Source organism: Anolis carolinensis, chromosome 4 (assembly GCF_035594765.1).
Source record: "Anolis carolinensis isolate JA03-04 chromosome 4, rAnoCar3.1.pri, whole genome shotgun sequence".
Taxonomy (NCBI): Eukaryota; Metazoa; Chordata; class Lepidosauria; order Squamata; family Dactyloidae; genus Anolis; species Anolis carolinensis.
In genome coordinates, this window is record NC_085844.1 from 248,742,671 (window position 1) to 248,886,849 (window position 144,179).

A 144,179-nucleotide genomic window follows, 5' to 3' on the forward strand; every position below is an offset into this window, starting at 1 on the left:
TTTGAGTGAACACGACTTCCCATTGAGAATTGTCATGCCCCAAAAAACTAGGGTACACTGTGGGCCAACAGCCACAGCAACTAATTATCAATGTCACTCTCACCAACAGCGCAGAAATAGCAGACAGAATACATACATGCATATCAAAGTATGTATGTTTGTCCATCTGTCCCCAAGGCTGTTGCTAGGTGAACTGGCCCTCTGTGATGACACTGGGAAAGAAAGATGATGCGCATGAGGAGAAGGATGGAAGGAAAAGAAAAAGAAAGAAGGGTGGGTGGGAGAAGATGTATGGGGAAATGGAGGAAGGAAAGACACACAAAGTCTTGTCCACCACTGCTGAGCCGTAGCAGAGCTGGATAATCACCAGCAGCAATAGATCACTGCTGACTGGAAGGTGGCAAGTCTGAAGCCCGAGTCAGACTGAGCACCCAACCATTAGCCTAGCTCACTCTCCACCGAAACAGTTTGAAAACAGCTGAGCTGTGAGTAGAGAAATTTGACACTGCTTAAGAAGGGAGATATTTTACGACAACATAAAAATGCCGGCGATCAAAGAACAAGGAGGGAAAGTTCTGTGATCAAAAAGAGCTTGCCATAGCGGATGGAGCAACAGCACCCCCTGTGGCCAGAATCCAGCATAACCTCCAGGCGCCGAAGTTGAAAAATGCCGAAATACCTCTGTCTGTGCTGTATGTCTAAAAACAGCACTGAATGTTTGCCATGTATGTATGCATTGTGATCTACCCTGAGTCCCCTTCGGAATGAGAAGGGCGGAATATAAATAAATGTAAATAAATAAATAGCCAGAGCCTTGTCATGGAAATTTTGCGAGGCACAGTTGGATTTTTTTAGGCAAGCAGGGGTCCTAATGACAACCGAGAAAAGTGAGCAATTTATAAACGTTAGTAATAACAAGAATCCAACACAGGTTGAGAAAAGCCAGCATAAAGCATTTTTATTGTGATAATAAAACTCTATATGTTTACGTGGTGATGGTGGCTGAGGACGTTGCAGCGGCAATTCTCTTACGAAAACTCACTACGCAGGGAAAGGGGGGCAAGGTCGGCAGGACACCAGGAGAAAGGGGGAGAGGGGTTCGGTGCATTGTACAAGAGGCTGTTACAGCAAGCTGCGATGACCAGCATCAGATCTCTGTGAAGAAACTCTCTAGTAATATCCGCACTGATAGCTGGGGAGGCGGCGTGGATCCACCCCCTCCTTCCTGTGATAAAACAGCACCTTCAAAAGTTCTGGAATTTAGCTAGTTGTGGAATTCTGACTGAGAAAAGTTAAAAATTTCCCGAAAATCCAGTAGAAAATGCCATACACCACAATATTGGCAGGGGGTTAAAAGAGGTTGATGATTTTTTTCTGTGGGGAGGAGCAAGAACAGACCCCAGAGTAACCAGGTTAGTAGTATTAAGTCACTGTGAAAACTGCCCCTTCCCCAAGGATGGTAGTGAGGAGGGCATTTGGGGAAAGGGGTCCCTAGTGGCCCCAGATTTTAGGCAGAGAACTATATATCAACTCCTATGACTACGTGGCTTTCCGGATAATTCAGCCCTCCAGAGCTCCTTAAACTGCTTTGTATGGCTTTGCAGCAGCAAACTGGTTTTTAATACAACAGTTATTTCCAAAAAAGAGGTTTTTGCCTTCTTCAAGCAATTATTCCTATATAATGAGAACCAATCAGTATACTTACTAGTAATGCTCAATCATACACAACTCAATTCTACACCAAAATACCCAACAAAAAATAATAATAATAAGATTAAAGACCTCGACCAGGAAAAAAAGTGAGAAAAAGCTGAGGTTTACAGCAATACAGCTTCTTAAAAAGTAAAAAAAATACCCCCAAAAATCAGAGGAAAACAAGGGAGGAGAATCAGAAGCAGAGCTGAGTGATCCAAAAACATTCAAATTAGGGTGGATGGTTACACCAAGTGTGTAGTGGACAGCCGGGAAAGCTCCATACAAATTCATGTGCATTCGTCTTGAAGCAAGGATTTCTGGATTTCTCCATGTGCCAAACCTATTGGGACAAAATGAGAAAACTCAGCAAGGTCCAGAGAGCAAAATACATTGGCAGGGCTGGAGGATGGCTGTGCCAAGATGTGGAGAAGATCTAACTCTGCTTAATCAAAGTATAATGCCCATTATTTGCCAAGACCACACTGTTGAGATGCCAACCTTGGCTCTGGCAGAACCTCTCTCCTGATACCACTTCATATAGCAAGATACGCAAAAGATACAGAACTGGGATGCGCTTTCAAAATATACCTCTCTACACTTGAACTCAGTCACTTCACCACTGAAAGTTGTCCCTTTCTCCTCGCCTTCCCACCCCGATGGCTTCAGCAAAGGCAGGCCCTGGTCAACAGAAAGACATATATCCCCTTCAACACTACCATCACCTACCCCAGAGCAGGGAAATGGGAGGGCAGGTGCCTCTTGTCATTCCAATTTTATAAGCTCCACGTCAAAAATTAGAGTGGCGTTGGGTGGGATGATTCCTGGGTGGCCTGTAGGGCCGTAGGCATAGTCGGGCGAGATGATCATTTTGGCTCGCTGGCCGACGCTCATCTGGAAATGAAAGAGCAGCCCATTAGAAGAGAGACGAGTCCTTGATTGAGGTTATACCCCTGAAGGGTGCTGAAACCAGCATGGAAGAGGAAAGGCAGCTGGGAAAATGGAGACATGCATGACAGCCGGTTGTTGCAAGGCTACCTCCCCGAGGCGGCTGGCATTGAGGCCAAAACCTGGGATACTTACCATGTTCCCCTTCAGCTCTGTTCTTGTCATATGGTGTGGACAATTGCTAGGGTTCAGATGCAGCACATGCTGATGCATCCCTGAAAACCTTTTCATCCCCAAATGCACCCCAACAGCTTCAAAGGAAGGGGCTTAACTTTGCCATTGTTTCTGGCTTCCACTGACTCGTTTCAGGCACAAGTGAGACCTTTTCTCCATTCTCCACAACAGGAAATAACACAGAAGTCAGTTTCCTGGTCAGTTCCAGATGAAAATAAAGTCTCTCCTGGACCTGCAATGGCCATGGAGTAGGACTACGATAAAAAAAATGGCCACAAACAGCATTGTAGTACCAAATATTTTGGAGAAAGCAATGACAATAATCCTGGGGACCTCATAGGTTCTGCAAGCTGCTCTTTCCTTAATTGTCTACCTATCCCATTCTAACAATGAAGACAAGACAGTGCTTAGCGCTAAAGGCATTATTGTTTTGCTTGGTCCTCTGCCATGTCTGTGAACACTTCCTGAACCTGCCACTGCCAGGGATGGATGGAAACCCAGAGATAACTTTCCATTGCCTTTCTGGCCCGAATCCCCCCATCTCTTTCACCATGAAATTGTTAAAGGGATATGTCATTCCACATATAGCCACAGCAGTCCACAAAGCATAATAAACAAAAATAAACCAGCACTCACTGTGAGTTGCTTTCAAAACCACAAGCATCTAGGTGACTCACAATGCCTGAATTTCTTCAGATAAAGTTTGAATTTCAGGATAGAGTCCACTGAGTCACCATGACATAAACACTAGCCAAAAACAGCCCTATCCACACACAGCCTGATGCACATCTCAGAAAGTGAACGTGTTTTATCACCTGACACATGACTGCTGAAAACAAGCTACCTCCATTGTTTAAAACAGGCTTCCACTCACCTGGGCGACCCCTTCTTCCCAGCCGCGGATGACCTCCTGCTTGCCCATCACAAACTTGAATGGCTTATTCCTGTCCCGGGAGGAGTCAAACTTTTTCCCATCTTCCAGCATCCCTGAAGAAAAAAGGAAGAAGCTGAGGTTACCTTGAAGCCAAATTTTACAGGTCATTCTTCTAAGGATGGCTCCGCTGCAAAGCAAAATAATCTGCACATTAAAAAACTTCAAGACTCTTTAAGAGCTTGGGGGGAGGTACATTCCAGTCACAAATCCTCAGGGTCTCTTAGCTTTCACAACTGTCAAAAATACTTTCAAACACTGCCCCAGCCACCCAATTCTTCCAATGGCAACAACACTTCAAGTCCTCCAAAAAGAGCTGCTAAGCTTTCATCAAGAACAATGGTTCTCAGACTCTATTGCTATAGATTCAGGCATGGGCAAACTCTGGCCCTCTAGGTGTTTTGGACTTCAACTCCCACAATTCCTAACAGATGGTAGGCTGCTAGGAATTGTGGGAGTTGAAGTCCAAAACACCTGGAGAGCCTAAATTTGTCAATGCCTGCTACAGATGCTTGAAACTTCAACTCTCAGAATTCCTGATTCTGGATCAAAGTGACCACGACTTGTGGGAACACAGAAAAGGGCAACCAAATGATCAAAAGTTTGGAAAACATCAATCACTCTGAGGATTGGCATTGGGAGTTGGGAATGTTTATCTTGGAGAAAAGCATGAGAAAAGGGGACATGAGAGCTAGGTTTATTTGAAAGGCGGTCATATTAAGGAAGGGCCAGGCTTGTTTTCTGGTGCTCCGAAGACCAGGACACAGTGGAGCCATGGATTCAAGCTGCAGGAAAAGTGATTCCACCTGAGCATTAGAATTTCCTGATGGCAAAAGCTGTCTGGTAAAGGAATATGCTGTCTGCGTGTCCATTAAATTCTCCTTCTGTGGATGTTCACACGCAAATGTGGTGGGCCGACTGTGAATATCAATTTTATAATGAATTTCAGAAAAATTGTCAGCCAATATAGCAAGCCACCACATTTGCTTCTGAAACCACACAGTAATGCTTCTTAGACAAAAAGGAAGTTGTTGAGTTCACTAAACCAGAACAGACTGCCACAACCCCAGAGGGGGAAGAGAGAGCAAAGAGCACCCTGAAGGTCTGCTGTCAAGTGAATTACAAGCAATTTTAAAGGGGGGGGGGGGGGAGAAACGGATCTCAAAGCTCTCTGCTACATGAACATAAAATAAGCCAAGACTTCAGGGATAATGGATAATTCAGAATTTCCAGAGGGTGGCTGTGCAGCAAAACCAACATCAGCAAACACTCTGCATTCCAGCCCATGAATTCTTATGCATAATAAGCTTTCGTGGTTCTTTGCTGCTCTGGGTAATTAAATAACACACTATTTGAGAAATAAGTCCTCTATGAAGATCAGCAAAAATAGGCCATGGCCTACATAGGAGTCTGTTCCCACTGGGGTGCCTGGGAGATCTGGTACATAGACACAATTTCAATGATGATATTACTTGACTTTATAACATTTACCCGAATGCCATCTCTGTGTTGAGTCAATCTCAATTCAATTTAATTCAATTCAAACTGAGGCTCTCCTCTCCCCTATTAAGAGAAACTACAGCTGGCTTTCTGTATCCACAGATTCTGCATCCATTGACTCAATCTTCCCCCTCCAAAAAACAATTCCAAAAAGCACACGGCATCGTGGGAGCCTTAATACCCTAAAAGCACCAGATTCTATCTGCTCTTGGAAGCTAAGCAGGGTCAGCCCAGGTTAGTACTTGGTTGGGAGACTGCCAATGAAGACCAGGTGCTGTGTGCTAAATTTCAGAAGAACGAACTGGAAAAATCGCTATGAATTTCAATATATCTTCATAAGTCAATAGGAGACTTGAGCATTAATGCATATGTCTTCTCACAATGTCTAAAGTACAAAGTCTCAGCCTAGTCATCTTGACTAAGCTGATTTCAGCTTTCATTTTCTACAACATGCAGTCATTTCTCTTTTTTGGTAACTCATGGTATCTACTGAATACCCAAGGAAGAGGTACAAGATATCATGGCAACTTTTGCTCTGATCAGGAAACACAAAGAGAAGGGGGAAGCCTAACCTAAGATACAAACCTAAATACAGGAGGATGACTACTGCACACCCCCTAAGACCGGTGCAGAATCATTTCATCACAGCAGCACAAGTGCCTGAGCTGAAACCAAATTGCAAAGGCTGTGGCTCTGCAGTAATTCCACGAATGGGAGAGACGGAGAAAGGACAGGAATGACACTTATGCAAAGCCCACAAAGAAGCTGCCAACTAAGGCCTTCGGGGTTGGTGTGCTGCTTTTAAGAAAAGCAGCTGTGCAACAAATCAAGCCTGGAATTTTGAAAGTGCTTAAAAGACCCAATCTGTTTCAAATATAAATATACAGGCATAGGACTCCTAGTTAAGAAGGGAATGAGACAACAGGAAGTGAGAAAAATCTACCACTTGGAAGGGAAATTCACTCCTGAAAGAGGGGAAAGGTGTCTCCACTGAAACTTTTATCTCCAATCCTTGTTTCCACAACAAGCCAAAATTTCTAAAATCCAATTATAGAAAGAATAATAATAATAATAATAATAATAATAATAATAACTTTATTTTTATACCCCGCCCCATCTCCCCGAAGGGACTCAGGGCAGCTTACATGGGGCCTGGCCCGATAAAACAAACAAATAACAGTAACAAAGCCATAAAACAATTATCCCAGTAAAAAACATCAACATCAATAAAAACAATCATTAAAATCAACAAGCAGGATACAGTGTTTAAAACAGGAGACTAATTCGTAGATCCCAGGCAAAGTGCAGAGTGTTACGAAATGGGAAAAGGAAATTTCACAGTTGAATGGACAATAAAGTGCGGTATAAAATGGCAAGACAACAACAATGGGATTATTATGGAATGGACAGAAAGATCAATCCAGCAACAATTAAACATCGAAGGCCTTTTGGAAGAGCCAGGTTTTTTAAGTGAGGTGAAATCTTCTGAACAGGGGCCTGTTTATTTATTTGGCTGGAGTTTCACTTTAAAATGTACTTGTTCTGGCTTAAGAACAAACCTACAGAACTTTATTCCTACTGAACAACCTTCCTCTTCCTTCCATAAATCATTACAGTCATTTTACTGGAGTTCCCATGGCACAAGTTCACATGGGTGCCGCGTTGCCACAGCGTGAAGGTAAGAAATCTGCAGAAAAAGTAGTCACCTGACAACTACACTTCCAGAATGAAATAAAGATCAGGAACATGAAATCTGAAACGTTTAATAACTGCACTCTTAGAAAAATACAAGGGAATAAAGGATTTCTGCTTGTTCTGAAACCTACACATGTAATGTCTTCAGATGCATAAATGCATACAGATGAGCAAGCCCGGCATGGGCTTGTCATTGCAACATGACAGCTGTCAGATACAACAAACGTCTGTTAACATTCAGAAACATACGCAAAAGCAACGGAGGCAGGTTAGAGAATAATCTGGAAGATAGCAAGAGCTGGCAAATACATTCCCAGAAAAATCTACTCCAAGATGGTCAACAAGGCATCTGCGGACACTGCATTCGCCTAAAAACATAACAAGCCACCCCCCTATATAAACATCAAGTATTTAAACCAGATAGAAATCCACCACACTATTCTCTCCCCTTGACTGTGGAAAGGGCTATTGGAGGACCACAGCATGCTATTCCTAGCCCACCAGGAAAGGCTTTCCTGGAATGCTAGAAGAACATTCAGGTACTTGGCCCAAATGGCAGGTACTGGCAACAGGCCACCTGAGACCATTAAAGCAGATTACTTGTGATTAACTGGGATATGTTGCTAAGCACAGAGCAAGCCAAGAATTTAAGACATCATGGGGCAATTCCAAGGATGAACTGTAGTTCGGAGAGGAGTGCAAATGTTGAAGATAAGTACATATTGAGATGACCAGATGATGAAACCCTACTACACTAGGATTCTGCCATCTTTCCCAGGACGTGTCTGTGCCCCAGGCATATTTTCTAAATGCTGTAAAAGAGGAAAGTAGTTTAAGAATCCAGGAAACGTCACATAGACTAAGCGGGGTCCAGCATAAAATCCTATTCAGCAGCTACCTTCAATACTCTTTATAAGAAAGAAAGAAAAAGAAGTACTGCTAATTGGTCCCCTCTGAAACAACATTTTACTGTGCTTTTTGGGACAGATCTGTGACTTGACTTTAGCTGCGAAGAATTGCAGTGGGCTTTGTAACTGAAGGGTTATTTATGCATTTCCTTTTCCTTTTTTTCTCAACAGAGGAAACAAGGCAGTGAAGTTTTACCTCATGTTACTCAGTTACAATATTTAGATTCTTGAATAACTTGCAGTTTACATTTTGAAAATAAATATTATGGTACAAATTCCATGAGAGCTTCCATTACATTTTCAAAAGTCCAAGTTTATCTACTGACACAAAAATGGTTTAGGACCTCCTACATCTGGAGTACGATTAGGGTGTTCTATAAAATATTACCTTTAAAATGTAGGGTTTGCAAGAAAAAAGTGGTGTCCTACAGGTGCTCTACAATAAAAAAAAAACAAAATAGAAAATATGGAGATGTTTGAAATAGATTTCTAGATAGCCGAGGACAATCCAGGTGGTAAATACAGTATCTGTGGTCTTGCAAATATATTTATATGTATGTGGGTGAAATGAGATAACATTGTTGTGTCAATTAATCAGCCAACATAACGGACCAGCAAATTCTCTCCAGTTACCACAGAAACAAAGCAATGCACAGGCTAAACCAATGCACATCGAAACATACGCCACTTAAATCTATACAAAGCAGCACCGATTTTTTAAAAGCTTCAAATGCAACTGTTCTCAGATAAAGAACACGTAGGATTGCAGCTACCCACAAATGTCAAAACTCCACGTAAAACTGTGTTTGCTGCACATGGCCACTCTGCTTAAAACATTACTCAAATAACCAGAAAGCCACTGCATTCTTTGCAGGAAGTGAGGAAACTGCAGCCGCCATCAGCACTTGTAACCTGGGCAACAGTCTTGCATATCCAAGTCTGAACTGAATGAAGAATGGCTCCATTTCAAGAAGGGCAGAAATCTTACACTTGGCAGCCTGCCCGCCTGAGCCTTTCAGAAGGCAATGCGCAAGTTGGCAAGCACCAAGCCCAGAGCTCCCACCCTCCTGAATTACACTGCAGAGAGGAAGGAGTGTTCTCCACACACACAAAAGACCATTTTCCTGCTGCTTGAAACCCTGGTGCCCATAAGAACAGCTTTTCGGCTATCAAGACCTACCACCATACACAGCAAACTGTGTCCCAAACAGGCCAAGTCCTCCAAAAAGTAGCAGTGGGAAAAGCAAAGGGCATTCCTGCACTCAGGCTGTTTGCTTTGGGAAGGCATGAACAGAATACACAACATTTCCTAGAGTGCCATCTGACTCAACAAGGAGGGAGATGCCATTCTTTGGCAGCTGGAGCAGCTTGGCAGTTGTGAAAGGGAGATAACATTTACTGGTTGTAGAGAGAGGGTCAGAGCAAGCCAGAATACAAGAGGCACAGATGCAAAAAAGTGGAAGCCCCACTACAGGGTCAAAATGAAGACTACTTTCAAACTGAAGCAGCTGCAGAGCACTTGCAGTCCTGCAGATGTTGCTGAACAGCACACCCCCCCCCCCCCCCACCACCACCACCACCACCACGCCTCACCCACTATTAGTTGTTTCCAACCTTTGGTCCTCCAGATTCTTGGGACTCCAGAAGGCTCAGCCAGCTTGGCCAACTGCCATGATTTCTTTGAGTTGAAGTCCAAAAGACCTAGAAGGATCAAAGGTTAAGAACCACTGCTCTAGATCATGCTGACTGGGAACTGGAGTCCAAGAACAGCGATGTAGAGATCCTCAACCACAGGTCCTTCTGGCGTTTTGCACTTCAATTTCCAGACATCTTAGTCAGGTTGGCCAAAGGTCAAACAGTCTGAGGGTTAAAATAAAAAGCAAATGGAGGAGCAAAGGTTGAGAACCTCTGATCTAGGTGTGACCTATGGGATGTAGATAATCAAAGGGCATCCCACATGGCTTAGATAGCCTTTGCTTTGGATTAGATAGCCTTTGCAGGACATTTCAACTCTGTGGTTCTATGTTTCACACATCCTGGTCTCATTCATGAAAATCAATCCCTGGAAGAGAGAGTGGGTCATAATGAGAACAGAGGTCTCTTCACCAATTTCTCGCTCTGATCAGCCAAGAGGAGGAAGTTGTACTGCAGAGTCAAAAGCAGTACTCAAAGTGGTTGTGTTTTTCCTAGTTTGCCCGTCCTCACTCTGTCATAATGTGCTCCCCGTTGCTTTCAGCACCCCAGTCTTCAGCACTGCTGAAGATCTACAGCACAGTTAAAACACAGATAAAAAACAATACCATTAAAATACCGAAATGAAACCATCAATACTGATAAAATGTAAAATGAAATTTCATAATTGACTGGGATTCCACTAAACATGAGAAAAAAACTCCTTTGGATAAGAGCCCTTCAACAGCGGAAAACACTACTGCTTTTGGAGTCTGGCGGAGTCTCCTCGTCTGGATGTTTTTGGCCATCTGTTGAGAATGCTTTGAGTTTCCTGCATGGCAGAATGAGATTTGACTGCATGGCCCTTGTGGTCTCTTCCAATTCTATGAACAACCCACCAAGATGTAATTTCAAGAGCTACCAATTCTCCCTTGAGATACCGTTCTTTGATACTAGAGTTAATATATAGATATCATGACTCATAGGCGCAGATATCTAACCATCTGTGAAAGTATCTTATTTCTTTTCAATGGCATTCAAAATGATGGCCAATTCCATAGTTTAACCATATATTCTGAAGTCACCCTTCCTTTTATTACTACTAGATTCCCTACCATTCAACTTCAGGGTTCTTTTCAGAGCGCTACACAATTTTTTCCCTCTTAACTCCCTTCAATAATTTGATGTTACTATACTCCCCTTCTTGAAAGTAACAGTTCAGGCAGTTCTCTGCTTTACAGCTTCTACAGTTAAAAAATGGACTGTAGAACAGCACCAACTATATTGCCTTTCCAATGATCCAACCACTTACCTGGATGGTTTCCTACTTTGAGAGGTTTTTTGTGGGGGTTCTTAATGTTTATTTGAAAATCCTATTCCTCACCGAACAGGCACTCAAGGCAGCTGCCAAGGTCTTTCAAAGCATCCAAAGAAAAAAAGCAATGTGATTGTACGGAATTCAAGCAAATCATGTTCGCACACTACTGAATGGAAATGGATTTCAGAAGCATTTCAGAAAAACATGCCAGAGTTATTAAAAGTTCCTTCCACACCAGGCACCTGAGGAACATCTCCTCCTGTGCAAAAAAATGGACAGAGATATCCCAGCCTCTTCTGGATGAGAAGTTCACAGCTTGGAAGCAGACACCAAAAAAGATCTTATGTTTTTTCATCAAATGAGTTTTTAAGTATGAAAAGACACAAAGAAGGACTTCCTCTAAACATGTTAACAACAAAGGCAGGCTCCTATAAGAAAACACAGCTCTTCTGATAATCTAAAAGCAAGCTATACATGATTCCAGAAGGCAAAAATAGCACTTTGAACTGTGCTCATAAATGAACTAGCAGCCATTGGAGCTGCCATGACACAAGATTGTGTGCCTCTAAATCGTCTGGCTTCAGCATGTTCTATCAGCTAAAATTTCCAGCACTTTTCAAAGGCAGTCCATGTAGAACAACTTAGTGTCATCCAAATGGGGTATAACTATGGCAAAGTCACCATGGTACGATACAGACATCTTCAGTACAGGCACGATTGACTCACCAGCTTTAACTCAGCAACCATATCTTATTAGTCAAACTGCCACCCCCAGAAATCTCTTACTTCAATTTTTATTTCCTGTTTGCACTTATCTGTGCACATTCACATTCCTTTGTTCTGTTCACATAGGCATGTTCTGAAAAGAAACTTTTTTACCTTCCTTAATATGTCTAGTAACCATACTGCTAATGCTTAATGGCGCCTAGAAATGTAAAAATCCTTAAGCTAAAAGAAGTCAGAAAAATTGGAATGCCCATTGTTTTGCCCTTTTCCTCAAGAATTTCATATCTCTAGCTTTTCCTGACCAGCAGAATACATTCTGCTGACGACTACTGCAGTTTTCAGTAACCCACAGGGGCTCTGGTGAGATCTGATCCTCTTTGATTTTCCTTTTCAACTTCCTTTTTAACCACTCCCTTGATTTTGCAGGCTTCCCGCTGAGAAGTCACACGTGACTGTATAAGACTTCCTTAGTAATTCCTCACTAACCTGTGAATTCAACTTCATCCTAGTGCAGTCTGATCAGATTTCATATTAGTTTGGTAAAAGATCCCCCTTTCCTTTTTTGGTCTCATAGAATCCCTGGCTAGGGGATCATGGGAGATGTAGTCCAAATAACAATATTAAGCTCTAATATCAATACATGACGGAGTATACCCAGTTATTCATTCCATGGGAGGGACTAAGTCAAATTACTAGAGAAATAAAGATTAGGATACAGGAATGGGCCTTCTTAGCTATGACAATCTGTAGCACTGGACTAATTTCACAATCAACTGAAAACTTACTGTGCATTCAACTTCTCAGGCTTGACTCTCAGTCTGTGAAGGGGAGATAGTATATGTTCAAGGCTGCTCCCCTTGGTCACTTGGAGCAAAGAGAATGGTCAGTTTCAGGGTGAGAAAAAGTGGATGTAGCTCCCACACTCCCACGCCCTGGCAGTTCCTCACCCCACATTTATTAGATCGTACATTCATTTTTAGACTATGCATTATTTCAGTGTTTTAAAATGTACTATGTATCTATAGATCAATGTATTCTCCCCCCAAGATTTCCAGATATAGAGGTATAAGTATTTCAATCAATGAGAAAAAAAATACACAGAAGTGATGAAGAAGGTACCAAGGATCAAAATATTACAGTAAGAGGAAAAGGAGCTTAATTTGATGGAATTTGGAACAAAAACAGTCGTGCTTCCAAGCTAAAACAAAATCTTCCATTGTTGGCTTAATGAAAAGTCTTTCATATATGGTTGAAGATCCCTCCTCCAAACAAAAATCTCAACCGCATGGACTGCTTATAAGCATTTCAATACAAGTGCACCACAATAAGAAGCAATGGAGGAAGAAAATCATGTTTCAGGTCATGCTGCATAAGGTATTAGCAAACATGTCCCTGACAAAGAATACCACTTCTATTTGACCTGAGATACACACTCTTTCCCGACTTTGTTACCATGTTGATCAAAATTAAGCAGGGAATATTTATTCATTTATCCCCAATGGCATCTTGTGCAGACAATTAGTGCGCAGCAGATATCACCACATTCATGTTCTCCCAAATGAGATCATGAACCAGATACACATGAACAGCCCTAGGAAGAGCAAGTGAAAGTGAGATCGTATCAAAGTATGAAAGAAAAATGGTTACACAATTTATACCTTAAGCCCTATTACTAATTTCTATCTGACAACTGACAACTGCGGAATAGTTGGTATAATTGTAACCTTATCAAAATCCTGCCTCCAGTTTTATTATGAAAGGAGAATGGGGAGAGGTTTGCTTACCCCAGTAGGATAGTTAGGCACGATGCCTCTAGAAAAGCAATTACAACAAAATTGGGCTTTTGCTCAATCCCATAAAGATGCATGTCATCAAGCCTGGGAGAGGAGCATAACCTACTGCAGCCAGGAACAACCCAAACAACAGCTGCTAACCTTACAAATTTGCTAATGAATGTATCTGAAAATGCTATGCGATTTCAGCAGCACACAAAATGTTCCAGGAGATAAACAGATACAGTCAGCCCTCCACATTCGCTGGGGTTAGGTGCATAGGACCCTTGTGAAAGTGAAACAAATCAAATAAAAATTCTATTTTTTTAACCTCAGAGAACACTTTCCTATGAATTTCTAGGTCTTCCAGCACAACTCTATAATCTATAGACCTAGAGAGAACATTTACATCAAATCCTCAAATGTGACGGAGCCACTCTACTGCTAGGTCTGCCTCTAATTCATGTCCTTGTCCCTTTTTACTGTGGCATCATACTGTACATGCATGTACACTTCACCAAAACTCAAAAATACTTCCATGCGATGGAAATGCTGTAACACTATACCAACACAGAAACCATGTAATGAAAGCACAGTGAGATGGAGAAACCTTGAACCCCTAAGCATTTTAGCTCCAGAATGCCCAGCATGGATGTAGAAGAATAAGCACAGCCCTCAAAGCAGAAGTGATTATGTCTTCTAGCAACAGCACCACTTTGTTTCAAAGTATGCAGAAGTACTATTTTAGTACACACAGTACATCCCCATATCCACAGGGGATATGTTCGCAGATTTTGCATGGATATGCAAAACCACCGATAATAGCCAATGTATTGCAGTGATGGACCTCTGCTCCAAGAATAGCTTAGCTGCACGGCTGAATCTAGATACCAAGTGGGGGCATATTTTATCAGACGCAGATAAATGAAACTGCAGAGACAGGAGTTGTACTGCATTACGTTTAAGACACAGTTTTGGTTTTGTCCCAGAATAGTATGCAAAGAGCACTTTGCATGCCAACCCAATGGAGGAGCAAGGCTGACATTCGGCCTGATCTCATGGCCTAGACACATGCACCAAACTACAACTGCACCTTAGCTAGCAGCCCATGCATTAAATTACCACTGTTGTGGATGGTAGGAGTGGGAAATGTGTGGCACTCTAATTGTGGCTGAACTACACCATCCATCACCCAATGCCAGCACAGCTACACGTGAACTGACATTCAGCATCTGGGGTATATAATTATGTCCATTATAGCACTACCGCATTATAAGGCTGAACCCAATCTCAAATCTGACACACAACTGGCATAATACACTCAGGGAAAGATGATGGAATTTTAAATGAGAAGACTTGTGCATTCCATTTCTTTCTAGAACGTTTCAGTTGGTGCAGATCATCTTCCAACATATGTCTTCTAATAATCCAAAGTGAATGTAAGAAAGGGAACCTGAAAAGCTTCTTCAAGAAACAGTCTCTCTTTTTTCATGATGTTGTTTTCAAAAACTGTTTTGTCCTCATCTGGCATTTTGTATATCCATTAACAAACAATCCTTATCCTGTTTACATGCCATGCCCCTTGCTAATTTAGAGACAAGACAGCCTTTTGAGGAAACAGACCTTGCCAAGACCACAGGCGACTGCAGAAAATACCTGTGGAGAAGCAACAAAAATAAGGAGACCAAAATTATCAAAGGTCTGAGGAGTGGCTCAGGGAGCTAGGTATGTTTAGTTTGGAGAAGACAAGCCCTAAGAGGGGCCATAGTAGCCATGTTTAAATATTTGAAAGGATATCATACTGAAGATAGAGCCAACTTGTTTGCTGTTACGCTAGAGACTGGAAACAGAGGAATGGATTCAACAGTACCCCTTAATTCAGCTCAGATGGAATACTGTGTACAGGACTAAGCACCACAATACAAGAAGGATACTGACATGGTGGAACATGTTCAGAGAATAGTAACAAAAATGGTCAAAATGACTGGAAATTATAAATCCCTATGAGAAAAAGCTATGGGTATGGGTAAGTTTAACCTGGAAAAGAGACTGTTAAGAGGAGGCATGATAAACAGGAGTAAATATTTGAAAGGATGTCAAATTGAGGAAGGAAGGAAGTTTGCTTTCTACTACTGCAGAGACTAGGACATGGAGCAATGGATTCAATTTGAAGGAAAAGAAATTCCACCTAAACATTAGGAAATCCCTGACGGTAAGGATACACTACCTGGGAATGTAATGGAATCTCTTTTTGAGATTTTTAAACAGACTGGATGGCCACCTGAAAGGAGGGCCTGAACTGTGCCTTCCTACATGGCATAAGGAGGCAGGAATAGATGGATTTGGGGTTTTTTTCCAATGCAAGAAGGTGAAGTTTAGCACAACACTGTTTGTTGAAGGCAAGGGGATGCTGCTTGAACTTAATGCAATGGCAGATATCAGAAAGATGTTACACATATCCGCTGACCCTTGTATCTCCAGCATGCCAGGGGAAGGATGCCCCATTGACTCAGAGGGCTGACATGGATGCCGCTCCAACCCACAGCCTCCTGATCGGCTGTCAGCCACCCCTTTGTTCTTCCAGCCTGGGAGAGACCACCTCATTTCCTTTCCCCACCCAATGACAGCGGGGAGGCAAAGCAAAGCAGATGGACGGGCTGGGAGGTGGGGGAGGCAAGGGAGGAGCTTATGCACCGGCCCTTTGGCTTCCTTCCCTTTTGCATCCGTAAGAATAGAACCATCAAGGAAAGGATGCTCAGTATCTTTGGAAGAGGGCCAGATATAAGCACCATCTTGCTCTCATCCATCCAGCACAGGGAAAGGGGAAAGATTCTTTCCACTGAAATTCTGTAACTTAAGACTTCAGAATTAAAAACACTCCATCTCTAAACCAGAAATTCTCCTTTGCTAAAGCTTAAAAATGGAAATACCCAGGAAACATTCAGATATATAAGTTGTCCCTGTTTTTTTCTGAAGTCCTAACAAAAATGGACTGGGGAATACAGTATGACCCACATATCTGCAGTGTGGATACACATCTAGACTTTGTGTAGATACCCAAACCCTTTGATTTCCAATTTTAGTGTTTCATGTATTTCAATAGTTAAAACTAATAAACAATTAAAAACTATGTATTTAACAGTTCTATGTTTGATTCTACTTTAGTGCTTATATGATTAAGGTTTTAATTTGGACATTGTACTGTCTTTAGTATTTTTTGCCACTTTGAGTCTTTGAGAGAAAGCAGGTCCAACACATCTTTTGTAGGCTTGAAATTATGATCCACACCACTTTGAAAACTGACTCTTCAAGCTTGTGTAAAGAAAAAAAAACTCAAAAGGCGAACTTCAATTGATTTCTCTCCCTAGTACCTGAAGTGTGAACTTACTTCTTCTGGCTAGGGCCATGTGAGGGAGAAAAGGAAGCTATCCCGCACCTCTCCTTTCTTACAGATACTCCCAAGCACCACTCAGCTGGTGGCCTTGATCATATTTCTGAGCTATCTTCACTGTCACAGCACGAACTCTTGTAAAAAGAAGTGTATAAAAACAAAGACAAGCAAGGAAGAAAGAATCTGCAGCTGTGTTTTTACTATCCATGGAATAGCCTACATACCCCCTAAAGATTTTAGCCCTATAAGGGAAAAAGCAGGTGCCTTCATTTTCTGGAAAAGCCCTGTCTGTGTTACACAGGCTTCAGCTGTGCAGCTGCACAACTGACACTGTGAGCTCTGTGGGCAGATACACAAAGACATCTCACACAACAAAGCTAGGAGCATAAAACAACCAACATCATCTTCAGCATCAGATCCATTATCATATTTGCATCTATCACCCTTTTCACAGTATCAACGCAAGCCAATAGATTCAATTATCCTCCATTCAAATGGAATAAGAAGTGAAATACACTATTAGCAAACCAGAATCCAATTCCAACCTATTAGAAGTCAAGCTTGTCTCTCTCCTGTAAGTGATTCAGGAATTACTCAGACCTTACATTTCAGATTGCTTTTGATTGGCTACAAAAAAGAGATTAGAATGAATTTTAGTATTCAGTTTGCATATTTAATTATTTGTAATGGTTAGCAGCCTTAGGGGACTGAGGCAGGCAGACCTCTGCATGTGTGCCTTCAGTTCTGCAAAACTCGCTTCCAGAGTCAGCTGTCACCTCCTTCTCTTCCTAGTGATGAAATACAGCCTAGAAAGAGGAACACCTTAATGGACACAACGGCTGTCAATTTCAGACTGTGGCCTATCAGGCTGCAAAGCAGGAAAGCAAGAATACCTACCAAAGAAGGTAACAAGAAGAGTGCACATTCCAGCAGATTCAGAACACCAACAAGGAAAAATGTTAGAACAGAAAAAGGACGAAAGTGCACACAGAAAGGACAAGACTGCAGAATATTTTACTCCTGCAATTATTTAGGTGATGTAACAGAAGCCCAAGAAGTAGCATATAATTTTTGAGATATTTCTCATTCCAAAGCCAGCCTTCCAAATGCATTTATGGAACTCTAAAGAGGTGATTGTTTATTACTCTAAGAAGTACTTACATTTTGGCATTTATTAAGCCTGTGTCAAAAGATGTGGGTGTTTTTAACCCCATGCTAACAACTACAGTGAATTGTAGACCAAGCATTTGCTAAAAAGGCTTAGAATGTGCCAAAATATCAGTACTTCGAGTATACTACTTAATTATCCACCTCTTTAAATACAACATTTTGCAATAATCATTCCCTGGCCTTCTACAGCATATATGATTCCTTTTATACAGCATTACAGAATCAAGACAGAAGCATAATACTGCAACCAGAAACAGGATACAGAAAAATGCAGACCCCAGACATATAAATTAATTCATGGCATGTTTGTTGTTTTTGTGTGACTTCAGAGCAAGTTTGCCACTAGCTTCTTCTGAGGCTGAAAAGATATGACCTACCCCCAGTAGGTTTCCATGGCCAAGTAGAGATTGAAACCCTGTTTGTGTGTGTGTGTGTGTCAGGAGCGACTTGAGAAACTGCAAGTCAATTCTGGAATGAGAGAATTGGCCGCCTGCAAGGACGTTACCCAGGGGATGCCCAGATGTTTTTTATGTTTTACCATGCTTGTGGGAGGCTTCTCTCATGTCCCCAGCTGGAGTTGATGGAGGGAGCTCATCCGCGCTCTCCTCGGGTGGGATTCGAACCTGGCAGCTTGCAGATCAGCAGCCCAACCTTCAAGTCACAAGGCTTTAACCCACTACTCCACCGGGGGCTCCAGTCATAGACCAATGCCCAAAAGTCACAACTTCTACTTGAGAATTCAGTAAACTAAGCTACTATACAGACACAATGAGGTTAGTTATCTTGATAACATGAAGCAGCTTGATATAAATATAAATATTAAACTACATCAGAAAGATGACACAAGAATTAGGAAAGACCTTTCACCCTAAAATTAACTTCTGATCACCCAAAAAAATTGCCTTCAGAGCCCCGAAGTACAAAAAGAGAAAAACAAATCTAAAACTATGTTTATACAACTTTAAGAAACAATTTGGAGCATGAGATGCACAACAACACATCCCTGGGGTTCTAGAATGGCGCATGATCACTTTGCAGCTAGAGTAAGACAAAGCACAAATATACACAAAATCAAAAAGTCTTGGCCAAAGTGGAACAGCAGTTGAGACATACCACTGCAGAGAAAAGGAGGCAAATACAGCCTCGCAAAGATGCTAACCACAGCCAAAGTTCCCTGCCAGAAACTCCCAAGATTGATGTGAAAATTAAAGTATTAAAGGCAAGAACTGCTTATCTAAGTAATATCTTCCTCTCCATAAGATGAGTTCTGCCAAAGCCTTGAGCGCAGTTGTTTGGGAGTCTACCACCAGCAAGGAGGGCTCCAACAAGGAGAAAAGGTGGCACAAAGGAAAACCCAGGCATGGGCTGCCTAGATGACAAAGCTCAGAGCAAAAGGCAAGAAACCAACACACACAATCCTACACACACGCACAAAGGTCAAAACTAAAAACCACCAGCAGTTGTCAAGATCTCAGCCGTGCGCCAAGGGGGAAACAAGCAAATGCATGTCTTTTTAAGCATTGCTCTGCCCAGGGGAAAATTCATGTAGATGGAAAAAATGTAACCTACTAGACAATCCTATACACATATCCTACTTTTAAATAGGATTTTAAAGATTTTATTTATTGCACAATCAGGGGAAAGGGCTGAAGGAGGAGAACATATCAAATTGTATGTCTTTAGGCATTGTTTTGCCCAGAAAAAGATAGAGGGCGATTCATTTAGGTGGAAAAGATTTAAACTGACTAGACAATACCTACCCTTACCATACTATCCTTTTAAATAGGATTTTTTTGAGATTTTATTCATTACATCACCTGGGGAAAGGCTTGAGGAGTAGGAAGTTCTCAAATGAATGTCTTTAGAAATTATTGTGCCCAGACGAGGGAGAATCATGGAGGTGGGAAAGATTTAACCAAGCAGCAGCACCCTTCAAAACACATACACAGTATTTTAAAATAAGATATTTTAGATACTGTATTAATTGGATCATATCGGGACAGGGTTGGGAGGAGAAGGAAGCAGCCAAACAAATGTCTTTTTGCCTTTGCTTGGTCCAAAAAAGGATCACAGAATCATGGAGCTGAAATACGACTGCAAAGGACATTCAAACCAACCCCTTGAAGTGAAGGAAAATCCAATCAAAGCCCTCCAGACAGATGGCCATTCAGTCTCTGCTTAAAAACCTCCAGAAGTGACCTCAATGGACTTCCAAGGCAGCATCCTCCGCTGTTAAACTCTTCAAAATGTTTACATGCAATCTCATTTTCTGCAAGTTTAATACATTGCCCCCATTGTATCCTAGTCTCTAGAGCGGGCATGGACAAGCTTCAGCCCTCCATGTGTTTTGGACTTCCACAATTCCTAAGCCTACTGGCTGTTAGGAATTGTGGGAATTGAAGTCCAAAACATGTGGAGGGCTGAAGCTCACCCATGCCTGCTCTATATACTCATGTATAAGTCTACGAATTTTAGTCCAAAAATTCAACCCAAAAAACCTGTGTTGATTGATCCATGGGTCAATGTGAGTACAGGTAGTCCCCAGGTTACAAACGAGACAGGGTCTGTCAAAATATTGGGACCCTTTAATAGGGTAAAAGCTGCATAAAGGCACAACTCCTCTCCTTCGGTGTTTACCTGGATTGGAACAAACTCTTCAAAGATACTCTGAGATTCAAATATTCCACTTGGAGGAAGCCACTAAGCAGGGCCAGCCTGGTTGGGACTTGGATGGACCCCAAGTTATATTTCAGAGGAAGGAACGTGCAAAACTGCCTTTGAGGAGGATTCCTTAAGAAAACCTTCCCAAAATAAATCATGGAAGTCAACAGGAGACTTGAAGGCACAGAACTGGACAGATATGACTTCTATTTATCAAGACACTAGACTCCTATTGATGCAGCCTAGAATTGCAATGTCCTTTAGAATGGGGGATTCATGAGGAGAAGACTTAATCCACCAAACAATCCATCCTTCTTACACACTCTAAGGATTTTGAAATATTTATTACACCCTCCAGTTCAATCTGCATTATAATGGAAGTGTAGATGGACCCATAGGCATAGTCAAACATTCAAACCACTACACCATGCCCATCAGACTATAGTCATACGGCAACCATATTCTTTAGGCAAACACATAGATATTGCTCTTGGAAGAAATGGAACAAATGCTTCCAGCAAACCAGAGAAGCCTCCCTCAGCACACTCTATGGCAGGGATACAAAGGGCAGAGGAGTTTATTCTAAAGCACCTTTCACACAGCTGAATAAAATCCCACAGTATCTGCTTTGAACTCAAATATATGACAGTGTGAACTCAGATAACCCAGTTCAAAGCATATATTGTGAGATTTTCTGCCCTGATATTCTGGGTTATATGACTGTGTGGAAGGGCCCCTAAAAGAAAAAGAGGCAAGAATGAGAAGCTGAAAAGCTGGGGTCCATGAACAAATAACTCCTGCCTCTCAGAATTGGCATGAAACCAAGGCAGGAGCATTTTTTTCTCTCTCCAAGGCTGAACAGAACTCAAACATTCTTTTACTTGGCACCAGGAAAGGGAAGAGAAAGCCCAACAAACAGAGGCATAATTTTCTGGAGGAATCAGCGGTATACAGATGCGCAAAATAATGAAGTCAAAGCTAATAAAGTATCATTTCAGTCTTGAAACTGTGTCTCCATTCACACAGATCAAACTGCATTGTATGGTGAATGTAGACTCATATAATGCAGCATGACTGTACTGAGCTGCGTTATATAGGTCTACACCAGGCATGAGCAACCTTTGGCCCTCCAGGTGTTCTGGACTCCAACAGCCTACTGGCTGTTAGGAATTGAGGAAATCAGAGTCCAAAACACCTGGAGGGCCAAACTTTTCCCATGCCTGCTATAGATGCTTGAAACGTCAACTCCCAGAACTCCTGACTATTGGTCAAGGTAACCACGACTTGTGGGAACACAGAGAAGGGCAATCAAATGATTGAAGGTTTGGAAATTTTTAAAACACTTTTTCTATTTAATCATGTTTTAAATGTTTGCATTTTTGTATATGTTAAATGGTGTACTGAGGCTTTTAGGTTAAGCTCCTTTGAGTCTCCTTTGGGAGAGATAAAGCAGGGTATAAATATAGTAAAAGGAGAGAGTAAGTCATATTCCTGTGGACACATGGTATGAAATCATCAGGGGAGGCCCTCCTATCTCACCCCCATCTCAAACCCAGCTGGAGGGAATGAGAGCGCAAGCCTTTTCTGCGATTGCCCCCTGCATCTGAAACTCCCTCCTTCACTGTCCTCCTTTAGGACCCAATTAAAAACATTCCTAAGTACTCAAGCATATGGAAATGGAATTGTTTAAAGATCACAGCTTTATGAATCAAGGAATGGAATTTGATTACAGTTTTTTAACTCTGTTTTAGGACTGTGTAATCTGTTATTGTCTTCATTTGATTTGTTTTATCACTTAATCTTGTTTTATTTATTTGGAATTGTTCCGTCTACTGTTGTATTTTACAGCATTTAATGTTTGCCTTTGATGTTGTGAACCACCCTGAGTCCCCACGGGGAGATAGGGTGGGATAGAAATAAAGTTTTACATACTTATTTATTTAACTATGAAAAAAGCCATTTTCACCCACAGATCTCTACAATCCCACACATATAATGCCATTCCAGACTTGGCCTCGGTTGTCCACGCTCTTGGTATATCTCGAATACACTACTGCAATGCACTCTACGTGGGGTTGTGTTTGAAGACTGTTCAGAAGCTTCAAGTAGTCCAGCAGGTGGCAGCCAGGCTACTCACCAGAGTGGCACACAGGGAACATACAGCCCATGCACTAAAATCTTCTAGGAAGGCCCTGCTTTCAGTCCTGCCTTCTTCACAGGTGTGGCTGACGGGGGCGAAGGACAGGACCTTCTCAGTGGTGGCCCCTCAGCTATGGAGCTCCCTTCCTAGTGAAATTAGATCGGCCCCCTCCCTCCTATCCTTCAGAAAACAATTTAAAACCTGGCTACGGAACCAAGAATTTGGAAAGTACCACAGCACTTTCACCCCATGCCCTTGCTCCTTAGCTACAACCTGCACTATCCCTTTTCCTTTCTTCTTGTTTATAGTTGGCCATGTTTTTATGACAGATAACACTATAGTTTATTGGCACTGTTCTGAGTTCAAATGGTTGTTTTATATACTAGTGGTTTTATTTTGTATTTATTTCATGCACTGAAATAAATTTTTGGCACCTTGTGCCATATGTAAGCAGCCCCAAGTCCCTTTGGGGAGATGGAGACGGGGTAGAAAAATAAAGTTATTACTATTATTACTATTTTCATTATTGGGGGCCCTGGTGGCACAGTGTGTTAAAGCACTGAGCTGCTGAACTTGCCGACCAAAAGGTCCCAGGTTCAAATCCCGGGAGCAGAATGAGCGCCCGCTGTTAGCCCCAACTCCTGCCAACCTAGCAGTTCAAAAACATGTAAATGTGAGTAGATCAATAGGTACTGCTCCGGAGGGAAGGTAACGGCGCTCTATGCAGTCATGCCAGCCACATGACCTGGAGATGTCTATGGACAACGCCGGCTCTTCAGCTTAGAAATGAAGATGAGTACCAACCCCCAGAGTCGCTTACGACTGGACTTAATGTCAGGGGAAACCTTTACCTATTATCATTATTATTATATGCAACTATGAAGTGACTAGCAATGTGATTGGAACGGCTTCTGGGTTATGATTTTTGGTCTATGTGTAATGTTTTAATAGATTATTTTCGTATTTATATATGTTTTATAATTTTCATGATTTAATGCTACATGTACGTTGCATTTTGTTTGTTTTATGTTTATGTGGCATTGAATTATTGCCAATTTGGAAGGTGTTCTGAGTCCCCTTCGGGGTTGAGATACAGGAGGAGTAAATACAATAAATAAATAAATTTCCCATGATTTCCTCATTGCCTCAGGTTGAGGTCCACAGCTGAGAATAAGCCCACTTTCTCCCTTTCAAGGAAGGCAGCTTCTCTCCCTTCTATGTGGGATAAAAGGATCCCTTTCTGTACAATTTCCCCCCCAAAAGGACTCACCCGTGTAGTGCACCACGCAGGTCTGGCCTCGCTTAGGGAAAGTCCTTCCTGCCAGGAACAAATAAAAAAGGGCGTTAATGGGTGAGGCCTAGCGCCCCCTCTGAAGCCTGCCTCGATTAGAGGCGAAGCCGGGAAAGGGGTTCCTTTCTCCCACAAACTCACCGTCCCCGGGGGAAACGGTTTCCACGTGGACGCCCATCCTGGTCGGTTGTCTGTCTGGCTGGCTGCCTCCCTGGCCCGGCCCGCGGCGGTGTCACTGCCCGTATCCGCACGCAGCCAAGCGAAAACGCGTCCAGACGCGGCGGCGGTCGCACTGCCAAATGACTGGAACCTCGAGGGGGAAAGAAAAAAGGGATTGGGGGAGGAGCCGCGCCTGCGCAGAAGGGCCCGGGCGCCTGGCTGTGCCTAGAATGCAGAGCAAAAGGGGGAAGAGAGAAAGGGGAGGGGTCCGAGAGGGAGGAGAAGCCGCGCGTGCGCAGGTGTCCCCCTCGCGCGCCCGAACCCCCGCTCCTGATTCGCTGGCTGCGCCCCTCTAAGCCACGCCCATTCTGTCTCCCTCAAGACATTCAGCGAGGCATGAGAGAGGGGCCCGACGCCATCTTGGCTGATGTTTGTCAACCTGAGGAGAAAGGAAAGGGAATGGTTTTCCAGCAGGAGGGACGGCCATCTGTCAGAAAGGCTTAGATTGTGGACCTCATTGTGCTTGGAGGTGTCTTCCAACTCTGATACCTCTTTAACTGAGAGTTGTTGCTTGGTGAGGCCCTCTGCAAAAGTACAGTTCCCGGGATTCCATGGCAGTTAAAACGGTGTCAAACCGCATCAATTCTACAGTGCGGAGCTGACCAAAAACATGGAAACCACAAACAAGCTTGACATGGCCGCTAAAGCGGTCTCAAACTGCATCAGTTCTGCAGTGCGGAGCCGACCAAAAACATGGAAACCACAAACAAGCTTGACATGGCAGCTAAAGCTGTCTCAAACTGCATCCGTTCTGCAGTGCGGAGCCGACCAAAAACATGGAAACCACAAACAAGCTTGACATGGCAGCCAAAGCGGTCTCAAACTGCATCAATTCTACAGTGCGGAGCCGACCAAAAACATGGAAACCACAAACAAGCTTGACATGGCAGCCAAAGCGGTCTCAAACTGCATCAATTCTACAGTGCGGAGCCGACCAAAAACATGGAAACCACAAACAAGCTTGACATGGCAGCTAAAGCGGTCTCAAACTGTATCAATTCTACAGTGCGGAGCCAACCAAAAACATGGGAACCACAAACAAGTTTAACATGGCTTAACATGGTGTCAAACCACATCAATTGTACAGTGCAGAGCCAATCAAAAACGTGGAAACCACAAAGTTTAACATGGCAGTCAAAGCGGTGTCAAACCGCATCAATTCTACAGCGTGGCACCAGCCAAAAACATGTGGAAATGGCAAACAAGCTTGACATGGCAGTTAAAGTGTAAGACAATTGCCTTCAAAGGGTCCTGGCTCAGGAGGGAAATCAGGCAGAAAACCCAGTCTCGTGAGAGATGGAAAAAGCAAAGTTTATTTTCACCACAGCTGTGAGAAGGCGACAGCCATACATACCCCAGAGGGCTGTATCATGCAAATGGCCGTCACAAAAGCATGTCGCAATAAACAAAGACTCTATACCTTTGGCTTATCTAAAATTGACCAATGGCTGAGGGTCTTCCTCACCTTCCACACCCACTTGGCATAAATGATACCTGTGACCTCACTTGTTGATTTCAAGCTAACTTGGAACTTTCTGGAGAAAGGCACCAGCTCATAGGAAGGGAGGGGCATATGCAGAGGCAAAGCTACATAGGAAAAGTTTACTATTTTCTGGCTTATGATCCCTTCAAAAGTGGTGTCAAACCACATCAATTCTACAGAGCGGAGTCAACCAAAAACATCTAATGTGGAAACCGCCAACAAGCTTGGCATCGTAAACCTTGAATACTTATTTGAAATAAGAAAATCCTGATTCAGGAATAGAGAAGAAGTTCCAGAAACTGGACAATTATGCTGACTTCTTGACCTTGAAGGAACTGGGGACGGTGACAGCCAACAAGGAGCTCTGGCGTGGACTGGTCTGTGAGGTCACGAAGAGTCGGAGACGACTAAACGACTGAGCAGCATGCTGACTTCAATTAGGAGCAGGACTCGGAGATCCATCGCATTGAGTGATTTTAGCGTTTTAAACCATGGGTACAAAGGCCTGGCATGCCTAGCTTCCCAGAAGGCCGAATCGGATGCAGACAAAGCAGAGGTTTGTTCTTAATGGCCAGAGAGGATGTCAGCTAAGAAATCACTCTGGTACCAAAGAACCTGCATACCCCAATTGAAAATACACAAAATTTATATTTCATTGAAGGCTTTTGTGGCTGAAATCACTGTGTTGCTGTGAGTTTTTTGAGCTGTATGGCCATGTTCCAGTTGCAATCTCTCCTGACATTTTGCCTGTACCTGTAGCAAGCATCCTTGGAGATTTGTTCAGAGGTCTGTTGGAAATGAGGCCAGTAGAGTGTGTGTGTATATATATCTGTGCAATCATGTCCAGGGTAGGAGGAAGAACCATTATCTCTATGAAGCAAATGTGAATGTTGTAATTGGCAGGCATGGTTAGCATTGAGTAGCCTTGCCAGCTACAAAGTCAATCAATGTTGTTGCCTGGAAGCATCCTCTGTTTCAGAGATGTTGACTGACACTTGATCGTTCGCTATCTTAAAGTCCTCTGTTGATGAGTGGTGTTCATTAGGTGTTTTTTAATACTGGTAACCAGATTTTGTTCATTTTCATGGTTTCCTGAACAAAATTTGGTTATCAATATTTTTTTTAAAAGCAAAACACCAGAATCAAGACAGTAAATCAGGAACACCACTCAGTAACAGGGAAATTCAGACAGCAAACAATCAAGTGCCAGTTAACACTACCCAAACAAAGGATACCTCCAGGCAACAACACTGCAAAACCACTTAATGCTAATCATGCTGGCCATTTGCAATATTTACACTTGCTTCTTTCTCCCGTCCTGGACATTCCACAGATATATATACACTCTACTTGCCTCGTTTCCAACAGACGTCTGAACAAACCTCTTAGGGATGTCAGCCAAAGATGCAGGCAAAAGTCAGGAAATAATGCCATACAGCCTGAAAAAATTACAGCAACTTATTTATATCTCATTTGTCAGCCGTTCAAGATACTTGCACTATTAATTCAAGAACTGTCCAGCTTGGATCCGCATCTTGAGCGGCTCAGGACTCCATCAGACATCTTCTCTGGTTGGAACATTTGAAGTGTCAGTTCGTCCAATGGTCCACCCTTGAGCGCAATCTAAAAGGAATGTGGTACAATGCCAGGTAATGAGTCTTTTACGGGCATGGGCAAATTTAGGCCCTCCACATGTTTTGGATTTCAACTCTCACAATTCCTAACAGCTGGTAGGCTGTTAGGAATTGTGGGAGTTGAAGTCCAAAACACCTGGAGGACCCAAGTTTGCCCATGCCTGGTCTATGATGAACTTGATGTGAACACAATAAAGATTAGGGTTTTTGGGGAAACAAGGATTGGTGAGAGGGTTGTTGTATGTTTTCCGGGCTGTATTGCCATGTTCTAGAAGTATTCTCTCCTGACGTTTCGCCCACATCTATGGCAGGCATCCTCAGAGGTTGTGAGGTATGGAGAAACTAACCAAGGAAGGTTTATATAACTGTGGAAAGTCCAGGGTGAGAGAAGAACTCTTTGTCAGTTGGAGGCCAGTGTGAGAAATTGGCGAGAAAGCTTCAATTGAAACACCTTTTCCCCATGATAATAACAGTTGCTTTCCCTTTCTTCCAAGGGGCAGATTTCTTGCACTTCCTGTTGTCTCACCCCCGTATTGAGCAAAGAGTCGTTCGTAAGATGGATGTTTGTAACTTGGGGACTAGTTTCTCCTTGTCTCCCAGGTCTTTCTGGGGGAGGGGGGGTGGAAATTAAAGGGAAGGGGTCTTGGGTGCGCCCAGGCAATATTTCAATGACAATTCATAACAATGGCTGAGGTGAGGCACAAATGCATGCTTGCTGGGTCTGATAAAGTGGCAGCTTCCATTTTAAACATTTCATTATACATTTCATAATTTGGGGGGGGTCTGATTTCTCTATATAACTCTCACAAATTGTAAAACTTGGGGGCAAGATGTCAACATTAAGGAGAAATAAGTAAGGTCACAATGCCTCAATACAACCCAACATAATTCATAACTGAAGATTACACTATGTAACATGATTTTTGTTCCTATGTTATAAATATAATTTTCTAATTGGTTCTTTCATTTAAAAAATGGAAAAAGTTTATTAAACTACAAAAACTTTGTCTTTACGGGAGGAACATCCTGCTATAGCACATTTGCTATAGCTTTTCAATGACTATATCATTGAGTCTCAACCAATTCAACCTAGCTTGTGGCAGCCACAAAAATGACATTTCTGGAGTATAACAACTACTTTCCAAGTAAGGACCGCAATATTAAACAGGAGTAACACTTTCAAATTTTGTTGCTTAATATTATTAGCTTCATAATATGTGAAGATTTTCAGCTCAGTCCAATTTTGAATGATACTCCAGATTCAAAAATAATTCTTTTCTGTGAGTAGTGCTATGGGTTCATAAGGGTTGTAGTTTTGTCAGGCACCAGCACTCTTTGGTAGAGAAGCCTAAAGACCTTGTAAAACGATCATTCACATGACCCCATAGCATTGAGCCATAGCAGTTGAAGTGAGGTCAAACTGCGTAAATTCTACTCTGTAGACACACCAGTTGTTTGTGAAGCACCAACACCGTTTGGCATAGAGAGCTCAATATCTTGTGAAACTACAGCTCCCTGGAGCTATGGTAGCTGATGTGCTGGTTAAGTGCATTAATTCTACAGTATAGATGCATCCTTGGTTAACTGACCTACCCCTATTCTTGGGAGAAGCAGAAAAGGTATGTATGTTCCTTGCTGTAGAGAATAAGGACAAGGTGAGAAATAGAACACCAGCATTGCTTTCCAATTCATACAAAAGAAAAGTCACTGCTTGTCAGTTGAAATCAAAGTCAGAATTTTTTCCAAGTAAGAGAAAAAAGCAAGCATAGAGTCAAGTGCCGAAGTAGAAAGCACAGCTTGAAACTCATTGCTGTTCCAACCCACGTCGTGAAATGTACAAGAATACAAATTACATCTATCGCTGAGCTTTTAGCAGGATGGAATAACAACAGCTTTTGATTCCCTAGCACCAAAAAACCATCCCCTTTAGCGTCCGGGGGTGGAAAACAACCTGGTGCATAGAATAGAGGAATGAATAAATTGATCAAAAAGAACGTACAAGATGTTCGCAGCCCACTCAGCCATTGGTGGAGACTTCTGGCCTCAGGTGGCCAAAGGGAGTTCAGTCTTTCTTTCTACATCCATAAGGAGGATCGAGTCTAGATCGAGGAAAGTCATAGCCCCACTGTCTTCTGCTTTAGTCAGGCTTCACCTGGAATCCTGTAATAGCTCTGTGTCCAGTTCTGGGGAAAGCAAGAAGAAGATGGAGAAAGACCACCAAAAAGGTCAAACGTTTAGAAGCCAAGCCCACTAAGGAGTGGCATGGGGAGCTTGGTATGTTTAGCTTGGAGAAAAGAAGACTAAGAAGGGAAATGAGAGCCATTTTGAATATTTGGGAGGATGCCCTATTGAGGAGGGGGGCAGTTTGTCTTCTGCTCACTCTAAAGACTAGGACACAATGGAGCCATGGATTCAAATTGCAGAGAACAGATTCCACTTAAACATTTGGAAGACGTTCCTGATGGTCGGAGCTATTTGAGAATGGAATAAGATGCCTCTAAGCCTTTAATCTGTCAGGAGGGCTCAGATTGTGTCTTGAATGGAAGAATGGGGTCGGACTGGATGGCCCTTGTAGTTTATGGCTATATGGCTCTGGTTCCATTTTTCAGCCCAGCAGCAAAACCTTAGACCTTCCTCAAGGAAGGGCGGAAATCTCTACATATAAAGTGCAAAAATCCAAAAAGCAAAGAGCTGGGAATAGTTTGCAATGTTCATATTAATAGAGCACTTTGGAGTAACTTTCCCAGCATCTTAACACTTTGGACAGACTGGACTACCATTCCCATCATCCAAGAAACTCTATTGGGATTGCAGATTAGCATATCCAGAGGACTTCAGTTTGGTGAAAGCTGCTTTTGAGTAGTACTTTTAAAAAAATGTTATTTTATTGATTTTTCCCCCTTTCAAAGCATCTGCTCTTATCAGCTTGTGATAGAAAATGGTAACATTCAGTATTAAATGATATATGATACAGAGCATCTTCAATGTAGAGTACGTAATACAGCATATAATTTCAAATATCTGACAGCATTTTTAAAAATGCAAACATCCATGAATGCAGTTTGTATCCACATTGACTGTCATGGCTCAATAATATGGAATCCTGGGGTTTGTAGTTTGGTAAGGCACCTGCACTCTTTGGTAGTGAAGGTTAAAGACCTTGAAAACTGTAACTCCCATGATTCCATGACATAAGAGCCATGGAAGCTAAAGTGTCAAACGGCATCTAATCTACAGTGTAGTAGATGCACCCTTGGGTCAAGAAACAGAATATAAAACAAGGCAAAAGTGGAGGCTGAGCTTGAAATGCCAAAGTGGAGGGTTGTCTCTGTAAAACACTACAAAATACCCATTGCACAGATGGCACAGTGGAGTTACTCAAAAAATGAGTGTACATACAAAGATGGTTAAAATACACAGATATAATGGCTCTCCTACTCCTCGTATCCTGAAATACACACTCAAACACATAATCCAAGCAAAGCACACACTATCACAAGCACATCCCATACATGCCAGACTAACAAAACTGCTAACCCTGGGAAAACACACAATACAGACAGTCCCCGAGTTACAAAGATCTGACTTACAAATGATTCATAGTTAAGAACAGGGGTGAGACAACAGGAAGTGAGAGGAATCTTCCCCTTGAGAAGGAAATTCACGTCTCCACTGAAGCTTTCTCACCAATCCTTGTTTCCGCAACAAGCCAAATTTCTCAAAATCCAATTCTCACAGGACAGAAAGTGAGGTGAAATCTTCTGAACAGGGGCACAGCAAAACAAACACCATAGGGGTGTTAACCCTTCCAAAGCTAAATAATATATGTATGTACAGTAGAGTCTCACTCATCCAAGCCTCGCTTATCCAAGCCTCTGGATAATCCAGGCCATTTTTGTAGTCAATGTTTTCAATATATCATGATATTTTGGTGCTAAATTCGTAAATACAGTAATTACAACATAATATTACTGCGTATTGAACTACGTTTTCTGTCAAATTTGTTGTATAACATGAAGTATTGGTGCTTAATTTGTAAAATCATAACCTAATTTGATGTTTAATAGGCTCTTCCTTAATCCCTCCTTATTAGCCAAGATATTTGCTTATCCAAGCTTCTGCCGGCCCGTTTAGCTTGGATAAGTGAGACTCTACTGTATGTATATGTATGGTTGGAGTTACACTTACATACCAATTCAACTAAAGAACAAACCTACAAAACCTATCTTGTTCGAAACTTGGGGACTGCCTGTACAGAATATTAATCTTTTCTTCTTCTCCCAGGTAAGCAAAGCATTGGACTGCAGCTACATTTAATTTCCATGTTGCAAAAATAAGAGATGGCACCAGATATAGGTTTGCTTTATAGCTCACCAGCCCCCCAGAGCTTTTTTCCCTAACAAGTTCAACTTGGCTCATTGGGCAAGCATTGCAAATTATACTCAGCAAGGTGCAATCCAATTACAATTTCTCCAGTTCTCCACCAGTTGACTCACCATCTTGATCGGCTCAATATCGAGCTAAAATGCAGGCAAAGCTATCGGTCTGCATGGCAACTGCAGGAGCAGATACCAAAATAGACACAAGTATGAGTTTTCGTTGCCAAGGGGCAGGAAAGATATTAGTGGGAGTAGCTTCACAAGCTGGAGGATGTTGGGAATGTGGGATGCTGGAATCTTTAAGGATAAAGCAATTTAATCTCTTAAGAGGTGCACAGGCAGCTCTCCACATGTGTTCAACCATTGCAATTTGGATCATTCACGGATTTCATTAAAATGATCTTTCTAGCAGTCTCTTAACTCCTCCAATGCAGTCCTATGGTCAACCTCCAGTGGAAGTTGGCCATAATGTACTGGAGGACCTAGAAATTGATATAGAGGTGTTTAAAACAATGTGGGGTTTTCACTTTCACTGGGATCCTTTGATTCAGTTCACATAGTGGCAAAGCAGCAATTCCCAAACTGTTCTGCAGAACCCTAGGGTTCCCCAAAAGCATTGTAGGGGTCCTGTGAAAAACCTCAAAAATCTTTTTTTTTCCTGGCCTGTCCTCTTCATAATCACACACACACACACACACACACACACACACACACACAGAGAGAAAGAGAGAGAGAGAGAGTCTTGCTTATCCAATTTTTGCATATCCAACATTGCGTATTATCCAACGGCCTCCTGCCCAGATCCACAGCTGCTTCTCTAGGCAGCAACACTCAGTGGGCCAACACACCCAACAACACCACAAGTGCAGCCACACTCCCAAACAAGTTGCAGACTTTCTGTAAAACATGATGTTTTGGTGCTTAATTTGTAAAATCATAATGTAACTTGATGTTTAATAGGCTTTCCTTAATCCCACCTTATTATCCAACATTTTTGCTTATGCAATGTTCTGCTGGCCCGTTTATTTTGGATGAGTGAGACTCCACTGTATGTATATGTATGTGTGTGTGTGTGTGTGTGTGTGTGTGTGTGTGTGTGCATAGAGAGAGGGGGGGGGAGGGGGAGGGAGAGTCAGTCAGTCATATCTTATTTCTGGGAGATTAACTTTTCAGGATCCCTTGGATATCATTGGGGATCCTGTTATCCTTGTCACCAACTCCCTCTTTTTTATTTTCTTGTTGACAGGAAGTATTACATAGGACTTACTATTTTCCATTTCTTAACTTATTCTATCTTCTTTGCTTCAATACACTTTACACCTGCTTTTCTATTCTTCTGTTTCAGATAAAAAAAATTCTTAACATCATAAAAATCCCTTTATATTAGATAACTGTGGAAGAAAATGATAGCATAAGATGTTAAAACATCCTTCCTTTAATTTTTTTTAAGTCTACATGAGAGTATAAATATTTTATTGAAACTCAATGTATGAAATTTGAATCTGTGAACCAAGTGACTTTTGGGTAGGACTGATAGATATATAGATGTCAATAGCAGGAAAAACTATCCAAGCAATGCTCCCCTTTATGTCTACCTATCAATGTAAATCTGCCTTTTTGGCTTATGTTTACACAAAAAACAAATTTAGGAATAAGTTGAATGCTTCCTCGGGTTTACATATTCAGCTGTCAGACCTAAAACTCAATTTCAAAACAATTGAGTTTCAAAAATGAAACAATTTCATTCATCACTTTAGGGGTGGACCCAATATTTTCCTGTATCAAAATACATGTTTGTAGTTATATTCAATCTTTTTTATTGCACTGAAATAACGGCTAATGGCTACAGATAAATGTTTTGTCTGTATTTCCAAATCTACTACAATACACTATGTAACAAAATTTGAAAAAATCTGTTCCTGGTTTGAAAGTGTTATTTCCTGTTTAATTGTGCAGTACAGTACTTACTTTCAAAGTACAGTAGAGTCTCACTTATCCAACATAAACGGGCCGGCAGAACGTCGGATAAGCAAATATGTTGGATAATAAGGAGAGATTAAGGAAAAGCCTTATAAACGTCAAATTAAGTTATGATTTTACAAATTAAGCACCAAAACATCATGTTATACAACAAATTTGACAGAAAAAAGTAGTTCAATACACAATAATGCTATGTAGTAATTACTGTATTTATGAATTTAGTATCAAAATAATACGATGTATTGAAACCATTGACTACAAAAAAGTGTTGGAAATCCAGAACATTGGATAAACGAGTGTTGGCTAAGTGAGACTCTACTGTAGTTGTTATACTCCAGAAACTTCATTTTTTGTGGCTGCTACAAACTAGGTTGAATTGATTAAGACTCTATGAGATATTCATTGAAAAGCTATATAAAAATGTGCTGCAGGATGTCCCTCCCACAAAGACAGAGTTTTTGCATTTTAATAAACATTGTCCATGTTTTTATGATAGACTTAATTAAGAAATGACATTTATAGCACAGGAACAAAAATCGTGTTACATAATGTTACACAAAACACTCAGGAAATAAGAGGAGACAAAGAAGGGAAAACATTGTGGGTTCACAAGGCTTAGGGACAGAGATAATGTTCTTTCTCCAAAGACCAAAAGCTGAAGGTTCAGGGACTACTACCAGCCTATGGACCATCATTTTCTCTCTTCCAAGACAAAACATCCTATATATTCAGCCACCCTTCCTTGGCCTGATGCTCTCTCTAAGAAGAACCATGTTGGATCAGACCAAAGGACTATAATCCAACATTTATGTTCACATTGGCCAACCAGTTGCCTATGGCAAGTCCATCAGGAGCACGTGGATGCAACTATACCCTTCTATGTATATTTCCCAGCAACTACCCTATATACTTGTCTATAGGTTTGGAAATCAGTCATAAATCAACCCAAAAAAACTTGTGTTGATTTATCAGTTTAGGTATCTGTTTGCAGTTGTGCACCTTTTATTGCTGAGCAATTGAGTCTTTGGATCATAAAAGTTTTGATTGATTGCTTTATCCACAGGTCAGTGTCAATACTGTACCTTAACTCTCATCAAAAAGGAAATAATCCCCTCCTCTGATTAGAATAGCAAAAGGCAAGAGCTGTCGTCCATTTGTTGAAATAACGCAATTGCTGCAGAACGACAAACTGGTGTGATAAAGCTCTCCTTGAACACAGCAGCTTCTTATATCCTCAGCACAGCAAGGAGAAGCTTGACCCCATATGAGAGCTCTCCAAAATACAGTGAGCCTTGTGGAATCCAGATCTTTGGTATCTCCTTCCAAGTTAAGAGGTTTTTTTGATTGCAAGAGGTATTGTCTCATGTAGTGCTAAAATCTCTGGCAAGGCAGAGTCATAATGGTCCAGATTTCTCCTTCCCAGCCAGAAGACAAGGGCATCTTTCTTCTCTTTGGAGATTACATTGCTTTTGATTCTGTGTGTTCATTCCAAGTTGATGCTTGCTTCAAAAAAGAGAAAGAGAAGCCGTGAGTATGAAGTCGGAAAGGATCAGAATCCCTGGGTGCAGTTACACTGTAGAATTAATGCAGTTTGACACCACTTTAACTGCCATGGCTCAACATAATCTGCCTGTTCCTTATTCTGGAGCATGGCAGATCAAGTGGTCTGCATTAATTCCATAGTGTAACTTGCTGCACCCTAACTCATACTGTTCCATGTACGTATGTCTCCTTGGTATCCACATACCTCCTTTTCCCTTTTCATCTCTTTCCTCCTCTCTTCATTGATGGGGTAGGAAGAGAACACAGCCATGGCAAGAAGCAACAGAGCGATGGGAACGGGGCCCATGAGGATCCGCAGTGTGAGCACGACTCCAGGGCTGGGAATGCAGTCAGCGGCTCTGTAACCTGCAAAGCTGAAGGATCCAAAAGGAGTTAGGTTTTGAGGCTGGCTAGGAAAGATGGAGTGGGTGCATCTACACTATAGAATTAATGCACTTTGACACCATTTCAATTGCGATGGCTCCAAGTAAGATCTGAGCATCGCAGAATAGACTGACACCGAATCTCATTGGGTTTTTAGCTGCTACATGGCACGATTGACTCCTGTCTAGCTTGTGGTCTACTAAGGGTACATCTACACCAGGCATGGGCAAACTTCGACTCTCCCTCCAAGTGTTTTGAACTTCAACTCCTACCAGCTGTTAGGAATTGTGGGAGCTGAAGTCCAAAACACCTGGAGGGAGGGTCGAAGTTTGCCCAGGCCTGGTTAGTTCAATGTGGCCGAAGAACACGAACTTCAGGAAGCTGCAAATCCCAGACTTCTGGATAGTGAAGTCCAACACAGTTGCAGGACACCCAAATGGGTCTTTTCGAGAGGCAGGGAATGACATTTGTCTACATAGAGGGAGAAAAAAGCGATAGAAACTTGCTGTAAGCTCATGGTGGAAATGCCAAGAGAAAGTCCGCCTGCGAACTTGTTGATGAAAACGTAAAACGAATAAAAAAGAGGTTCAGGGTCAAGGCAAGATGGGTTCCTCAGCTTGAAATCATCCACCGCATCTGGAAGCATGGACCTGGGGAAAAGAGACCCACAATTTTACACACACAACAAACTAACTGAAGAAGTGAATGTAGAGAAATTTTTGGGACTGCCTTTGCCAAATCGGAACAGCTGTAAATCTCATAGCAGAGCTGTCTGGGAGTGAGATCTTTTTCTATGCCCTGGAAGATCTAGTCTGCAATGTTTGGAGAAAAGTTCAGATTTTCTTTGCCTTCAAGTCAATTTATGGTAATCTCATTCATTTCATAGGGTTTTCCTAGGCAAGGAATCCCCAAAGAACTAGCTTGGCCAGTTCCTTCCCTGAAAATACAGTCTACAGCACCTGGATTTGTTTAAGGTCTCCTATCCAAATACCAACCAGGTATGACCCTGCTTAGCATCAAAGATCAGACAGGATACAGTGCTGTATAATGACAATAACAATAATTTTTTTTTACCCGCCTCTCCTTGCGTCTCCCACTGAGTGGCTGAAATAGTGACTCCTTTGCCTTCAATGTACACAAACTTTGTTTCATGCACCAAATTATGACAAATATCTATTAAAGTCACGGTTTGTTTGTTGGTACCACAAATGCTCCCCCATAGCTTGATAGAGCTTGACCAAACTTGCCACACATTTCTTTCATGATCTAACTTAAAATAATTGTAGAATTTGCACTAGAAAGAGAAAAAGAAAACACTTCTTTTGAACCCCAGAGTAGAAGGAAAGAAAGGGAATGAAATGGATTGGCTGTGGCTAGGTGAAGTGGCCCTCTGGCATGTGACTGGGAAAGAAAGGGAGTGAAGCAGATAGACTGCTCTTAGGTGATATTTACATAGAAGGGACAGGAAGGAAGGGAGAGGAAAGAGAGAACGAAGGAAGGAAGGAAGGAAGGAAGGAAGGAAGGAAGGAAGGAAGGAAGGAAGGAAGGAAGGAAGGAAGGAAGGAAGGATTTCTTGCTATCGTACCCTTTTATCCATAGTGGTGAAGTTAATATCATTGCCTTAACTTGCTTGGTCATTTTATGTTTTATTACATGGTATGTTTTTAACTGATTCGTTTACTTGACTGTCGTACTATTGTTTTTAGTTATTGATATGTGTTTTAATTTGTTATTCTTTGTTCTGTGTTGTCTCCGCCCCATGTTAGCCGCCCCTAGTCCCTCTGGGGAGATGGTGGCGGGATAGAAAAATAAAGTATTATTATTATTATTTTATTATGATACAGCAAACAAGATAGATATGCTGGATTTCGTATCACAAAATCACAAGTCGAACACTTCCCAAGTGTCTAGGACTGTGTGATGTATTTTCGGATGATGCGTGCAGATCCCAGTAGAGTGACCTTTTGCAGTTGTCAGATCATAATTTTGTCAATGTCTATTGTTTCCAAATGCCGGTTGAGATCTTTTGGCACGGCACCCAATGTGCCGATCACCACTGGGACCACCTGCACTGGTTTCTGCCAGAGTCTTTGAAGTTCAATCTTGAGGTCCTGATAGCGGCTGAGTTTTTCCTGTTGTTTTTCGTCAATGCGACTGTCACCTGGGATGGCGACATCAATGATCCAAACTGTTTTTTTTCCCCACAACTGTGAGGTCTGGTGTGTTGTGTTCCAGAACTTTGTCAGTCTGGATTCGGAAGTCCCATAGTATCTTTGCGTGCTCATTTTCCAATACTTTTGCAGGTTTGTGGTCCCACCAGTTCTTTTCTGCTGGGAGGTGGTACTTGAGACACAAGTTCCATGAATCATTTGAGCCACATAGTTGTGCCTCTGTTTGTAGTCTGTCTGTGCGTTTTTCTTACAGCAGCTGAGGAGATGATCAATGGTTTTGTCGGTTTCCTTGCACAGTCTGCATTTTGGGTCATCAGCTATATTATTATTATTATTATTATTATTATTATTATTATTATTATTATTATTATTATTGACACAGCAAACAAGATAGACATGCTGGATTTTGTATTATTATTATTATTATTATTATTATTATTATTATTATTATAGAAGGAAGGAAGGAAGGAAGGAAGGAAGGAAGGAAGGAAGGAAGGAAGGAAGGAAGGAAGGACGGAAGGAAGGAAGGAAGAATTTCGTTTTCAGACTTGGGTCCCATATCCAAGATATTTACATTACATAAATGCACACATTCCAAAATCTGGTATGTGTGTATGTGTGTGTGGTGGGGGGGTTGGAATCTGAAATCCAAAATACTTATGGTTTCAAGCATTTTGGATAAGGGATGCTCAATCTATATAAGTGCTTTACCCACTCAAATGCCTCTATCCGTGACTGCTGTGTGTGTATGTGATCTTGCAGGAAATATGGGTGCATATCCTTCACCCACCCCGTATGAACCTACAATTGTTCAGGACTTCCCTTCCACTCACCATGGCAACAAGTACAGAACAGCCAGACTGCTTCCTGCCATGGCGACCAGGAAGACGTAGAGCAGGAAACTGTAGCTCCCGGCTGAGATAACAACAAGGGACGGGATGATTGGCTGCAGCAGACGAGAGAGGCGAGAAAACGCTGGCTAGGGACGAATCTACACTGTGGGATGAATGCATCTTGACACCACTTTCAGTGCCATGGCTCAATGCAATCCTGGACTTTGTTGTTTGGTGAGCACCACCACTCTTTGACAGAAAAGGAAAAGACCCTCTGAAACTACAGCTCCCAGGCTTCCGTAGCATTGAGTCATGGCAATCAAAGTAGCATCAAAATCGAGCTACATTCATTATGCAGTGTCGATGTGCCCTAAAAGAAGTATTTAATCTCAAACATGCCCTTTTGAGGGATGCTCACCGACAGGCCGACAAAGACAGCTGTCTTCTTCCCAAACTTTCCCAAAAAGCACTGCCAAAAGCGGACGGAGAGGCAGGTGACCACCTGGAGGCACCAGAATAAAAAACTCACTATCCAAATCTCAGTAATCAATTCATTACAATGAGTCTCAGCCCCCTTCTACACTGTTATATAAAATCCAGATTTTCTGCTTTGAACTGGATTATATGGCAGCGTAGAGTCAAATAATCCAGTTCAAAGACAATAATGTGGACTATCTGCTTTGATAATTTGGATTATATGGCAGCATAGAAGGGGCCTAAGGCTGTGTCCACATTGCACTATTATTGTGCTTTGATACCCCTTTAACATGGATGGCTCATTGGCTACCTTCTCCAGAATCCTGGGAGTTGTCATTTAATTTTCTGCTAAGGTTCAGAAGGTTACACTTTGGGTCCTGATCAAGGCAAACAAGCAGGATATGAACAAGGGAAGAGAAGGAGCTAGTACTCCGATCAGACAATTTCTAAGTACTTTGCCAAACTATAAATTCCACGATTCTAAAGGTTGGACCCACAGGCTATTATAATAATAATCTTTATCAATGCTTTATGATGTTACACTAGTGATACCTTGATTCCACGTTAACTGCTGTGACTTCATTAAGTCCTGGGACTTGTAGTTTTTCGGGATATATAGGGGATATATGCTAAAGAGCCTTGGTGTGTCAGCACAAAACTTTCACAATAGCTTGATTATTAACTACTGTGGGCTCAGCCTCTAGAATCCTGAGATTTGTAATTTGACAAAGTACTTGGAATCCTCTGCCAGAGAGTTCTAGTTTTGCAGTTACAATTTTATGGGTACAAATTATTTTAATGTGCTTTAATCTTATGTGTCTAGTTTAATATATGTCTTTAAATGGTCTTATGTTTTTATTTAAGTATTTTAACAGTGTTGTTTCTCGCCTCAAACCTTGGGAAGAAGTGAGTAAAAAATAAAACTATTATTATTATTCCTCAAGCCTTGGGGACGGGGGGTGGACAATATAATAATAGTAATAGTTATTGTTATGATTGATATTATTATTATTATTTATTTTATTTTATTTTATTATGACACAGCAAACAAGATAGACATGCTGGATTTCATATCACAAAATCACAAGTCGAACACTTCCCAAGTGTCTAGGACTGTGTGATGTATTTTCGGATGATGCACGCAGATCCCAGCAGGGTGGTCTTTTGCAGCTGGCAGATCGTAATTTTGTCAATGTCTATTATTTCCAAATGCCGGCTGAGATCCCATCACCACTGGGACCACCTGTACTAGTTTCTGCCAGAGTCTTTGAAGTTCAATCTTGAGGTCCTGATAGCGGCTGAGTTTTTCCTGTTGTTTTTCGTCAATGCGACTGTCACCTGGGATGGCAACATCAATGATCCAAACCTTTTTCTTTTCCACAACTGTGATGTCTGGTGTGTTGTGTTCCAGAACTTTGTCAGTCTGGATTCGGAAGTCCCACAGTATCTTTGTGTGCTCATTTTCCAATACTTTTGCAGGTTTGTGATCCCACCAGTTCTTTGCTGCTGGGAGGTGGTACTTGAGGCATAAGTTCCAATGAATCATTTGGGCCACATAGTTGTGCCTCTGTTTGTAGTCTGTCTGTGCGATTTTCTTACAGCAGCTGAGGATATGATCAATGGTTTCCTCAGTTTCCTTGCACAGTCTGCATTTTGGGTCATCAGCTGATTTTTCGATCTTGGCCTCAATTGCCTTTGTTCTGATGTCTTGCTCCTGGGCTGCTTCTGTCTCCTTCTTCAGGGTCCCATTCGTGAGCCAGAGCCAGGTCTTCTCCTTATCAGCTTTTCCTTCAATTTTGTCAAGGAACTTTCCATGCAATGTTTTGTTGTGCCAGCTGTCAGCTCTAGTTTGTAGTGTGGCTTTCTTGTACTGGTTATTATTATTATTATTATTATTATTATTATTATTATTATTATTTATTACTATTATGCTGATTTAGGGAGAATCCCAAGATTATGACACAAGTAAACTAGCTTGTTACACAATAATGGCAACCTATAAAATTGGGTTGCTGTGAGTTTTCTGGGCTGTATGGCCATGTTCCAGAAGCATCCTCTCCTGACGTTTTGCCTGCATCTATGGCAGGCAACTTGGGAAAGTGGGGGTTATATATCTGTGGAATGTTCAAGGTGGGAGAAAGAACTTTTGCCTATTAGAGGTAAGTGTGAATGTTGCAATTGGCCACCTTGATTAGCCTTTAATGGCCTTGTAGATTCAAAGCCTGGCTTCTTCTTGCCTGAAGGAATCCTTTGTTGGCTAATAAGGCTAATCAAGGTGATCAGCTGCAACATTCACACCTGTCTCAGACAGACAAGAGTTCTTTCTCCCAACCTGGACTTTCCACAGATATATAAACCCCACTTTTCCAAGTTTCCAACAGACCTCACACCTCTAGAGGATGCCTGCCATAGATGTGGGCAAAACATCAGGAGGGAATGCTTCTGGAACATGGTCATACAGCCTGGAAAACTCACAGCAACCCAATGATTCCAGCCATGATAGCTTTCGACACCTATAAAATGATATATTACGTTCATTTTGTTACGATCACTTAAATGTTTTTTAAACCACCCTGCAATTGCATAACGGGGAAATTATACAAACATCTGTCTATCGCTTTGGCTTTTGACCTGTCATTGAATAGAATGAGGGAGAAAGAAGGCTTTGTTTGTTGTATTTGGCTTTTCATTCATTTTGAAACAATAGCTTCCTGTTTTATCCTTCTATTTTGATACAGTTGCATGCAAAACGTATACAATAATTTCAGACTTGGAGTGTTGCACAATTCTGGTAATATTAAAAGGGGAGGAAAATATTAAACAAACCTCCCTCTTCCCTATTTAAGAGAAATCCTATACATTTCTCCCCAGTTCATGTTCTCATGAGTTGGGGTAAATCTACACTGTAAGATTAACCCAGTTTAACATCTCTGTAACTGCTAATCTTGGGACTTGTAGTTTGACAAAGTTTTAAGCTTTCTCGGCCAAATAGTGCTGGTGCCTCAACAAACTCCCAGGTTTCCACAGCAATTAGTTATAGCAGTTAAAATGTTGTCAAACTGCATTAATTCTGCAGTGTAGATGCACCTAAGGTTAGATCCTGTGCACTTTTTCAGTTTAAGCTATCTTGAAGATTGCATTTCCTTGTTAAAGCCTGCCCAAATATGGATATTTCGAGATTGTGGATCTCTCACAGTCTTGCTATTGGCACAAGTCTTGTTTGGGGTGCATCTACACTATAGAATTAATGCAGTTCAATCTCACTTGAATCCTAGGAGTTGTAATCTGGTGTAAACCAGTGCTCTTTGGCACAGAAGCCTATGGCCTTGTAAAACTACAACACTCAGGATTCTATAGCATTGAGCCATGGAGGTTAAAGTGGTGTCAAACTGCATTAATTCTACAGTCATATAACCCAGAATATCAAGGCAGGATAACCCACAATATCTGCTTTGAACTGGGTTATCTAAGTCCACACTGCCCTATATCCCTGTTCAAGTCCACACTGCCCTATATCCCTGTTCAATGTTTGGTGCTAAATTCGCAAATATAGTAATTCCTTCATAACATTACCATGTATCAAACTGCTTTTTTCTGTTGATTTGTTGTAAAAATGATGTTTTGGTGCTTAATTTGATGTTTAATAGGCTTTTCCTTAATCCCTCATTATCCAACATTTTTGCTTATCCAACGCTTTTATTTTTCAGTGATTGGTTGCGGGGGAGGGTGCCAAAATTCTGTTCGCCTACACTTGAAAATTACCTAGGCCTGGCCCTGCATATAATCCTGATGATCAAAGCAGATAATGTGGATTATATGAGACTACACTGCCATATAATCTGGATTTTATATGGTAGTGTAGATGGGGCCTGAACTGCCATGACTTAATGCTACAGAATCCTGGGAGTTGTCGTTTTGCAAGGTCTTTTGTGTCCTCTGCTACAAAGTGGTGGTGCCTCACCAAATGACGACACCCAGGAATCCATAGCATTGAACCATAGCAGTTCAAGTGGAGCCAAACTGCATTAATTCTCCAGTGTAGATGCACCCCTTGTCCTTGGATGAGGAACCTGTTGATGCAGGTGACTGAATGCCTTGCCTGCCATCTCCTTCTTTTGCACTGATCACTTTGCACAGGTTTCGTTGCTTCCTACTACAACACCCATGGTGCACTGCCTTTATAGGGTTCATGGTAGGAAAAAGGAGGTGACACTTACCAACATGATAAGCACAAGGTGCTGGAACCGCCCAGCCAGTCCAGACACATGAGTGCAGAAGAGGGCAAAGATTCCCTGGATCAGCTGTCAGGGGCAAAGGAAAGAGGATCAGTTTATGCCTTGCAAAGAGCAGTAAATATTCACAAGAATCCCAAAAACATGTAGAGATACTGGTAGATACAGCAATGAAACCCTTCCTCCCCAAACTGCGAATCCTAGGAGGTTGCCATGGATCCATAGTGTTTATTTAACAACTTTTAAAGGTACGGTACTTGCTGTTGTTGTTACTGTGTAGCGTGAAGTTTTAGTTTGCAAGAAAAAAATTGAATCTTAGCCCCCCTTCCTGATAATTCCAGCACTATAAATTCATATTTAGCTAACAAGGCTGCATCTCATAAAATACTAGAATTTGTAGTCTTAGAACACTAGAGTTTCTTAGCTGTGAAAGGCCATTTCTTAAACTAAGAATCCCAGATAGTTGCCATGACAGTTAAAGTGGAAGCATACTGCTATAACTGTGTAGTGAAGAGTCCCCAGATATTAAGACAAGCATGTGGTGGCTCTTACCCATAATGAGTTTTAGTCCGAACTTTATCCAAGGCTGGTGCATGGGAGTCAGTACTTAACTATTTACTGCCCTAACCCTCAGCACTTACCCTATTCCTGAATCTCATTGCCTTGCGTTTTTGCACATGCTTGCCTTCCCTGTAATTTCTTAATAGCCCTGCCGTTTAGTCCTGATGCTTGCTATGTATTTTATGAATGTTATTTTACTGTTGTTGTTTTAATTATATATGCTGTTGTATTGTTTTATCTGTTGATCAGGCTTGGTCCCCATGTGAACCGCTCCGAGTCCCCTCGGAGAGATGGAAGCAGGTTATAAATAAAGTTTTATTATTATTATTACAGTAGAGTCTCACTTATCCAACACTCGCTTATCCAACACATTTTTGTAGTCAATGTTTTCAATATATCATGATATTTTGGTGCTAAATTCATAAATACAGTAATTACTACATAGCATTACTGTGTATTGAACTACTTTTTCTGCCAGATTTGTTGTCTAACATGATGTTTTGGTGCTTCATTTGTAAAATCATAACCTAATTTGATGTTTAATAGGCTTTTCCTTAATGCCTCCTTATTATCCAACATATTCGCTTATCCAACATTCTGCCAGCCCGTTTATGTTGGATAAGTGAGACTCTACTGTATTACCTTGGATAGCTCCTCTGAAGTATGAATTAAAGCAAGATTGGATGTACCATTGCACGGATGCTGAAACTAATTCTAGATTTTTGGGAGATGTTAAAGACAAAACATGGGACCGCCTGCAAAACAGATAGATGGTCTGCCCAATGTATTTTGGACTGAATAAAGAATGGGAAACAAGCATTGACAGCGCGTATTCTACGTTGGAGAATTTCCTGATAGTTAAGAGCTGCTTGTCAATGAGATATATGGCTGATGGAATGTTCATGATGGCCATCCGTCGGGAGTGCTTTGATTGTATCTTCCTGCCTGGCAGAGTGAGGTTGGACTCAATGTTCCTTGGGGGTCCCTTCCTACTCTAGGATCCTGTTGTGCTGTGCTTCCATCTCAACCCATGGAAGGAGAGGCATTCACCTGGAAAGCTAGCGAAGCAAACAAGAACCCACAGAGGAGGCGGTTGTAAGGTCTATGGCCCAGGAGCATGCGCAGATTGCCAAAGAAAGAGAGCCTGGTTTTCTCCAAAGAGCTGGATGGATCTGGAGAAGAAGGAGAGGAAAGTCAGGAAGAGCAATATGGATCCAGAACTCTTGTCCATCTCTACAGTTCCTTCCCAAATGTTTTGAAAAACAATAATTATAGGGTTATGTGTAGCTTGAAATAACTGCTATTTATTATTTAAAGCTAAGGCTTGAAAGTGCTACTTTTTGGGAGGATAACAATCAAAATTCCTTGGCTACTGTAAACAGTAACCAGGGGTGGAAGGTAGACTTTTAAGTACCTATCCAAGGTGTACAACCCTATCCCCAAAACAGGTCCAGCACCTTGGTCAGCTACTTTAAAGTTCAGACTAAAATCTGGAGCAGAGCTTCCACTTTACCACCATAGTAAATGCTTGTAGCAGATACCGATCATCATGTTGCTAGAGTGAAACCACATCTGCTTCCCAAGTGCATATCCTTTAGGATAAAATCCCTGCACATGTTGTGATCTGTTTCCTAAATGTTAGAACAGGCCTGGGCCAACTTCGGCCCTCCAGGTGTTTTGGACTCCAACTCCCACAATTCCTAACAGCCTATCGGCTGTTAGGAATTTTGGGAGTTGAAGTCCAAAACACCTGGAGGGCCAAAGTTGGCCCAGGCCTGTGTTAGAATAATGACACTAAGGCTTTTAAAATATGAAAAAAAGCAGACGAACGAATGGATGAAAGGTTTACCTGGATGTTCTTTCACTCCTAAGACGAGGACGAAGCAGGAGAAGCAATACATTGAGCTGAGCACAAAGGAGGCAACCAGGTAGGCCCTGCGCTGGAAAACGGGTGCAAAATGACACAGAAAGGGTTAATTTCCAAGCAGGTGAGAAGCAGATAATTTCCTTCTCTTTTCTGCTTGGTTAGAGAAGTCAGACTCTGACCTAAAACTTGGGCAGAAAGAGATCTGATCTCAGAACTCCTTGGCTTTTGAGCTTGTTTCACCAAGTGAAACCATTAAGAATTTGCAGCATGAAAGAAGAAGGGGAAGTTTTGCTCTCCCTAATCTAACCACTTTTAATACATAGAGGTTACAGAACCAGCCATCAGGGCCATTTTAGCCATAGATTCCCACATTTCCCTGAGCTGGACTAAATGACCTTTGGGAACCCTATCAACTGTATGATTGATTTCACATATGTATATAATTAATCCTTTATCCAAAATGCTAGGAACCAGATTTTTTTTGGATTTCAAATTTGCTTTGGATTCTGGAATATTTGTACAGTAGAGTCTCACTTATCCAACACTCGCTTATTCAACGTTCTGGATTATCCAACGCATTTTTGTAGTCAATGTTTTCAATACATCGTGATATTTTGGTGCTAAATTCGTAAATACAGTAATTACAACATAACATTACTGCGTATTGAACTGCTTTTTCTGTCAAATTAGTTGTAAAACATGATGTTTTGGTGCTTCATTTGTAAAAGCATAACCTAATTTGATGTGTAATAGGCTTTTCCTTAATCTCTCCTTATTATCCAACATATTCGCTTATCCAACGTTCTGCCGGCCCATTTATGTTGGAAAAGTGAGACTCTACTGTATATACATACTGTACATACATAACACTATGTAACAAAATTTGCAACATTTTCTGTTCCGGGTTTGAAAGTGTTATTTCCTGTTTGACTATGTGTTACTTACTTTAAAAGTAGTTATTATATTCCAGAAACTTTGTTTTCGTGTCTGGCACAAACTAAGTTGAATTGTTTGAGACTTCATAAGATATTCATTGAAAAACTATAGCCAAATGTGCTACATGATGTCCCAAAAAAAGAAAGTTTTTTGCAGCTGTATAAACATTTCCCATAGTTTTTATGATCGCACCAGTTAGGAAATTACATTTATAACCCAGGAACAAAAATCGTGTTACATGGTTAATAAGAGATGGGACCTGTGACTAAACACAAAATTATTTTATGCTTCATATATATTTTATACATACTGTATATACTCGAGTATAAGCTGACCCGAATATAAGCTGAGGCACCTAATTTTATCACAAAAAAACTGGGAAAACATTGACTCCAGTATAAGCCGAGGGTGGTAAATTTCAGAAATAAAAATAGATACCAATAAAATTACATTAATTGAGGCATCAGTAAGTTAAATGTTTTTGAATATTTACATAAAGCTCAAATTTAAGATAAGACTGTCCAACTCTGATCAAATCATTATTCTCATCTTCTGCAATGTAAATGTGCTTATGCATCCTTTTAATAATAATAGAGTAAAATAATGCATGTAATAATAGAGTAAAATAATAAATACAATAATAATAAGATCAGAGTGAAATAATAAATGTAATAATAATAATAATAATAATAATAATAGAGTAAAATAAATGTAATAGTAGCAACAATAATAGAGAAAAATAATAAATGTAATAATACCAATAATAATAGAGAAAAATAATAAATGTACCATATATTCTCGAGTATAAGCTGACCCAAATATAAGCCAACCAGGACCCTCATCCGAGTATAAGCCGAGGGGGGCTTTTTCAGTCTTAAAAAAAGGGCTAAAAAACTAGGCTTATACTCGAGTATATACAGTAAGTCTGCTGGCATCTGCACATAATAATTTTAATTATTTTGTGCATGGCACAAAGCTTGTGAACATGGAACCATGAGAAAGCAAAGGAGTCAGTAACTCAGCCACACATCTGGACAATTTGGGAGCATTTCAGAATTCCAAATAAAGGGTGCTAAAGCTGTAATGTGGCATAATGTGCTATTATATTAAGACTGCTGCAACATTAGGAATTTGGAGACCGAAAGAGCAATTCATGTAGGGCAGGAGTCTTATTGGAGGGAAGAACTAAATAAAGTTTTATTATTATATTACTATATAAATGCTGTCATTGTGCCTTGCTTCCACCCCATTGCTGCCAGTACGCACACCGCCAAGGGGATTCTGGGAGTGGTAAAATAACAGACAGCTCTTACTGTATTCTCTAGGTTCTCCAGGAGCAGCGTGGTGTTGTTTCCAAGGGTGCCGTTCTCCACACTGCAGCCTTTGCGCATGACGGCATGGTGGCCGCCCACAATTTGGCCCTGGATGCTGGACCCCACCAGTGTGCTCAGCACTTCGACAGCCATCCCTGCCAGGACCACAAAAACACACAAAGAGGAGAGGAATCCTATATCCAATTTCAGGTACCACAATTCAAGGAGGATACAGGCCAGCTGGAAGTGTCCCAAAACAGGAAAATACTATGATCAAAGATCTGGGAACCAGGAATCCCTCTGAGGAGCAGCCCTTGGGGTCTCTTCCATTTCTAGGATTTTGGGATTCTATGAATCCTGCATCCCTTCAGGAGAGATATTGACCAGCTAGAAGGTATGTAAGCCATGAATCCCTCTGAGTACTGGCTTTGAGAGTTACACATGTTCAGTCTGGAGAAGAGAAAGTAAAGAGCCTGGTGGAGTCGCCTTCTCTGAAGGCTTTTAGACAGAGACTAGATGGCTATCTGCTAGGAGGGCTTGGATTGTGTGTTCCTACATATCAAGTAGAGGTTGCCCTGGAGGACCCTGATGGTCTCTTCCAGACTCATGTTTCTATATTTCTATGATATATTTTTTTCATATCAGGAGCGACTTGAGAAATTGCAAGTCAATTCTGGTGTGAGAGAATTGGCCATCTGCAAGGATGTGGCCCAGGGGAAGCCCGGATGTTTTGATGTTTTTTACCATCCTTGTGGGAGGCTTCTCTCATGTCCCAGTCAACAAGAATAAAACAGAACTTTTATTCAAATTCAGATCCCAATGCTATGTGTTAAAATCAGTGGAATTTCATGGGCTGACCCATGATATATATAAAAAAAACCTCTCTTCCCAGGTATCTCTTTGATCCTCCTTTTATGTCCATGTGGCTGCCTTTGCCTTTGCAGCTGGAGCTGATAGAGGGAGCTCATCTCAGCTCTCCCCAGGTTGGATTCGAACCTGGCATCCTTCAGGTCAGCAACCCAACCTTCAGGCCACATGGCTTTAACCCACTACACCACCGGGGGCTCCTTCTATGATACTAATTCTATTAGACACCAGAATCCTGTCCCCTCCAAAAGGCTGGAGGGCCATCTGTTGGGAGGGCTTGGATTGTGTCTTTCTCCCTGGCAGAAGGGAGTTGGACTGAATGGCCCTTTGGGTTTCTTCCCACTCTAGGTGTGGACAGAATTCTACTCCTGGAATGCGATTCATGGAATGAGAGATGTTGAGGGAGGGAAACACTCAAATGCCTTTTGCATGATGCAATTAGAGTGCTGTCATTCTAGCAAGAGCCTGCTTTTCCAAACAGATATAGTTTTGCATGGAATAGGAGTTTTTTATTTGCAGCCCAGAAAGCTGTTGCATGGAACAGAAGCTTTGTGCAGGCAAAGAAACTTTGCAGGGAATAAGGAGTCTGTCTGCTGTTGCACAGTTATGATTTGCAGACCAAAAAATGCTGCACGGAGCGAGAACTCTGCTTGCATACCTGTTGCATTGGAGCTGATCTTAAGCGTGCATGTTCAAAAGCAATGTCTTCCCTTTCAGCACATGGGAAAATGCTCCTAATTTATTTTTCCAGGGCTGGAATTGGCCACTCCAGTCTCATTCCAAATAGGAATTTGATCCCTGGGCTGATCATTCTTCCCCATACTTTAATCAGAGGTGCCAAGAACATAGCGCATGGGCTTCATCACAGCATAACATCTATGCAAAGAGACTTACGGTAGGATGTAGCCGAGTCCCGGTCTGCCTGGCTGCCCCCGAGGAACATGGTCAACGAGGAATAAGGAACATGATAGCACTGAAGGAGAGAAGAGCAAAGTTGGAAAGAGACCCATCAGACGGTGGAACCCGAAGAGAGACATCCAGCCCGTTCTGGAACCTAATTCCTGTGAAATTCTTGCTTTTGGATGTTCAACAATGTTTGCATGTGATGCTGCCCAAACATCATACTGTTGCACAATACTGCTATACTGCTAGCCAAGGAAAGAAGCTAAAAGCTGGGCCAAAAACAAAGAACAGAGAGAAAAATGAATACTCCACTAAAGATAAAGATCTACATCTCTGTATGTCTCGGGTTTAAACTAATTTGGAACAGATCTGGCCAGTGCAAAACACTCTCTAGTATTACAAGTAGATACAAATCATAGTGTGACACTATACAGCATCCACAATGCCAATACTGTATCTATAAATATAAAAAGGTAATGAAATTTTAGCCTAGGACAAAACAACAAAACTACACATCCCAGAAACACTAAACTTGGCAGCACAACCCCTCATCCATGCCTCCATACAACAAAAAGAAAACAAAAATAAAGTCCTAATTAGAGGGAGAGGAAGAATTATTTTTATCCAATTGCTGCCAGTTAGAAGGCTAAGCTCTGCCCACTTGGTCTCCTAGCAACCCACTCAGCCCAGGGGACAGGCAGAGTTAGGCCTCACTTAGGCCTCTTCCACACTGCCTATAAAATACAGATTATCTGATTTTAACTGGATTATATGGCAGTGTAGACTCAAGGCCCTTCCACACAGCTATATAACCCATTTATAATGGACTTAATGTCAGGGGAAAACCTTTACCCTTGACCTTAACTACCACCAATTCCTCAAGACTTTATTTCCCATACCATCATACTTCACCACAGCAACGCGTGGCCGGGCACAGCTAGTATAATATATAATATCTATATGCATCTATCTATCTATCCATCTATACACATAATAAAAGTGAAAAATGTGTATGTGTGTATGTGGAGGAGATATCCAGTCACATAGAAAGCCTCCTGCCTCCACAAACAACTATACTTCCCACTGCGCAGGAGACACCAATGGCCCTCCCTCCACTGACATGCAGGTTATAGTGAGCACCATGAACATGTGACCCAAACCATGAATATGTCGCCCAAACCCTTTCCATGTCCTCCACAAACACCATTCTGCCCCCCACCCAAGTGAAGGCTTTCATGCAGGGACAATTTCATCCTAGATCTTCTGTTTTTCCACCATAATGGATATCCCAGGGTTCCTTAATTTGCATGACGCCACCCACTGCCTCTCCCTTAACCCTTTCCTACCCTTTCCTATGGTGCACAGTTAACTGAACAAGAGGTTTGGGGAGAATTCACCATGATTTACAAGAGTTGTACTTAACCTACATCCAGAGAGTACTGTTAACCCAACTAACAATGGATCTGGACCAAACTTGCCACGGATAATGGGACTTGTAGTACCTTCACTGATACTGTGACCCCCACCGACAATGGACTGGGTCCAGAGAAGCCCCATGACCAACTGAACATACTGTAGGGGTTAATGGGAATAGACCTTGATTTTGGGAGTTATAGCTCACCTGTATCCAGAAAACACTGAACTCAGCTGACAACGGATCTGGACCAAACTTGGCACACAGACCCAACATGGCCAATTGTGCATAGGGGCCTGGTTTGGGGGTGATTGCCCTGGGAATCTGGGAATTGTAGTTCACCCTTATCCAGACAGTACTGAACCCAGCCAACGAGGGATCTGGACCAAACTTAAGTGATATTAAGTGAGAAACATCCCAAAACAATACCTTCTGCTAATAACCCGGGCACCACCAGGTTCCCAAACTCGTATATACAATATATAGCCATTTTCTATTAAATAGAAAAAGTATTTTATATATAATCAAGGAGAGGCTTTGTATGCGAATGAAAGGAAAACCTGATACTATACTTAACATGTTAAAACTTGCAGTTTTGGCTGAGCTGGCCTTTTAAGAAATGTCTCCCAGCGGAGTCCTTTCTGCTGATGGTTGAATAACAGCTGTTGAGTGATTTCCTACATTTGGTGTAATTACACTATGTAACACGATTTTTGTCCCTGGGTTATAAATGTCATTTCCTAATTGGGTCTATCATAAGAACATGGGGAAAGTTTATTAAACTGCCAAAACTTCATTTTTTTTTGCAGGAGGGACATCCTGGAGCAGCACATTTTGCTCTAGTTTTTCAATGAATCTCTCATACAATCTTAACCAACTCAGCCACAAAAATGAAGTTTCTGAAGTAGGACAACAGCTTTCAAAGTAAGTACAGCATAATTAAAGAAGAAATAACACTTTCAAACCAGGAACAGATTTTTTTTTCAAATTTTGTCACATAGTGTTATTGACCTCTTGCATTGAATGAGTGGCTTATGTACCATAGCATTTTTGATCCCTGAAAGCACTTCTTGCAAGCAGTCCCGTTGGTACAACAGCCCTGTAGAGTAGGCTGGTGTTATCCTCATATTGCAGGGAGGCATTTATATCATAGGTGGGCAATTGTTGGATATTGGGAGACATACTGAAATGCCTTGGAAGGGTACAACCTACCTGGGGGAGGTTTGCTATTTCATATGTATTTTATTTTGGCTATTATTTGTTTTTGGGCTTGGCCCTGTGTATGCCGCTCTGAGTCCCTGTGGGGAGAGGGTGGCGGGATAGAAAAATAAAGTCGTCATTATTACTGTTATTATTTGAAGCACAACAAGATAAGTCTACAGCAGATACTCTGCTGGCTGTTGTATTGGATCACACGTCGGACACTTCCCAAGTGTCTAGGACTATGTGATGTATTTGCGAATAATGCATGCAGATCCCAGTCAGGTGGCCTTCTGCAGCTGGCAAGTGGGGATTTGGTCAGTGCCGATTGTGTTCAAGTGCAGGCCAAGGACTTTAGGAACTCCACCCAGTGTACCGATCACCACTGGGACCACCTTGACTGGCTTGTGCCAGAGTCTTTGCAGTTCGATCTTTAAATCCTCATATCGTGTCTGCTTTTCCAGTTGTTTCTCTTCAATCCTGCTGTCACCTGGGATTGCAACATCGACAAACCATAATTTGTCTTTTAACACTATTATTTTGTTGTTGTTGTTGTTGTTGTTGTTACTACAAGCCCATCTCCAATGCCATCTATGAGGCTTTGGGGGCATTTTTCCTATGTTTGGAGAGATTGGGTCATTTTAGGCCTAGGAAAGCTTTTTTATTATTGCAAAAAGTCCCTCCTTGTTCACTCCTTGTTTTAAGAAACGTCAGTCCATTTGCAGGCTTCTCTTTTGTGAATTTGATCATTTGCAGATTTGATTAATATGTTCTCTCTAGAATTCTCTAAGTCTTCCAGAACAAATTTCACCCTGGTGACTCTTTGCAGACACATGTATGAATATCCAAAAGAATATCCAAAAGGGGCCGGGCTGTGGCGCAGGCTGTTGAGCAGCTGCAATAAATCACTCTGACCATGAGGTCATGAGTTCGAGGCCAGCCCATGGCGGGGTGAGCACCCGTCAATTAAAAATAAAAAAATAGCCCCTGCTCGTTGCTGACCTGGCAACCCGAAAGATAGTTGCATCTATCAAGTAGGAAATAAGGTACCACTTATAAAAAAAGTGGGGAGGCAAGTTTAACTAATTTACAACGATGGAATGAGGAAGTGCCGTCAGAGTGGATGATGAAGCAGCTGCTCCCCCCTGTGGCCAGAATGGAACATCCCCTCAGGAGAAGGTTAAATTGCCTCTGCGTCTGTTGGTCTCGGTCTCTGTTTGATGTGTTTATGGGCATTGAATGTTTGCCCTATGTGTGTAAAATGTGATCCGCCCTGAGTCCCCTTCGGGGTGAGAAAGAAGGGCGGAATATAAATACTGTAAATAAATAAATAAATAAATGTTATTTACTTCTGGCTGTGCTTTGCGGTTTATGTGGCCTCTTTAAAATCTAGTGATGGCAGGACTGGAGATGCAAACAGTAGCATTTGCAACTATTTGGGGATAATTTTGGCCAGACTGGGGCAAAATAAAAAAAATGAGGGGAATTTTTAAATGGATGAGTTGGGTGTTGCTGGAGGGTCAGGACTGCAAGCACTGTTCCCACCCTAAATATCTTGGCGTCACCTTAAATTGAACACTAACATTTAGGAAACACTGTGCAAACACCAAGTACAAAGTAGCTTCACACAATAACATCCTACGGAAACTTACTAACAGCGCATGGGGCGCAGACCCAAAACTAATAAGAACATCAGCCTTGGCCTTGTCTTACTCGACTGCTGAGCATATCTGCCCTGTTTGGCACAAGTCTGGTGAATATAGCACTGAATGAGACTTGTAGAATAACCACAGGATATCTTAAACCTACACCTGCTGATAGACTCTATATCCCTTTATTATTATCAGTTTTAAACTTATCTATTTATGCACTGCTTTTGAGAAAAGTGCTCCATGCAGTCATGCCGGCCACATGATCTTGGAGACGTCTGCGGACAACGCCGGCTCTTTGGCTTGGAAATGGAAATGAGCACCACTCCCCAGAGTCAGACATGACTGGACTTAAATGTCAGGGGAAAACCCTTACCTTTAACCTTTACCTTTGATACAAAATAAATAAAGGACTAAAAGAATAGGATTTGGGGCCACATTATGGTCTGCAGGAATGACTTTCCACAATTATTTAAAATTCAGTGAGTTTTCCATATTCGCTACGATTAGGGGCACAAGATCCCTATGAAAATAGAAGAAATGCAAATAAAAAACTACTTGTTTTACCTTTAAGAACACTTCCTAGGAATCTCTAGGTCCTCTAATATTTTTATCGTCGATTCAGAGATTTCTAGGAATAATATTTTCATCAAAATGATCCTCAAAAGTCAAACCTGAAGAGGGACGATTGTGCACATTTGCACCATGTTTTGTGTCCAACTTACACTGCTGTTTCCTTAACCTTGCTTTAAACTTTGCGACAGGCAAGCTAACACAGAAAATCCAGAAGGAACATGGGAATGAATAAATGAAGGAATGGTGGAACAATATTCAAGTGCTTACACTCATAGATGTCTGGAAAAAGCAGTACATGGTCAGATGCCAAAAGAACCTCAGCGAGAAGGAATCGGAAGGGATGAACCAGAGCATGATGTAGAAGAAGACCCCAAACGGCATGGCCGAAATAGTCCTGGAACAAAAATATTTGTCTGTGAGAGTTTCACAGCTTATGCCAGGCATGGGCAAACTTGGGCCCTCCGGGTGTTTTGGACTTCAACTCCCACAATTCCTAACAGCCTACCGGCTGTTAGGAATTGTGGGAGTTGGAGTCCAAAACACCCGGAGGGCCCAAGTTTGCCCATGCCTGGTATAGATGCACCCTCAAACAACAAAACTAAATCCTCAATCTGGACCCTTTCTGGAACACTAGACTACATCTCCCATCATTCCCAGTCAAGAAGGTCCAAGTAGCAGCTTGCTCCTATACCAGCAGGGCAATGAATCAATCTCCAAGGTTTGGAGAGCTTTACAAGTGTTATGGTGCTGAACCTATTTAGGAATAAAACTGAGCATGGTAGAAAGGCTGAATTAAAGTTTGGAGTAGTCACTGCCTCACTGATGTGGAGACCACTAGCTGCCACAGGGGATACTGGGAATTGTGGTCCCCGTACCAGACTTCTATGCTAGACAACCAAAAAGTGGAAGATTTGTCTCTTTCTGGCCCTCTTCCATCTAATCTTCAGGGATACAGTACAAATCCTGTATCCGTGGGACCAGTAACGGTGGTTTCATGTATCTCAGAGCTTTCCAAACTGCGTGTTGGGACACATTAGTGTGTTGCCTGTAGTCCTGGTGCTGTTCAAGTGTAGGTACTGTTATAACTTTTATAATTTGCACCATTTATTGATTGGGTTGCTGCAATTGCCGCTAAAATTGATAGGTTTCAAAATAAGAAAAGAAAATCTGTTTTTGATGAACCACATGGAATGGCTATATGGGAAACTACACAATAACTAACTGTGGTATATATGTGTAAAGGAAAAAAACATCTAAACCTTAAACATTATATGAAACTTTAATACACACACACACACACACACAGAGTAGAGACTCACTTATCCAACACTCGTTTATCCAACGTTCTGGATTATCCAACGCATTTTTATAGTCCATGTTTTCAATGCATTGTGATATTTTGGTGCTAAATTTGTAAATACAGTAATTACTACATAGCAGTAATGTCTAATGAACTATTTTTTCTGTCAAATTTGTTGTATAACATGATGTTTTGGTGCTTAATTTGTAAAATCATAATGTAATTTGACGTTTAATAGACTTTTCCTTAATCCCTTCTTATTATCCAACATATTTGCTTATCCAACATTCTGCCAGGGTGTTTAGGTTGGATAAGTGAGACTCTAATGTATATTTATATTTATATTATCTGCTTAGAACTGGATCATATGAGGCTCCTAATACACAGCTGTATAAAATGCACACTGAAGTGGATTATATGGCAGTGTGGACTCAAGATAATCCAGTTCAAAGCAGATAATATAGGATTATAAATGGGTAATATAGCTGTGTAGAAGAGCCATGAGTCTACACTGCCATATAATCCAGTTCAAATAAAATAATCTGTATTTTATAGGCAGTGTGGAAGAGGCCTGGTTGAAGAGACCCTGGGCACCATTAAATGGCTGAGTGGGTTGCTAGGAGACAAAGTGGGTGGAGCTTAGCTTTCTAACTGGCAGCAATGGGGAAAAAACAGTTATTCCTCTACCCCTAATTAGGATTTTATTTTTCTTGTGTTTTTTTATGTCTAAACACAGCCTGGATGGCCATGTCTTTTGTGGCCAAGTTTCGTGGGTTTTGGTTGTTTAGTTTTGTTGCTTACCTTAAAGCAGAAACTAACAAAATATTTATATATATATATATATATATATATATATATATATATATATATAGGTGTGTGTGTGTGTGTTTGTGTGTACCAGCTGTTAAGAATTGTAGGAGTTGAAGTCCAAAACACCTGGAGGGCCCAAGTTTGCCCATGCCTGGTATATAGTATATGTATATGCCGATATATACACACACACGCGCACGCACACACACACACACAGTATTGTATAATATAATATAATATATATGCATTATATAATATATGTATTGCTTGAAATTGTTATAAGGATTTGGTTTGACCTCCAGTTTGTGAGTAAACCTGAATTACCATCTTGCGAAAGGATGCATGTCTCAAAAGTATATCACCAACGTAAAAAGTTTGGAAAGCTCTGAGTTATCAGCTTTTGACCAAATATATTCTCTACAGGCATTTTCTAGATCCTCCAGAATATTTTACTGTATTCTTCTGCCAAAGGTTAATGATGGAGTGGAACTGGAGGACCTAGCAATGCCCTCTTCTAGTGCAATGCTATCATGGGATGACAGAACATAAATTTGGAGCATTTTTGCCAAATTAGGGCAGTCGGAAAGGATACTCTGATTGTGCTTTTCCTGCATGGCAGAGGGTTGGACTAGATGCCCCATGTGGTCTCTTCCAACTCGATTATTCTATGCATCCAAAACATCACCATCACGGGTTCCTCCCAGTGCTCCTTTTGGGCCCCACTCACCAGGGGGTCAGTTTCCCCCATCTCCGCCAAGGGCTCCTGCTGACCAGGGCCCCGACCACAGGATCCGCCACAGCATCCCAGGCTCTCCCGAGGAAAAGGATGAGCGACGCATGGAATGGCTCAAGCTGGATCGGGGCAAAGGAAGAAGCAGAATCAGGTTGATATCTGGGATAGGACTGGAGACCCATCTCCAAAGGACAGCCATGCAAGCAAAGGACCAAGGCACAAGTCTCGGCTCACCTGCACCACGTCCAGCAAGAAGATTTGGAAGAAGAAGCCCAGGGCGTTGCCTGTGAGCTGGTAGGGAGCACCTCCTATGGCGTAGCAGAGCTTTCGGGACAACGGCAAGGCCGCCTTTACCTGCACAGGTGAGACAGGCAGGTGAGGAAGGGAGCAGGTTGAGGGTTGGTGTGTGTTTTCCGGGCTATATGACCATATTCCAGAAGTATTCTCTCCTGACGTTTCATCCACATCTATGGCAGGCATTCCCAGATACCTCACAACCTCTGAGGATGCCTGCCATAGATGTGGGCGAAACGTCAGGAGAAAATGCTTCTGGAACATGGCCATACAGCCCGGAAAACACACAACAACCCTGTGATTCCGGCCATGAAAGCCTTCGACAACACATGGAGCAGGTTGACTCCACAAAAAGCAGGGCAAGAGCCAAAGCTAGAAAAGTGTTGAATTACAGTTTTCAAATAGTCAGTGTTGGGCTACAACTCATATCCCGACTCAGTCAATGAACTCAATGAACCTTGGACAACTTACACTCTCTCAGCATCAGAGGAGCTGTGGTGGTGCAATGGGTTAAACCCTTGTGCCGGCTGAACTGCTGACTTGAAGGTTGGGTTCCTGACTTGAAGGTTGCCGGTTCGAATCCACAAGACTGTCACGACCCAGGCTACAGAGCACCAATAACCATACGCAGAGGCCAGATTCTATCTAATATCTTTATTAAAGAAATATATAAAGTTAGTAAAAGCAAATGTAAAAGTTAGTCCAGAAGCAGACCTTTCAGGAAAGGTCAAAATTAGTCCAAAGAAACAATGTCCAATATGAAATATTAAGGTCCAAAGTTGTAATCCAATAACCGAAACACTCACTTTGCCAGGCAAAGTGAGGGGAGATGACAAGGTCCTTTAGTCCATGAACTTGAGCAAGGCTAGGAAATAACTTGATACTTGAAACAAGGCTTGAAACGTGGAACAAGGTAACGAGGAACAAGAACAAGGTCCGTGGAATAACTTGGTAAAATCCGTGAAACAAGGCAAGGGTTAGTCCTGGGAAACAAGGCAAGATCCGTAGGTAAACAAAGGCAGGGAAACAGGAGCGAAGGCTGGAAACAAGGCAAGGCTTGAACAGGAACGAGGCTTGAATCGGAGCGCGCTGTCTAGACACAACTCGCTCCGGAGGCTGACGAATTGACTCCGCGAAGTTACTACGCGGGTAAAACACCTATAAAGAGTCTAACTTTCCCGCCGAAGCAGTTCTCTGGGAACCAGAAACGAAAGCTAAACTCTGAGACCAGATGTCTGACTCCTTAAAGATTCTCACGAAAAGCAGACTTAATTGGGTACATTCTTAGCTGCTATCCTCGCACTCCTGCGCGAAGCTGCTTCCAAACCCCTCTGTTGTTTACAAAACTCATGGCGAGAGAACACGGGAGATGTAGGCTCAGGGTTTGTTTGACATACTTCTGGGACACAACTTTCTTGCAGGTGCAAGGTTCCCAGATCTGCCTGGGAAAGATCTGGCTGAGAAGATTCCAGTTCTGACTGGGAAGGTAAAAAACCCAAGTTTTCTTCTTCATCAGGCATTACAATGTCATGAGCAGGACTACAAGGCCCATGAGTCATCACACTATCCCCCTCCTCAAGGCCCCTCCCAAACTGGGACTCTCTCCCCGAGGCGCGAGGTCGTGGCTTGGCGGGATAGGTTTGATGAAAGCGACGGGTTAGATCAGGAGCATGGACTGTGGAGGCGTCTTCCCAAGAGCGTTCCTCAGGGCCAAAACCCACCCAGTCAATGAGATATTGCAGGCGGCGGCGGTGAAAGCGAGAATCTAAAATGTCCTGAACCTCGAACTCGTCCTCCCCATCCACCAAAATAGGGACGGGGGCCAGCCGGTCTACATCTGGCCGCACACCATCCGCCGGAAGGAGCAGGGAGCGGTGAAACACTGGGTGAATGCGCATTGAACGTGGAAGTTGGAGTTTGAAAGTCACGGGGTTTAATTGCGCCACCACTGGATAGGGGCCAATGAAACGGGCATCTAACTTCCGGCAAGGGCGGTGGGAGGGCAAAAAGCGAGTGGACAGAAAAACCCGATCTCCTACCTTGATTTCGGGGCCCGGCTGGCGATGTTTGTCCGCGTGACGTTTATAGTCCTCCTTGGCTTGTTCCAGTTGCTGGAGCAAAAGTTGTTGCACCGCTGTGAGTTCCTGCAGCCAATCTTCTGCTGCGGGAACTTCTGAAGTTTCAATGACAGGGGGAAAGAAACGTGGATGGAAGCCGTAGTTTGCAAAGAACGGCGTTTCTTTTGTAGAAGCCTGGACTCCATTGTTGTAGGCAAATTCCGACAGTGGTAACAGAGAAGCCCAATTGTCCTGTTGGTAGTTTACATAACAGCGAAGGTACTGTTCCAAAGTGGCACTGGTGCGCTCCGTTTGCCCATCCGTTTGGGGATGATGAGCTGAAGATAAACGAGAGTCTATGCCCAATAGTTTTTGTAGTGCCTTCCAGAAACGAGAGGTGAATTGGGATCCACGGTCTGTGACCAAACTCTTGGGCAATCCATGTAGTCTGAAAACATGTTGGAGGAATAAATCTGCAGTCTCTTGGGCCGTGGGAAGACCTTCACAGGGAATGAAATGGGCTAACTTGGTGAAAAGGTCCACCACCACTAGGATCGTGGTGAATCCACAGGAAGGTGGTAAGTCAGTGATAAAATCCGCAGAAATTATTTCCCATGGGCGAGATGGGTTAGGAAGGGGGTGTAGAAGCCCTGAGGGCTTCTCCCTTCTTATCTTGGAGCGCTGGCATACTGGGCAGGTGTTAACATATTTTTCCACATCCTTGCGGATCTTGGGCCACCAGAAATCTCTTAGGATCAAATGCATGGTTTTAAATAGTCCGAAATGCCCCGCTGGTTTGCAGTCATGACACAGACGAAGTACTTTTTCCCTGCCCGGTCCGGGTGGGATATAAACATGATTTCTATAGCAAAGCAGTCCATCTTTAAGCGAAAAGGGAAAGTGCAGACCTTGACGAAGTTGGTCCTGCGCCCAGGCATCTGCTTGCTGACTAGCCCTGATTTCTTGAGCACAGATGGGCCCTGGATTAGGGGGAGTTGAATCAATGGGAGTGGATTTGGTGTTCCCCACTGTGAGCGTGGCAAAGTTCTCGGGTTGTAGTAGTTGGGATTCAAAGGTCTCCTTGCGTCCTGCAGCGTATTCCGGTTTACGTGACAGGGCGTCTGCTTGCTTGGTTTGGGCTGGGGTCACATAATGAATCTGGAAGTTGAAACGTTCAAAGAATAAAGCCCAACGTTGCTGCCTTTGATTTAGCTTGCGGGCAGTTCTTAGATGTTCTAGATTCCGATGATCAGTGTGGACTTCAATGGGAAATTTGGCCCCTTCTAGCCAATGTCTCCAAGTTTCAAAAGCTGCCTTTATGGCTAATAGTTCTTTTTCCCAAATGGTATAGTTCCTCTCTGGTGCGGTTAGTTGACGAGAATAATAAGCACAAGGATGAAGGTGATCTCCCACCGGTTGTAGGAGCACAGCCCCAATTGCCACATCAGAGGCGTCCGCTTGCACCACAAAAAGGGTTTCAGGATCTGGATGCTGAAGGATTGGCTGGGATGTGAATAATTTCTTTAGTTGCTGGAACCCTTTCTCTGCTTGATCAGTCCAGCGGAAGGGCCGTTTTCCACGGATGCAGCTAGTGATTGGGTCAGACCAGCGGGCAAAATCTGGAATGAACTTGCGGTAGTAGTTCGCGAACCCCAAGAATCGCTGCACCTCCTTCTTGTTAGTTGGCGCCCGCCATTCCAATACTGCGGAAACCTTGGCTGGATCCATGGAGAGCCCTAGAGGCGAGATACGGTATCCAAGGAAATCTACCTCTTGTAGATCAAAAGCGCATTTTTCCAGCTTGGCATAAAGTCCATGATCCCGCAATCGTTGTAACACCATTTTGACGTGGTTCTCATGTTCTGATTGTGATCTAGAAAACACCAAAAAATCGTCCAGGTAGATTATCAAGAACCTATCTAGATAGTCCTGGAAAATGTCATTGACAAAATGCTGGAACGTTGCGGGAGCTCCGCATAATCCATAATTCATAACTCGGGACTCGAATAATCCGAATTTAGTCTGGAAGGCGGTCTTCCACTCGTCCCCTTCTCTGATGCGAACTAAGTTGTAAGCTCCCCGAAGATCCAGCTTGGTGTAAACCTTGGCTCCTCGAAGTCGGTCTAGTAGATCCGAGATTAAGGGCAGGGGGTAGCTGTTCCGCTTGGTGATATTATTCAATGCTCTGTAGTCCACCACCAAGCGTAATTCCCCTGACTTCTTCTTCACAAACATCACTGGGGAGGCAGCTGGGGATTGAGAGGGTCTGATGAATCCCTTGCGAAGGTTTGTCTCTATGAATTCCCTGAGAGCTTCTTGCTCTGGTTCAGTCAGGGAGTAGAGATGCCCTCGCGGGATCGGGGCCCCCTCCACCAAGTCAATGGCACAGTCATAAGGTCTATGTGGGGGTAACCTTTCGGCTTCTTTTTCATTGAATACATCCCAATACTCGGAGTACTTCTTTGGCAAGGTGATAATGGGCTCGGTGTCTGTGGCATGGCAGACCTTGGCTACGAGGCAATGATTTTGGCAGTACTTTGAAGCAAACTGCAGTTCTCTGTTGGACCAGGAGATGCTTGGGTCGTGAAGTGTCAGCCATGGAATCCCCAAAATCACAGGGAAATGGGGAACCTCAGTAACAAAGAAGGAAATCTCTTCCATATGTTCCCTTATCCACATCCTGGTGGGTTCCGACCACTGGCTTACGGGCCCCGTCTTGAGAGGGCGACCATCAATGGCTTGCACCACACGGGCATTCTTGAAGTCATGATATTGTAATCCCAGAGAGTCGGCATACTCTCTATCAATGAAATTGTTGGTAGCTCCTGAGTCTATCATGGCGTGGATCATGACGGGTCCCTTTTTTGCTGACCATAAGGTGACCACTAGAAGGAACAGGACCCCGGTTGGCGGCTCTTGAACGGTTTTCTTGACCGGGTTGGCGAGCCTCTCTACCCCGGTCGTTGGCTTCCCCCGCCGGCTGTGTGCCAGCCGCCTCAGACGCCTTCGTCTCCGTGGAGGACGCCGCCGCAAGACGGGCGGCGGGCTTCCCTTTGGCTGGGCACTCTCTGGCGAAGTGGCCCCCATTCCCGCAATACCAGCAGAGATTTAGGCGTTGGCGGCGGGCCTTCTCGGCGGCATCTAATCTGGGACGCACATTGCCCAACTGCATCGGCACCTCCTCGCTCCCTCTGGGGTATGGGGATGGTGGTGGGGGTCTCCACACTGGACGCGGCTGAACGCTGGCGGGAGCGGAGGGTTTTGCCCCAGCTCTACCGCTCTGGCCTCGGACCCACTGTTTTCTGTTGGCAATCATGACTTCAGCCCGTAAACATTGATCGATGAGTGCTTCCAGCGTTTGGGGAGGATCCACCTTGGAGATTTCCTCCAGCATTTCAATGTTGAGACCCTCCCGAAATTGTCCTCTGAGGGCAACATCGTTCCAGCCGGTGTTATGGGCCAGCACTCGGAACTCGGCTATGTACTGAGACATGGGTCTGTCTCCTTGGAAGAGGCGGCGGAGTTTGTGCCCGGCGGCCTCCAAATTGTCCTCGATTCCCCAGGTCGCCTTAAGGTGGTCCAAGAAATGTTGCGCTGACCTTAGATGTGGGGAGGCTTGGTCGAACAGAGCCGTCGCCCAGTTAGCCGCTGGCCCGTCTAGGAGACTGTAAATCCACGCCACCTTGATGTCTTCCTGGGGAAACTCGGCATCACGGGCCTCTAGATAAGCTTGGCATTGGCGACGGAAAACATGAACCTTAGAAGCTTCTCCAGTAAACTTGGTTGGCAACGCCATGGCCGGAAGACGGATTCCGCGTTCCTTCAAACCCTTTATTTCCCCATCCTGTGCATTGAGCTTATCACGGATTCGGTCCACCTCATCCTTGTCGATGGTGTAGGTAATCGGCTGGCCGCTCGGCCCAGGTACGGTTCCGGTAGACATTCTGGCCGAGGTTAATTGGTGCTTAGGGTTCGCGGAGTCAAACTGTCACGACCCAGGCTACAGAGCACCAATAACCATACGCAGAGGCCAGATTCTATCTAATATCTTTATTAAAGAAATATATAAAGTTAGTAAAAGCAAATGTAAAAGTTAGTCCAGAAGCAGACCTTTCAGGAAAGGTCAAAATTAGTCCAAAGAAACAATGTCCAATATGAAATATTAAGGTCCAAAGTTGTAATCCAATAACCGAAACACTCACTTTGCCAGGCAAAGTGAGGGGAGATGACAAGGTCCTTTAGTCCATGAACTTGAGCAAGGCTAGGAAATAACTTGATACTTGAAACAAGGCTTGAAACGTGGAACAAGGTAACGAGGAACAAGAACAAGGTCCGTGGAATAACTTGGTAAAATCCGTGAAACAAGGCAAGGGTTAGTCCTGGGAAACAAGGCAAGATCCGTAGGTAAACAAAGGCAGGGAAACAGGAGCGAAGGCTGGAAACAAGGCAAGGCTTGAACAGGAACGAGGCTTGAATCGGAGCGCGCTGTCTAGACACAACTCGCTCCGGAGGCTGACGAATTGACTCCGCGAAGTTACTACGCGGGTAAAACACCTATAAAGAGTCTAACTTTCCCGCCGAAGCAGTTCTCTGGGAACCAGAAACGAAAGCTAAACTCTGAGACCAGATGTCTGACTCCTTAAAGATTCTCACGAAAAGCAGACTTAATTGGGTACATTCTTAGCTGCTATCCTCGCACTCCTGCGCGAAGCTGCTTCCAAACCCCTCTGTTGTTTACAAAACTCATGGCGAGAGAACACGGGAGATGTAGGCTCAGGGTTTGTTTGACATACTTCTGGGACACAACTTTCTTGCAGGTGCAAGGTTCCCAGATCTGCCTGGGAAAGATCTGGCTGAGAAGATTCCAGTTCTGACTGGGAAGGTAAAAAACCCAAGTTTTCTTCTTCATCAGGCATTACAATGTCATGAGCAGGACTACAAGGCCCATGAGTCATCACAAAGACAGGGTGAGCTCCCATCTGTCAGCTCTAGCTTGCGGAAACATGAAAGAAACCTCCCAGCTAACATATCCGAGCATCCTCTGGGCAACGTCTTTGTAGACAGCCAATTCTCTCACACCAGAAGTGACTTGCAGTATGTTCTCAAGTCACTTCTGACATGATAAAAAAGCCTCAGAGGACAGCAAGGGCAAACCCGTTCTGAATCAATCTTTACCAAGAAAACCCTGCAATAGGTTTGCCTTAGGTTTGCAATGGGTCGGAAATGATGCAAGGTAAGACTACACAAACAACAAGGCTGGACAACCAGGTAGTAGCTAGTACACTACGTAACACAAGTTTTGTTCCTGGTTATAAATGTCATTTCCTAAATGGGTTTTTGTGTGTTTTCCAAGCTGTATGGCCATGTTAGAAAAAGCAAAGAGCTAAAGCTAGAAAAGTGTTGGATTACACTTTCCAAATAATTTCAGTATTTTGTCGAAGGCTTTCATGGCCGGGATCACAGGGTTGTTGTGTATTTTCCAGGCTGTATGGCCATGTACCAGAAGCATTCTCTCCAGACGTTTCACCCACATCTATGGCAGGCATCCTCAGAGGTTGTGAGATATGGAGAAACTAAGCAAGGAAGGCTTATATATCTGTGGAAGTTCCTGGGTGGGGGAAAGAACTCTTGTCTGTTGGAGGCCAGTGTGAATGTTGTAATTAATCACCTTTGTTAGCATTAAATGGCCTTCCCAGCTTCCCATCCTGGCCTGGGGAAATCCTTTGTTCAGAGTCGTTTGCTGCCCCTGATTGATTCCTGTCTAGAATTCTTCTGTTTTCAGAGTTTACAGAATGTCAGTGTTGGGCTACAACTCTAGACACCGGGTTCTGGTCTGGAAATACTTCTGGAACATGGCCATACAGCCCGGAAAACACACAACAACCCTGTAATTCTGGCCATGAAAGCCTTTGACAACACATTTCCTAAATGGTTCTATCATAAAAACATGGAAAATTTTTACTTATAATGCAGAAACTTTGTTTGTGTGGAACATAGTGCTATAATGTTTCCATGAATATCTCAACGAGTCTTAACCAATTCAACCTAGTTTGTGGTTGCCAAAAGGAAGTTTCTGGAGCATAACAACTACAGTAGAGTCTCACTTATCCAAGCCTCGCTTATCCAAGATTCTGGATTATCCAAGCCATTTTTGTAGTCAATGTTTTCAATATATCGTGATATTTTGGTGCTAAATTCGTAAATACAGTAATAATAACATAACATTACTGCGCATTGAACTACTTTTTCTGTCAAATTTGTTGTATAACATGATGTTTTGGTGCTTAATTTGTAAAATCATAACCTAATTTGATGTTTAATAGGCTTTTCCTTAATCTCTCCTTATTATCCAAGATATTCGCTTATCCAAGCTTCTGCTGGCCCATTTAGCTTGGATAAGTGAGACTCTGCTGTACTTTCAAAGTAAGTACTGCACCATTAAACAGGAAACAATATTTTCAAACCAGGAACAGATTTTTTTAAAAAATTGTGTTACATAGTGTACTGATTTCCTATTCTGCCGAAGTACCAAAGGAAAATATCAAAGTCAGTGTTGATTCTAAGGCACAGAGGAACAATGGCCACACATCATTCCCTGGGGAGAGATCTGTGATAGTAAGTCCAGAAATGGGGCATTAATTTGAAGGCACGTCACAACAAACCACGCAATGTTGGGTGCCAGCCACTGAAGGAGGAGAAAGACACAGGGCACATTGACCGAAAGCCTTCCTCCTAGGTTTCACCCACTTGGCAAGTTCTTTGGGGCCGGTTGGTAGCCGTTCTTGCCAGGGCACTGGTCCAAGCAGGGCAGAGGCCGTGGAAGAGGCAGCTGGATTGGGTTGCCTTTCTGAGCGGCACAGACAGCTGGCAGAGACATTTGGAGCAGAGTTTTTAAACCACTCCTTCTTGCATGGCTGGATAGGACAAAGCTAATTGCAGGCATGGGCAAACTTGGGCCCTCCAGGTGTTTTGGACTTCAACTCCCACCATTCCTAACAGCCTACCGGCTGTTAGGAATGGTGGGAGTTGAAGTCCAAAACACCTGGAGGGCCCAAGTTTGCCCATGCCTGCCTTATGAGTTTGGAACGGTTCTTACCGCCAAGAGGTTCGTCCTAATATTTCCCTCTTTTCCCGCAATTTGAATCCATGGCTCCATTGTGTCCTTGTTTCCCAGAAAACAAGCTTGCTCCTTCCTCAACGTGGCCTCCTTTCAAATATTGAAACCCGGCTCTGAGTCTCTTCTTCTTCAAGCTGAAAACAGCCAGCTCCTTAAGCTCCTCCTCAAAAAGGATCCCTGCTTTCCAGACCTTTGACCATTTGGGCCTCTCTTCTCAGACACCGTCCGGCTTGTGAATAAACTTCCTGAAGTGTGATTGATGTCCGGAACCAGACAAAGGATTTATATAATCCCAAGACTAGAAGAGACCCCCTTCTGTGATGCAGGAAGGCACGATCCAAGCCCTCCCAACAGATGACCATTCAAGCCTCTGTTTAAAAACTTCCAGAGAAGGAGACTCCACTGGACAAATATTTAGAGGTGCATTTACAGTAAAGAATAAATGCAGTTCGGCACTATGTGAACCGCTATGGCTCACTGCAATGGAATTATAGCTTTGGAAGAGATCAGACCTCTTTGGCAATGAAGGCTTAAAGCCCTTAGTAAAACTACAACTCCCAGGATTGCTTACCTTGACCCATGGCAGTTGAGGTGGTGTCAAACAGCATTCATTCTACAACAGAACTGTCCGAACTCTATTATATTATAATATAATATATTAGATTATATATATTATAATATAATATGATGCCAACCTAGCAGTTCAAAAACATGCAAATGTGAGTAGATCAATAGGTACTGCTCCAGCGGTGTCTTCAGCTTAGAAATGGAGATGAGCACCAACCCCCAGAGTCAGACACGACTGGACTTAATGTCAGGAGAAATCTTTACCTTTAGTATAATACCCATATATTTCCTCCCTAAACTTTTAAAAAGGAAATGTGCTGCACCTCATTCCACTTGGACATGGGCAAACTTCGGCCCTCCGTCCTGGTGTTTTGAACTTCAACTCCCACAATGTCCCACAACAACAATGTCCCACAACTCCCAGAATGCATGTCATTGTGTTGATTACAAACATAAAGAGAAACCTCTGAGTCTATACGAAATGAGTAACAAATCCTATGTTTTTAAAAATATAAACAAAAGGTTAATGCGCAAAAGGTTGAGTGACCATACATTTTGTTATTACAATATATGCATACATCCATACTTCTTATAAGGGGTCGGTTTAACTTTTGGTTTGCTAATAAAACTGAAATACTCTGTGGTGAAATGATGCGTGACCAACAAGAAAAGGGTTGCTGTGGCTTTTCCAGGCTATATAGCCATGTTCCAGAAGCATTCTCTCCTGACGTTTCACCCACATCGATGGCAGGCATCCTCAGAGGTTGTGAGGTCTGTTGTAAACTATGCAAGTGAGGGTTATATATCTCTGAAATAATGTCCAGGGTGGGAGAAAGAACTCTTGTCTGTTTGAAGCAAGTGTGAATGTTGCCATTGGCCACCTTGATTAGCATTGAATGGACTTTCAGCTTCAAAGCCTGGTTGATTCCTGCCTGGGGGAATCCTTTGTTGGGAGGTGTTAGCTGTTTCTGATTTATTTGTGTCTGGAATTCCTGTTTTCTGAGTGGTGCCCTTTATTTACGGTCCTGATTTTAGAGGGTTTTTTAATACTGGTAGCCAGGTTTTGTTCAAGAAGGAATGCTCTATCGTGCAGATCAGACTCCAAGGTCTGTGGGCCAATCTAACAATCTAAATCCATCATCTTCTGTGGCCCTCCAGATGTATCCCTCACCATTAGACATCAAGACTACTACTACAGCTCATGGGAGTTGGGATACAGCAACATCTGGAAGGCTGCTGTTTGTTCTGTTTAGTCAGGAGAGAGAGGGTTGAACTTAGATCCAAGACTTGTGGATAGGAGGTCTGACTTCAAAAAAACTTTCGGCCCTCCCTCCAGGTGTTTTGGACTTCAACTCCCACAATTCCTAACAGCCTACCGGCTGTTGGATCTAAGTTCTTGCTCCTCCCTCTGGTCTCTTCTCCTCGCCCCTGTTATCTAATCTGGAGTGGAAACCTTGCTCTCCCTCCCTTCTCTCTTCCCCCAAGTTTGAGAGTGTTTTCTGGCAAAGGGGGTCTCAAAGTGGGTTCATTCCCCAGTGGAGACGCATTTGTGCCTACCTACCTCGTGGGGCCGGTCCCCTCCTCCTCCTCCTCCTTCTGCTGCGTCTTCCGACATGACTCGGCTCCCCTCGCGATCCCTTTCCCGAGTGGGACTTGGCCCAGGGCCGTCGGGAGGCGGGGAAGCCGGGCCAGACCCTCCCGCCCCGCCCCGGACCTCGGGATTGGGCCGCTTGGGCCAGGCTTCCTTCCCTCCTTGGCACCCTCCGCCTTGACACCACCCAGCCCAGCATCCCCTCACCAGCCTCACTCCCTTGGGGTTTGTGTCTCCCAAAACACTCCAAATCCCCTTCAGGAGGTCCCAATTCCGCCTCATAGTCACACTGTCTAGTCCACAGTTTCCTAGCTGTGTAATGTCGAAGGCTTTCATGGCCGGGATCACAGGGTTGTTGTGTGTTTTCCGGACTGTCTGGCCATGTTCCAGAAGCATTCTCTCCTGACGTTTCGCCCACAACTATGGCAGGCATCCTCAGAGGTTGTGAGGTATGTGGAGAAATTAAGCAAGGAAGGTTTATATATTTGTGGAAAGTCCAGGGTGAGAGAAGAACTCTTTGTCAGTTGGAGGCCAGTGTGAACGTTCACCTCCCAACATCTCCCAACAAAGGATTCCCCCCAGGCAGGAAGCAGCCAGGCTTTGAAGCTGCAAAGCCATTAAATTCTAATCAAGGTGGCCAATGGCAACATTTATTTATTTATTTATTTATTTGCAGCATTTATATCTCGCTCTTCTTTCTCACCCCGAAGGGGACTCAGGGTGGATCACATTACACATATAGGCAAACATTCAATGCCTTTTAACATAGAACAAAGACAAACAAACAGAGGCCCCAAGCCGGGCCTCGAACTCATGACCTCCTGGCCAGAGTGATTCATTGCAGTGATTGATTGCAGCTGCTCTCCAGCCTGCGCCACAGCCCGAGCCCATTCACACTTTCCTCCAACAAGGAAGAGTTCTTTCTCCCTCCCACCCTGGACATCATTCCACAGATATATGTATATATATCTTGCCTAGTTCTTTCTCCCTCCCACCCTGGACATCATTCCACAGATATATGTATATATATCTTGCCTAGTTTCCAACAGACCTCACAACCTCTGAGGATGCCTGCCATAGATGTGGGCAAAACGTCAGGAGAGAATGCTTCTGGAACATGGCCATACAGCCCAGAAAACATACAACAACCCTGTGATCCCGGTCATGAAAGCCTTCGACAACACATGTGGAAACTGTGGTGCCTCACACTGGTTCATCTAATCCAGTGGTTCCTAACCTTTTTTATTTTATTTTATTTTATTTTATTTTGGACCAGGGACCATTTGAACAGGGACCACTTCAACCAGGGACCACTCTCCTACATTGGGACGACTCTCCAACATTAGTACCAAAAGGGTTGTGATTCAGTTTGGTTATTTAAGGTGTTGATTCAGAAAACTGCATTGGACAGACCACATAGAATCCTAGAATCATAGAGTTGGAGGAGACCTGGTGGGCCATCCAGTCCAACCCCATTCTGCCAAGAGGCAGGAAAATCTTATTCAAAGCACCCCCGACAGATGGCCATCCAAACCTCTGCTTAAAAGCCTCCATAGAAGGAGCCTCAACCACACTTCGGAGCAGAGAGTTCCATTACCGAACAGTTCTCACAGTGAGGAAGTTCTTCCTCGTGTTTAGGTGGAATCTCCTTTCCTGTAGTTTGAAGCCATTGTTCCACGTCCTAGTCTCCAGGGCAGCAGAAAACAAGCTTGCTCCCTCCTCCCTATGACTTCCCTTCACATCTTGATCCATGACCCTCATCATGTCTCCTCTCTCTCAGCCTTCTCTTCTGCTGGCTAAACATGCCCAGTTCTTTCAGCCACTCCTCATAGCGCTTGTTCTCCAGATTCTTGATCTTCTGAGTCACCCTCCTCTGGACACATTCCAGCTTAGAGTCAACATCTCCCTTCAATTGTAGTGCCCAGAATGGAACACAGTGTGATTCCAGGAGTGGTCTGACCAAGGCAAAAGAGAATAGAGGGACAGCATGACTTCCCTGGATCTAGACACTAGACTCCTATTGATGCAGGCCAAAATCCCACTGCCTTTTTTGCCGCTGCATCACATTGTAGGCTCATGTTTAACTTGTTGTCCATGTATATCCATTATAGTTTCTGATACAGAACATACGCCACCCTGTAGTCACCAACTGTTCACCCACAGAAAACCATTTTTAACAACCTAGAGCTGATATGGTCGATCCAATGCAATTTTCTGAATCAGCACTCCAAATAACCCCAGGAACAGGCCTAGAAACGAAGACACCAAGGCACCCCTACTTCCATGTGTCACATGGAGTGGCTCCGCTCAGGGGTAAGGGAGGAGGAGAGGCAGCAGTCAGGAGGCTTGTTGTCACGCCTTTCGTGGGTAGTCAGCTTCTCCCCTCCCAACATCCCTCTTGCTTTGGCACTAGAAGAGGGTTTCACGAGACCAGTCACTCTAGTTGCAATGGTGTAGTAACGGTGAAGCCGTGGACCATATTTTAGTTCTTAGGACCATTAGTGGTCCACGGACCACAAGTTGGCAACCATTGATCTAATCCAAGCCCTGCCAAAGAAACCATGGAACAGGAGCAAAGAGAAGAAGCTGTGCCATTGGTAGATCATTATATAAACAAGACTGTTTCTGAAGACCAAGTGAAAGCTCAGTTAGTGCAAAATCCACAGACTCCATGGCCAGGATATGTATTTCCTGTGGATAAGAAGAGGCACCTAAGTTTCCAACCCAAATGGTTCAGATACTCTACTCATTTAATGTATACGGTACGCTCTCTAAGTACGGTGTAGTGTTTGGAGGATAAGTTAGAGGTAAAGGTGCTCATCAGAAGATTCAACCCCTCCTATTTTTTTTTCTGGTTACAGGCCTGACAAGTAGCCATTCATTTGCATGGGGCTTGGACAAATTAATGAAAGATGTGCAAGTGGAGCCTCCATGTACAGAGGCAGCTTACCTCTGAATCCCATTTTGTAGGAGCATAGGCTTCCCGAAGATCGGAAACTGGATACTGGACTTTGGTCAGATTCAACAGGCTTCAGAGATACACCTTCCTCACCTGCGTCAGTTTTGTCTTTCAAGATAAAAATCTCCAGATAAAAAACGAGGCAGAGCTGTGAGTTTCTGCATCTTGGTTTCCTGTGTGTGCTTAATAGGAGCAGGAATGCAAAAGATGTTAAGCTTTCCTGGACGAAAGTGATACTGAATGCTAATGCTGCAGACTCAGCATTGGCCCTGAAAGCCAGAAATATCCCAGGTCAGTTAGGGAGCGAGAAGATCACGTTTCAGGTCCATGTCACTCCGTGATTCCAAAACTCCTGAAGGGCTGAAGTTTGTCCATACCTATAAAGCAGCCTACCAGCTGTTAGGAATTGTGGGATTTGAAGTCCAAAACACCTGGAGGGCCCAAGTTTGTCCAGGCCTGTTGTAAAGCGTCCAGAATTTTTTATGTCCCTAGCAAATGGGACTTGAGATGCATCCACAGTGGAATGAAGGTAGTCTGATTATTATTATTATTATTATTATTATTATTATTATTATTATTGACACAAAGACAGAGTATGACACAGCAAACAAGATATATATGCTGAATTTTGTATCTCAAAATCATATCAAGTATTTAGGATTGTGTGATGCATTTTCGGATGATGCGCACAGATCCATGTAAGGTGGCCTTTTATAGTTGAAAAATCGTAATGTTGTCAATGTGTATTGTTTCCAAATGCTGGCTGAGACCCAGTGTGCCAATTACCACCAGGACCACCTGTACTGGTTTCTGCCAGAGGCTTCACAATTCGATCTTGAGGCCCTGATAATGACTGAGTTTTTCCTGTTGTTTTTCATCAATCCGACTGTCACCTGGGATGGCAACAGCAATAATCGAAACTTTTTTCTTTTCCACAACCGTGAGGTCTGGTGTGTTGTGTTCCAAAACTTTGTCAGTCTGGATTCAGAAGTCCCACAGTATTTTTGCGTGCTCATTGTCCACTATCTTTGAAGTATTGTGATCCCACCAGTTCTTTGCTGCTGGGAGGTGGTACTTGAGGCATAAGTTCCAATGAATCATTTGGGCCACATAGTTGTGCCTCTGTTTGTAGTCTGTCTGTGCGATTTTCTTACAGCAGCTGAGGAGATGATCAATGGTTTCATTGGTTTCCTTGCACAGTCTGCATTTTGGGTCATCAGCTGATTTTTCGATCTTGGCCTGAATTGCCTTTGTTCTGATGGCTTGCTCCTGGGCTGCAAGGATCAGGCCTTCTGTCTCCTTCTTCAGGGTCCCATTCGTGAGCCAGAGCCAGGTCTTCTCCTTGTCAGCTTTTCCTTCAATTTTGTCAAGGAACTTTCCATGCAATGTTTTGTTGTGCCAGCTGTCAGCTCTAGTTTGTAGTGTGGTTTTCTTGTACTGATTCTTTGTCTGCTGTGTTTTGAGGAGTTTCTGATTTTTGACTTCAATCAAAGCAGGTTCTTCACTTTGCTTGACATATTCTGCCAGGGCATGTTCTTCTTCTTTGACTGCTTGTTTGACTTGTAAGAGTCCTCTGCCCCCTGATCTTCTAGGCAGATATAGCCGGTCAACATCACTGCGAGGGTGCAGTGAATGATGAATGGTCATGAGTTTTCTTGTTTTTCTGTCCAAATTGTCCAGTTCCATCTGTGTCCAGTTTATGATGCCAGCAGTATATCTTATGACAGGTATGGCCCAGGTGTTTATGGCCTCAATTGTGTCGCCTACATTGAGCTTGCTTTTGAGAATTTTTCTGACCCTTTGTGTGTATTCTTTGCTGACCACAGTCTTCACATGTTCATGCTTGATGTTGTCCAGCTGTAATATGCCCAGATATTTATAGGCCTCTGGCTGGTGACATTTTATCATTTGGCCATTAGGCATATTTATGCCCTCACTTTCAATGATTTTTCCCTTCTTCAATGCCACTGTCGAACATTTGTCCAAACCAAACTCCATGCTGATATCAGTGCTAAAAATTCGGACAGTGTTAGTCAGAGACTGGATTTCAGTTTCCGTTTTTCCATACAGCTTCAGGTCATCCATGTACATCAGATGTGAAATTTTGTGAGAATTCTTAGATGTTTGATAGCCGAGATTTGTTTTTTGTAAGATTGTTGACAGAGGGATCATGGCAATAATGAAAAGCAGAGGGGACAATGAATCTCCCTGGAAAATTCCTCTCCTGATGTTGACAAGTCCATAGCTTTCATTTCCAACAAACAGTTCAGTTTTCCAGTGCTCCATCATGTTTTCAATGAAGGTGCCAACGTTTTTACTAATCCCGATGACGTCCAGGCACTTGATGATCCAGCTGTGTGGGAGTGAGTCAAAGGCCTTTTTGTAGTCAATCCACGTCATGTGAAGATTAGCTTTTCGGCTCTTACAGTTCTCCAGAATCATTTTGTCAATCAATAACTGGTCTTTTGAGCCCCTGCTTTTCCGTTTGTTGCCTTTCTGTTCATCTGGCAAGATGTTTTTTTCTTCAAGATAGTCTTGAATTCTGTCAGCTATGATGCCAATCAGTAGTTTATTATTATTACAGTAGAGTCTCACTAATCCAAGCCTCGCTTATCCAAGCCTCTGGATAATCCAAGCCATTTTTGTAGTCAATGTTTTCAATATATCGTGATATTTTGGTGCTAAATTCGTAAATACAGTAATTACAACATAATATTACTGGGTATTGAACTACTTTTTCTGTCAAATTTGTTGTATAAAATGAAGTTTTGGTGCTTAATTTGTATAATCATAACCTAATTTTATGTTTAATAGACTTTTCCTTAATCCCTCCTTATCATCCAAGTTATTCGCTTATCCAAGCTTCTGCCGGCCCGTTTAGCTTGGATAAGTGAGACTCTACTGTATTATTATTATTATTATTATTATTATTATTATTATTATTATTATTATTACTTTTCTTTATCTTCCCAAAGGAAACTCAAAGCAGCTTGACATAAAAAGCATTAGTATACTATTCAAAATATATAAATAAGCAAAAATTAAGATTGAATTAAACACAAACAGCACTAAAACACAAACAAGTGATTCCACTTGACAATACCATGCCATGGAATCCTGGGAGCTATAGTTTTGCACTGAACTACAACTCCCATATCTCCATAACAAGGAGCCAAGACAGTTAAAGTGGCATCAAACACATAGCAAGGAGAGAAAAACACAAAAGACAGCAATCCATTTCCTTTCCTCCTCCTCCTTTTGCTGTCTTTTTTGTGCGAGGTGAGTCACCAAAGTGAGTGCATAATAATGGGACTGAGTCAGGGAAGCTTTTGTCTTTCTTGCTCAGTTGTGTGACGAATGGGATGGATGAGACCTCTTCCAAAATCTAATATACTCAAGGAGACAGAGAAAAGGAGAGCATAACAATTCCAAAGCTCTACAATCCAGGCATGGGCAAACTTTGGCCCTCCAGGTGTTTGGGACTACAACTCCCACAATTCCTAACAGCCGGTAGGCTGTTAGGAATTGTGGGAGTTGTAGTCCCAAACACCTGGAGGGCCAAAGTTTGCCCATATAAATGCTAATATTCTGAAATCCATAAATATCCCATCCTTGAAAACATGGCTATGTGCCCAGGCTTTCGAAGATTAAATTATAATGACGACCAGGACTGATTTACGGCTACAGCACGAGGATTTTGGATGAATGGATTTTAATAATATGTTTTATATTTTTATATTGTTTTAATTGGATTTTCATTGCTGTTTTAATTATGTGTAGGCATCGAATTGTTGCCAATTTTGTACGCTGCCCTGAGCCCCTTCGGGTGAGAAGGGCGGGATATAAATGTTGGAAATAAATAAATAAATAGACTGCTAAGCAGGGTCAGCCTTGGTTAGTGCTTGGATGGGAGACCACTCCTGAATATTAGGTATTGGCTTCATTTCATGGGGAAAGGTGCTGCTTTGGACTCTCACTTCCAGAATCCCCCCAGCTAGCTAGATAAACTAGGGGGATGCATCTACAATGCAGTATTAATGCAGTTTGACATCACTTTAACTGCCCTGTTATGGAATGTGAGAGTTGTAGTTTGGTGAAGTACTAGCACTGTTTGGCAGAGAAGGTGTACGTCTTTGTAAACTCCTAGAATTCCTTAGTATGGAGCCATGGCAGTCAAAGTGGGGCCAAACTGCATTAATTCTACAGTGCAGATGCAGCCTAGGAGTGTGACATGGGAAGCTAGCTATATTCGGAGTGTGAGTAAGAAAGTTAAGAGCACATTGTTGATGCCATCTGTTTCTGCACAGTAAGTCATTGTGAACAGCTGAATCATCTCTGGTGAGAGGGATTATTTTTGTTCATGCCTCATCAGTGCTATGGAGATGCAGATGATGTCGGGTCTATGAATTCAAGGCATCGGTATCTGAAGTCGCAGAGAAGATATTATTACATTTGGTGGCCAGTACGGTAGGAATTGGAAGTGGATTTAGAGACGATCTTGAAGAGTAAAGATAAATCACTAAATAATAAAGCTAGGTGTTGTTGAAGGATTTCATGGCCAGAATTACTGGGTTGTGGTGAGTTTCTCAGGCGGTCAGGCCATGTTCCAGAAGCATTCTCTCCTGATGTTTCACCCACATCTATGACAGTCATCCTCAGAGGTTGTGAGGCCTTTTGGAAGCTAGGCAAGTGGGGTTTATATATCTGTGGAATAATGTCCAGGGTGGGAGAAAGAACTCTTGTCTGTTGGAGGTAAGTGTGAATGTTGCAATTGGCCACCTTGATTAGCATTGAATGGCCTTGCAACTTCAAGGCCTGGCTGCTTCCTGCCTGGGGGAATCCTTTGTTAGGAGATGTTCACTGGCCCTGATTGTCTCCTGTCTGGAATTCCTGTTATGCAGATGGACACCTTGATTAGCACTGAATGGCCTTGCAACTTCAAAGCCTGGCTGCTTCCTGCCTGGGAGAATCCTTTGTTAGGAGGTGTTCACTGGCCCTGATTGTCTCCTGTCTGGAATTCCCGTGTTATGCAGATGGACACCTTGATTAGCACTGAATGGCCTTGTAACTTCAAGGCCTGGCTGCTTCCTGCCTGGGGGAATCCTTTGTTAGGAGGTGTTCACTGGCCCTGATTGCTTCCTGTCTGGAATTCCCCTGTTTTATGAGTCTTGCTCTTTATTTACTGTCTTGATTCTAGAGTTTTTAAAATACTGACAGCCATGTTTCCTGCTTTCTGTTGAAATTGTCCACATGCTTATGGATTTCAAAGGCTTTTCTGCGTAGTATGACATGGTGGTTGTTAGAGTGGTCCAGCATTACTGTGCTCTCAAATAATATGTTGTGTCAATTCCTTTGCAATGGAGCACTAAAAACAAGATTTATGGAGACAAGACCACATTTCAGACAGATGGACTCAAAGATGCCATGGCTGTGCACATCATGGTTGTGGCTCAGCCACATCCACCCAATGATTTTATGAATATTTTTATTCATTTTTATTTTTATCCCATCTTTCTCCCATTATAGGGAATATTTCACCCCGAAAAATCCCATCAAATCTAAAAAGCTTACAACCAGGTAAATGCATGAGTTTGTAAATCCTCAGTGAACTCTAGTGACTGTTGCTATCAATAGTGCTGAATCAGTTCTGGATTTGAGTAACTATCCAAGGTGCTGAGCTCATTTTGGAGATAGGGTTCAGCAGTTGGAAAGTTTCTCTGAAGTTCAGATTAAAACTCAAAGCAAATTCACTGTCCATTGAAATGAGAGCTCCTGAATCACATTGATTTGACTGATTCAATCCAGATGTGTTCAACTGCAACTCCCATCATCCCCACCAAGATCGCTTGAGTCCATGAGACAAGAGTCAAGCTATCCCTGTATTTTAGTGGTGATCAACTGCTTGTGCTGGCCAAGAATGATAGGAGTTGCAGTCCAGAAAACTAGGAATATATTTGTCTATCTTGCTACCTGATTTCACTATTTACAAATGACAGGAATGGAGGATGAAAATGAGCAGCTGATAAAGACTTTATCAAACTACAAGTCCCATTCCATAGCACTGCTCCATGGTTGTTAAAGTGGTGCTAACCTACATAAATACTACAATGTAGATGCCCCATCTTTATGGCTTAAAACAGTAGTGGATTGGTATCGTATTTTCCCAATAAATGTTGGAAATAGCAACTTTCTCAAGCCTCCACTAGTTGCTTATTATGTATATAATTCAGATTGCTTGCTGTATTGTATATTGGTTTGCAGTTTTCTTTATCTCCATGCTGTGGGAAGGGCTGCAGACCATGTGATCAGATCTGGGCTTGTTCAGGACACAGACTCCGTTTTTAGGAACTGTATGCTTAAGAGACTTTGTAGGAACAGTTTGCTTTCAGACGCTAGTAGAGATGTATGCTTAGAGACTTCAGTAGAAACAAATTTATGCTTTTAGAAGTCAGTGGGAACAGAATGCTGTACAGAAGCCATTAGACTTTCACTATAGAAACAGAGACTCTATATTAGACTCTTGGACCAGAGAGATGCTTTGGATTTTAAACTGTTGAGTACAAGAAATTTACCCTGTGTTATCTACACAGAGAAACTACTTCGAATTCAATCTGTAACTGAACTGACATGCAAAGTACCTGTATGCTGAATACATGAAGTTTGTGAGTAAACCAACTATGTTACTTTTAAAGAAGTCTACTTTGAAGTATTGATCGTTCATAGGCTTAATATAGGGGAAAGTACACAATATATTAAAAATCAAGTGTCATATATTAGGTGAACAAACTCATTCTATTGCAACAGTTGTGTTTTTAAATACATTTCTCCTGTATAAGGTCTGTCTTCTCGAGCATTTCTGGATGTAAGTTGATTGCAACGACAGGTATGATGGTGACATTTCCCTGGGTTCACATGAAGGACACAAAACCTTTAAGACTTTTAGGATTAAAGACACCTACAACTCCAACCAAAACGACACCCATGAAGTTAAAGAACACTGGAAAGAACTTAAACCAGAATCCGCATAGATCTTTCCTCAAGTCTTCTACCCACTGGCACATTACCTTGTAGGATGATGTGGGCTCTGCTCTCAAAGGAGTCTCTGGCAATTTTCCAGGCACTGTCTCTTCATCTATCCTAGTTTCTACTTGCCTGAGAAGGTAGTGGCTGGTTGTTTGTAGAGGGCTTTCAATATCGACTTTTCCTGCTATGTTTGGAAGTATACATAAGACATCGTTGTCTGTGGGGATGGAATACAGCATGCTTTCTTTCAGAGGAATAGTGTAATTTGTATGCCTAAGGACTTGTACATCTTTAACCAACACGTCTATTTCAGTCACTTCATCTTGCTGAACCTGAATTCCATCAATTTCGGTCACTTCCTCCTGAACAACAATCAACCGCAAGTTGGAGCTGGATGCCATTGGCCATTCATGGACCATAATGCGGACATTTACTATTCCCAATTGCTGCTCGTCTGATAAGGAGTCAGAGTTTTCACTCCTCAATATTAAAGTCTGACACTTTAGTCGGGAAACACCACTCCTCAGAGGAAAGTCATTGACATACACCTGATCATTAATATAGCTGATATTAAGGACAACCTGTTCTTCCTGAATATTCCCATTGCCTCCCAACATATTCACTTTAATCGATGCTTTCCTGGCAGAGGGGCTGAGCGAAGTCCTGCGTGGGGTCCGGGGCAGCGTGGAAAAGGGACACCAGCAGCAAGAGGAGGAGGAAGCCACGGGACTCGCGTGGCCCCGGCAGCATTTTAGGCACTGGGAATTAAAACTACTGTAAGTCAAACATCAACAAAGGCGGAGGAGGAGGACGGGCGAAGGAGCCCTCCTCATGAAGTCTACTTATTTTTGTCTCTTGAGAGCTTGGTTTAAAGGCAAATATATTTTAAGGGAGAGATGTTTTTTTGGGCAACTAAAAGAACACTTCTGAAACTCTGCTATATATGTGTGTGTATTTTTGTGCATTTGTCCCTAACAGTTCAAAGAGATACCTAGGTACATCAGTCTAACAGCTGAGAAACCTGGTTGCCTCGCATGAATGCCATTTTACCAAAAGGTCATGGCATCATTTTTTAAAAGGTTGTGACCGCCTTTGCAAAGATCATAAAATCTCCAAAAGGTTATGGAGATTTCCAATTTCCAAAAATAAAAGACCAGGGACTGGTGCAATATTTGTGCCCATTGACTACAATCATGTCTCCTCTCCTTGGAAACTCTAGAAACCAGTGGCATGCAAACTACTATTAGTCCATAGCCCTGCTTTGAGCAGCAATAGGATAAACATAGGACGCCAACTTCTATGCAAATATCACCAAAATGCCCTTCCTACTCGTGGATTTAAAACCTTTCCACCTTGGAATTATCGAACACAGAATGTGGCTCTTTACCAATGTTGTTCTCTTTTCACACCATCAATCAAAATCGTAATTAATAACTTAATTCCAGAACGATGTCAATGCTGAAATTCTGACTCCCAGCTGCTTGGATTAAGACTACATTTCCGGCTTCATTGATTTTAAAATGTCTGCGTCTTGCTTCTATAGCTGGACAAGCAAATCATTCACCCAATAAAGTTTCCTGCCTGGTTTATTAGGCCCGGGCTGTGGCACAGGCTGGTGAGCAGCCAGCTGCAACAAATCACTCTGACCAAGAGGTCATGAGTTCGAGGCCCGCTCGGAGTCTGCGTTTGTCTCTTTCTTTGTTCTATGTTAAGGGATTGAATGTTTGCCTTATATGTGTAATGTGATCCGCCCTGAGTCCCCTTCGGGGTGAGAAGGGCGGAATATAAATAAATAAGTAAATAAATTTATTGACTTCTTTATTTATGCATCTAATCACCCAGAAAATGAATCTGTGGAGTAGAAAGTAGAGAATAGCTGCACATTGAAGGGCTCTGAGTGATAGTCTTTTCCTTCTCAACTATGATTTTTTTATGAAAACAAAAAATAGGCTTTTCTTTGTATTTATAAATAAGCACAACCCACATGTAACAGCATTGTCATTTCTCTTGGAGCGCATCTCCGTAATCCAATGTATCTAAGATTTTGAGGCAGAAGAGGGAGAGGATGGCCAGGGAAAAGGAAGGCCAATATAATAGGTTAAGTACTTCCTGAGTCAAGAAAGAGCATCAGAAAAGCCAAAATCCCTGCTGCTTTTCTGGAGGAAACCTGGCAGCTCACCTGCATCAAAGCCAGGTTCAGGTGCAACAGTGCCACCCACAGACAAGAGTAGGTATAGCAGGCTTTCCTTGCAAAAATGCCAAACACTGGGTTGCTGTGAGTTTTCCGGGCTTCTGAGTTTTCCAGAAGCATTCTCTCCTGATGTTTTGCCCACATCTATGGCAGGCATCAATTGCAACATTCCCACTTGCCTCTAACAGACAAGAGTTCTTTCTCCCACCCTGGACATTACACAGATGTCCACTTGCCTAGTTTCCAACAGACCTCACAGTCTCTGCCATAGACATGGGCGAAACGTCAGGAGAGAATGCTTCTGGAACATGGCCAGAAAACTCACAGCACCCAGTGATTCCAGACATGGAAGACTTTGACAACACAATGCCACATCCTTCTCCTAAATGCAGAGTTTGGACTTCTTGAGTTTGGAGTACTGAAAAATTCCAAGCCTGGTCTTTGTGCATTTACCCTTTAAGGAAAAATATAGGAATGGTGCATTGTAAACCCCTCTAGATATCATTAGATTGCAAAACCCAGCTGCCTCAACCAGCAGAACCAATTGTGATGAATACTGGAAGGTGTTGACAATGTATATCTTTGTCCCATTAATTTTGCATAATTGTAGTCCCGAAAGATAAATGCACATCGTAGTGCATACAGAATGTTTGACTTCATACTTTTTTCTCAGTTTTCCAGAGATAGCAAACTTCTTTAAGATTTTGAAGACATCCATTTTAAAGTATGAGTTTTCCAGGCTGTATGGCCATGTTCCAGAAGCATTCTCTCCTGACGTTTCGCCCACATCTATGGCAGGCATCCTCAGAGGCTGTGAGTCTGTTGGAAACTAGGTAAGTGGGATTTATATATATATCCCTGTGGAATGATGTCTAGGGTGGGAGAAAGAGCCCTTGTCTCTTTGGGGCAATTGTGAATGTTGCAATTGGCCAATTTGGTTAGCATTTAATGGCCTTGCAGATTCAAAGCCTGGCTGCTTCCTGCCTGGGGAATCGTTTGTTGGGCGGTATTAGCTGACCCTGTTTGTTTTCTGTCTGGGATTCCCGTTTTTTTGAAAGTTGCTCTTTATTTACTGGCTTTTTAATACTGGTAGCCAGATTTTGCTCATTTTCATGGTTTCCTTCTTTCTGGTTAAAATTGTTCATGTGCTTCTTGTGGATTTCAATGGCTTCTGTGTGTAATCTGACATGGTGGTTGTCAGCGTGGTCCTGCATTTCTGTGTTCTGAAATAATGTTGTGTCCAGGTTGGTTCATCAAGTGCTCTGCTATGGCTGACTTCTCTGGTTGAATCAGTCTGTAATGCCTTTCATGTCTCTTGATTCATGTTTGGGCAATGCTGCGTTTGGTGGTCCCTATATATACTTGTTCACAACTGCACGGTATACAGATTCCCTCAGGCAGGAAGCAGCCAGGCTTTGAAGCTGCAAGGCTGTGAAATGCTAATCAAGGTGAACAACTTGCCTCAAACAGACAAAGAGTTCTTTTTCCCAACCTGGACTTTCCACAGATATATAAATCCCACTTGCCAAATTCCAACAGACCTCACAGCCTCTGAGGATGCCTGCCACAGACGTGGGCAAAACGTCAGGAGATTGCTTCTGGAACATGGCCAGACAGCCCAGAAAACACACAGCACCCATTGATTTCTGGACATGAAAGCCTTCATCTATATATGATGTATTCAATTCATATCAGGGTTTTAATCTTTATTTTGTTTTTCATTAGTGGTCTTCTATCTTTGTATCTTAACTCTGTTGACCCCTACTTTGAGCCGTGAATTGGCAAACAAATAAATTTAGCAGTAGCAGAATGAAGCCATTTGGGACAGTCACATAAGTATTTGGATAAGAACTAAATATTTGAAAGCCTGCCACATAGAAGATGCCTTGACCTTGTTTTCTATTACTCCAGAGACTTAACCATGAACCAATGACTTATAATGGCAAGAGGATTCCATCTCTATACATTAAGATCTTTCTGAATGTAAGAACAGCAGCTTGAGAGTAGAACAGGCTGCCTCAGAGGGTGATTTACATCTTCTTTGGATATTTTTGGAAAAGAGTGCTTTAGTTGCATAAGGTGGCATGGCAGAATAAGGCTGGGCTAGATGGCCTTGGGGTCTCTTCCAGCCCTATGCCAATGTATCCTCCAATGGCAGGCTGGACTGGAGAACTTGCAGGCAAAATGGGAAATCAACAGTCATAAGTTTAATTTGGATGGTTAATGATCACACACTTGTCACAAGAGTTTACTGTCAACATGTGATGTGGATTTGATTATCCATGAAGGGAAGGGAAGAAAAGGCCGGGCTGTGGCACAGGCTGGTTAGTAGCCAGCTGCAATAAATCACTATGACCAAGAGGTCATGAATTCGAGGCCAGCCTGTTGGCCGACCATTAAAATAAAAAATAGCCCTGCTCATTCTTGACCTAAGCAACCCGAAAGATAGTTGCATCTATCAAGTAGGAAATTTAGGTACCACTTATATATGGGGAGGCTAATTTAACTAATTTACGACACCATAAAAATCGTCCAGCAGCGTTTGGAATGAGGAAGTATCCAAAGACTCGGCATCACAGTGGATGATGAAGCAGCTGCTCCCCCTGTGGCCGGAATCGAGCAGACCCTCAGGAAGCTGGAGAAGGTTAAATTGCCTCTATGTCTGTCTCTGTCTCTATGTTCATATGGCATTGAATGTTTGCCTTGTATGTGTACATTGTGATCTGCCCTGAGTCCCCTTCAGGGTGAGAAGGGCGGAATATAAATACTGTAAATAATAAAAAAGGAAAAGAAGCCCCTTCTGAATGCTGAGGTTAGATAACACTATGTACCGTATATACTCGAAGATAAGCCGGGTTTTTCAGCCCTTTTTTTAAAACTAAAAAAGCGTCCATCGGTTTACAATGGGGTCAAGCTGGGCAGCACAGCCTGGAGGCCATTGCTTGCAATATTTTATATATCCATCCCCTTACCCTCCCTTATTAATGTGTTTTCTTTTCCAAAGCCTCCCTCACTCTTGACCTTAACTCTTTGTTGTGGGAAGGGCTGCAGACAATGTGATCAGGGTCTGGGTTTGTTCAGGGGTCTGACTCCATTTTCGAAAGGCAAAAGCCATTAGACTTTCAATGTAGAGACTTCAGTAAGAACCGTGTGCTTTTAGAAGACTGCAGGAAAAGTACAGTTTAGACTTCAATAGAGAAGTACGCTTTGGACTATTGATTATAAAAAGGAAGCCCTGTGTTACCTAAACAAAGAAACTACTTCAAATCCTATTGTAACTGGATTCATAAGCAAAGTACCTATATGCTGAATACATGAAGTTTGTGAGTAAACCAACTAAATTACTTTAAAGAAGTCTGGGGGTTTTTTTTGTCTCTTGAGAGCATGATTTAAATAAAGGCAAATATATTTTAAGGGAGGGTAGATGTTTTTGGGAAACTTCAAAGAACACTTCTGAAACTCTGCTGAATATACAGTAGAATCTCGCTTATCCAACCTCCACTTATCCAACGTTCTGTATTATCCAACACAGTCTGCCTTTTAGTAGTCAGTGTTTTTGTAGTCAATGTTTTCAATACATTGCAATGTTTTGGTGCTAAATTCGTAAATACAGTAATTATTACATAATGTTACTGTGTATTGAACTGCTTTTTCTGTCAATTTGTTGTAAAACATGATGTTTAGGTTTTGGTGCTTAATTTATAAAATCATAATGTAATTTGACATTTAATAGGCTTTTCCTTAATCCTTCCTTATTATCCAACATTTTCGCTTATCCAACATTCTGCCAGCCCGTTTATGTTGGATAAGCGAGACTCTACTGTATATGCTTTTGTGCATTGGCATATCTTTGTCCCTCACAGTTCAAAGAGATACTTAGGATATCAGTTTAACAACTGAGAAAACTATATTGCCTTGCATGAATGCTGGTGAATGCCATTTTCCCAAAGGGTTATGACTCGAACAGGTCATGCTTTTACCAAGAGCTTTTGGAAGAATTTTTTCAAAAAGTTTGTGACTGCTAACAAGGTCATCCCTTTTCAAAGATCATAAAATCTCCAAAAGGTTTTGGAAATTTCCATTTTCCAAAACAAACTTAATAAATGGTCCTTTCTCAGGATACACTGAAACAGACTTTACGGGACCTCTATCCTTTTGCCACTTGAATCAAACTATGGCAGCCTCTGCAAGGACAAAGAAATGTGGATGAGTGGGTCAGGATGCTATGGTATTTAAGGAAGAAGAGGCGTGGGCAAAGATAGTGACCTTTAATTTCCACCTTGAGCTAACGAAGTACCTCACGGGATTTGGTGAGCAATAGAGAAGAGAGGTCCCAGTTTAGGGTTCGCTTTATTTAATACATCAAAGAGGGAGAATAATTTTGTGGCTGCCCTTGGAGGAGGAGGAGGAGGAGAAAGGCTGTGACGCATCTTTTACCTTTTGCCACTCCTTGAGGGCAGCAACATGGCCGTCTGTGAAAGAAGATATCTGGCAGAGGACCCTCCTCGTTGCAAAAAGTCTGTGTTTGGTTTAATTTGCCTTTTTTTGTTTGTGTTTTTAAGTCCATGGATCAGCACAAAAGAAAAAAAAAGAAAAGAAAAAACCATGGGAAACGCAACTAAAGAGTCCAACCCAAGAGCTTCGAACCCAGTGCTACGACCCGACCGTGACGCCACGATCCCCGCTGGGCCTCACGCGGGGGCTATTATACGGCGTGGGCGGCCAGTTGGCGGAGAGGAGGGTCTCCTTATATTAACCGTTGGACAATGACGGCGTTGAGGAGGTTGGCTTCCTTCAGGGTCAGGTCTTCGTCCGAGAGCTCTTTGTTCGGGAAGGTGGTCATGAGGACAAAGCTGGTGGCGGCCATCGCCGGCCTGGCGTCCGCTATGAAGAGCCGGACGTCACGGATCCTGCCCAGGAAAGGAAAGAGATGTGGGCATTTGGCCGAATTCCAACTCCAGGCTGACAGGAAAGACACATCCTGGGAAAAATATACTGAAAACAGCACCAAGCCTGTTCCGCTTACCTGTGACTGTGGTTGAATTTCTGCACAAGTCGCCCACCATCAGCAAGTCGGATCTGAATGTTGGTGGTGGGCTCAGACTCGTCAATGGTGATCGAGGAGCTGGCTTTGGCTTCGTTTTCAGCCTGCTGGGCCAGAGAGCCTGAGCCCATCACTTGGGGAGCAGTGCTGAGAAAAAAGAGGAGACCAGGGGTTCGCTTTAATGGGAGTTCAACAGGGAGAAATGTACAGTACTACACTAAAGCGAAGTGCGTTAAAGCACTGAGCTGGAGACCGAAAGGTCCCAGGTTCAAACCCCGGGAGCGGTGTGAGCGGCCGCTGTTAGCTCCAGCTTCTGCCAACCTAGCAGTTTGAAAACATGCCAATGTGAGTAGATCAATAGGTACCACTCCGGCGGGAAGGTAACGGCGCTCCATGCAGCCATGCCTATGGCCACATGACTTTGGAGGTGTCTACGGACAACGCCGGCTCTTCGGCTTAGAAATGGAGATGAGCACCAACCCCCAGAGTCAGACATGACTGGACTTAACCTCAGGGGAAACCTTTACCTTTACCTTTTACACTCAAGCAATAATATTGAAAGGCACAGATATAGGGTGGGGTACACCTGGCTTGTCAACAGTCCATGGAGTTTTAGCGGACCACAAACTGAACATGAGACAACCGTGTGATGCGGCAGCTAAAAAGACAAATGCGATTCTTAGCTTTATCAGTAGGAGTCTAGTTTTAAGATAATATAATACTAGACTCCTACTGATGAAGCTGAGAATCACACTGGCCTTTTTAGTGCAGCATCACACTGTTGCCTCATGTTCAGATGGTGGAGACCCCGGTGCAGCAATGGGTTAAATCCTTGTGCCGGTAGAGTACTGACCAAAAGGTTGGCAGTTCCAATCCGGGGAGCAAGGTGAGCTCCCGCCTGTCAGCTCTAGCTTCCCATGCAGGGACATGAGAGAAGCCTCCCACAGGATGGTAAAACATCCGGGCACCCCCTGGGCAATGTCCTTGCAGATAGCCAATTCTCTTACACCAGAAGTGACTTGCAATTTCTCAAGTTCTCCTGACACGAAAAAACTATTAAGATTGAGGTAAATCATAGTCGGATTGTATTCTACTTTAGTCAGACCTCACTTAGAATCAAAGGGCTATTCCAGGTATGTGCAAACTTTGGTGAAACATAAAAAAGGAAAGTATGGTATATAGTATGTAAGTACTGTTGGTAATGTAATATTATTTTCTATAGAAACAACTTTTGGTGGCACTTGTTATACAAGCTGCAAAAGAAGGGGATTATGGTATCGTATTTAACATCAATCTAAACTGGGTTTGGCTAGAAACAGTGGTAGATCATAGCCCCGTCCCTATGGAATCTCTTACGTTTACTAGTAGTATATATTGCCGTTACCTTCCCAGCGGGAAGGTAACGGCACTCCATGCAGTCATGCTGGCCACATGACCTTGGCGGTGTCTATGGACAACACCAGCTCTTTGGCTTAGAAATGGAGATGAGCACCAAACCTTTACCTTTACCTATACATGGAGGCTCCAGTTACTTACACATCTTTCATTCATTAGTCTATTAATGCCACCTGTGCATCCTACCCTTATTCTTGCAAAAAAGCTAGTAAATGATTGACTAGACAATGTTACTGTGAGGCGAACTGGAAACTGGTTAATTCAGGCATGGACAAACTTGGGCCCTCCAAGTGTTTTGGACTTCAACTTCAACATCTTCATCAACAACTTGGAGGATGAGATAGATGGCATGATGATCAATTTTGCAGATCACACCCAATTGGGAGGGATGGCTAATAAATTTGGAGAGATCAACTACATACAGTGATACTTTGAGTTAAGAGTTTAATTTGCCCTGTGGCCTTGCTCTTAACTCAAATTGTTCTTATTTCAAAGTGAATGTTCCCACTGAAATGCTATTAACCCATTCCAGCCCCCTGAAATCCCAACACCGAATTATTTTTGTTACGTGTTTTGAAATATGAAAATGTACTTCACACATATCAAATAATGTATAAATGCATATTGACATGATGAACCAAACTGGACACAGCATATTATTTGAGAACATAGAAATGCTGGACCACTCCAACAACCACCATGCCAGACTACACAGAGAAGCCACTGAAATCGACAAGCATGAAGACAATTTCAACAGAAAGGAGGAAACCATGAAAATGAACAAAATCTGGCTATCAGTATTTTAAAAACAGTAAATAAAGAATAACACTCAGAAAACAGGGAATTCCAGACAGGAAAAAATCAGGGCCAGCTAAACTCCCAACAAAGGATTCTGCCAGGCAGTAAGCAGCCAGGCTATGAAGCTGCAAGGCCATTTAATGCTAATCAAGGTGGTCAATTGTAACATTCACACTTGCTTCAAAACAGACAAGAGTTCTTTCTTCCACCCTGGACATTCCACAGATATATAAACCCCACTTGCCTAGTTTTCCAAGACCTCACAACCTCTGAGGTTGCCTGCTATAGATGTGGGTGAAACATCAGGAGAGAATGCTTCTGGAAAATGGCCATACAGCCCAGAAAACTCACAGCAACCCAAAATCCATTAATGCTCAAAAATCCCATACATACAATGGCATGATTCTGGCCATGAAAGCCTTCAACAACACATAAAAGGAGTAAAAACCACACAAAATCAACTAACCCAAAGTTCCTCAAAGCGGACAAGAACAAAGCAGACAGCAATCTATCAAAGTGGACAAAAGCACGAGGCACGGAGGCAGCTCTCTGGAAGCGCAAAAGCCCTGTACTCTGTTTCTAGCACTCCCTCCGGCACTAGCTCTTAACTCAAAATGATGCTCTTATGTCAAAGCAAAACCAGGCCTAGCAACTGCTCTTGATTCAAAATGCTATTACTGTATATACTCGAGCATAAGTCTAGTTTTTCAGCCCTTTTTTTAAGACTGAAAGAGCCCCCCTCGGCTTATACTCAGGTGAGGGTCCTGGTTGGCTTATATTTGGGTCAGCTTATACTCGAGAATATATGGTACATTTATTATTTTTCTCTATTATTGTTGCTACTATTACATTTATTTTACTCTATTATTATTGTTATTATTATTACATTTATTATTTCACTCTGATCTTACTATTATTATTATTGCATTTATTATTTTACTCTATTTATTATGACTTGTATTATTTCCCTATATTTATTATTATTACATGTATTATTTTACTCTATTATTATTAAAAGGATACATAAGCACATTTAGATTAAAGAAGATGAGAATAATGATTGGATCAGAGTTGGACAGTCTTATGTTAAATTTGAGCTTTATGTAAATATTCAAAAACATTAAAGCTACTAATGCCTCAATTCATGTAATTTTATTGGTATCTATTTTTATTTCTGAAATGTACCACCCTCGGCTTATACTGGAGTCAATGTTTTCCCAGTTTTTTTGTGGTAAAATTAGGTGCCTCGGCTTATATTTGGGTCGGATTATACTTGAGTATATACAGTAAGTTGGGACGCTCTTAAGTAGAGGTTCCACTGTATGTGCAAAGACAGAGGGAAGAGTCTTGACTACTGCAACTCCTCACCTGCCCAGCTTCTGCCCTTCTCCGGTGAAAGCCCTGAAGGTCCCTCGGGGCTTCACAAAATCCTCATCGCGGTGGTCCTCCAGGTCCAGGTTCACCTGCCCGCCGCGCGCCAACCGACGAAGCTCTGCAGGGACCTCCCTGGCAAAAGGAAGGGAAGAAAGAGGCTCATTTGAGGCACAAAGCCAGGCCACCTAACTAACCTTTCTGGCCCACGTAAATGGAGTGGAGCCTGTTCTGCCCAGCTTCACTGTGAAGAATGCCAGCCCCAGCCTCAAACATCTGGAATAAGGCACCTCCCTGCTCCCTATTCGTTACCCTCTGCGGATGGATTCCAGGAATTGGGAATTGGACGGGTCTTGGTAGCTCCTCAGTTCGCCGCCATCCAGGCTGAACCCGCTCTTCCACAACTTCAGGACCACGTGGACCTGCAAAAGAAAACCAGAGATGTTTCCACAAACCCTAGGCAAGCATTGGCCAACTTTGTCCCTCCAGGTGTTTTGGACTTCAACTCCCACCATTCCTAACAGCCTCAGGCCCTTTCCTTTTCAGCCTCGGCCGCTTAAGCGGCCGAGGCTGAAAAGGAAGGGGCCTGAGGCTGTTAGGAATGGTGGGAGTTGAAGTCCAAAACACCTGGAGGGACAAAGTTGGCCAATGCCTGCCATAGGGCCTCTCTGATAGGAAGGCATAACAAAACACTTAAGCAAGTTCAAACCATAGAGGTAGATTAGGATCATGTTGTAGAAGTGCTAACGCATGTGCCACGATAGTAGTTTGCAAAGAGACAGCGATGTTAGTCTGTTTCAGCACAAATTTGGAAAGGGACCAATGGGAAATGAAGGGATCAAACAGCACCTTTGAGAGAAACGGATTTATTTTAAGCTTTTGTCGATATCCATCCACGCTAAAATGCAGTTGTCCCTCCACATTTTACTTTTGTGAGTTTGACTCCTCACAGATTTGATAACAATGTTCTCCGTTGGAACCTCTAGGTCTTTCAGTGCACAAATATGGACAATTTCTGCTGGAGGTTGACCACAGAACCCTATTGAAAGGCCTAGAAAATCCTAGGGAATGGTTTTTTGAAGATAAATAAAGAGCAATGTATTTATTTGCGGTTTTTCACTTTCATGGGGGTCTTGTGCCCCAAACCCAGTGAATATGGAGATCCAACTGTAAATCAGTCTCAACGTCCTGCTTGATCCCATCATTTCTTTTTTTCTATTTTCTCTCAGACACTCTTACCAAGGCCTTATCCAAATACATACAGTAACTTGTATTTTCCCTCTATTATATGTATTTTAAAAGAAGCAACTTCAGCTTTTGCTTTGGACAAAACTTATGCCAGTATTTGTTTTGATATAGTGTGAAATAATGCTTGGAGTTTAAAGCTGTGTAATCAAAAGTGAAGAGGTTAATTCATAGAGTGGAAATGAATTGCCAGTGCGTAACTTTGGGAAGTTCTCGTTTCCAGATGGATGGAGTGTTTGAGATAAGGTTGGAATGTTACTCCTGACTGCCTGCTTGAAGGAATCGGATGTGTATGGTGAGTGATCGTCCAGTCTGCTGTGCAAACAGTTGTAAATACTGAAATAAAGTTTGAGCCGCCTGTGATAGCTGAACCGAAGGAGTTTGAAGTTATTCTGTGCATTCTAAGCAGACAGCCCTGGATTGTCAGAAGAAGAGATGGGGAAGGTAATTTGTTTCAATTAACAACTGATAACCTATGTGGACTCAGTTAGGTTCCACAATACAAACTGTGCACCAATAAATGGATGCTTGTCTTTGCAGCTCTTTCAGGTCCTGTAGGGCAAACTGTCCAGAGACTTATCCCACTGGGGAAGAAGACTCTGGTGAATCACATTCTTCTTGCATATCTCATGACATAACTGGGCCAGTTTCCATGGATGTCTGGATTATCTGTTCTTTGTATTGGAGCCTAGATTATCGAATGTCATAAAAAAGAAGATGCAGGCTTGTTTTCTGCTGCCCTGGAAACTAGGACAGAAGATTTCACATGAACATTAGGGAGAACTTCCTGACTGTAAGGGCTGTTCAGCAGTGGAACTCTCTGCCTCAGAGTCTACACCAAAGTCTGGTGTAGGCTCCTTCCTTGGAGGCTTTTAAACAGGCTGGATGGCCACCTGTTGCAGATGCTTTGATTGTACTTTTCCTGCATAGCAGGGGGTCGGACTAGAAGGCCCATGTGGTTTCTTCCAACTCGATGAGTCTATGAATGGGAGCCTTGGAAGACACCTGCCTTTTGTTTCAAAAATACTCACATCTTGGGCTGCATTCTGTCTCGACTCTCCTGCCACATAAGCAGATTCCTCCTCGGGAGCAGCTCCCAAGCGATACCCCCCGCCGGCAAAGGGCTGAAAAAAAGAAAAGAGCTTTGAAGAGTTGGAGGAAGCCAAATGGATTTACAAACTGAGACTAGCTTTTCTCTCCCTCAAAAAAAAATAATCCAAAGATGGAGAAAACAGCTAGGCTGCACAACACAGAAAGGAGGATGTCTTTCTTCAGTCCTCAAAAAGGAAATCCCTGTTTTTATTTGCAATTGCTGACTGGGGAAAGCACTGTGCTGGAGGACACAGACTTGGGAGCTGTTGAAACATCTCAGAGACCAAATGAGGATCCCTTGTCCCAGTTTTTGTGCTCCCACCAGACTCCAAATGTGCCACCCGCTGCTCCATGCTCACCCTTGGCCTGCTCCCCTCTCCAGGGCTCTTAGCCGTCCTCTCCACAGCCACGGCTCCATGTTCTTTGGCTCCTCGGAACAAGTCCTCCACCAATTCATTGGGACTCTTCTTCCTGGGTGGGCCAACGATCTGCTGCCCACTTCGCTCTGAGCCTCCGGCGTAAAATCTGAAGAGAAGACAACGGAGCCACATCATCGCCACACTTCTCCACTAGGCAATACTTGGAGCATTTTTATATACAAGTACAGACAGCCCTCCACATTTGCAGGCTGAACTTTTGCGGATTTGATTGTTTGTGGATTTGATTAAAGTGTTATCTCTTGGAATCTATAGGGCCTCTAAAATGACCCTACGATCAACTTCAAGCAGAAATCGACCTTAGAATAGTGCTGGAAGACCTAGGGATTCCTCAAAAGAACACTCCTCTAGGCATTTTTAGGTCCTCCAATTTGATTCTATGTTCAGTTGACAGTCAAGGCAAATCACAGAAATGTGCTGAAGAACCTAGAGATTACTAGTTAAATGTTCTCTCAGGCAAAAAAATCCTAATTCAGTTTCCCACATTTGTGAGGGATTTGCAAACCTAGCCCCCATAAAAGTGGAAGATCTACTCTAGCTATATCTGAGCTGATCCAACATAACACAGCTTTGGAAGTGGAGAAACGTAGTTCCAAGGAGTTCTAGAGAATTCCAAAACTAACTGCATAAGCATAGGAAACCCCATATGTGCAATTTCAGAGACCATGACGAAGAAAAAGCAACACCCGCCATGTTCACTTTTTTCTGCACTGCCGTGTAGTCACAACAAACCCTACACCACCTTCTTAGCACCTAACATCTGAACCAAGAAACAAGTTTAGAAACCAGAAGAGTAATAAAAACCTATGCACATTTGCTATATTTTCACTCCATAGGTAACCAGCATTCACAAGCATTTACAGCCCATCTAACAAGAAGAATGACCTGCTGTTAGGCCTTTGTTCCAACATGTCTCTCTACAGCTAGCTCTGTTCGGCTGACTAGCTCAGTTGACAAGAGGTAAGACACGGGAGCTACACTGAACTGGATTCAGGCTGTAGTTTAAAGGCTAGGCAAGCTTGCTTCAAAGAGGGAAGCACGGCTGTTATCTCCAACATGCCAGAATGACTCCTCAGCTTTAGTAGTAGCGCCCTTGTCAAGCAACTCTCTCTTGGTTAACCTCAGATAGCAAAGCTACTCAAAAAGTCCAAACTGATATAAGCGTACTGACTTGAGGGATGGATTAACCATGGGTGACCTTGGGCAAATCACCATCTCTCAGCTTTAGAGAACGGCAACGGCAAATTTCCCCTGAGTAAATTCGGCCAAGATAAGACTTGAAGGCATACAGCAACACAATCACAGGGGTGTTTATTTCCGAGAGGCTGCTTTGCGCGCCTCCCTCACAACATCCTGACTGGCAACAATGGCCATCTCTGGAGCCTCCTGAGAAGAGGCCCCTGATCAATGGACACCTTTCGCTCCCTGCTTAACTAGCAAAAATAGAATAAACAGCATAAGCAGTGAACAGAGTAAATTAACATTTAATGAAAACTGATATAAAACCACTTTGCAGATCAGAGAACAACCAGCTTTTCTTGATGCAGGATATCTATCTGGATATCAGTACAGAAGAAAGCGAGTAATAATGCCATCTCCTGCTTGAGGCTAATGAAGAGCGCAGCCACTTGCTATGCAAGGCCTGGAATGAAAGGGCCTCAGACAAAGGCAGGGAAGGTCATGCCCTTCAAGAGACAGACTCCAACAGCTGCTTCAACAGCCACAGCCCGCCCAACACCGCCATTTCTATGGCAGCCTCAGCATTAATGTATCACAAGAGACAAAGCCAGATTTTCCTCCCGCCTCTCACTTTCTTCCCATAAGTAAGATGGAGATCTGGGCATTCGACCAGCAACAAACCTTTGTCCTTCTTCTTCTTCCTCCTCCTCTTCCTGAGCATGGACAAGATCGCGGAATGATGTCACCCGGTGGTCGCTGGGGAGAAGAAAAGAAAAGCCCAATGAGTCCACCTTCTGGTAATGTGCTCTTTTGTCCTCATGCCATCCCTCACTGCCTTAAAGCCAGCTCCTGCTAGGTGGTGCAAGCAATAGGGAGAAAGGATCAGAATGCCACATGGTGCAAGGATGCAACAACCTGGGATTTAGTGCAACTTCATTTTCCAGAGCTGCACAAAAGGCTGAAATCCGGGAAGGACTGGAGAAGCAGCAATCCCTCCTCAAACAAGATCCATTGAAAATCCCAAACCTCTTTTCCCTTTTTGATGATGCCACCGCAGCAACTATACTTCATCCAATGCTGAACTATAGCAACTATACTAAACAGCAAATAAAACAAAGGTCAAAAAGATGATTAAAAGTTGAATATTGACCAGGCACCATAAGGATTATATACATATCTCATATATGTTCAGGATCTGATTCACATATATATTACAAGTAATCACTAGTTTGCCTGTGATTATGAAGCATATGCACTTTGAAGGAGGGAGCGTTCACATCTTGCAAAGACCCTGACACATCCAATCAATTCCTATCAATAAAGGCCAGGCCCGGTGTCAGAGGGGCAGGTTTCAGGATAATCCCAAGCATTTCTTAGGCAGCACTTCATTTATCTGGGAGAAAAAAAAGGACATCCTTGGAAATCTCTGTAATACAGTCTTAACCATCTCTTTATGCTCAGTAACCACCAAAAATGAGGCCAGGCTACTCCTTTGACGGGTTGTGTCAGAAATCCAGAAAATTGCTTCAGAAAGAGACCAGGAACCATTGTTTTGCTCACCATACAAACGGTGTGGACTCTTTTTCTTCAGAGGTCTTTAAGTAGAGATTTGATGGCCATCTCTCAGAGGGGATTTAACTGTGTGTTCTTGCCTTACAGGGGTTTGGACGAGAGGGCCCTTGGGGTCCTTTCTATTCTATAGTTCTATAATTAGTTCTTTCCACCTTCTGTTGCACAACTGCTGCTCTTTCACTGTTCTCTCTCTGCAGGTTGGCCCTTAAATACGTTTGTCTTACCACACTCGCATGTTTGTCTTCCTTTCTTTTGCAAAGCTCTCTACATCCAAGTGAGTGAAAATGCAAACCTAAGACAACAAACCCATCAAGTTACATGGCACACCATTTAAAAAAAGAAACTAACTTTGCAGTCCTCAACAGGGTCACGCTGAGTCATCCCAGACAGAAGACTGGAGCTTCTTTGTGCCAATTCTGTCTACTGTCCCTGGCATCAGCTGCACGAAGTCCCAGGGAGGAACTCTTCCCAGACTTAGAAACAAGGACCATCCCAGAATATTTGAGGGCTGGGGATTGAACCTAGATGTAAACTATACCCTGAAGGACACATACAAAGTGTACAAAAGTCTCCACAAAACCATCTATTTATACCCAGAGCTACTCCATATGAGATACGTTTTGCTACTCCGCTCTACTAAAAAAAGTACAGCACAGCTATTTTTAAAGCACTTCAGTGACTTTGCAGTCAACCTTAATGAATGCTCAGTCTCAAATAGCTTAAAAAGCACACCTAACTTCACTGTTCTGGTTTACCAATATTGTTCCACAAGCCACCCTCAGGGAAATTGTAGTTCAATGGATATTAGAGATCTCCAGCAGAGCTTTCCAAAGCAACAATTATCATGTCTCCTTCTAGAAACTGGCACCTATATAATAGTGGTTTTACAGTTGTGCTCAAAGGCATGGCAGTTGTTCTTACCTGGGTGTGGTGCCTCTTGTAACAGAACTTGGAGCCGGCTGAGGGAGAGTAATGATGTCTTCATCCCCTCCATCTTCATAGAAACTGGCCAAGGCAATCTGCAAGGAGGGATTCACAACAGCTTTTGAGAGATGGCACCATCCAAGAGGGCAGGAATATAATGTTTAATTATCCCATAACAACACGTGCACCACCCAAACAATACCAGCAGGCAAACAGTCCAGTAAAAGTCCCTTGGGGAAATCCTGCTAATTAAACCTGGGCTGATATCCAGCATTTTCACTAATGCTTTGGGAAATTTCATGCTCCAGCGAAGAAAATCTGAAGGGTACAAAAGGAGAGGGGAACTTATGGTTGTTCTTACTCTGGTTTCATGAATCAGCACAGATCCCAGAAACCTGAGGTACAAAATGCAACCATTATACATGTCACAGGAAGGCAACCTTCAGCCTAACCGATGTTCGGGCCTCCACCTTCCATAAGCCTGTCCTAGACTGTAGGACTTAAAGTACAACTTACCTGCAGGGCCAGCTAATTCCCTTCCCAGATGCATGGTGATCTTCATTTAGACTGGAAAGTGGATCTGCCCATCTCCTAACTTGCCAACTCTCCCTGGCATCAATATCTTATCTCTGTAAAAGTGTTTGAACTACTCTAAGTGCAGAAAACTGATGAAACTAAACAGGCCACCGCCCATAAGCTAAACAGATAGACAAAACCAAAAGAAGAAAAAGAATATTTTTCACTTGAAGATTGAAGGTCAAAATTAAAAAAGATTTACAGTGGGCCCTAGGTATTCCCTATGGGGTTTAGTTTCAAGATCATCCACAAATACCAAAACCCATTAATGTGATGTCGAAAGCTTTCATGGCCGGAATCACTGGGTTGCTGTGAGTTTTACGGGCTGTATGGCCATGTTCCAGAAGTTTTCTCTTCTGACGTTTCACCCACATCTATGGCAGGCATCCTCAGAGGTTCTGAGGTTTGTTGAAAACTAGGACAAGGGGAGGGGGGGGGGTATATATCTGTGGAATGTCCGGGGAGGGAGAAAAAACTCTTGTATGTTTGAAGCAACTGATCACCTTGACTGGCACTGAAAAGCTTTGGAGCTTCAAAGCCTGGCTGCTTCCTGCCTGGGGTAATCCTTTGTTGGGAGGTGTTAGGTGATATTCTGACATTCCAGAGATATATAAACCCCACTTGCCTCATTTCCAACAGACCTCACAACCTCTGAGGATGCCTGCCACAGATGTGGGCAAAATGTCAGGAGATAATGCTTCTGGAACATGGCCATATAGCCCGGAAACTCACAACAACCCAAAATCCATTAATGCTCAAAAATCCCATACATACAATGGCATGGTAAAATGATGTCCCTTAGCTAAAATAGTAAGCTCAGGCTTGAAGGTTTTTGAAGATTCATAAAGGCAAAAAGAAAACAAAAGAGTGGCAAAGAGGAAAATCATCCAAAAATGAGAATTAGAATAAGTGAGTAGAAATTTCCCCAAGTCGTTTTGTTTCCAATAAGGATGGAAAGCAAATACATCTTAGTAATCATTAATCCTGGATTAAAATGCAATGAATATAGGAAATGGGGAAGACTCAGATAAAAAACTGTGGATGAGCAAGGCCCCCAAAGACCTAAAATTCAGAAAAAGGCAGATAAGACTCCTGGCTGCCTACAAAAACCTTTCCCCTCAAGGAGAGTGTCTCTGCAAGAGCTCTGTTTCTGAGTTTCTTCTAATTCTGCTCATGTGAAATAAAATGATAAAACCTAAGGCAAGGATGAGAAGATAATCTGGAGAGCCAGTCACAGGTGTGTGTGAAGTCTACTGAAAAACACTTCAAAAAAAAACCCAATGAGACATCAAGGTAAAAAGCTGTGATAAAGGCACAATTCTCCAAATGTGGGAAATCTCAAATGTAAGACTTCCAGAAATAAAGGGGAGATATAAGCAAGCCAGGTTTCACTGAGAGGCACAGCACTGCTACTCCTTGATAAAATGTCAATGAGCAAGTTATATGCGAGCTCCACACACTTCAAATGGATTTACTTACCCTGTTTCCCCTAAAATAAGACATCCCCAAAAAATAAGACCTAGTAGAAGTTTTGCTGGTTTGCTAAATATAAGGCCTCCCCCAAAAGTAAGACCTAGCAAAGTTTTTGTTTGGAAGCATGCCCACCAAACAGCACACCAGAGCATGCAGGATCGGTAAATGTACGTACTATAGAGTGTTGTACATGGAAATAATGGTATTAACAAGAAATTCTTGATAGGATTCACAGTTTGTCTGGTTATGCTGGCTTGTAATGACAACTACTGTACAGTATATAATGTTCATTTTTTTTTTCAACAATAAATGTGAATTCTTCTTCATGGAAAAATAAGACATCCCCTGAAAATAAGACCTAGAGCATCTTTGGGAGCAAAAATTAATATAAGACACTGTCTTATTTTTGGGGAAACACGGTAGAAGACTGCAACCTTGATCTAGTTTTACAATCAACCAGGATCTTCCATTCGCCAATAATCTAGGTCATGGAAAACAGGACACCAACAGTCAGTGTTACAACTCATCTGTTATGAATAGCTGCAGGTACCACTGCTCTTTCTACTTTTTTGTTATTATGACATACCTCGTCACTTGATTTCAACACTGCACCTTCTCTGCCAGGAAAACAGGGATCCCTAACTTTTCAACACAAGGAATAGGGCCAATATCAAAGATGCCTTGAGAATCTGAAGTGTCACATACAAAAGAGTATCAAATTTCGTATTTTGCGCTGATATGAACTAGGTGTTTTGAATATGGCACAGATTATTTTTGTATTACTACTCAAACTCTTCACCTAAAAGCTAGCAAATTGGATGGATGTCCATGATCAAGGGCATGGCTTGGCTTTATATCCAGAAAGGTTACAAAAACTGTGCCAGTCTTCTGGAATCTGACATGTTTGATCCTGTTTAGGGAGATATCGTTTACAAAATCATGAAACTGGAAGAGAACCCAAAGGCTGTCCAATGCTGCTGTTGTTATTATTATTATTTCCTCCTGCCATACAGCAATAGACGAAGCCCTCTCAACAGATGGTTATCCAGCCTCTGCTTAAAACCTCCAGAAAAGTAGACTCCACCAGACTCAAACGCAGTAGCATATTCCATAGTCGGTGATTCTCTCTCAGCCTAGAGCAACTAAAGAACTGGAACAGCTCCATTCTCTTTGGAAGAGCACCACACAGGGAAACCTGTTCTTCCTGAAACACAAGTTGCCAGGCTGCAAGAAGCTGTGTCACACTGATCACTGGCCTATCTCTGGCTGCAGTGAACACCCAAGATCCCGATCATGTAGCAAGGAGAATGTCTTAATCATGAGAATGAAGCTGAGCTTCACCACACCAATCCTAAGAAAAGAGCTCTGATGCTACTACATTCTCTCTCTTAGAGCTCCCGCTGGTGTTGGCTCACCCTGAGCCAATATTTGGGAAATACGGTCTTAGCTACCAGAAGTATGAGGGATAAATTACATTTTAAAGGAGTGGACATTTTCTGCAACTCCTGATCAAGATCCTAATCTGAGGAAGACAAAACATGATGTCTGACCAAGAAGAGGTTATGAAGCAGCAGCAAATAAAGTTGTGTCCCTCTTCATCCCATAGCAAACCCAGCAACCACGGCTATGTGGAAAGACTGTAATCTGTTTGGAAGAGATAAGCCCACAGGATAGTCCTCAAACAGCATTGCCCAAAGAAAATACTGCAATCTTAAGACACTGAGATGGAGGAGGGAAGGTTTGAAAGAAACAGGAGACATAAGCCCCATCGACACTGACCAATTAATACAATTCAAACTGCGACGACCAGACAATGATTGTCACCAAAAGTGCACAAAAGAAAGCACATAATGTGCACCAGTATCCTGCATCTATCAAATCTTTCCTCCCCTATCAGACCAGATATGATCCATCTTTTCTTTGGACAGTAGAGGCGAATGACTATCCTATGGGCCTATCTCTTGCAAACAGATCATATTCTTCTCAGATAGTTCTGTTTGCGAGGTTTGCTATAGGATGGGGTGGGCTCTGTCATCCAGTCCTCAAACTAATTCCAGGATTTTCTATATAACTATCTGCACAGTGAAACCACTTTCTTCAATACCGGTTTGAAACCGACTACAGTGGTCAATGCAGATGGACTCTTGAGTGGCATCACTGGGGAGGATAAGCTACACTGGGTGACACCATTAAAGGGGGTGACACAAAAATGACTGTCTTTAGAATTTTTCTGCAAAACATCAGTAAAGTGTTACTTCTTATAAAAGTCACATCCCTGTCATTTGATATTACCATAAAATCATTTCTACCCAGTGCTTGTGGTCTGAATCACATGGTTTTGTCTACATGCCATGCAAGGATGCACTGTTGTTGCTGCTGTTTTTTTTTACAGCCATATGATTTTTCTGGTATTTTAGATACAATATTGTGCTCTGGTCTAACATGGGAGGAAGTCCATGGGGGTGACATTTACGCATTGGGGGACACGAACCCGTGATGCCTTTGTTCTTAATGCTAAAGTTCCTACTCAACTTATTCACATTTCTATCAATACTTGCTTTGGATTAACATTTCCCCGAGAGAGGGGGGGGGGGGGATTGGGATGAAGAGATCATACTGATAAGAACTAGACAAAAAGGGAGGCTACAAGGGGGGGGGGGGCATGGACCATGATGTGAAATTGTCTGACTGTCTTTTAACCCAATTGAGCCTGGCAATGATTGAGTGATGCCCAAAAAGGGTGGCAAAGTCCTGTGAAACTATAAAAGTAATTGTATTGCCACTGTTCGGGGTCCCTCCATTTTGGGGGCACCACTGGGAGCTCCATCCAATTCTCTGTATTGTTTTTACCACCAGATCAGGAGGCCAGTGTCTCTTGATCTGGCACCAGATCTCAGCAAGGCCCTGAAATTACCATCATTGTGCAAAGGTTCTTCACAGGGAATATGTCCTGAATCACCGCTCCCTCTTAAAGCCAGTTCTTGTCAGCCACAAAGGACAATAGTTTCCACAATTCTCAAGTTTCTTTCTGTTTTCGTCTGCTTTATTCTTATTTCCTTTATCATGATGATGGGTTGTATCAAAACATTTTCCACGTAAATTAGCAAGATGTTTTCAGCTAAGCACACGTTGTTCTGATGGGACTCTGTTTTCTGGTGTCTATTGAAGACTTCTATTGCATCTTTCCATCACGCAAATGGCTTAGCAACCAATGTATCAAACTTATGGTGAGCACCTTTACCTCCACCTTCTCCTCCAAACACCACACCGTACTTACAAAGCACACCTTGTACATAAAATTAGTAGATTAGCCAGGGAAATCTGTTGAACCATTTGGGTTGGAAACTTAGGTGCCTCTTCTTATCCACAGGAAATACATGTCCTGGCAATGGAGCCTGTGGATTTTGCAGTAATTGAGCTTTCACTTGGTCAGCAGAAACAGTATTGTTCATATAAAGTTCAATGACACAAGCTTACTGTAAGTTTTCCAGGCTGTATGGTCATATTCCAGAAGCATTCTCTCCTGATGTTTCGCCCACATCTATCGCAGGCATCCTCAGAAGTTGTGAGGTCTGTTAGAAAACTATGCAAGCGGGGTTTATATGTGTGTGGAATGTCCAGGGTTGGTGAAAGAACTCTTGTCTGCTTGACTCAAGTGTGAATGTCTCAATTTGCCACCTTGATTACCATTGAATGACCTTGCTTTGTCTGGATTCTGCTCCTCGTAGGTGCTTCAATGTCTGTCACTGTGGTTCCAAAATAAAGCCCTAAACGGTTCTAGCCCTGTCCCAACGTATCTTCACTTATTAACCACCTCGAAGATAAAGATCATCTGGTGAGGCCCTGTTCTCGGTCCCGCCTGCTTCACAAGCACAACTGGTGGGGATGAGAGAAAGGATCTTCTCAGTGGTGGCCTCTCAGCTGCGGAACTCCCTCCCTGGTGATAGAAGATCAGCCTCCTCCCTCCTAGCCTTCAGAAGGAAAGTAAAAACCTGGCTCTGGGATCAAGCTTTCAGAGAATAGCGCAGTGCCATAATAGATGTGTAATATGTGAAATGACCATGGATTAGCTTTAGACTACAATTTTTGGATGGCATGATTTTAACTGAATGTAATGTTTTTAAATGTCATTATGTATTAATTTTTAATTTGCTTCTCTTTTATGTGTTTTTAAGGCATTGAAAATTGCCATACGTAAGCCGCTATGTGCCTGCTTCGGGTTAGAAAAAGGCGGTACAGTGTTCCCTCACTACTTTGTGGTTCACTTTTCACGGATTCACTGTTTTGCGGTTTTTCAACAAACTCTAAAAGACTATTATAAATAATTAAAATTAAAATTTACAGCCTAAGGAAGGGAGGAAGGACAAGCTGAAGGGAGAGAAAAGGAGCCCAAGCGGCAACAGGAGAAGGTGATTTATCAGCACAGGATTGGTTGATAAAGACTTAAAATAGTATATAACTACTAAAATAATGTACAAATATTAAAATAAATATAGAGTCCCTACTTCGTGGATTTTCACTGATTGTGGGTGGTCCTGGAACCTAACCCCAGCAATAAGTGAGGGAACACTGTATATAAATAGGGTAAATACATAAATAAATGCAGCTTCAAAGTCTGGCTTCTTCCTACCTGGGTGCATCTTTTGTTGGGAGCTGTTAGCTGGCCCTGATTGTTTCCTGTCTGGATTTCCCGTTTTCTGAGTGTTGTTCTTTATTTATTTATTTATTATTTACAGTATTTATATTCCGCCCTTCTCACCCCGAAGGGGACTCAGGGGACTCACATTATATACATATAGGGCAAACATTCAATGCCCATATACACATAGAACCGAGACAGAGACAGACGCAGAGGCAATTTAACCTTCTCCTGAGGGGATGTTTTATTCTGGCCACAGGGGGGAGCAGCTGCTTCATCATCCACTGCGATGGCACTTCCTCATTCCAATGTCGTAAATTTCGAATAAGAATCAGCAGCATTAATTACTATTATGTATACTGGAACTCAATTGACAGACCCAGTCTTTTAAACTTGAGCATGCCTATCTGTATTTTATAATGCGTTTTATGAATGTTTTATGTAAGTTAAAAAAAATTTTAACCGATTTATAGTGTATTGTACAGTTTTTATATGTGTGTTTTATTGTAAGCCGCCCTGAGTCCCCTGTTGGGTGAGAAGGGCGGGATATAAATATTGCAATAAATAAATAAATAAAATTAGTTAAATTTGCCTCCCCACTTTATAAGTGGTACCTTATTTCCTACTTGATAGAAACAACTATCTTTCGGGTTGCTAGGTCAGCAACGAGCAGGGGCTATTTTTAATTTTTAATTGATGGGTGCTCACCCCGCCACAGGCTGGCCTCGAACTCACGACCTCATGGTCAGAGTGATTTATTGCAGCAGGCTGCTCACCTGCCTGCGCCAATGTCCTGATTTTAGAGATTTTTAATACTGGTAGCCAGATTTTGTTCATTTTAATGGTTTCCTCCTTTCTGTAGAAATTGTCCACGTGCTTGCGGATTTCAATGGCTTCTCTGTGTAGTCTGACAGGGTGGTTGTCTGAGTGGTCCTGCATTTTTGTGTTCTCAAATAATATCCAGGTTGGTTCATGAAGCGCTCTGCTATGACTGAGTTAGTCTGCAGTGCTTTTCATGTTCCTTGATATATAAACCCCACTTGCCTAGCTTCCAACAGACCTCACAACCTCCGAGGGTGCCTGCCACAGGTGTGGGCGAAACGTCAGGAGAGAATGCTTCTAGAACATGGCCAGACAGCCCGGAAAACTCACAGCAACCTATTTTGGTAATGGTTTGAACCCCTAAATCTATCCCTTAGCTACGGGCTTGCTGAGGCCTGCCTGAGGCTCCAGAAAGGAGGGAGCGAGAAGGGGAAAGGCCTACCTGCAGGTCCCCGCCCGCAGACTCCAGGAAGAAGCGCGCCCGCTCCTCCTCGGCCCCGGTCACGGCCACGAACTCCCGCAACGCCTCCTCCCGATCCGCCATCTTGGCCGGTGCACCGCCAAAGCTCCCGCCTCACCGCTCGCCTTCTTCCCGCTTCCGGCCCCGGCTGCAAGGCACTTCCGCTCCTCGCTTTTCTTGCCGGCACTGCGTCCTTTTTCAAACCGCTCCGGCTGGAAACAAGGCCTCGCCACAGCGCCACCCGGAGGACTCAGCCAGGCGAGCAAGCAGCGCCTCGCAATCCGGCCTCCAGGTGGCGCTGTGGCGAGCCCTTGTTTCCAGCCGGAGCGGTTAAGCAGTTCAATAAATAAATAATAATACTAGAATGATAAAATATTAGAAATGATTAAATGATAAAACTATTTAAGTAATGAAATAGTAAAATAACAAAACGATAAAAATAATGTAATAATAAAATAAAATAATAAAATGATAAAATGACAAAATATAACAAAAATAATAAAAATTATAAAATAATAAAAATAGCAAAATAATAAAATGATAAAATAGAAATGATTAAATGATAAAAATATTTAAATAATGAAATAGCAAAACAACAAAATAATAAAAATAATGTAAGAATAAAATAAAATAATAAAATAATAAAATGATAAATTAACAAATATAACAAAAATAATAAAAATAGCAAAATAATAAAATGATAAAATGATAGAAATGATTAAATGATAAAACCATTTAAGTAATGAAATAGTAAAATAACAAAATAATATAAATAATGGAATAATAAAACAATAAAATAAAATAATAAAATGATAAAATGACAAATATAACAAAAATAATAAAAATGATAAAATAATAAAAAAATAGCAAAATAATAAAATGATAAAATAATAGAAATGATTAAATGATAAAATATTTAAATAATGAAATAGTAAAATAACAAAATAATAAAAATAATAAACTAATAAAATAAAACAATAAAATGATAAAAGGATAATAAAATGATAAAAATAATAAAAAATAACAAATATAACAAAAATAAAAAGATAAAATAATAGAAATAGCCAAATAATAAAATGATGAAAATAATGAAAGAATGACTGTTAGTATTACTACCACTATTATTATTATTATTTTATTTTCCAACTGTCGTACTGGAACAACAATGATTGTTTAGTTCAGGGGTCCTCAAACTTTTTAAGCCGAGGGCCGGTCCACAATCCTTCAGACTGTTGAGGGGCCGGATTATCATTTGAAAAAAATACAAACAAATTCCAATGCACACTGCATATGTCTTATTTGTAGTGCAAAAACAACAACAACAAGAACAATGAAAGAACAATACAATATTTAAAAATAAAAACAATTTTAACCAACATACATTTATCAGGATTTCAATGCTTCTGGCCAATGAGATAGTCAAGTTAATTAGGGTTGTTGTTGTTGTTGTTGTTGTTGTTGTTGTGGTTGTGTGCCTTCAAGTCATTTCAGACTTTGGGTGAGCCTAAGTCTAAAATTTATTTATTATTTATTTACTGCATTTATTTACTACATTTGTATCACACCCTTCTCACCCCAAAGGGGACTCAGAGTGGCTTACAAATTATATGTACATACAATATATTATATTATTAGCATAGCACAATATTAGCATTATATATTACTATATTGAACTATACCACTATACTGTAATATTATTAGTAATATTATATGTAATATAGAATAGATAATTAATATTATTATATGGTGTTATTATTAGTGTTATATTGTATTACATTATAATATTATTATCAATATTATATGTATATACAATATATTATATCATAAAACTGAGGGCGGGGGCCAGGTAAATGACCTCGGAGGGCCGCATCCGGCCCCCGGGCCTTAGTTTGGGGACCCCTGGTTTAGTTTAACTGTTTTTGGCAGTTCTTTGTTAGAGCATTACCAGTGTCAGCTGCTTCTAATCTAGCAATTTTATTCGAAGTGTTTAATGTCAGTGCTAATGCTTTTTGCTTTTGCTTTTTGGTGTGTTTCTTTGCCAAGTACTTTTGCATTTTTATATCACCATTTGTTCAGATTTATTTATTTTTTCTTTTTTATATAAATATGGACACTTTAGCTTTGTTTTTGGTTTTTTGTTTTTTTTTTCTCTCTCTCTCTCTCTCCCTTTTTGATCCTTTTTTAATCTCAGTTTTCCTACTTTCTATACAATCAAATGTTCTCACTCTTTTGATGTTAATTTACTCTATCTTATAAGGGAAAACTTCAATTATATATATATATATTGCAAGATAATATCCAAATATATTTCAATAAAGTATATTTTAACACTTTGGAAAAAAAAGATAAAATAAAAAGACCTTTTTTTTTTATCCCTCTCCTGGCTTAATATCGTAATAACAACTATTAAGGCTACATCAGAAATGTTTAATGTAATTTAATGTTAAATCGAGATGAAATATTATTGTAACTGTTATATACATGTTTTATATTGTAAGCCGCCCTGAGTCCCCATACTGGGTGAGAAGGACGGGGTAGAAATGCTGTAATAAATAAATACATAAATAAAAATAATATAGTAATGTAATAATGCAAATACTCTGGCACAAGCCAGTCACGATCGTCCGAGTGCTGATTGGCACACTGGGTGCACTGGCCAGCACTAAAGTAGGTCTGTCCAGCTAGGTATTGTTCAGAATGATGCGATTAAGTATCCAATCCTAGGGAAAGGGAAATGTCGCCCTCCTCTGGACACATTCCAGCTTGTCAACATCTCCCTTCCATTGCGGTGCCCAGAATTGGACACAGTGTGATTCCAGGTGTTTTCTGACCAAGGCAGAATAGAATGGAGGGGTAGCATGATTTCCCTGGATCTAGCCTCTAGAATCCTATTTATGTAGGCCAAAATCCCATTGGCTGTTTTCGCCGCCGCATCACATTGTAGGCTCATGTTTAACTTGTTGTCCACGAGGACTCCAAGATCCTTTTCACACATACTGCTGCCGAGCCACGCACCCCCCATTCTGTTTCTTTGCATTTCAATTTTTCTGCCTAAGTGGAGTATCTTGCATTTGTCCCCGTTGAACTTCATTTTGTTAGTTTCAGCCCATCTCTCTAATCTGTTAAGATCATTTTGAATTCTGCTCCTGCCTTCTGGAGTATTAGCTCTCGCTCCCAGTTTGGTGTTGTCTGCAAACTTGATGATCATACTAAGGCAGGAATGAAGGGGTAGGAGGAAATGGCTATATAAGGAGGTACGAGCAGGCCAGGAACACAGCCGATGGGTTATCACATGATTTCCCCAAAATCATGTGTTTTGAGAGAAACGAAAGTAATGAAATGTAATACTGCACCACAAATATGCACCAATGGTTTGATATGTGGGCGGTCGTAAACCGAACCCATTGAATTGTATAAATAGACACTTGACCCTGTCGGCGGGGTTCTCCCTTTTCAGCACCTAGTTGTGCATGGGATGAACCTCTGCAGCTGCATGAACTTTAGTAAACTGCTTTCTTTGGAAAAAAAACTCCAGTTGTCTGTCTCCTACTTCCACTGCGTCCGCACAGACACACGAGAAGCCGAGAAGAGGGGAAGTCTGGCTTCCGCTACAATACCTTTTAACCCTTCACTATCTAAGTCATTAATAAAGATGCTGAACAGAACCGGGCCCAGGACAGAACCATGTGGCACTCCATTCGTGACTTCATTCCAGGATGAAGAAGACGCATTGGTGAGCACCCTTTGGGTTCGTTTGCTTAACCCAGGGGTCCCCAAACTAAGGCCCGGGGGCCAGATGTGGCCTTCCAAGGTCATTTACCTGGCCCGTGTCTTAAACTTTAGACTTAGGGTTGACCTAAGTCTACCTGGACTTTGGAGGTCTCTTTGCTTAGCTACTGCCTTATGAGACCATCTACATGGCTTTTGGAGGTCACTTTCTTTACCTATGGTCCTATGAGACCGTCTAGATGGCCTTTGAGGGTCCTTTTCCTTACCTATGGTTTTATGAGATTGTCTAGATAGCCTTTGGGGGCCCCTTTCCTTACCTATGGTCTTATGAGATTGTCTAGATGGTCTTTGAAGGTCTCTTTGGTTAGCTATGGTCTTATGAAACCATCTAGATGGTCTTTGGAGGTCTCTTTGCTTACCTATGGTCTTATGAGACCATCTAGATGGTCTTTGGAGGTCTCTTTGCTTACCTATGGTCTTATGAGATCATCTAGATCAGGGGTCCTCAAACTAAGGCCCATGGGCTGGATACGGCCCTCCAAGGTCATTTGCCTGGCCTCTGTCCTAAACTTAGACTTCGGGTTGACCTAAGTCTGAAACGACTTGAAGGCACACAACAACAATAATCTAAATTTAGGACTATTTCATCATAGTCCGGCCCCTTAACAGTCTGAGGGACTGTGAATTGGCCCTCCACTTAAAAAGTTTGAGGATCCCTGGCTTAACCAATTAGAGATCCACCTAACTATAGTTTTGCCTTGCCCACATTTGACTAGCTTGTTTGCAAGAAGGTCATGGGAGACCTTGTCGAAGGCCTACTGAAATCCAGATATGCTACATCCACGGAGTTCCCCGTCGTGGAACTTGTGCCACAAATATCATCTGCCTGCGACAAAGAACTGGTAGGATCACAAGCCAGAAAAAACGTCCACAAAATGAACACGTCAAACTACTCTGGGACTTCCGGATTCAGACTGGCAGAGTTTTGGAGCACCAGACTCCTAAGGATTTAAAGATCGAACTGCAAAGATCCCGGCACAAGCCAGTCACGGGGGTCCCAGTGATGATGGACACACTGGGTGCAGTGCCTAAAGACCTTGGCCAGCACTTGAAAACAATTGGCACTGACAAAATTATCACCTGTCAGCTGCAAAAGGCCACCCTACCCAGATCTGCACACATTATTCACCGATACATCACACAGTCCTAGACACTTGGTAAGAATTCTATGACACTTGGGAAATGTCCAATGTGTTATCCAATACAACAGCCAGCATAGGGATCTTGTTTGCTCTGTACTCATCTTGTTATGTATCAAATAAGAATAATAATGGCTAGACAAATGTGCCACAGTGGCATAAAAGAAAGGGAAAATGATTCACAGTGAGGGCATAGAGATGCCAAAGTGCAATCAGCCTGAAGCCTATAAAAGTCTGGGCCTACTACAATTTATATATTATTTATTTACAGCATTTATATTCCGCCCTTCTCACACCGAAGGGGACTCAGGGCGGATCACATTACACATATAGGCAAACATTCAATGCCTTTTAACATAGAACAAAGACAAGACAAACATAGGCTCCGAGTGGGCCTCGAACTCATGACCTCCTGGTCAGAGTGATTCATTGCAGCTGGTTACAGCTGGCTTGCTCTCCAGCCTGCGCCACAGCCTGAGCAATTGGATAATATCAAGCATGGACATGTGAAAAATGTGGTCATCAAAGGGTCATATGTCCAAAGGGTCAGGAAAATTTTAAAGAGAAAATTAAATTATAATAATTTACAGTTAAATTGCAATTCTAAAAACTATAATAATATGTATTATAAGCATACTATTATTGTTATTATTATTATTATTATTATTATTACAGTAGAGTCTCACTTATCCAACATAAACAGGCTGGCAGAACGTTGGATAAGCGAATATGTTGGCTAATAAGGAGGGATTAAGGAAAAGCCTATTACACATCAAATTAGGTTATGATTTTACAAATTAAGCACCAAAACATCATGTTATACAACAAATTTGACAGAATAGGTAGTTCAATATGCAGTAATGCTATGTAGTAATTACTGTATTTACAAATTTAACACCAAAATATCATGATGTATTGAAAACATTGACTACAAAAGTGCGTTGGATAATCCAGAACGTTGGATAAGCGAGTGTTGGATAAGTGAGACTCTACTGTAGATGGGGAAGAGGGTGGAAAAGGCCAACTCTATTATTCTAGAATTCTATGACGCTACCCGGAAGTTTCCAGTCTTCGGTTACTCTACTCTTTACTCTATGGCGCCGAAACCCTGCCCAGGAAGAACAGAGAGGCGGGTCCTTTCATGCGCATGCGCCCTGGCGGCCGTGCGTGAGCGGCTGTTTACTCCTCTCCGGCGCGCGGCTGGGCTGCTGACGTGTGTGGGCGGGGCCATCCGCAGAAGCGAAAAGGGGCGGAGCTAACTAACTGAGGGGAGGACGATTGTGAGGCGAAGGGGGAAAGGAGGCCCGAAGTCGGAAAGGCATGGTCCTCGGCGGTTCCTGGAAACCATGGCCCTCCGGAGGCCGGCGCCGGATGGCAACGGGAGGCGAGGTACGTCCCCGCCGGGGAGCTTCGGGCCTGGGCCTTTAGGACAGGCCGCTGCTCCTGAGGGTCCGAAATGGAGACTAGGCCCCGGGGGAGGGGTGTGGCCAAGTGGAGAGCCCGCCCCCCCCCGCGCTGAGTGATTCGCGGGACGGCCAATCGGAGGAGGCTATTCAATTAATGGGTGGGCCTTAAGTGACGTATCTCTTCCCAGAAGTGTCAAAAAGTCAGAGTGGGCCTTTTAGGAGAATTATTATTATCATCATAAAGATTGTTATTGTTACAATAGCTATAATGTTATAATAGTTGTAGTACTGCAATTACTATTTTAATGTTATACTAGTTGTAATACAGTAGAGTCTCACTTATCCAACGCTCTGGATTATCCAATGCATTTTTGTAGTCAATGTTTTCAATACAACATATTTTGGTGCTAAATTCGTAAATACAGTAATTACTACATAGCATTACTGTGTATTGAACTACTTTTTCTGTCAAATTTGTTGTATAACATGATGTTTTGGTGCTTGATTTGTAAAATCATAACCTAATTTGATGTTTAATAGGCGTTTCCTTCATCCCTCCTTATTAACCAACATACTCGCTTATCCAACGTTCTGCTGGCCCGTTTATGTTGGATAAGTGAGACTCTACTGTAATTACTATTTTTATAGTTATGATAGTTACATTAGAATTGTGTTATGAATGGCTTTCATGGCCAGAATCACTGGGTTGCTGTGAGTTTTCCGGGCTGTATGGTCATGTTCCAGAACCATTTTCTCCTGACGTTTCGCTCACATCTATGGCAGGCATCCTCAGAGGTTGTGTGGTCTGAGATCTACAATACGAAGGCTTTCATGGACGGAATCACTGAGTTGCTGTTAGTTTTCTGGGCTGTATGGCCATGTTCCAGAACCATTTTCTCCTGACGTTTCGCTCACATCTATGGCAGACATCCTCGGAGATTATGAGGTTTGTTAGAAACTAGGCAAGTGGGGTTTATATATCTGTGGAATAATGTCCGGGGTGGGAGAAAGAATTCTTGTCTGCTTTGTCTGCATGAGGCAGGACAAGGTGAACTGTACCTCCTAAACTGAGCTCTACAGGCCAATGGATACTCCACCTCAGGCATGAGAAGAGTTGCAACACCAAGAACAAGCCACAAGAGTCAAGATAAGGATCCACCCACAGGAAAAGTGTTCTTACCATACATCAAGGGAAGCAGTGACCACATAGGGAAGCTGATGAAGAAACACAATCTACAAACTATCTACAGACCCACTAAGAAAATCTAACAAATACTACATTCAGCAAAAGATAAGAGAGATCCTCTCACCTCTGCAGGAGTCTACCATATACCATGCAGCTGTGGACAAGTCTACAGAGGGGCTACCAAAAGCAGCATTGCCCTAACACAAATCAAGGAACATGAAAGGCGCTGCATACTAGCTCAACTAGAGAAGTCAGCCATAGCAGAGCGCCTGATGAACTAACATGGACACAGAATAATATTTCAGAACACGGAAATTCTGGACCACTCTAACAACCACCATGTCAGACGACACAGAGAAGCCATAGAAATCCACAAGCATGTGGAAAATTTCAACAAAAAGGAGGAAACCATGAAAATGAACAAAATCTGGCTACCAGTATCAAAAAACTCCAAAATCAGGACAGTAAATAAAGATCAACATTCTCAAAACAGAAATTCCAGACGTGAATAAATTAGGATCAGTTAACACTTCCCCACAAATGATTCCTTCAGGCAGTTAAGCAGGCAGGCTTTGAAGTTGCAAGGCCTTTAAAAGCTGGCCAATTGGAACATTCACGCTGCCTCAACCAGACAAGAGTTCTTTTCTCCCACCCTGCACATTCCACAGATCTATAAATCCCACTTGACGAGTTTCCAACAGATCTCACAACCTCTGAGGATGCCTGCCATAGATGTGGGTGAAATGTCAGGAGAGAATGCTTCTGGAACATGGCCAGACAGCCCGGAAGACACACAGCAAACCAGTAAATGTTTTTATTGTGATAAAAGTTGCAATAACTATTTTTATTCTTTTAATACTTATGATAATATTTAGCAGCTATTAATTATAGTGCCTTCAATGCTATAATAATAATAAATGTTTTATTGTGATAAAAGTTGCAATAACTATTTTATTGTTTTAATAGTCATTGTAATAATATTTTAATTGCTATAATCCCATATATATATCATTAGAACCTTCAATGTACATTATAGATATGATAATAAGAATTATCTTTATACTAGCTATAATAAATGTTGTCATTCTTGTAATAGTTATAATAATAGTATAAATATCGTAATAAAATAATTATTGTAACTAGCCCCCTGGTGGCGCAGCAGATTAAACTGCTGAACTGCTGAACTTGCTGACTGAAAGGTTGGCAGTTCTAATCCAGGGGGCAGGGTGAGCTCCTGCTGTTAGCCCCAGCTTCTGCCAACCTAGCAGTTCAAAAACATGCAAATGTGAGTAGATCAATAGGTACCACTCTGGCAGGAAGGTAATAGCACTCCATCCAGTCATGCCGGTCACATAAACTTGGAGGTGTCTACGGACAACGCAGGCTCTTCGGCTAGAAGTGGAGATGAGCACCAACCCCCAGAGTCTGACTTGATTAGACTTAATGCCAGGGGAAAACCTTTATCTTTACCTATTACTATTAGCACTATTAGCACACTGGGCTACCCGCTACCTCCAGAAAAATCCTGCCGATCAAAAAATTGACAGTTTGAGTCCAGGTTGGGGTGAGCACCCACTGTTAGCCCCAGCTCCCCTACCACCTAGGAAATCGAAAGTAGAAATGTGAGTAGATAAAAAGGTACCACTTTTAGCATAAATAAGGACATAGATCAAAGGAAAGCTCCTCGCATGGAAGATGGAGTGACAGCACTCCCACCACCCCATGGCCAGAGTTGAGCACAACATCCAAGATGCCGGAAATAAGATGGGAAATGCCTTCACCTCTGTCTGTGTGTATTGTTTGTTCTTGTTAATTGTATAACGGTATTGATTGCTTGCCATATGTGTGTTCTGTAATCCACCCTGAATCCTCTTGGGGAGATAGAGCAGAATCTAAATAAAATATATTATAGTAAAATAATTATTACATAATTACAACTATTGTAAAAATAGCATTTATTATTATAGCTTTATAACAATAAGTATTACTATAGTTAGTATAACAATAAAATGTACTTATAGTACTAATAAACACAAATAATGCCAATTCTATTCTTTGGGAATATTTTAATACAACTTTTTGTTGTTCTACTAATTATAATAATGCTTATTGATATTGTTTGTTTATATAGTTTATTTATATAGTGTACTCAATGTACGTGATGCTTTGCAAGTAAAGCAACCAAAAGCAGTGTATAATTTTTAAATGTTTGTAGATATATATCTATACATATGAATGCACAGGGAAGAAAGTACCATTAAAATATAAATCCTACTGTGTGCAATACAATTGTAAAACAAATGATCCTTTGGCAGGGTGCACTGTTTTAGTTGTTTATTGTAAAGTGTTGTGTTGGTTTTACAGTGCTATATACATGTAATAATAATTTTATTTGTTACTTGCCTCTCCTCATTGCTTGAGGCAGCATACAACACTGCTAAATGATACATATGAAATGTAAGCCCATTAAAATAAATATATTAAAACACATGAAAATCCTGGATACCAATCAAATGTACATTTAAAATTCATAGTTTAAAATTGACAAGATAGGCCTGCTGAAAGAGATTGGTCTTTAATTCTTTAAGTTGCAAAAGAATACAATATAATGTACATCAAGCTGTCCAGTCCACATAAACAAAAGGTACGAGGATTAAATTTACATTGTAAAAGCGTTATTTAAAAGCCATGTTAGAGGAAGACTTTTGTCTCTATGCCCATACTCTGAGTAGCAATAGCTGAGCCATTCCCAGTCTATGGCTTAATTCTGTGATTGTACTAGGATGAGAGGTCTGCGGTTATCACAGCTATGGTTGGTTTCACTTTTGATTGTGCCATCAAGGGAGACATGTCATAAGGAAGAGATATCATATTATCTCACATATATTGATCTACTGAAGCATGCATGCATGTGAAAGAGTTTATACGGGCTGCTGTCATATATTTGTGTCATAGTGTTCCACTGTTCTGACATTGATGCATGTTAGTAATAGTGAGGAAAGACTGAGAGAATGAGAGAAACCATCCTTAAATGATGTTCTAGTACTTGAAAGACTGAAAGAATGAGAGAAACCATCCTTAAATTAAATAATGTTCTGGTAGTTGAAAGACTAGGAGGCTTTGACTTTCCCCCCTGCTGTGTTGCTGATGATCTGGACTGTAGTCCATGAAATGACGTGCCAAATTGAACCTTTTATACTTGAACATACTGCAAGATTTATCCTGTCTATTTCAATGACTTACCTGGTTACCCCTCTGGAAACCACACTAAAATTTAATATACATTAAGGAGCATATCTTCATTCTAGCAAGCATGAACTGAAAATCGGTTAGTTCAGTTGAGAGTATTGTTGTAACTTCTATATATTCCCTCACGTTTTTTTCCTCTGGTTGTACTTTCTGACCGTAAATTGTTGCTCAAAACTCTCTAGCATTTTAAATTCTTGATATATATTTACAGTATTTTGGTGGTATTGCCAGACATCCAGTTTTTCTTATTTGCGAAAGTTACATAGAGATGTGCTAAAACAAATGAACTTTAGTTGTGCTTCCGTTATAGTGTTTAAGAAATTATGCCACAAGCCCACATTTGTAGGATTAACTTTCACTAAATGCAGTAGGCTTACAATGCCCCGACTTTTCTGTGTTGGTGGGATTGCATACTTCTGAGAGCCATACTGGTAGGGTCTACCTTGTCAGGAAGGCTTTTGCTGAGGAGCCAGATTAAATGTGCCAAACAGCTATTGGTTAGCAGCAGTGTGAAATAATATTGCTAGAGGATCTCTCAGACCCCTTCTACAATACCATATAAAATCCAGATTGCTGCTGCTCAGTCGCATAGTAATTTCTGACTCTTCGTGACTTCATGGACCAGTCCACGCCAGAGCTCCCTGTCAGCTGTCGCCGCCCCCCCTTCCTTCAAGGTCAAGCCTGTCACTTCAAGGATACCGTCCATCCATCTCGCCCTTGGTCGGCTTCTCTTCCTTTTTCCTTCCATTTTCCCCAGCATCGTGATCTTTTCCAAGCTTTCCTGTCTTTTCATGATGTGGCCAAAATACTTCAACTTTGCCTCCAATATCCTTCCCTCCAGTGAGCAGCCGGGCTTTCTTTCCTGGAGGATGGACTGGTTGGATCTTCTTGCAGTCCAAGGCACTCTCAGGATTTTCCTCCAGCACCAAAGTTCAAAAGTGCCTTATCTTCCTTCGTTCAGCCTTCCTTATGGTCCAGCTCTCGCATCCATAGGTTACTATGGGGAATACCATTGCGTTGACTATGCGGACCTTGGTTGCCAGTGTGATGTCTCTGCTCTTCACTATTTTATCAAGGTTGGCCATTGCTCTCCTCCCAAGACGTAAACATCTTCTGATTTCCTGGCTACAGTCTGCATCTGCAGTGATCTTCGCACCTAGAAATATAAAGTCTGTCACTGCCTCCACATTTTCTCCTTTTATTTGCCAGTTATCAATAGGTAGTTGCCATGATCTTGGTTTTCTTGACGTTTAACTGCAATCCAGCTTTTGCACTTTCTTCTTTCACCCTGGCGATAAGGCTCCTCAGCTCTTGCTCATTTTTGGCCATCAGAGTGGTATCATCTGCATACCTAAGGTTGTTAATGTTTCTTCCAGCAATTTTAACTCTGGCCTTGGAATCGTCAAGTCCCGCACGTCGCATGATGTGTTCTGCGTACAAGTTGAATAGATAAGTTGAAAATCCAGATTATCTGCTCTGAATTGGATTATATGTCAGTATAAACTAACATAATTCAGTTTAGAGCAGATAATGTGGGTTATTTGATTTGATAATCTGGATTATATGGCAGTGTAAAAGGGGACTCAGAGATTGAGGAATTGAATGTTGTGAGACCAAACAGTGTTCATTGCAAACACATTCTTCAATCAATCCAAGATATGACTATCTAAATGGACGTCATCCAAAGGCCAGTGTAGAAATCAAATAGATACCACTAATGGAAGCAGAAGATGGAGAAGCTCCATTCTTTCTGGAAAAAATAAGGCTAGGAGAAGATTGTGGAGCAGATCACAAACTGCTGATATCAAAGGTCAGAATAAAGCTAAAGAAGGATAATAAAAAGAACATTGTGCCAACATGCAACCTTTATAACATCCGTATAGTATTCAAAAACCATATGAAAAACATATTTGTACTATTAAGCCTAATTGACCAGCAGCCAGAATAACTCTGGACTGAAGCCAGGAATATTGTCAGAGAGGAATGTAAAAAGAACTATCCACAGCCAAAAAGAAAGGAAAGCCGAAGTGGGTGACAGTTGAAACTCTTCAAGCAGATCAGGACAGACAAGAAGCCTAAATAAAAGACAGCAGCAGTAGAGTTGGAATCCCAAATGCAGCTGTTAAGCAACTTGTGCACAAGGACAAAGAAAACCACCGTAAGAAATAGAAAAGAACAACAGAAAAAGAAAAAAACCAGGAGAAGTCCTACACAAGATCTGAGAAATCAAAGGGAATTTTAAACAAAGAGTGGAAATGCCGTATGATCCAACAGGGAAAACTGTTACAATATCATAGAAACAATACACTGAAAAGCTGTATAAAAGGAAAAGATGACAGACTCATTCATAGAAAAAATAATTTTAAGATGAACATACAATTTTAGAACTGAGACCTGTATTTTGGGTACCTGGGAGAAATAAACCATCAGCAGCAGGTGGTGTACCAATAGAAATGCTTCAAGCTACAGAGATGGGATATATTCTAGTTCTGACTAAATTCTGTCAACAAATATGGAAAACAAAAGAATGGCCTAAAGATTAGAAACACCCAGGATACATTTCAGGAAAGGGGACAACAGAGATTACAGTGATCACAGAACCATCACATTAATCTTCCATGCAACCAAAGTGGTGCTCAGAATTCTACAGTTACTTCATATGGGACCCTTCCAGACAGGCCCTATATCCAAAGATCTGATTCCAGTTTTTTTGGGGTTTTTTTTTTTTGCTTTAAACTGGATTATGAGTCTGCACTGCCAGATAATCTGGGATAAACAGAAAGCCTAAGATTGGATCCTGGAATATAGGGCCTGTCTGGAAGGGCCTATGGGGTGAGAAATGCCAGATGTCCAGTCTGGTTTCAGGAAAAGAAGAGGTAGCAGGAATCACATTGCATACATGCATTGAGTAATGGAGTGCAGCAAAAATTTTCAGGAGAAAATCAGTTTGTGCTTTCAAAATATTGGGCTCGGGCTGTGGCGCAGGCTGGAGAGCAGCTGCAATGAATCACTGCAATGAATCACTCTGACCAGGAGGTCATGAGTTCGAGGCCCGCTCGGAGCCTATGTTTGTCTGTCTGTTCTATGTTAAAAGGCATTGAATGTTTGCCTATATGTGTAATGTGATCCGCCCTGAGTCCCCTTCGGGGTGAGAAGGGTGGAATATAAATGCTGTAAATAAATAAATAAATAAAATATAGTAAAATGCATGATTGTGTAGGTCACGAAAAGTTATGGATAGCTTTTAATTCAACATTTGATTGGCTTGATCTGTAACTGTACTCTGGACAAAAAGCTATTATTGGGACAGAATATGGAAACAGAATGGTTTCCAATTGACAAGATATCACCCTACCTGTTTAATTTGTATGCTGAGCATGTTATATGTAAAGCAGGATTCAGATTCAAAGGCAGGAAGTGTGAAAATTAGAGGAAGGAACATAAACAATTTAATATATGCAGATTACTACTAGGAGAAAATGGCAACGAATTGAAGCATTTACTGAAGAAAGTCAAAGAAGAAAATTGAACATTAGGAAAAATGGGTCATAGAGCCAATCAGGCTTGAACTGCTGGTGACGGTACATCCATATATAAATACACGCACACATACATATACTGTATATATAAATAAATACTAGGCTCATTCTTTATAGTTTCTTGGTTTTGAGAGGAGCATGTGTGAAGCATGTGTGATATGTGAAGTTCACCATAGTTGTCCTGCTGTTCTTTTCTCTGATGGCTTCAAATTTATAGGAAGCTGAACTGTAAAACTCCTCTCACCCCTCACTCTTCTTGTACTTGTGCCAAAGTTGCAAATACAAATGTTTGTGTCCCTCTTTCTGATTGCATTTGGTGGCTTGAGCATGCCTACACTAGTATAGGATTGTATAGGTCAGAAAGTCCTCGATTTGGGAGCCAATATTCAAGCAAGCCACATCCTGTCACCATTGTCTTCTTGTAGTTCGTTTATCTTCTCTCCCCCAAATACGTAATGCTGAGGTGACATATCAGCTGACTTCACAAGGTCCTTGGAACGGCTAGTAAGATAATGCTGCCTTCCTTTCTAAATATTCTGATCACTGCCAGCCCCTGTCCCAACCTGACATCCTTGTTTGTTTATTTGTTGGAAGCTTTGGGGTCTTTGGAGTTTTTTTGGAGGCTATCAGTTTGATATTTAACCAAAGCAAACAAAAATGTGGGAAAATATATTCAAAATTAAAGTTCAACTGTCAACTGCAGTACTCCATTCAAAACTGTGATGCTTCTTTAGAAAACCCAGATATTTTCTTTTTTTCATAAGAATCTTTCAATTGAATTTTCATTCTCTCCCATTCCTTTGCGTCTCTGTTAAGAATTTGTGCTTTTCCTGTCATCCCCCTGTGCCTGCTGACAGCCCATATGCTGCTGTATAACTGGAAATCCAGAATAATAGGGACAGGGTTGGGAAATCACTCTACCTTGACAAAATGTTGTGTTTTTCCTATGTGGCAATGCAGTATGGGAGGAGGGACTCTGTGTGTATGTGATGACAAAGAGAAAGAGAGATGCTTGGAGAGGGATTTCTTGCTCTAGGCAACCTCCAGATTCCAGTGACATATTACAGTTGTCAGAGTAACCAGCCTAGGTAGATGTGCCAGCATCACTTCAGAGCCTTTATTTTTAGAATTCAGGTCTAGTATTCCTCCAATTTGATCGACCTACTTATTTGGGAATGCATTGGTGTCGAGTAGAGCTAATTCTCGCTTCTCTGCAGTTGCCTGTGGAAGGAAAATGCTTGAGAAATCCTATTCCCAAACACCCTTAATGCATGCAGTTGGAAATGCTAAGGAGCACAATATGCTCTAGGAAACTACAGGGGTTCTGATAATTTGGGGGAAATAAGCTTTTTCCCTTCTTTGCCTTGGCAGTTGGTAGATTGAAAAATTCCAACCAGCATGAGAAAGAGCCAGGCCAAGTAAACACATGAAAGTCGGATTGCTGAAATCCAAAATCTGAGGCTCAGCAGCAGGATCCCAGTGGGACTGGTCGGGTCTTATGAAAGAAGCAGCAACATGCAAACAAAGTGACCATTTCTCCTTGTCCTTGAGTTTCAGAATGAGTTGTTTTTTCCCCTCCACCCACTTCCCTCTTGCCCCAGAGCTGCAGAATTTTCTTAATTTTAGTATATAATTTAGTACATCGTACAGGAAAATATAAAGCAGCTGATTATCACCAGCTTTTTCTTGGCTTTGATCCTATTTGTAGCAACAGTCACAATGTAACAGCAAAGGATATAGGCTGGTGGGAGTTTGTTTGCATTGTGCACAATGCATTTAGCTATTTGGGTTCATTTACTATCCAATGTGATAGTTATTTGCTCTTTAAAAGATTTGATTTAATAATACTGCATCTTTACATTGTTCTGAAAGAATAAAGAGGCTAATCTTTAAGAAGAGTTGAAACAGACGTTGCCTGGCCACCCAGATTTGTTGGACTATAACTCCCATCTCCTTCAACCCAAATGAAGGCAGTTCATCATATTTGAGTGACACCTATTGGGGGAGGCTACATGATGTGTAATTCACTTGGATCGGGTAACACCCGTATGAAGATGCAGGATTCTTTCTGTGATGTAATATTTTGTGATGTGACCTTATTAAGACGCATGTTGCCAGAAGGGAATTATCAGCTACGCAGGAATAGCAGCTGTTGGGAAACTAGGCTATGAACCTGACTGGCAGATCTTTCATTTTCCCAGAAAACAGCTGAGACACTGCTTTATATATAGATCTAAACAGCCAGCCTGTGGATAACACTAAACTGAAAGGAAGACATTAGTGGCTGGTTCTTTGTTGTAAAGTGGTTTTTAAATCAAGAAGGTCATTCTAATAATAGAGAGAGGTGTAAGTCAGCACTGCAGAAGAATTCATAAAGTTATTAGCTCACAACAGTGTCACAAACATGCATGATGTTAAGGGTTATGTATATGTTTTTATGGTGATATATTTGGTTTCACATATGGTTGTGAGAGCTAAAGAATCATAGAATCATAGAATAGTAGAGTTGGAAGAGACCACATGGGCCATCTAGTCCAACCCCCTGCTAAGAAGCAGGAAATTGCATTCAAAGCACCCCCGACAGATGGCCATCCAGCCTCTGCTTAAAAGCCTCCAAGGAAGGAGCCTCCACCACGGCCCCGGGGAGAGAGTTCCACTGTCGAACAGCTCTCACAGTGAGGAAGTTCTTCCTGATGTTCAGGTGGAATCTCCTTTCCTGTAGTTTAAAGCCATTGTTCCGTGTCCTAGTCTGCAGGGCAGCAGAAAACAAGCTTGCTCCCTCCTCCCTATGACTTCCGCAGAAAGCAGAAAGGAAGGAAATCAACCCATTTGAAATGTGATCCTGGAGGAGAGTTGTGCAGATACTGTAGACAGCTAAAAAGACAAATAAATGGATCCTGGAACAAATCAGACCTGAGCGATTTCTAGAATCCAAGATGGCTAAAGTGAGGCTCATGTACTTTGGCCATATCCTGAAAAGAGGTGACTCCCTCAAAAAGACAACAATCCTTAGTAAGATAGAAGGTGACAGTGAACAAAGACTACTGCTTTCAAAATGGAGAGACTCAACCAAGAGAGCCCTGTGCAGAGTGGTTGATGATAGGATGATTTGTAACTCTCCCATTCATGGTGTCTGTTGTGGATTGCTCTTCTGATTCTGAGGGAGCAGGAGGAGATGTGATTGAAGAGGCAACACTTGGGGATTTAGGGTTAACTGGTGAGGAAGAAGATAAGGGAGGAGAGATAACAGATATGGCAGAGATCCCTACTTTTTTGGAGTGATGAAGGGAGAAAGAAGACAAAAGAAGGTCAGCTAGGCTATTAGAGAAAGCGCTGGGCAATCAAACCTCACCCTAAGGGTCAGCTGTGCCGGAAAGCTCAGGGCTATAAATTAACAGCAAGGATTAAGCCCAGTGCTGGCTGCAGCCGTCTTACTTTTGAGAAAGAGCCTGAACCCAGCATCATGTCTAGCATGGAATGTCTGAAACCTCCTGTTGTTTGCAACTCGTAAGCCTGTTTATCAAAGACTTTATTTGGTGTCTGCTGTAAAGACTTTTGTGGTGTGTTGGCTTGAAGATTAATATAGTGATAGTATTTTCTGTTTTCTAAATTGCATTACCTTTATTTTGGCTGAAATAAAGCTCTTTTTATTTGCTTTCACTTGTGTCTAAGGCTGTTTCTGGCATAGAACTGGACAGTGTCACCATATGATGAAGTCAGCTTGATGGCAGTTAACCACAACAAATATGGTTTCTTCTGGAACAGATCAATTACTGTCCTCTGGAAAACAATGTGAATTAATTATCCAGGCCCTCTACAATCCAGCCACTGGGTCTTTCACTCAGTGTTACTCAAAAAGTTGTTTCACAGATGTTAGAAAGTAGTTTGTGTTGGGTTTCTTAGAAAGGATGAAAGTGAGCATAAATATAGTTCTAGTCCATGGCATGTAAGAGAAAAAATGTTGCTCTCCACCAGTTAGCTTGAGAAGCTCTCTGTTCAAGTCATGTTTTGGTGTTGCCCATGCATCAGAATGGAGACTACTACAATTATTGAGGGGAAATGCTTTTAAGGAGCTACTCTACTTGGCTTTTTATTTCTCTCCCCAGACTGTGATCCAAAGAAAAAAAGGAAAGAGGCCGAGATCTTCCAGGCGCTGAGCAGTGACCCTGTGGACGTGGCTGCCCTCCGGCGCATGGCGATCAGCGAAGGGGGTCTCCTGGTGGATGAGATTCGCCGCAGAGTCTGGCCAAAGCTGCTTAATGTGAACACTGAGGACCTGCCCCCTCCGCCAGGTGAGACCATCAGACACCTCCCTTTTGAGGAACGTCTGTGGGAACCTTTGAGCTTATGTAGGTGTGGCACTGGGCCTGGTACACACAAAGAAAACAAATAAAAGTGTAGTTTGTACTTCTTGTATTTTCTTTCTGTAAATGGAAATCTCTTTCCCATTAATCCTACTTTCAGTAAGTGGGAAGAGCTGTTCCTTATTACATATTTAATGCTGTTAAAAGCAGATCCCGGAATGATTTTAAAACACACACAGACGCTCTCCAGAGTCTTGTGTCTTTTTAGCTTCAGGCCCCACATTTTCATTCTAAATACATTGGAAGGCATAGCTGGGGCTGAGCCACTTGTTTGCTAGAGCTTCCACATGCCAGAATGTGTCTTGTTCAAAGATCTTTTTTTGGCAGGAGCCCAAGCTTCTAGTATCCACTCGCCTCAGTGAAATAATTGATGAGTTCTCTAAGTAGTAGAGCGTGGCTTGCTTGCACTCTTAAGTTCTTTCATACTGACAAAACTTCAATATTATCTGAAATCTCCATTAACGCCTTTTTAATTTTGTAACTCTTTTGGCACAATGCAGAAAGATTGTTCTCAGCATTTGCTGTTCTCTTCCTTTCTTACCTGGGTGACTAAAATGGTAGGACTTCATCCTTGAACACCAGAGCTCGTTCTTGCTTTTAAGCCCCTTTTTAACTCTCTTCCTCCTTTAGCTGTCCCTGTTCTCTGAACAGAACATCAGAAACTGCTTTTGTCCCATCCTCAGGGTTACAATATTCCTGAAAACAAGTTTCCACTCATTTCTTCTGTATGAGTTGCCCATCCGTTGGCCCCAGTGGACTGACTCCCTTCACTTAACCTGAGCCATTTCATCAGCTTGGCATCTATGTCTCTTGCTGCACAATCACAATCAAGACTGTCCCTTTTCTAATGAAATAGTTTTTCCCAAGCAACAGCTCTGTTAAACCAGAATAATCTCTAGTACTCGGGCACAGTAAAAAACAAATCAGATTTGAATCCCAAACAAGTCATGCTTGGGTATTGTGACTTACTATTCAATTGAATTAACTCTGAATATTTCCAGCAGCTGATGATGAATTATTTTTTAACAATATTGCTTGTCTCAAGGCAAAAGCACCATGAGGCCTCTTTTATTCTTTGTTTCATGGGTTCAGTTTACTTTCTGAGGAGTTGGTTTCCCTTGGGGGAGAAAAGACTGGAATCTTATGTTCATCACATGTTAAAACCAATTTAAGTTTCCCCATGTTTGCAGAGCTGGAGCCAAAGCTGTCAAACATGCGTGAGATAGAAGAATCAGTAGATTTAAGGTTAAGAGAAAATGAAAACAATAACTGTTAAACAAGCATCTGTAATAACTGAATGATACAAAGATTGGGCTGGTTAGAGTTGAGCTAGCAACTTACTGGGAGTAGTGAGATGGAGATCCCAGGGCGGAAGGCTTGATATGAGCAGACACATAGTAGAATGGACCATCTCTTTCCAGATGGGTTCCTGCCTTGTTCATCTCAAGGAACTATTTCTATAGAGAAGGATAAGAGAACTGCTGTAGGCAGCAACAGTAAAAGTAACAACTGTCATTGCTGACTTTATTGGGCTGAAAAAAGATTCCCTGCTTCTGGTTTATAGGGTGAGCAGAGGGTGCAGTAAGACAATATCTGACAAACATTTCCTGAAAAGTTTGATAGCTTCCGCATCTTGGCAACTACAATAGGCCTTCCATTTTTGTAAGGGGGCACAGGATCCCACAAAAGTGGGAAAATCGTGAATAAAAATATACCGTTTACTCTTGAGATAATATTTTCTATAAATTCCTTGGTCCTTCAGGGCAGCTCTGTGGTCAAATTCTGCTGGAAGTTGATCAGAGAGTTGCTCTGGAGGATCTAGAGATTCATAGGGAAAACATATTACTCAATCTGTAAATAATCAAATATGCAATAAACCTGCAAATGTAAAACTGTAATAAACTGAATTGCACAAATGTTTTCAGTGTCCAATGTTTGTGTGGTGGCTAAATGCACCATTGAAATAAACTCTGTGCCTATAACAGGAAGAAAAAAATAGTTTTGCAAACATGTTACTGTAACAAATAGTAATCTTAACATAGATTCTCTCAACAAATGCATTCTGTCCAATTGTGCTTGAGAGAGAAAAATAACACTTTTTATTTCTTACCCACCTTACCTTGTGGGTCATGATGAGTCACAATAACAGATAAAACACATTACATTGTTAAAATAGCACATCAAACCAGTATATATTAAACCAATCAGCAAAGACTTTAACATTCATAATCTAATAATAATCTAGTATATCTTAGTGATATGGATCCCTTTTGCTCCCTACACACACTTGTACTATATGAGGCATAGAATCATAGAATCATAGAATAGTAGAGTTGGAAGAGACCACATGGGCCATCTAGTCCAACCCCCTGCTAAGAAGCAATTACTGAGTTTTAAAAGAATCAGATCCCTCTTAGCGACTACACTGAAATTGGGACACTCTTTGTTTCCTTGCTAGGAGAGGATCTCCGGGAGAACAACAAAGACTACCAGCAAGTGTTGTTAGATGTGAGGCGATCCCTCCGCCGTTTCCCTCCAGGTATGTGCGGATGTTTTGAATATTTCTGCAAGTATGCCACTCAGTTATGGCTTTCCCTTCTTTCTGTTTTTATTTGTGAAGTCCTGCCCCTAGTTTATAGGATGAGCAGAGAAGGTACAGTAAGAAAGTATCAGACAGATAGGCTGGGTTAAATTGGGGTTGCTGGCTTACTACTTTCCCTGAAGAACTCTTGGAAACTGTAATCCTAGAGAAGGGCTGCACTCTTTCTGGTGGAGATTCTGACTGTAACAGATTTACCAAGGACTCCCTGGTAAAAAGCCATGATGGCTTATATTTAGAACTTAGATATGTTTCTTGTGTCAGTGTGGTTATACCAGGCATAGAAAAACTTTGGCCCTCCAGGTGTTTTGGACTTCCAACTCCCGCAATTCCTAACAGCCTCAGCTCTGGAACTCACCCCACAGGGAGATAAGGCAAGCACCCACTCTGGCAGCCTTTAGGAAAAGTTTAAAAACTTGGCTTTTTTGGTGTGCTTTTGAAGATTGAATAACTAATTTCTATGTCAGGCTCCATCACAGTGTCAAGCTGTTTCCTGATGCACTTTAGCTCATCCCTCAGTTGAGAATAACCTCATTGTTTATCCAACCTGAGTTTTCCATTACATGCAGCACTTTATCTACCTATCTCACCCACAGGTTTACAATTTCCATGCCTCACACTTTGGCCCAGCTCACCCTCGTTTAAATTTTGTACTGTTTTTATACTCTGTTTTTTTATGCTACTGTTATTATGTTTTGTTTTACTATGTTATTGTAAAAGCATTTTTATTGTCTTGTATGTGTGTCTTGTATGTATTTTATTTTGTTTTATTGTAATTGTTTGGGCTTGGCCCCATGTTAGCTACCCCGAGTCCCTTTGGGGAGATGGAAGCGGGATACAAAAATAAAGAAGTTGTTGTTGTAGTTGTTGTTATTTATGCCTGGGTTATACTAACATCCCAGTAGTGCTAAACAAGTGGTTCTTTGGGATGGACCTGGCCAGCTTTATCTGCATTGTTTGCTGAAGCCACACTGTGTAGAATCATAGAATCATAGAATAGTAGAGTTGGAAGAGACCACATGGGCCATCCAGTCCAACCCCCTGCTAAGAAGAAGGAAATCGCATTCAAAGCACCCCCGACAGATGGCCATCCAGCCTCTGCTTAAAAGCCTCCAAAGAAGGAGCCTCCACCACGGCCCCGGGGAGAGAGTTCCACTGTCGAACAGCTCTCACAGTGAGGAAGTTCTTCCTGATGTTCAAGTGGAATCTCCTTTCCTGTAGTTTTAAGCCATTGTTCCGTGTCCTAGTCTGCAGGGCAGCAGAAAACAAGCTTGCTCCCTCCTCCCTTTGACTTCCCTTCACGTATTTGTACATGGCTATCATGTCTCCTCTCAGCCTTCTCTTCTGCAGGCTAAACATGCCCAGCTCTTTAAGCCGCTCCTCATAGGGCTTGTTCTCCAGACCCTTAATCATTTTAGTCGCCCTCCTCTGGACGCTTTCCAGCTTGTCAACATCTCCCTTCAACTGTGGTGCCCAAAATTGGACACAGTATTCCAGGTGTGGTCTGACCAAGGCAGAATAGAGGGGGAGCAGGACTTCCCTGGATCTAGACGCTATTCCCCTATTGATGCAGGCCAGAATCCTGTTTGCTTTCTTAGCAGCCGCATCACATTGTTGGCTCATGTTTAACTTGTTGTCCACAAGGACTCCAAGGTCTTTTTCGCACACACTGCTGTCAAGCCAGGCGTCCCCCATTCTGTATCTTTGATTTCCATTTTTTCTGCCGAAGTGAAGTATCTTGCATTTGTCCCTGTTGAACTTCATTTTGTTAGTTTCGGCCCATCTCTCTAGTCTGTCAAGATCGTTTTGAATTCTGCTCCTTTCTTCTGGAGTGTTAGCTATCCCTCCCAGTTTTGTGTCATCTGCAAACTTGATGATTGTGCCTTCTAACCCTTCGTCTAAGTCGTTAATAAAGATGTTGAACAGAACCGGGCCCAGGACGGAGCCCTGCGGCACTCCACTTGTCACTTCTTTCCATGTTGAAGACGACGCATTGGTGAGCACCCTTTGGGTTCGTTCACTTAGCCAATTGCAGATCCACCTAACCATAGTTTTGTCTAGCCCACATTTTACTAGTTTGTTTGCCAGAAGGTTGTGGGGGACTTTGTCGAAGGCCTTACTGAAATCCAGGTACGCTACATCCACAGCATTCCCTGTATCGACCCAACTCGTAACTCTATCGAAAAAAGAGATCAGATTAGTCTGGCATGACTTGTTTTTGGTAAATCCGTGTTGACTATTAGCAATGACCGCATTTGTTTCTAAGTGTTCGCAGACCACTTCCTTAATGATCTTTTCCAGAATTTTGCCTGGTATTGATGTGAGGCTGACCGGACGGTAATTGTTTGGGTCGTTCTTTTTTCCCTTCTTGAAGATAGGGACCACATTCGCCCTCCTCCAATCTGCTGGGACTTCTCCCGTTCTCCAAGAACTCTCAAAGATAATTGCCAGTGGTTCTGAAATAACTTCCGCTAGTTCCTTCAGTACTCTTGGATGTAGCTGGTCTGGCCCTGGGGACTTGAATTCGTTCAGAGTGGCCAGGTGTTCCTGGACAACTTGTTTCCCTATTTGGGGTTGGATTTCCCCCAATCCTTCGTCCATTCCATGTTGCTGAGGTTGAAGATGGCTTTCTTTTTGTGAGAAGACCGAGGCAAAGAAGGCATTAAGTAGTTCTGCCTTTTCCCTGTCCCCTGTCGCCATCACCCCATCTTCTCCTTGCAATGGCCCTATCGCCTCCTTTTTCTTCCTTTTTCTACCAACGTAAGCAAAAAAGCCTTTTTTGTTGTTTTTTTATGTCCCTGGCAAGCCTGAGCTCATTTTGCGCTTTAGCCTTGCGAACCTTTTCCCTACAGGTGTTGGCTATACGTTTGAATTCTTCTTTGGTGATTTCTCCCCTTTTCCACTTCTTGTGCATGTCACTTTTGAGCTTTAGCTCAGTTAGAAGTTCTTTGGACATCCATTCTGGCTTCTTTGCACTTGTCTTATTTTTCTTCTTTGTTGGCACTGTTTGCATTTGCACCTTGAGTATTTCACTTTTGAAAAACTCCCATCCATCCTTAACTCCCTTGTTTTTTAATATCGGCGTCCATGGAATGCCGCTCAGTAATTCCTTCATTTTTTGGAAGTCAGCTCTCTTAAAGTCCAGAAAGCGTGTTTGACTTGTCTTAGTTTCAGCATTCCTTTGTATTGCAAACTGCAGGAGCACATGGTCACTTGCCCCTAAGGATCCAACCACTTCAACTGTATTGATCAGGTCTTCCACATTTGTTAAGATTAGATCAAGAGTTGCTGATCCCCTTGTTGCCTCTTCTACCTTCTGGACCATAAAATTATCTGCAAGGCAAGTGAGGAATTTGTTGGACTTTGTACTCTTGGCTGAGTTTGTTTTCCAGCAGATATCGGGATAATTGAAATCGCCCATGACTACTGTATCTCTTCTTTGTGCCTGTTTGGTCAGCTGTTGACAGAAGGCTCCATCAAGTCTTTCATCCTGACTCGGAGGTCTGTAGTAGACACCCACGACAAGATCTTTTTGAGTCCCGGTTCCCTTGATTCTTATCCAGATGCTTTCAAGCTGGTTTCCCGGATTACAGTCTTGCATTTCTTCTGCAACGTAACTGTTTTTGACATATAAAGCTACCCCCCCCCCTCCTCTCCCCTTTGTTCTATTTCTGTGAAAGAGGTTATAGCCCTCAATGGTTAAATTCCAGTGATGGGAGTCATCCCACCAGGTTTCAGTGATGCCTATGATATCGTATGTGTGGTGCTGTGCTAGGAGTTGGAGTTCGTCTTGCTTATTTCCCATGCTCTGAGCATTAGTGTAAAGACATGTAAGCCCCTGTGACCTCCCCTCGAACTGGGATTATTGTGCTCTCTGTACTTGGTCCTTGCTGTGTTTGTGCAGCCCTCCGTTTAGCCTTTTGGCGGTTCCCTGTGGTCGTGGGTAATATAGTGTTCGCCAGGCTGTTGTGTAGGTTTCCTCTGGTTGTTGTTTGCATCAAACTGTTCTCTTACTAGGCCCCAAGGGAAAGAGGAAGCACATCTTTTTCTGCCCTTGCTTTGCTGAGTCACTTTGTTAGCAGGTCTTATACACAGATAGGGTTTCTATATAGAGAAGAGTGTCACTTCTTTGTAGCTGGCATTGCTACTGTTTTTCATTGGGCAGGAAAGAGTCTTTCACTTTGCTAGAAAGTGTCCATGTTTGCTGTCTGCCCTCCCAGGACAATTGTAGCTAACACACTTGGAATCTGGTAACAGAATTATACTTCCCCCCTTCAAATAATTGACAAATAACAGTGTGTTTTGTTCTACAGTAGAGTCTCACTTATCCAACACTCGCTTATCCAACGTTCTGGATTATCCAGCGCATTTTTGTAGTCAATGTTTTCAATACATCGTGATATTTTGGTGCTAAATTCATAAATACAGTAATTACTACAAAGCATTACTGCGTATTGAACTACTCTTTCTGTCAAATTTGTTATATAACATGATGTTTTGGTGCTTAATTTGTAAAATCATAACCTAATTTGATGTTTAATAGGCTTTTCCTTAATCCCTCCTTATTATCCAACATATTCGCTTATCCAACATTTTGCCGGCCCGTTTATGTTGGATAAGTGAGACTCTACTGTATTTGGAACTGAGTTTCTGGTTTGCTGTAAATACATGAACACACGAAGCTGCCTTATAATGCACTGGACTGTGAGCCCATCTGATTCTGTTATTGTTTATTGTGATTAATGGTGTAGCTAGCTACAGTGTAAAACTGATTCAGTTTGGCACCACTTTAAATGTCATGACTCAATGCAATAGACTCATGTGACTTGTAGTTTCACAATTCTTTGGCCTTCTCTGCCAAAGAGTGCTGGTGCCTCATCAAATTACAACCCCCAGGATTCCATAGCATTGCACCATGGCAATTAAAGTGGTACCAAACTGCATTTATTCAACTGTGTCGCAGATGCATTATCTTAGGAGCTCTTCTAGATTGCAAGCAGGTATTGGATCCCTTGTAACTGGCAGCCTCTCAGACTAAAACTTCCAGACATCCTTAGAGCAGAAAAATATTTCAACAGTAATATTATGCATTTTCGAAGGCTTTCATGGCTGGAATAACTGAGGTGTTGTGTGGTTTCCAGGCTGTATTGCCGTGTTCTAGAAGTGTTTTCTCCTGACATTTCATCTGCATTTGAAGATGCCAGCTGCAGATGAAGTATCAGGAGAAAATGCTACTAGAATACAGCAGTGCAACCACACAACACCCCAACAGTAATACTATTTAACACCCATTTCACAGTATTCAGATATAGCACCATATGACTATAATTACCATGGCTGCATACCATGCAATCCTAGAATTTGTAATCTGGTGTGGCCTGAGAACTGTTTGGCTGAATATCTCTCCTTAACTTGCAAATCCCAGGATTCCATGATATGGAGTGAAGGCAGATAAAATAGAATACTAATATTCTAATTCTATGTGAACTTGCTGGTATTCCCTGATTCAGCCACGAAGGGTTTTCACCATATTCACAACAAAAAAGCAATGGGAAGATGTAAGTCAAGAATCCTTCCTTAATTCTGCATCCAGGTTGCTCTGGTGCTCTACCTGGCCATTGGTCAAGTGTCATTTCTGTGTGGGCTGGAAGAAAGAGAGGGCAGGATCCTGTTTGGCTGCAATTCACCGCAGCTCTCTTGGTATTCTCTCTGCAGGGATGCCAGATGAGCAGAGGGAAGGGCTGCAGGAGGAGCTGATCGACAGCATCTTGCAGGTCTTGCAACGCAACCCCCAGCTGCACTACTACCAGGGCTACCATGACATCGTGGTCACCTTTCTGCTTGTGGTTGGAGAGAGACTAGCAACGGCCCTGGTGGAAAAACTTTCAACCCATCATCTCCGGTATGCCTTCCTTGGTTAGAGAGGATCCATGACTTTAGTCCATGAAGCTGAAAGAGTCCGAGAGGAAGCTGCTGGGTTGCTATCTGGGGATTATTGTTTTGGCTTCCACAGGTCACAATCACAAAGTGATGCACCAGCTTATAATTATAGACTCACATGGAATTGGAAGAGACCACAAGGCCATTCAGTCTAGCCCCCTTTGCCATTCAGGAACGCATAATCCAAACCCACCCAAGAGATCTCTATCAGATTCTGAGACAGCATACTCCACTGTACAACAGCTCTTACTGTCAGAAAGTCTACCTGATGCTTAGGTGGCATCTCTTTTCTACTGCTTTGTGTCCTAGTATCTTAGAGAGCAAAAAACAAATTTGCTACCTCTTCAATGTGACATTCTTTCAAATATTTAAGTATGGCTATCATGTCACCTGTCAACCTTCTCTTCTCCAAGCCCAACATCCCCAACTCCCTAAGCAGCTCCTCACTGGACTTGGCATCTGGACCTTTGACCATTTTGGTTGATTTCTGGACACCTTCCATCTTGTTTATATCCTCTTTGAATTGTTCTGCCCAAAACTGGACACATGGCTATTCCAGGTGAGGTCTGACCAAAGTGGAGGAGAGTGGGACTATGACTTCCCTCAATCTACACACTCTATATGTATTAGTACAGCCTAGATTTGCATTGGCCTTTTTAGCTGCTGCATCAAGAGAAGTACCCACAAGTCTCTTCCTTGAGAAGCATCTTCTCTCGGCTCCTTCTTCTTACAAGCCCTGAGAATGGAGAAATGGAGGTGTTAATCTTTGAATTGTTGAAATTGGTTTTCCAAGTCTGATTCTAGGACTAGTGTTCTTTTCTCCTTTATTTTGTTTTGGTTTGCAGACACTCAGCAGAGGTTAAATTCCAGATCCCTCTCTCCCTCCCAGCATCAGCTGTCTCTTACCCTGCCCTGCAAGAGAAAGGACACTTTGGAGGTGGAACTGCAACCTCCCTGTCCCCATTTCCCTCTGATTCACATTCTCTACCTGCATGCTGGGCTTCATTTAATGACAAAGATGCCCCACTTGCCTCCCCTGGGCTTCTAAAGTGGAGAAATTCATGGGCTATGGAGACTAGCATTGACCTTGCCATTTCCTTTTGAGAATGTGCTATCTAACACCGTCACAATTAGGGCAACACACCTGTTCTGGCAATTGTACTTTGGTGGAGTGCAGCTTTGTTGACTCTAGTTCTGGTCTGCATAGCATTGCCCAACTTCTGTGATAAATGGAAGCATGAGATATCAGTGTTCCATGGTTACTTGACTAATCCTACTGTGTTTCCTGGTAGGGATTTTATGGACCCAACAATGGACAACACCAAGCACATCTTGAACTACCTGATGCCCATTATTGACCAGGTGAATCCAGAATTGCATGATTTCATGCAGAGGTAGGTAGAGCTGATGCACTTTCCTAAAGCGATCTTCTCACAAGTTAAAAATAGCATTTGTGAAATCCATTGTTTTTCCCCTTTTGTGCCCCTAAACCCAGTGAGTATGTGATGGCACGGTTCTTTTATATACAGGCAGTCCCCAAGTTATAAACATCCAACTTACAAATGACTCCTAGTTAAGAGCGGAGGTGAGACAACAGAAAGTGAGAGAATCTACCCTTCAGAAGGGAAATTTATGCTTGAAAGAATTATCATGGGGGTAGGATTATCATAGGGGAAGGTGTCTCCACTGAAGTTTTATCACTAATTCTTGTTTTCTCAATAAGCCATATTTTCAAAATCCAATTTTCACAGAGACAGAAAGAACAAACCTACATCACCTATCTTGTTCATAACTTGGGGGATCTGTTGTGATCACAGTTATAAAATTATGCAAATTCTGATCACCAGCCCGAAAAATGTATATTTTACGTAGGGCAGTGTTCTAACTGGGAAGCTAATATGATCAGGGGCTAAGTCATGCACACACCATGTAGCAAATGATTGCAATACTTGGGGCTTTTTCTTAGGAAAAAAGTTGTAAGGAAAGACATGTTAAAGGTATGTAAAACTCTGCATACCACAAAATCTTTTTCCTTTTCCCCATAATGCTTGGAATCTAGAGTTATGTGTAAAGCTGGGCGATCTATTGAGCTAGGTGGAATGTAAGCCAAACCTTTTAAATGGTGCTAGAATTAGGACAGACAGAAGGGTTATGAATGGATTATGTAGCGATGACTGCCAACCTGCAACAAATTAAAGGGATTGGGCAGATTAGTGGAGAATGAAGTTATCAACAGGTGCTATCATGCCGGCTGTACACAATCTCCAGTATCAAAGGGCGTGTGCCTCTATATACTGTCTGCTGGAGAACACAACAGGAAGGACATAGCTGTGGTCATGCTGTGCTTGTGGGATTCCCTTAAACAATTGTTTGGTAACCCTAGGAATACTTGATCAGCTGGTCCTTCGATCTGATTCAGCTAGTCTTTTCTTAGGCTGCAAGGTTGCTCTTTCTGGCCCTGTCCTCAAGGAAGTGTTTCATATTGAGCAAGACCTGCCATCTGGCGCATGAATTCCTCATTGACTTCTAAACAATTTAAAAACAGGTGGGGGAGCTAGTAGTGCCCACATGTGGGCATCTCTCATCAATTATGACTATTGCCTCACAGAAGGAAGCGCTTTATCAGACAGTTTTGCAATGTGGAGGGAAGGAGTTGAGGAGATGTTTTCCAGATGAGGTGCTTTACCTTGTATGTCTTGTTTCTTTCTTACATAGGGCAGAAGTGGGGACAATCTTTGCCCTGAGCTGGCTGATCACCTGGTTTGGGCATGTCCTTTCTGACTTCAGACACGTGGTGCGGTTGTATGACTTCTTCCTAGCGTGCCACCCGCTGATGCCAATCTACTTTGCTGCTGTGGTAGGTTTATAATGGCACTCAAAAAAGATGGTGCCAGGTGGTGGTAAGGTGGTGGTAATGGTGGTAAGGTGGTGGTACAGCAGGGCCATATACAGCAGATGGGGCAGACTATTCTTTGTTGTGGAGAATTTGTGACTTCTTGTTGAGCTCTCCATAAAAGTGATAGCTGACTTCTCTTTTATACCCATACCTATATTCGTAGCATTTCACGAATGCAGAAGACCATAACTGGCTGCTAACATGAAATTGTAAGTCACCAAAGGAAACAATCTCATGTTTAATGGCAAGGTTGACACATGGCTATATGTGCCATACAAAACACCATATAATTCCCAAAACAAAGAAAAAGTGCAAAGTGGGTCCTAAGGATGCAGTGGAAAATCCACATGTGACATGTTCCAGCAAAGGTGTTAAGTTTTCTTGTAATAATCTTCTGAGGACAGGGCAATGCTAGTTCCTTCCATCACCAGCTTACCTGGATCACAGCTTGCCTGCCTCCTTCTCTCTGCAGATTGTCCTCCATCGAGCGGAGGAGGTGCTGGCCTGTGAGTGCGACATGGCTTCCGTCCACCATCTCCTGTCACAGATCCCGCAGGACCTGCCATACGAGACCCTGATCAGCAGAGCCGGGGATCTCTTTGTACAATTTCCACCATCAGAACTTGCCCGGGAAGCTGCACAGCAGCAGGCCGAGAGGTGGGTGGAGGCTTCTGTTGGTGAGCGATGCTGTGGCATGTGTCAAAATCACACCACAGAAGAAAACAGGGCGAGTCAGTGGCAAACCTTTGTGCTTGGCTTTTTGTTCTTAAAGAGTACAGAGATCAGATAAGAGGTCCAGGTTGGTGTTTTTGTGGGTTGATCTACAGTAAGCAAGAAGCTTGGAATTCTGGGAGCTAGGAGACACCTTCAGAATGAAGTTGGCGGATGCCACTTAAGCCAGGGCAGCTTTCTAGGTATGCTTGAGAGTGAAGCAAGTCAGGTGTGTTCAGGAGTGCTTCCAGTTCAGTGATCTGTTTTCTGTACCCTGGTCTGAAGTGGGCTAATCCTTTTGAGGTGTCTCTTCCTCCTCAGTGTTCCTTCACCTTGTAGAATTTATTTGTTTATTGTGTCAGAAGCGAATTGAGGGTATAGTTATCATGTATTTTAAAACACAAAGTTAAAAACTTGTCATTATACTACATGTCCTTTGACCAGAAACTGGTCACTTAGAGTGCCTCTGGTGTTGCTGTAAGGTCCTCTGTTGTGCATGTGACAGGGCTCAGATTGCATTGGAATAAGTGTTCTGTGGTTTGCTTTTCTCCACACTTGCATATCATGGACTCAATTTTGTAACCCTATTTTTGAAGATTGACTCTGCACCTTGTGATGCCAGAGTGCAGTCTGTTCAGCACCTTCCAAGTTGCCCAGTTTTCTGTGTGCCCAGGAGGGAGTCTCTCGTCCAGTCTCAGCCACTGATTGAGGTTCTGGGTTTTAGCCTGCCACTTTTGAACTCTCGCTTGCTGAGGTGTTCCTGCAAGTATCTCTGTAGATCTTAGAAAACTGTTTCTTGATTTAAGGCATTGGTGTGCAGGCTGATACCTGAACAGAGAATGGGCCGGAGATGTCACTGCCTTGGTCCTTTCATTACAGGCTGCTACTTCCCGACAGATGTCAGGTGGTGCAATACCGGTGAAACAGTATAATTTCTCCAGTGGTGTAGGCCGTAGACATCCTGTGATAATGTGGCATGTCTCATTAAGAGCCACACCTACTGTTTTAACGTGGTGAGATGTATTCCACAGTGGGCATGCGTATTTAGCAGCAGAATAGCCAAGTGCAAGGGCAGATGTCTTCACTGTGTCTGGTTGTGATCCCCAGGTTGTGCCAGTCAGCTTTCGTATGATATTATTCCTCGCACCCACTTTTTACTTGATATTCAAGCAGTGTTTCTTGTAAGTCAGAGCACGGTCCAGAGTGACTTCCAGGTATTTTGGTGTGCTGAAATGCTTAAGTGGGATTCTTTCCCAGGTAATCCTCAGAGCTTTGGATGTTTGTCTGTTCTTAAGATGAAAAACACCTGTCTGTATTTTAGATGGATTAGGAATCTGCTGGTTTTCCCTGTAATAGGAAGTAAAAGCACCTAAAGCTTCGGAGAGTTTCTCTTCAACCATTTCAAAGCTCCCTGCTTGGGCAGTGATGCATGTAACCTTGTGCTATATTATTATTATTATTATTATTATTATTATTATTATTATTATTATTTATTAGTATTTACTATCTCCCTCTTCCTTTAATTGGAGGCACAGTACAGCATGATATAAAACAGACAGACAGCAGTCTCAGGGCAGCTGGAAAGATTCGGTGTGAAAAAAATTGCTTGTTACCAAGTTCTAGAAACTAAAAGAATGGGGAGCACAACCATGGGTGTTAAGGTGAAAAGTCTCCTTGGGAGCCTCTGCTCAAAGCAGTCCTCATGGTTAAGCTTATATGTTTTGTTTCTTCAGGAAAATGTGCTTTAGACACCATGAGGTTGTTTTCTCCCCAATGGGAAATCCTCACCCACTGCTAGATGTAGTGAATGACCTGCTTGGCTTCTTTTGTCTTGTTTCCATTCAGAACGGCGGCTTCCACCTTCAAGGACTTTGAGCTGGCCTCGGCCCAGCAGCGCCCTGACACGGTTCTCCGGCAACGCTTTCGAGACCGGCTCCGTGCCGAGGAGCGGGCCAAGTCGCTCTTGGTGACAAAACCAAGGACCAACCGCTTTGTCAAGCTGGCAGTGATGGGCCTCACGGTAGCCCTGGGCGCAGCCGCCTTGGCCGTGGTGAAGAGCGCACTGGAATGGGCTCCCAAGTTTGAGTTGCAGATATTTCCCTGAAGGCTGAGTAGAACAGTTTCCTCTCCATTGTGTCCTGTTTGAGGTGGAAGACAGGGATACGGCTATGTTTGTAGAAGGCAAACTGGGTTTCAAAGCATCCGTTCTCCTCCCCATCCACTCACACAACTTGCCTTAGAACTTCAAGCAGCCCAGACTTGGCCCTGCTGTGATGTTGCTTTCAGGCCTGAGGGAACCAGCCTCCAACCTGATGATCCAGAATCTCTTCCTTCGGGGAAAGAGGGGCGCGTTCACCTTGGACCAAAGCGAGGTCAGATAATTTTGCTGTGCTTCCAGCCCATTTGTTGGGCCTATAACCTGTGGAGTGATGGAATAGTGGACTCTCCATGATGCTTTTCACCACTCGGTCTGCTTTGTGAAATCGGAGAGGGAAGAAACATTGGAAATTTTCAGGGAAAGTGTTGGCCCTTTCTGCAATTGTGACTGAAATGAAGTGATGGAAGATGTGACTGGGACTTTTTCAGAGATGCACTCTTCCCTATTCTCCTCAAGAACCATATCATGGCCTGCAACCAGACAGTTAACACACAAGGAACTTCTTTGGAGGCTGGCAAGGCTCTCCAGATTGGTGGGTCAATGAATACGTTCAGTCTTAAAGGGGGAAACGACTACATCCAGTCACGCTCAAGCAACAATTTCCGTGAACCAGGACTGAGCAGGAAACCTTGGGCCAGAATCATGAGCTTTTGCACCACAGAATGTACTTCAGTGAGACTTCCAGAGTCCTTCCTGTTGCCACCATCTGACAAAAAACTATAGCAATCATTTGGGTCGAAATGGGGCAGGGGAAGGACTTTCCTCTTGGGGTAACTAACCTGCCAACAGGACCAAACCATTCCCCCTTTAAGAAATCCTGAAATGCTTACTTTATATTTTATATTGCCTATATGAAGGATTCTCCCAGAAACTGCTCACTGAATCCAAAGTCCTCCCAGGCACTCCATGCATTAACTCCCTGCTACCACTCCCATGTTCCACTACCTCCTTCCTCAGCTAAGAAACCCTTTCACAAGTGTCCTTACTTGGCCTACTCCACTGACTGCCACTTCTCTGTTATGCAGACTGTTCCTGGGCATCACTAACCTTGAGCAGACCAGGAATTATTTCAGAAAGGCTCTTTTGTAAGCAGTGAAGAAGGGCAATCTTGGCAACAAAAACCAAAGGGTTGCTTGCCTCCAATATCCAGCAGCAGCGTGGCTGATGCCAGGCACAGCGGTTGCACTCTGCATGACTTCCTTGCTGCAACAAACGCATTCCAACAGCGGCAACAGACATCCACATTGTTCCCTTTTGACCACCTCCAGGGACGTTGCCATTCCCGGAGCTGCACCGTTACCAAGATCGAGAACTAACCAGCGCATGCTTTCTTTCACCCTCTTGTCTGGCTGAATTTACTAACGAACTTCAATTTGCATGTGCAGGAAGAAGATGATGATCAAAGAACAGAGAGAGAAGCCTTTTCCCCATGTTGCTTACGGAGTCTCAGAAGCCCTAGACAAGGCATGGGCAGACTTGGGCCCTCCAGGTGTTTTGGACTTCAACTCCCACAATTCCTAACAGCCTACCGGCTGTTAGGAATTGTGGGAGTTGAAGTCCAAAACACCTGGAGGGCCCAAGTTTGCCCATGCCTGCCCTAGAAGAACCCTTGTTGACCTTCCAACAGTGTGGGGTCTGCTACTCCAAATGAGGCACTCAGGGAAGAGCTATGTTTTCGACCCTTTTCACTCTCAGATGGAGCAGCACAGCTTGAGTGTACTTTATAGAGGAAATCTCCTCTCCACCCTCAAAGCCTCTTGTAACAAATCTCTGCTGGCCCGACTACTGTGGATACTACATATGCTCTGTAGCATCAGGAGGAAGCATTAGGAATAGAGTGACAGTGTTTATCCCAAGCAAAAGAAAGCAGGAGGCAGAAAATGAGATCCCATATCTTTCCTAAAATGTCCTCTCAAAGGACAGGAGAGCAAAGGGATGCCGTACGCAAAGATGGCTGGAGCTCATTGGGTAGAAGGGAGAGAGAGGGAATAAAATAGGAAATTGTTCACTAAGCACTTTATGAGAAAATGAAAAGAGGAAGACCGTAAAGGGAGTGCCTGGCCCTTTGTGGACTTTGCCATTGTAGCAGAAAATGGCCTCTTTGCATTTGTAGCAGCTCACCTGTGAAGCTTTTGGGAAGGACTGTTGGCAGAGTACATTAAGATAGTTGCTCCAGAGACCCAAACCTCCCTACAACATTGCCTTGGACAATAAATAGTAAGGAAAGGCTACATCATTGCATTTTACATCTGTTGCAATGGGCTTCTGATTTCTTAGTGAAATGGGAGCAGAACTACTTCTTCTACCTGCTCCATGACCTAACCTTATGCTAAAAACCAGAAACGCCTCAACTTAGTAAATCGCAGAAGCACTGCTCGGCTGGTAGAAGGAAATGAAACTTGTGCAGCTGTGTGGAGGGGAAGCTCTTCCCATGCGTAACATCTAATGAGAGTGAAGTCTTTCATGCCGTTCTACACAGCCAACTGAATCCCAGAGCTAAAGTTCCTCCACTGCGGGGTTTGAGTGTTCTGTATTTTATTAAAAAGGAAAAAATAGCATGTTCTGGAGAAGGGGTCCAGCTTAATCTCCTCTCCCTCCACCCAGTTGCTGTTTTTTCTTTCTAGGGAGGACTCTGCAGTTCAGGAAAATCTCTTCTGGTTGCTTCTGTTGATCCTTCCAACAGATCTTTACCCATTGAAAGGAAAGAACACTCCACTTTGGCTCTATGGGTTTGGTGTACAGTTAGGAAAGATTCTTCCAGTGAAAACAAAGCTGAGCGGAAGATCCTCATAGAGGTGAAGGCAAGGGATCAGTCAGCATAACAAGCCTCTGTGATCTATACAAATAGCTCCTGTTTGTCCAGATAGTAAGTCGAGAATATTGAGTTGAAGCCATCCTGAGCCACCATACATGGCTGCTGGGGTGGGTTTCATCAGAAGTTGTACAGCCTTGACCTTTACCAGTTCCCAATAAATATAGAGACAAAAGTTTCTCAAAGGAGAAGAAATTCTTAGGTTCTGGCAAATAAAACTGATACAACTGTTACTTTTACTGTAGTAATAGATCAGGGGTCCTGACAGCAAAAACATGGTCTCTTTTTCCATTCTTGTGACACTGCCCATCCATGGGGTAGAACAGTTCTCCTTTGGTTTAGCAGTGTGAAAAGCTTATACATTACGTACGTAAAATGCAAATTTGTACAGGTCTTGTAATTGTGTAAAAAAATTAAATGCTTTATCCACTTACTAAAGGACGGGTTTGCAGTGCTCTTTTTGTGGACACCCTCTCTGTTGACATTGACTTGTGTTGAGGCAGCTGATAAGGTAGCTTCCTTAAATGATGGGGAAAATCTTTATTGCATCATGGTTTGTCCTGCTAAAGGCTTACTAACACTGCCACAATGATGTTTCAGAAAATATCTACATAGAAACATACGTTCTCCTTGCTTTCTTAAGACTACCCAAATATTTTTTTTATTATCCATTTTAGTTTGGCAGCAGATGTATCTAGGAAGTCTTGGAGCAGACTGCCTTGGTTCCCATTCCATTTAATGGACATAAAATGTCCAAAAAATACAAGCCTCTTCTCCAAACTCAAAGGGAGAAGGCCCACTAAAAAAATAAGGAAAGGGGATTGCTGTAACAAATGGAGCTGCTGTTGTGATTAAACTGGGAGTGCTTCTTGCACCAAGCTCCAGGTATTAGGTTGCATCCAAAGGTCAGATAATTTCCACAGTAAGATAAGGACAAGGTTATTTCATGGTACAGCACTTGTTTGTTTTGACACCATGTCTGTTAGAGGTTTCTTATCTTGTAAGGCAACCAAGAAAGCAACTTCCTTAACAACCTACAGACAAAACACTGTACAAATATGTGACAGCTGCTTGAATGCAAAGCCAAAGCATAAGACTTGTGTTGGTGCAACATTTGGCATATTGGGATTAGGGGTGTAGGACTCCCATGAAAATGGAAAACCATGTCCTAAGAGAACATCTGGATTTTCTCAGTAAGAGGCTGCTGGAGATGCTGTAGCTGGCGGTCCTGCATTGAGCATGGGATTGGACTAGATGGCCCATGAGGCCCCTTCCAGTTAGTATTCTGTGATGGTACTTTGACATTATTCTGGAGAAAAATGCGGCAACTGTTCACAAAAGCTTCTTTATTAGGGCAATCAACATTGTATATACATCAAGTTGGCATTTTTTGTAGTGAAACCAGAACTCCAAAATCTGGTTCTAATGCTGTGTAGGGCAGTGCTGATTTCGTGGGACGGGGATCGGAAACTCATTAAGCACCCATTTTGCTCAGCTCTCAGCTGAAGGCCTCGAAGGGTGCAGAATATAATGCTGCTTATGAAGAAGGTGACGAGAAGAAGGCAAGTTCATGCTGCACATGGACCTTACCAAAGACTCAAAGAAGCCACTGTCTGTGAATATTTGTAAAAATAAATCTGCTCCAAGGAAAGGGATTCCATTTCCACATTGTCCCATCACCTGGTTCTCATGGATTCAGGAAAAAAAAAGGAAGGCACCTTTTGTTCATGGATGAGCAGTCTGTAGGGTGTTGATGGCCTGGAACCCAAAGCACCAATTCTGGAAATTTAATTCAGCATGGCTTCAGAAGAGCCCAGTTACCCAGAGTTTAACTTTGTTGAATATCCAGCTTTCCTTCTGGGCATGGGATCCACGGACTGAGGGAGGCAGCCCATTCGTTCATTCAGAGTTCTTCAGTCTTCATTAATGACAGTTCTGACAGTTTGGGTGGCAGGGAACACCATTCACCTTGCAGCGGCAGCCGGCGCTGGTGTCGCCCGAACCCTGCCAACAAGGACAACAGCAAGGGGTTACCTCTAAGAAGACCCCTGTTACCACAGAACCCATATCTAGAGCTTTATACACATACTAAAATTACCTCTTTTAGAATTTGTTAGGTCTTCCAGGCGATTCTACGGCATACTTCTCCATGAAGTTACCTTAAGAGTTGTGTTGGAGGACCTAACGCGTTCCTAAAAGTGATCTTCCAACACAACTCAATATTATGCTGGGATGGAAAGGGGGGTAATTCAATGGCATCTGGTTGTATCTGTGGTTTACAACATAAGTAGTACACAATATGTATATTAGAGCATCATATACATATTACATTCACAGAATCAATGCTCAGTCCTATGGTATATAACCCAAAAATATCTAACTCAGTACTATAAATCAAACAAAATGATATAAGTCTAAGCAGTCCTAAAAGGATTAGATTGGCTTAAAGGCAAACCAATTCAGAGTCTCTGCAGTTCTGGAAGGATTCCTCAGGACTCCACAGGTTTTGATACAATCGTAAAGCCAAGTAGACAGAGTCAATGCTGATGTAGATCCTGAGTAGCTGGTTATTGACTGGAGTAGGTGGTAATATATCCGTTTACGCCGTTTACAACTGGTCCCCGGGTTTTATCCCATAATACTGAGTTAGATACTTTTGGGTTATATACCATAGGACTGAGCATTGATTCTGTGAATGTAATATGTATATGATGCTTAATATACATATTGTGTACTACTTATGTTTTGAACCATTATTGTGTTTTGTATAGCTCATTACATTGTTTAGAATAGACATCTGTGTTTATCCAATAGTGTATCTGTGGTTTCACATAACCACAGTCTGCATGGAAATTTATCCCCCATGGATACGAGGTCTTACTGTAATGTGAAGTTGTCTCACAGGAAAAGCCATAAGGTTACCATATTTCATCACATAATAGTCACTTTTCCCCTTCAAAAAAAGGGGGGTGCAACTATTATGCGGTGAAAAAAAATGGGAGGCCTATGAGGCCTTCCCTAGCTGGCTTCCAGAGATTCTAAATATTGGGAAGAAGAGCTGTTTGACGGTAGATTATGTTGCCTTGGAGTCCAGTGGAGTCTCCTTTTCAAGAGGCTTTTAAATCAGAGGCTGTTTGGCCATCTGTTTAGAATTGTGTCTTCCTGGCAGAATGGGGTTGGACTGGATGGGCTTTGGGGTCTCTTACAACTCTAGGATTTTATGTTCTGAACCGTAAAAGGACTGCATGGCTTCCAAAATGATACAATTGACAATGAATTAGGAAGTGTGTGTTCTTCATGCAACTCTTTGGGAGTCCATTGAGGCACTATAACTCCCCATTTAGATGAGGGCCACATCCAATCAGTACATACCGCTGGGCCCCAGCGTGGGCCTTTAGTCACCCAACAGATCTCCGTGTGGCAAACAGTGCACCGAATCCAGTCGCAACCGTCTTTCTTTTGGACGATGATATTGCAGGTGGGGCAGTACATGGCCTCCCCGGTTTGCACCATTTTCTGAAAGGGAAGGAAGACAACATTAGCTAAATTTCTTTCAAATGCAAGTGGAGGAGGTGGCTTGGAGTCTATAAAGATGCCCTGATACTTTTGCATGCAGTGCTACCAAGAAAGCGGTTTCCCATCTTCTGTTGGTGCAACTTCTCTTTTCTTACTTAAATGTAAAGCCCTACATTTATCCCTGCCCCAACTCTCCCATCTGTTACAGTTTTGAAACCAGGTTTTGCTCTCAAAAATATGATCTACTCTTCACAGCCTAAATGATGAGTGTGACTTCTCCTCCATCATCCAAGCCATGTATAAAAACCTTGAATAAATCCAAAACTGAACCCTTTTCTCACCAGCAACATCTGTGTGGTCTGCTGTGCAGCCTGGTCATTCTGCGCCCGGATCTGGAGATCATCTTGGTACTCCTTGCAATTCATGTTTTCGTGGATCGCCTGCAGAGATAACACTGTTGGGATTCCAGGTGGGCACCTCTCATGCCCAGGTTGACACTTTTTTGTGGGTTCAACCAGTGGAGCATTCATGCAGCCTCTTACCAGTATTGGGTAGGTTTTCCTAATATCTTTGGATCAGTAGAAGACAAGCTTGCTCT

At 42.4% G+C, this 144,179-nt stretch overlaps 6 protein-coding genes across 12 annotated transcripts in view; 1 reads left to right on the plus strand and 5 right to left on the minus strand.

The window, feature by feature from the left end:
- Positions 1 to 932: 932 nt before the first annotated feature.
- Positions 933 to 24,311, minus strand: fkbp1a (FKBP prolyl isomerase 1A). Its single transcript, XM_062979130.1, has 5 exons — positions 24,130 to 24,311; positions 23,968 to 24,015; positions 3,689 to 3,801; positions 2,422 to 2,586; positions 933 to 2,035 (listed from the first exon to the last, which is right to left on the minus strand). The coding sequence occupies exons 1-4, from the start codon at positions 24,164 to 24,166 to the stop codon at positions 2,458 to 2,460; spliced, it is 327 nt and encodes a 108-aa protein (XP_062835200.1). The 5' UTR covers positions 24,167 to 24,311; the 3' UTR covers positions 933 to 2,035; positions 2,422 to 2,457.
- A 1,183-nt stretch (positions 24,312 to 25,494) lies between these two features.
- Positions 25,495 to 69,181, minus strand: LOC100562306 (sodium-dependent lysophosphatidylcholine symporter 1). Of its 4 annotated transcripts, none has more exons than XM_062979128.1 (14): positions 69,048 to 69,181; positions 57,686 to 57,805; positions 57,446 to 57,570; positions 54,876 to 55,002; positions 49,761 to 49,839; positions 48,000 to 48,154; positions 45,733 to 45,823; positions 44,934 to 45,055; positions 43,308 to 43,391; positions 39,032 to 39,115; positions 38,614 to 38,726; positions 36,116 to 36,259; positions 35,431 to 35,599; positions 25,495 to 35,182 (listed from the first exon to the last, which is right to left on the minus strand). In XM_062979128.1, the coding sequence occupies exons 1-14, from the start codon at positions 69,099 to 69,101 to the stop codon at positions 35,078 to 35,080; spliced, it is 1,572 nt and encodes a 523-aa protein (XP_062835198.1). In that variant the 5' UTR covers positions 69,102 to 69,181; the 3' UTR covers positions 25,495 to 35,077. The 4 variants fall into 4 exon arrangements, with proteins under 4 accessions (XP_062835198.1, XP_016852153.1, XP_016852154.1 ...); XM_016996664.2 differs by lacking the exon at positions 69,048 to 69,181 and adding an exon at positions 66,899 to 67,512; XM_016996665.2 differs by lacking the exon at positions 69,048 to 69,181 and adding an exon at positions 66,899 to 67,491 and having other exon boundaries at positions 25,495 to 35,186.
- Positions 69,182 to 78,872: 9,691 nt separating this feature from the next.
- On the minus strand, positions 78,873 to 79,801 carry LOC100562503 (glycoprotein integral membrane protein 1-like). The gene has a single exon (XM_062979131.1). The coding sequence runs from the start codon at positions 79,674 to 79,676 to the stop codon at positions 78,945 to 78,947; it is 732 nt and encodes a 243-aa protein (XP_062835201.1). The 5' UTR covers positions 79,677 to 79,801; the 3' UTR covers positions 78,873 to 78,944.
- Positions 79,802 to 85,581: 5,780 nt separating this feature from the next.
- On the minus strand, positions 85,582 to 104,458 carry nsfl1c (NSFL1 cofactor). The gene is made up of 9 exons (XM_003226100.4): positions 104,260 to 104,458; positions 96,305 to 96,402; positions 94,493 to 94,567; positions 92,555 to 92,720; positions 92,135 to 92,227; positions 90,171 to 90,280; positions 89,856 to 89,993; positions 86,277 to 86,441; positions 85,582 to 86,160 (listed from the first exon to the last, which is right to left on the minus strand). The coding sequence occupies exons 1-9, from the start codon at positions 104,359 to 104,361 to the stop codon at positions 85,998 to 86,000; spliced, it is 1,110 nt and encodes a 369-aa protein (XP_003226148.1). The 5' UTR covers positions 104,362 to 104,458; the 3' UTR covers positions 85,582 to 85,997.
- Positions 104,459 to 110,391: 5,933 nt separating this feature from the next.
- On the plus strand, positions 110,392 to 140,503 carry tbc1d20 (TBC1 domain family member 20). 2 transcript variants are annotated; one of them, XM_003226112.4, is made up of 9 exons: positions 110,392 to 110,594; positions 122,692 to 122,877; positions 125,408 to 125,488; positions 131,264 to 131,450; positions 132,781 to 132,882; positions 134,204 to 134,345; positions 134,857 to 135,041; positions 136,941 to 138,696; positions 138,827 to 140,503. In XM_003226112.4, exons 1-8 carry the CDS (start codon positions 110,552 to 110,554, stop codon positions 137,197 to 137,199), a joined length of 1,185 nt encoding a protein of 394 aa, XP_003226160.1. In that variant the 5' UTR covers positions 110,392 to 110,551; the 3' UTR covers positions 137,200 to 138,696; positions 138,827 to 140,503. The 2 variants fall into 2 exon arrangements, with proteins under 2 accessions (XP_003226160.1, XP_008117021.1); XM_008118814.3 differs by lacking the exons at positions 110,392 to 110,594; positions 138,827 to 140,503 and adding an exon at positions 121,403 to 122,092 and having other exon boundaries at positions 136,941 to 138,364.
- Positions 140,504 to 141,391: 888 nt separating this feature from the next.
- rbck1 (RANBP2-type and C3HC4-type zinc finger containing 1) overlaps positions 141,392 to 144,179 on the minus strand; it is a 25,363-nt gene continuing 22,575 nt past the window's right edge. For all 3 annotated transcript variants that reach the window (XM_062979133.1, XM_062979134.1, XM_062979135.1), the window contains 3 exons: positions 143,923 to 144,021; positions 143,438 to 143,581; positions 141,392 to 142,069 (listed from right to left, as the gene is read on the minus strand). In XM_062979133.1, the coding sequence (XP_062835203.1) occupies positions 141,989 to 142,069; positions 143,438 to 143,581; positions 143,923 to 144,021 (324 nt within the window). In that variant the 3' untranslated portion in view covers positions 141,392 to 141,988. The remainder of the gene's footprint in view (positions 142,070 to 143,437; positions 143,582 to 143,922; positions 144,022 to 144,179) is intronic.

Coding starts and splice junctions, on each gene's coding strand:
- fkbp1a (XM_062979130.1), bottom strand. CDS start 24,166: ATGGGCGTCCACGTGGAAACCGTTTCCCCCGGGGACG. Junction 3,802..23,967: donor CTGCGTGGTGCACTACACGG/GTGAGTCCTTTT, acceptor TTTTTTCTTCAG/GGATGCTGGAAGATGGGAAA. Junction 2,587..3,688: donor GGGAAGAAGGGGTCGCCCAG/GTGAGTGGAAGC, acceptor TTTCATTTCCAG/ATGAGCGTCGGCCAGCGAGC.
- tbc1d20 (XM_003226112.4), top strand. CDS start 110,552: ATGGCCCTCCGGAGGCCGGCGCCGGATGGCAACGGGAGGCGAG. Junction 122,878..125,407: donor GGACCTGCCCCCTCCGCCAG/GTGAGACCATCA, acceptor TTTCCTTGCTAG/GAGAGGATCTCCGGGAGAAC. Junction 131,451..132,780: donor CTTTCAACCCATCATCTCCG/GTATGCCTTCCT, acceptor GTTTCCTGGTAG/GGATTTTATGGACCCAACAA.
- nsfl1c (XM_003226100.4), bottom strand. CDS start 104,361: ATGGCGGATCGGGAGGAGGCGTTGCGGGAGTTCGTGGCCGTGACCGGG. Junction 94,568..96,304: donor ACAAGAGGCACCACACCCAG/GTAAGAACAACT, acceptor TCTTCTCCCCAG/CGACCACCGGGTGACATCAT. Junction 86,161..86,276: donor AAATTCAACCACAGTCACAG/GTAAGCGGAACA, acceptor TTTCCTGGGCAG/GATCCGTGACGTCCGGCTCT.
- LOC100562306 (XM_016996664.2), bottom strand. CDS start 66,958: ATGGAGCCATGGATTCAAATTGCGGGAAAAGAGGGAAATATTAGGACG. Junction 57,571..57,685: donor TCTTGCTGGACGTGGTGCAG/GTGAGCCGAGAC, acceptor GCCCCGATCCAG/CTTGAGCCATTCCATGCGTC. Junction 55,003..57,445: donor TGGGGGAAACTGACCCCCTG/GTGAGTGGGGCC, acceptor TTTTTGTTCCAG/GACTATTTCGGCCATGCCGT.
- LOC100562503 (XM_062979131.1), bottom strand. CDS start 79,676: ATGTTGGGAGGCAATGGGAATATTCAGGAAGAACAGGTTGTCCTTAAT.